General features: G+C 36.9%; 2 protein-coding genes and 5 long non-coding RNA genes across 9 annotated transcripts; 4 read left to right on the top strand and 3 right to left on the bottom strand.

Moving 5' to 3' along the window:
- Positions 1–51,318: 51,318 nt before the first annotated feature.
- On the bottom strand, positions 51,319–52,440 carry LOC144544781 (F-box protein At2g05970-like). Its single transcript, XM_078293337.1, has one exon. It carries the CDS (start codon positions 52,438–52,440, stop codon positions 51,319–51,321), a length of 1,122 nt encoding a protein of 373 aa, XP_078149463.1.
- A 7,289-nt stretch (positions 52,441–59,729) lies between these two features.
- On the bottom strand, positions 59,730–62,327 carry LOC144545054 (putative receptor protein kinase ZmPK1). Its single transcript, XM_078293606.1, has one exon. The coding sequence runs from the start codon at positions 62,218–62,220 to the stop codon at positions 59,827–59,829; it is 2,394 nt and encodes a 797-aa protein (XP_078149732.1). The 5' UTR covers positions 62,221–62,327; the 3' UTR covers positions 59,730–59,826.
- Positions 62,328–73,638: 11,311 nt separating this feature from the next.
- LOC144544778 (uncharacterized) lies at positions 73,639–75,769 on the top strand. The gene is made up of 3 exons (XR_013508337.1): positions 73,639–74,073; positions 74,524–74,583; positions 75,514–75,769. It is a non-coding gene; the product is annotated as an uncharacterized LOC144544778 (long non-coding RNA).
- Positions 75,770–76,500: 731 nt separating this feature from the next.
- LOC144545320 (uncharacterized) lies at positions 76,501–78,593 on the bottom strand. The gene is made up of 4 exons (XR_013508470.1): positions 78,220–78,593; positions 77,704–77,809; positions 77,456–77,532; positions 76,501–76,780 (listed from the first exon to the last, which is right to left on the bottom strand). It is a non-coding gene; the product is annotated as an uncharacterized LOC144545320 (long non-coding RNA).
- A 2,873-nt stretch (positions 78,594–81,466) lies between these two features.
- On the top strand, positions 81,467–103,043 carry LOC144544844 (uncharacterized). Of its 2 annotated transcripts, none has more exons than XR_013508346.1 (3): positions 81,467–81,749; positions 81,844–82,036; positions 103,034–103,043. It is a non-coding gene; the product is annotated as an uncharacterized LOC144544844 (long non-coding RNA). The 2 variants fall into 2 exon arrangements; XR_013508345.1 differs by having other exon boundaries at positions 81,837–82,036.
- LOC144544845 (uncharacterized) lies at positions 82,043–84,529 on the top strand. Of its 2 annotated transcripts, none has more exons than XR_013508347.1 (2): positions 82,043–82,637; positions 84,379–84,529. It is a non-coding gene; the product is annotated as an uncharacterized LOC144544845 (long non-coding RNA). The 2 variants fall into 2 exon arrangements; XR_013508348.1 differs by having other exon boundaries at positions 82,043–84,043.
- Positions 97,723–101,775, top strand: LOC144545282 (uncharacterized). The gene is made up of 3 exons (XR_013508458.1): positions 97,723–98,075; positions 99,557–99,666; positions 101,524–101,775. It is a non-coding gene; the product is annotated as an uncharacterized LOC144545282 (long non-coding RNA).
- Positions 103,044–107,753: the final 4,710 nt, after the last annotated feature.

The following is a 107,753-nucleotide window of genomic DNA, read 5'->3' as shown; positions in this document are numbered from 1 at the left end:
CCTTTGCAAGTATTTTTTACATATGACACTAAAAGTATTAATATCTAAATATTGAAAGTATTTATACTTATACACTGAAGTATTTATACCTATGAGGTCAACTATGTTTATTAAAGGAAAGTTGACGCGGGAATGATTGGGAAACTCGAAAAGAGATTATCATAACAAGTTACGCATCAAAGTATTAACATCTTACTTTTTTAAGTGCTAATATCTTATCTTCTAAGTATTTACATCTACGAAGGTATAAATATATAAGTATTTTTTATATATGACACAGAAAGTATTAATATTTAGACACATAAAGTATTTATATCTATGCATTGAAGTATTTATTTTTATGAGATTAACTATTTTTGTTAGAGAAAGATTGATGCGGAATTAGTGCCGGGACTTTGAAAGGGGAACCATATAATTAGTGGGGACCATAGAGAAAGAGTACTGCTGGGATTTTAGAATAATAATTAATTGAGACTATATAATATATTTTTAGAATAATAATTAGTGGACACAATATAATTAGTGGGGACCATAACACATTATTTTTTAAAGTCTGGATACTGTAGCACGTTACTGTAGCGTGGGTACAGTGCGGATACTGTAGCACGAGTACAAAAATAATTATTCAATTTATATTGATGGAACTTCTTATTAGCCCTAACGTTAAGCAAAAATAATAGTTCATTTCTTTGTACTTTTTTTTGTTAAATTTATGAACTTGTTATTCTTAAAAATTATATATTGTTTGCATTTTAGTTCTTATTTTTCTAATATTCACACTATTGTTAATTTTAAGGTTCAATCCAAAACAATTATTTTATGTTAATTTAATGAACACAATTGAAGATGTAAAAGAATAAATGTAGAAAGATTTATTTAGGTGAATATATATAGAACAATACATCGATGTAGTAAGCAAAGGGTAAATGTGTCATTAAAAATTCAAAGAGGTTATTAATTAACAGGATTTTGTTTTGTTGTCAGTTTGTCATACACTAATGATTAATTGTAGCTTTCGCAAAAGAAACATCATTATTCGTTACCTAGAAATCACCTTCGATGGAGCGGTTTTTTTAAAAATAACGATTTATTTTTATCGATGCCAAATTATGGATCATTTACATTAAACAAAAACAATGCAAAATGTGAACTAATGGCTCAGTAGATTACGGGGCACATCACAATCTTTTCTCAAATCTTATGGATACGTTTGGATGCACTCTAAAATAATTAGAATAACTACTATTTGAGAATAGTAGATGAGAATAGTGATTTTTGGAAGAATGTGAGAATAGTGTTGATGTGATGCTATTCGGAATAACAAAAATATTGTTTGAATTGAACATTTAGAATATCGATGGAGGGATTGAACATTTGAGAGAACACCAATTGCTATTCTAATTTTTTGTAGGAATAACGGAACAACTCTATTCTCACTATTCCGAATAGCAATTGAGTATGTTTGAATGGATCAAAATGATGTGATTATTACAATACAAGTAATAAATCCTAATTTACGCTCAATTCGGTTGCAAGTGTACAACCTTGTCGAGTAGTACTTAGGGATCGTCTCCATAAGGACAAGTTGGAATATTAACTCTAACCTAACAATTTAATTTAGTAAAAGTGAAATAAAAAGGGTTTGTGTTTGTTCAAGTGGTTTGTTTGATAGTGATCAAATTGAATTAAACTAAAGTCTTAAGGCGAAATTCGATTTTTAACAAGAATGAGAAATTAGGGTTTCTTAGGATTCCTCTCCACTAATGTCATGACTAATTGGTTTATAGATTTTGTTCTTATATTTATGAAGGCACAGTTGGATGTTGTAGGTACAAAGTGATATCTCTATATTAATACCATCTTTCAATTAGAATAAACGTCACATCTCGGTACTTGGCTACTCTAATCTAAAGTCATTAAGTTCTTACTGTCCCAATTGATCTAGAAAACTATCTTTCACCTCTCGGTACTTGGCATAATTTTCTAAACTATTAGGTAAAGCCCGTATAAGACAAGCGTCACCTCTCGGTACTTAGTCTATCAAATACTCTATTCCTTATGGTCTGGACCTAATATTCAATTTCTCAATTGCAAATACCAAATCCTAGGGTTTCATGTGATTTCGATTAAGTCTTCACAATCAATTAAAATAAAGAATATATCATAACAAAAAACAAGAATATATAAAATAAAACCAACTAAATCATAACAAAAGTTTCAAGTACAACCCTAATCAACCCTAGAAAAGCCTTTAGCCAGTCATGGATAAAGCACAAATGAAATCAAAATAATAAAAGAGTTCCAAAGAAAAAAAATTAATAAAACCGGTTGATCAATGATATTATCTCCTTCCTTCTTCTCTCTTCCTTGCTTTTCCTTGTTCAAAACTAGAAATTATGCCTAAAAAAACCGTGTCCTTAATCTGTTCTACAGGTTCCTATTTATCCCCCCCTCCAAAACCTAGAAATAACCAACCAAAAATAGCAAATTCGGGCCCTGAACCGACCTAATTGCGGGCCGCAATACATTCATTGCGGGCCGCAATGCATGGAGACAATTAATCAGACTGCGCAGAAGAATTCTGGAGGTCATTGCGGGCCGCAATCATACCCATTACGGGCCGCAATGGATGTGCTGAAATGCTCTAACTTGCTTGGTTCTGGCTTGCTTGGTTGCGGGTCGCAAAGGATCCATTCCGGGCTGCAATGCATGGTGGCAGAAGCTGCAATCTTCGTGCTAACTCACCCGTTTTGCTTCGTTAAGCTCCAAACACTTGATTACCTGCAGAACAAACATAACTAGGGCAGTAACTTGAACTTTTGGACATTTCTAACCTAATCAAACCTAATTTAATCAAAACTTGGTTTAATTTACATAACAAACCCTAGGTTTCAATAGATACAATTTTGACTTATCACAAAACAACGCTATTACAAGTCTAAGGCACTCCACTAGAATCAATAGCATCTGCTTTTTTTTTTATTACAAGTCTCATAACAATTTAACACCTAAGATATGTCCATGTGTGAAATCGATCGGCTGTGGTCCTGAGAAGGGAACACTGACAAGGTGGAACAGTATCTCAGTGAAAATAATTCAATCTCATTATCTGGGCCGAAAAATTTTAGGTCCATCTTTGGCCCAAATTCAACGTCTAAAGTACATATGACAATTTTTAGGTCCATCTACAAAACACGACTCACATACACTCAAAACATTTTCTTTCACACTATTGTCAAATTGAATTTTTATTCCTTGGCTTGACGTAGGCTAAATTAACTTGTCGTTTGTTAAGAATTATTAAAATCGAACTAAATTAACCATGCCCAAGGAAAGATAAACATTTAGTCTATGGTTTTTGCAGCGGTGCCTTTGTGGCCAAAACCGATTATTATTTTTATTTATTAGTATAAAACAATTTGACATGTTAATTAGTAGCACGAGAGCAGAGATTATAGACATCGGATTGAAATATCTAAACAAACTATCTTATTCTTTTTTTTTGAAGGTCAGTAGAACTGACATTTCATTGATTAATAGAAAAAAAGTTATTTACACACATTATTCGAAAGTAAATATGTACAAATCTCTTTGATAGAGATCTAAATCATCTAAAGTTCTCTACGCCAATTGGAGAACTCTATTGCGGTGTGATTTACCAGATCCATCACCGTCTTACTCTTTCCTGTAAAGAGCCTCCAGTTTCTCTCACGCCAAAGCGCCCAACACCCCGAAGCCCAGAGGGTGTCCCATTGACCCTTATCCGCTTGCGCTATGTCCATCCTCATCGCCCACCACCATTCCATCACCGTGTTACTGTTTCGAAATCTCTGCCTATAGCCATATCTGAATAGCAGCATGCACCAAAATCCTGTCGCAAAGGGGCATGAGTAGAGGATGTGACTTGCCGTCTCAATGCGAGGGTCCTGACACAAGTGACACCCTGCTTCTACATCACATCCTCTCAACCTTAAGACGTGTTGTGTTAGCAACCTATCTTGGATCGCAATCCAGATAAAGATTCTGACCTTGTTTGGAATTTTGATCTTCCATATAACTCTGTTAAAGGGACATAAGGGCATAGGATTATGGAGATTTTTGTAGGCCGATGAGGTGGTAAAGATTCCTTGCGCCGGCCACTTCCATTTTGGTATCTGAGCATGCCCCTCTACCCGTATCGAGCTCGAATAGAATGGGATTAAACTTTTGATGGAGTTTAGGAAGGAGGATAATCTCTCGTTTTGTAGTAGTTCATTGGATGAAACAATTCCATACAGTGTGAACATTGTTTTTGCCCACAATCCCTCCGAATCCGTGTCTAACTTCCATAGCCACCTAGTGAGTAAAGCTTGATTTTGCAATTGTAGGTCTAGAATACCCATACCCCCATACTTTTTCAAACTGCACACTTTAGACCAACTAACTAGACAGTTAATGCCTTTGCATGTGTCATTTCCTTTCCATATGAAGCTCCTCCTCGCTCTATCTATATGTTTAATTACCCCCTTTGGTAATTTGATTGCCTGCATGTAGTGCAGTGGAAGTGCCGTTAGTACCGATCGGACTAAGGTGACCCTTCCACCATATGAAAGTAAAGATGATTTCCAACTTGCTAATCTTCCCTGTACCGCACTAATTAACGGCTGAAAATCTGCCTTTCTAACTGTTTTTGCCGTGAGGGGCAACCCCAGGTATGTTATCGGGAGGCTTGATGGTTCACAACCAAGAATATGCTGGATTACATGAGTCACCGTCGTTGGGATTGCAATTGGAACGAAAATGCTTTTTCGGCTATTGATCTTTAGGCCCGTCAAGTTTCCATATTGGATTGGGATTCACTTAATGATTCTCAAGGTCTTAGGGTGTGCTTCCGCGAAAATGATTGTATCATCCGCGTATTGGATCAGCTTTGGCGGCACCGTCATCGGTGCATGCATAAATGGCACCGCATTATTTATAAACCAGTTAAGAGAGTCTGTTACCATGATGAAGAGCATCGGCGATAGCGGGTCACCCTGTCGTAACCCCCTTTTATGGTCAAAATAATCGGTGATGGATCCATTCACACGAATAGACGAAGATGAAGTTTGTAGGACATTAAGCACCGCCGATAGCCACCTGGGAGGGAATCCTCGCTCGATGAGTAGATTCATTAAAAAACACCAATCAACTGTGTCGAAAGCCTTAGCAAAATCGACCTTGTAAAGGATAGATGAGATTTTATTTTTCGATGTGAAGTTTAGTAGCTCCTTAGCTACTAAGAATGATTCCATGATAGATCTACTTTTAACAAAAGCTGTTTGTGCATTCAGCACCAAGGATTGCAGATGCGGTTGCAATCTATTTGCCAATATCTTCGTGACGATTTTTGTTGTCGTATTTATGACACTTATTGGTCTGAAATCTGTTATCTCTATGGCCCCCTGCTTTTTCGGAATCAATGTAATTGCTGCTTTGTTTATTTGTCGGATTGAGCGGCCATTATAGAAATTCTTCACCATAGCAATTATGTCGACTCCCACTATACCCCAAAAAAACTGATAAAACTCTATCGGGAACCCATCTGGCCCGCTTGCTTTACCTTTAGGCATTTGAAATATTGCCCCTTTTATCTCCTCATCTGATATATCACAATCTAGATTTTGTAGTATATCAGCTTGGTTGGGGCCGATTCTACCTGTCAACTCAAAAGGCCTATTTTGTACTCTTGAACCTAGCAATCCTTTATAGTGTTCCAAAATTGCACTTTGAAGCTGACGGTGTCCCTGAATTAAGATGCCTTCTCTCTCTATTGCCATGATAGTGTTTTGGTTTTTGCGGCCATTTGCAACCGCATGAAAGTACTTGGTGTTATTGTCTCCGAGTTTCAGCCAGGTTGCACCCGAGCGCTGCTTCCATCTTTCTTCTTTTTCTTTTGCCAACTTGAAAACATGTTCCCGCAATCTTATCCTTAACATGAATTCCATTGAATTTAGATTCCTTGTTTCTTCTGCAAAATCTAATTGCCTTATAACCCACATGGACCTAGTTAGGTAAGTTTCCCTCCTTGCATAAGTTTCATGTGCCCAGGATCTACCGGTGTGCTCTGAACCAGTCCCTGAGTTGTTACCTTTTTGCCTTTCTCATTGGCCAGCAGCCTCGACACTCGTTCTCTATCTCTCGCCTCATAGTGCAAGCTTTTTTTCAGAGTTGCCTCAATTCGATCTTTCTCTTCCCCTTGTGGTAAGTGTGTCCAAACCGATAGGAGAGTGTCATACTCTATCGTAATGATCTCTTTACCCCCATCATCAGTATTAAACCCCCTCAAAGCTTTCAAATTATCTTGGCGTACCTGATCAAAGAAGGATTGCGGGGGGGTGGTGTCATCTGCCGAGGCAATTGGTATCGCATCTTCGAGCCAGCTAAGGACCCGTACCTCAATATCACTAATTCGGGCTTGTTCCCACATTTGGATCTGTTTGGGGATATTCTCTAAGTTTGGAACTGCAATGACTGCCACCATTTTCTCAAAGGAACGGATATGTTGCATTGGCGAGTGCTCTAAGACCACTCCGAAGGTGCTTACAGCCGGAATTAAATGATCCAGGTTCCATTGGTGGGGGGCTAGATGGTTCAGTTGGATCCAAACCTTGTACTTAAGGCTTAGCGACGCAGCATCAATGCCAGAGCTCCAAGGATATGCAACTAGTCCTAGATCACGTAGACTGGCCGTGTGTTCAGCCAAGAAAATACCTCTATCTTCTCCCAAAGGTAGGACTAGGACATAACGGGTATCTGCCATGTGGGTTAACGGGTATGGGAGGGTGGAGTTGCAAGTGGACATGAGCAGTGATTGAAGGGTGTTATGGTTGTGGTATGGCCTTAGTTTTGTATCAATAACTATGGCATTGGAGAGCTCACTGTTTGTGCGTTGAATATGTGGAGTCTGTGGTATGAAGACTATGGCAGTTTGAGGTTTGTTGGTGGGGAGGCCCGATTCTCCCAAGTTTCCTTGAGGTTGCAGAGGGTCGAAACGTTGTCGCTTTGCTATCATGGAGTGGTCGCAGTCTCTTGCTGTATGACCCGACTTCCAACAGCGTGCACAGACCCGGTCCTCGCTGAGATAGTCATTTTGGTCATGACCGATCGCTAAGCAATTATAACATCTATTCTTCCATTCCGGGTGGTTGGGGCTGGGTGGTAATCGAAGGGAAGGCTGATCGTCGGCTATTTGGTGGTGTAGGTTACTATTTGAGGCTGCAGCTTGGGTGGTCCAAGGGTTGTGGTCCATAAAGAAACGCCAAGTGGACTGATGGTATGGCGCAGCAATAGAGAGGTTGGCGGGTGGTGTGGTTACTTGGGCATACGGGTTAGGCGTGTTGCGGGTGGGGTGGGGCTGGTTCCTGTGGAGGGTGTTTAGCTGCCTATTTTTAACCATGGTGGTGTGTTTGTTAAAAGTTTGTTTGGGTAAGGAAAATTTGGGAGGGTGAGGATGCAAGTTTTGGAAAGAGGGGTTATATGTAGGAGAAGGGGACAGCTTGGTTGCCAGAGAGGGGATCGAAGGTGGGAATAGATTGAGTAGGAGGCTGTTGGGGCGGAGATTTGACCTTCTTCGGCGATTTGACTCCATTCGGCGGTTCTGGTACGAATTTGGACGGGGCCACCTCCCTCGATTCGCGTAGTAGGTGCGTGGCTGTCGATTCTGACGACTGTGAGGGGGCGCCGTCTGAAAATCTTTTCTGTAGCGGCCATTGTAGAGAGGGTGTCGCTGATGCGGCCGGTGATTAACGGCTGTGACCTTGAGCCAACCCCCGCCGGTAGGGATTGCTTTTAGCTTGGTCATGGGTGCGTTTTTGAAATCGCCCTTTATTCCTGAAATTGCGGAGCGAAAAAACCCATCTCCCTGTTGGATATCACCCCAACAAACTATCTTATTCACGTTGAGATTCATGCAAACGATCTAAATTATCTGATTTGCGTTAAAATTCATGCAAACTAATTTATGTATGTACTAATTTCAACGGTACAATAAATCTAAATTGTCCACGCAAAAAAGGTACATTTATGAAGAGGTCTCAATTTGTGTGATATACCTATCTTTATGAAGATACTAGTACAATTTGTATGACTAAATTAAGTATATATACTTGATCATCTTATGCATGATCTGTGTTTATTTAAGATGTATTTTGCATCAGCCACCATCATTTCATAAGTTTAAAAGTAATTATTGTTTTAAAATTACAGAAAAGTAATCCAATCCAAACAAATAGAAAATTTTAGGTAATTTAAATATTAGAGGAAATCAATTTAACAAAAACAATGGGAGATGCAATTATTCTAAGTTAACTAACTTTTGTTTTCATCGTTAAATATTCAATTAGGTGATATACACTATGTCAAATTGATATTTTTATTAAGATTGTGAATGAAGTTTTAGTTCTAGATCAATTGCGGATAGGACATCGATCAGTATATGATCCTTTGAGTATGGGTCGTCATGTATAGCAATTTACAGTAGTATTAGTTTTCCATGAAGTGTTCTTAGTTAACATGTATGGTTAACAGGTATGGTTAATTTTGATAACTTAGCTTTTGAAACTAATATTGATCTTCAAGAGGCCAAAATACATGTAATTTAACTTTAGAAGCAGAAATGAACGATAGATTGGTAATATATTTCTGTATGAATTAAAAAAATTATTTGAAGGTAACTATTGAAAATTATTTTGGTTAATAATAAATATGCAGGTTAAACGAAAAAATGGCACCAACCAATGCCTGTTTCTAGCCAAAAACAGACCACCTGATATGATTTTACTATTGCAATCGGGTGGGGAAGAAAGAGTGAGTCCGCATTCTCCGTGATAATGTAAAATTTGAGTTCCAAATTTGAAATATCCATTTGGTATGCGCACTAATCCCGACTAGTTTAGAAATTCGCGGGACTTCTTTGGAAAATATGAGGTTGATCGTATATAGTAATGCGTGAATTGAATATATATATAGAATAATTGATGCGCTGATGCTGAACAAAGTGCACTTGATTTGTTACGGATTCATACATGTTTTCTTGAGTAAACCATTGTTCATTAGAGCATGTCTTTCTCTGAGAACTAATATCACTAGTGGAAAAATAGGAATCAGGATCGGCTTATCTGGATCGGGTGTGCGAACCAACCGATACTAATACCTATCTGTATCGGTTCTATCACTAAAACCAATACTAAAAGCTAATGAAAGCACAGCACATGAACTAATTGGATCGGTTCTTAGCTTAGAATCAATCCTGATAGTATCTGGATCGGTTCTAATCTAAGAACCGATCCTAATTATCAACTATCAGGATCGGTTCTTAGCTTAGAACCGATCCTGATAGTATCTAGATCGGTTCTAAGCTAAGAACCGATCCTGATAGTGCCTATTTAGCTTTATCCCAAAGTCTGATTCTTCACAGAATCATTTTTCTTTCTTCTTCCTCCATTGCTTGGCGCAGCAGCTATCTTACTTGGCATTGATCAGCTATCTCACTCTTCGTTCTCAGGTTCATTAATTGATTAATCATCTATTTTCTCAAGTTTGATGTTAGATCTAGCACAATTTAGGCTCTAATTCGGCTCATTTTGTAAACCCTAATCTATCTTTTAGGTTTTAATACATTTTTATATTTGAAGCTTTTCTTTATATGTGAAGATGAGCAAATTCATGATATATATGAATTTTTGATATAACTATATTTGCACATGCATGCTATATATGAGCTTTTGATATATACCCATATATACCCTAGCATGCATCATATATATATGTTATATAGGATTTGGCTAATATGCTATCGGTTGCATAGAGGCCTCCCGTGCTACGGCTCAATATTTGAGTTTTCAAAATACTAACGGTCGATCCGAACCATTCATCTTGTTCTCCATATTAATATGTGTTTGGAGACCAAATTTTACATTTTTTGGAAATTGTTTACTATTTTTTTATGGTCCAGATTTTTCTGAAAAACAGCGATTTTCAATAAATCTAAAAAAATAGTAAAAAATTTCCAAAAAATGTAAAATTTGGTCTCCAAACACATATTAATATGGAGAACAAGATGAACGGTTCGGATCGACCGTTAGGATTTTAAAAACTCAAATATTGAGCCGTAGCACGGGAGGCCTCTATGCAACCCATATATAGCACCGTAGCCAAGTCCATGTTATATATATATACATCTCTTATTTAGGTTCCAATGGTTTAATTTTGTAGTTTGGCTATTATTGAGAGATTTGGTGCAGCGATCTTCATCTCACTCGGTACGGCATCTAAAAAAGTTGTAAGTACAACATAAAACTCATGTTTAATTAGTTTTGTGCATAAATGTGTATTTCGATAGCTAGACTAAATAGATTTGTAGTAAGTATGTAGCTAGAGTATTGTCTTAAGAGACAAAACCGCATGATTAATGACTTTAGGTCATGATACTCGTTCAAAATTAATCCATTAGGGATTAATTTTGAATAGTCCCCGTTTTGGGACTGCTCTTTGAATACTTCGTCTCAATTAGGATGTGACCACTTGTTAGTCGTGTTTTAGTATTTAAGAAAATTTCGGCAGCATTTCTCCTTATTAGTTCCCCGAATACTCGGGGAACTAAGGGGAAATACTGCCGAAATTTTCTTAAATACTAAAACACGACTAACACGTGGTCATTACTGAGACGAAGTATTCAAAGAGTGGGATAGGATGGTAACCAGGCCCCATGTAAGCCTTACTGTGAATAGAATTCAGTACCCCAAGCTTGTTCTAAATAAATTGTATTCTACTATAATTGCAGATGGACCGCAGTTGGATGTACGAAACATCACGTGTATCAGATGAATATACGACAGGTGTCGAGGAATTTATCAGAGTTGCTATGGAAGATATGGCGAATAAGGGGAGTACAATGATGTCGTGTCCTTGTCGTGATTGTAACAATGGTCAAAAATTTTCCAACCCGAACCAAGTGAGGAGCCATTTAATCCGTCGTGGATTCAAGCAAGGATATAAGTGTTTGATATGGCATGGTGAGAGTTTTCCAACCGACATAGGTACTGGTACTGAGCATCAGGAATACCATACCGTTGGAGATGAGGGGAATGACTTACGGGGATTGGAAACCGGCGTAGGTACTCGTACTGAGCAACAGGAGTATCATACCGAAGAAAATGATGATATAGTGGTAGATAAATGTGATAATTTTGATCAAATGTTACGTGATATAAAAGAGGATTTTGATAATGATAAGCAGTATTGTTTGTTTGAGAATTTGTATGAAGATTCTAATAAGGAATTGTATCCTGGTTGTTCTAAATTTTCAAAATTGAAAGGTGTATTAAAATTGTATAACCTTAAAACATCTAACGGTTGGAGTGATAGAAGTTTTACTGAGTTATTACAAACTTTAAAAGAAATGTTTCCGGAAGGAAACGAGATACCACCCAATGTTTACGAAGCGAAGAAAATATTGTGCCCAGTGGATTTGGAAGTTCAAAGAATACACGCGTGCCCAAATGATTGTATATTATATCGAAATGAGTATGAAGACCTTCACGAGTGTCCAAAATGTGGTGCATCACGTTACAAACCAAAGCAGATTGCCAGTGATAAAAGTGATGATTGTAAACCGAATAAAGGACCTCCTGCAAAAGCATTGTGGTACCTCCCCGTAAAACCGAGATTCAAACGTTTGTTCTCAAATGCTAAAGATGCGAAATTAGTGCGTTGGCATGCCGAAAACCGGAAGAAAGACGGGAAATTACGGCACCCCGCTGATTCTCCTCAGTGGAGGAATATTGACAGAGAGTTTTCTGAATTCGGACGTGACCCTAGAAATCTAAAGATTGGGCTGAGTGCAGATGGAATAAATCCGCACAGTAACATGAGAAGCAAGCATAGCAGTTGGCCGGTTCTATTGTGCATTTATAATCTCCCGCCTTGGTTATGTATGAATCGCAAATACATCATGTTGACCTTGCTCATATCAGGACCCAAACAGCCCGGGAATGACATAGATGTGTATCTAGCACCATTGATTGAGGATTTAAAGGAATTATGGCAACCCGGAGTGCAAATATTTGATGCATACAGCAAGGAGAAATTCACTTTACGGGCCATGCTTTTCTGCACCATTAATGATTTTCCGGGTTATGGAAATTTGTCGGGTTATAGTGTCAAAGGAGAGAAAGCGTGCCCTGTTTGCCTGGATGATACAGTCGATGTGTGGCTACCCAACTCCTCTAAAAATGTGTACATGGGTCATCGTAGATTTCTTCCTGCCAACCACGCACACCGAAAGAGAAAAAAATAATTCAATGGAAAGACCGAGAATACCAAAGCAAATTATCCATTGACCGGTAAGCAAGTTTATTCGCGAGTGAAAGATTTGAAAGTTCAATTGGGTAAATTTAAAAAGAAGGTGGTGAGAAAGAAAGGGGCCCTGAAAATATGTTGGAAGAAGAGGTCAATATTCTGGGATTTACCGTACTGGGAGCACTTAGAGGTTCGACATTGTCTCGATGTGATGCATGTGGTTAAAAATGTGTGTGATAGCATAGTTGGAACATTATTGAATATTCCGGGTAAAACTAAGGACGGTATCAATGCTCGGAAAGACATGCAATTCTTGAACATAAGGCCAGATCTACAACCAGCAGAGAAGGAAAGAGAAAAAGAAAAAACTTGTACATATCTAAAACCCGCAATGCATACGCTATCGAAAGCAGAGAAAAAAAGCTTACTGGAATGCCTTCATGGTGTCAAAGTTCCATCCGGATATTCTTCGAATTTTAAAAACCTAGTTTCACTGGATGATTTAAAATTGACAGGAATGAAGTCTCACGACTGTCATGTTTTAATGACACAGCTTCTTCCTGTTGCAATTCGGGCCATATTGCCAAAGTGTGTTAGGCAGACCATTACGAAGCTTTGTTTTTTCTTTAACGCCATCTGTTGCAAAGCAAATGATCCTGATACGCTAGATGCTCTGCAGAAGGAGGTTGTTGTCACTCTTTGTCATCTTGAAATGTATTTTTCGCCGTCTTTTTTTGACATCATGGTTCATTTAATCGTTCACCTAATTAGAGAAATTAAGATGTGTGGACCTGTTTTCTTGCGGTACATGTATCCGTTCGAGAGATACATGGGATTGTTAAAGGGATATGTCAGGAACCGATATCGTCCTGAGGGCAGCATCGTAAGAGCTTACACTGCCGAAGAGGTTATTGAGTTTTGTACTAATTATATGGATGATGTCAAAGCCATCGGCATCCCTAAATCTCGGCACGAGGGTAGACTTCACGGGGTAGGCACAATCGGTGCGAAATTATTCGTGCCTGATAGTACAACAATGTCACTAGCACATTTTCATGTTTTGCAACACCTCACTGACGTTCATCCTTTTTGGGACGAGCATATGACTCTCTTGCGGCAACAGAATCCTAAGAAATCTGACAAGTGGTTAATCGGCGAACACAATAAAAAGTTTGAAAGATGGTTTACACGTAGAGTCATGCAAGCTCCGGAGGGAGAAAACATTAAAGAAATTGTCAAATTGTTGGCTCTTGGTCCAATCCATGTCGTAAGTGTTAGTTTGTAATAATCTAGAAGTCAATAATACGATAAATTAATCATAAAGCTTTGTTCATGAATTGAATGTTTATTTATATATCATTTTGTTGCCTTGAGTATTATTGAAATTATGGATCATTTCGAGTTCATGACTGAAATTGTGAAACTCCATAATATAGATAATATATACTCTTAAAAGTCACTGACCAAGGTAATTAGCAGGAACACTAATTACCGCGATAAGGTTAGCATGTGGATTAAAAGATGGTTAAGTTTTACAAACCACCTGACACGAGATGTCATTTTAATCACATGGATACATGTTCTAGGAACATGGTATTTGACAGACCCCGAATGAAATATTAAATATAATTGTGTTCGTGTCATTAATGTTTTCATTCAGTGTCAAAGTTCTACAGTATGAGGTATTTATCGTTCCCACTAAGAAATATATATGAGTAAGTGTTATCTAACACTGTCCGTAAAAAGCAGTCATAACGGTAGCATTTCCATATATATAACTTAGCTGAGGAAGTGATAGTCTGCCAAGAATACTATTTGTCCCTCGTATCTCTATACGAGCTATAGCATCACTGGGCCCCTTGATAGAGTTAGATTATCTGCATGCGGTATAATTACAAGAGTAATTATATTTGATAATCTACTCAAGATCAAGAAAAGATACAGTTAACAAGGATGACACATATCTACCTTAAAACTGATCTGATAGCTATGAGACAGAAGAACTGACACAAGTAAATTGTTTACTGGATCGTGATATTGTACAGTACAGCATCATCTGTGTAATTGGATGGTCATGATGTGTTGCCAGATGCCACCCATGACTAACAGAAGTTAAAACAGTTTTAACTCTGTTTACCAACATAACACAGATCCTATTGGGTCACACCATATAGGAGCTACTCGGAGAATCTTACTAATTAATTATAAATTGATTATAATTAATATTAAGATGGTTATAATTAATTATACGTGATATAATTAAATTATAAATGTCATTTAGAATGACAAGCAGAAACAACGGTTAATTTATAAACGTACACGTTACGTTGTATAAAAGTTACCGAACAATAACCGAAAAGAAATATAATTGTACATGACAATTATATATATATGATTTGGAATTTTAATTATTAATTATGGATTTGAATTATGGGTTTAAAAGCCCAAAATAATCAAAGCCTTAATTAAAATTAAAGGCCCAAAGTCAAAGCCCAAAATCAAAGTCTTTTACTATTCATGCCTTAATGGGCCAAGGGCAAAATGGTCATTTCACACCTATGCCACCTTGCATGACACCTTAGGGGTGTAGAAACATGGAGAAGAGTGTGGAAGGGTGTGGAAGGGGTATTTTGGTCTTTTCACATATTAAAGGATGAGGTGTCAAGGGCTTTTGGTAAATAGATTTGTTTTGAGGGGTATTTTGGTCTTTTGCGAACCTCCTCAAAACACTATAAATAGAGGGGAGAGGGTAGAGAGAAAATTTGCTAATTCACATGTTAATCTGATTACTTCGTTAATCGGTTTTTCCTCTCTTCCCTGATTTCGGTTAGTACGAGATTCAGAAAAATATATTTTTAGATTCTGCGGTATTTCATGTTTTGCTTTATTAGTAAAACGGAATAACTTGCATTCTTAAATATATTTAAATTGTCCCTTTTTCGGTGAATAGTGTTTCTGCAGAATTCCGCGGTTTACGTTATTTCTGGCAGAAGAAATAAATCGCTCTCCGGTTAGTCCTGATGGATAACCAATAGAGGTATCACACGTGTGATACTGCGAGTCGATTCCATCCCTGGTGAGGCTCTACTCGCTCGGTCTGCATTCCAACTGAGATTTGGAATCAAGGTATAAATTGTTATATTAATCTATTTAATTTGTAAATAGATTTAATGCTTTAGGAAATCAATTATGGAGTAGATCTGTAAATAGGATTAAACGAATCTTCTTGATTCATTTAATCCGTAGCTTAAGTTAGATGTAAAATTTTTTTGTTTTACTCTTTCCGCAGCTTAAGCTAATTAAATGGGTTTGAACCGTTCCTCGAAACCCAACAGTAAGGACCTTCCAAGGATATGACATCAACGGGTACACATTTTACACAAGAAATCAAGATTCAAAGAGTACCGTGCAAAACAGTGGAGTGACGTTAGTAGCTGTTTCGAGTGATTTGTCAGATCCTAAAGGTGCCGGACCATCGCATGCATCGATGTCATATTATGGATTTATTGAAGAAATTTGGGAGCTCGATTACAGAAGATTTAATATCTCGTTATTTATGTGTAAATGGGTCGATAACCGTAGGGGGGTTAAAGTCGACGAAGATGGTTTTATTCTGGTGAATTTCAGTAAAGCTGGATATAAGGATGATCCATTTATACTTGCAAGACAAGCCACGCAAGTGTTCTACGTAACTGATCCCGCCGATCGTTCAAGACATGTTGTCATCTCTGGTAAAAGACGTATAATCGGGATTGATAATGTGGAAGACGAAGAAGCGTACGATCATTTTGATGAGACACCACCGTTTTCTACTGGCATGGCATCTCTACCGGGCGATGAGGATAATGAAACAGGTCACATGCGCATCGATCATAATGAAGGAGAATGGGTTGAAGAAGTTTCCATTGGCAAGTCATAATATTGGTATGTCAGAAAATAAAAAATTGTGATTTAATTTTCTTTAATATTGCTGACTTAAAAAATTAAATTTTTTTTTTTCAGGATGCAATGAAACACCAGACGATGGGAAGCATGCAAGTTATTCAGAAAACACCTATTGTAATTTATTAGTAGATTATTTCTAATTTATTAACTTATTTCTAATTTTCTAATGTTAATTTTTTAGTAGCTTAATTTTATACCATGTTATAAGTAATTTTCAAGGTATTAAGGTTTTTAAAATAACTTATGTACTAAAGTAATTTTCAAATTTATTATTATACTTTAGTAATTTTTAAAAAATAAAAAACACAAATATCAAATAAGCTACTAATAAAAAATAAAAAGTAAAAATATAATAAACCGGCAGAATAAAAAACACAAATATCAAATAAGCTACTAATAAAAAATAAAAATAAAAAGTAAAAATATAAGAAACCGACAGAAAATAAAATACACTATCAGGAACGGTTCCTAGCTTAAGAACCGTTCCTGATAGATCCTGAGTGTTTTCATATTTAAAAAAATATTTGAAATAATCAAAATAACTATCAGGAACGGTTCTGAAGCTGGAACCGTTCCTGATAGTTTTTAAAATATTTAAAATAATTAAAATACACTATCAGGAACGGTTCCTAGCTTAAGAACCGTTCCTGATAGTATTTTAATTATTTTAAATATTTTAAATACTATCAGGAACGGTTCTTAAGCTAGGAACCGTTCCTGATAGTGTGTTTTATAATTATTTAAAATAATTAAAATACTATCAGGAACGGTTCTTAAGCTAGGAACCGTTCCTGATAGTGTTAGGTTATATCCCACCAACCCGAAATTCAAATCTCTCCTCCTAAAACCCTTCTCCTTCCTTAGCCGTCTCCTCCTCCTTCCTTAGCCGTGACCTCTTTCTCCGTGACCCCTCCTCCGCCGTGTCCCCTCCTTCCTTTGCTCTCCTCCTCCTTCTCTTCCGTGACCTCTTTCACTCCTTCTCCTCCGTTGGCTCCGTCGGCTCGTTTGCTCCGTCGGCTCGTTGGCTCCGTCGCCCTCTCCCTCTCAACTTGGGTAAGACTCTAAATTCAAATTACGGTTTTATTAGAAATTGAATTTAGAGATTTGTTAGACATTTGAGAGAAATTTGTTAGAAATTCGGGTACGTACCAATTTGTTAGAAATTCGGGTACCAATTTGTTAAATTCGGGTACCAATAATTCGGGTACCAATTGAATTCGGGTATCAATTGAATTTAGAAAATTCTTGTTGCTAATTAGAATTTCTATTTATAAAAATGTTTATGAATTGTTTAGGAAATTTCAGATTAGAAAATTGTTGTTGCTAATTAGAATTTCGGATTAAAACATTTAAAAGAAATTGTTTAGGAATTGTTGTTGGTACATTAGAATTGTTGGTACATTATAAATTGTTGGTACATTAGAATAATTGTTGGTACCTTGCTTAAGAACCAAAATAATTGTTGGTACATTGGAAATTGTTGTTGGTACATTAGAATTTGGGTTAATAATTGGTTTAGTTACCAAACCAAAATAATTGGTTTGGATTTATTTGTTGATTTAATTTGAATTGGTTTGAAGTTAGTTTGGATTTATTTGGACTTGGAACGATAAAGTTGCAAGTTAAGTAATTTGCTTTGTGAGGATTAGGGACTTGACAAGTTGCAAGTTAAGTAATTTCCTTTATTTGAATTGGTTTGCTTTGTTAGAAATTATTAGAAATTTGCAAATTTTTAAATTATTAGAAATTATTAGAAATTGTTAGAAATTGTTAGAAATTGCAAATTTTGATACTTGTTATATTGTTAACCTATTTGCAAATTCAGATATGGAAAGCAATAGTGAGACAGCCTCGGCTAAGAAATGAGGAAGAGGGCCTAATGCAATTAAGGAGAAGTTTAACGAGAAAGGGAAAAAGCTGGAACTTGACAAGTTTAACAGGCCGGTTGTTACTCAGGATACAACGTCTTTTGCAACTGAATTCGGTATTTTGGTGAGAAGGAGTATTCTTATAAGTTTTCAATTCTGGAAAGATGTTCCAGAAGAGAACAAGCTGAAAGTATGGGAAACACTGAAGGTAAATAACGTAGTACTAAGTTCACAAGCTTTCATTTGATGTTAACTAACTCTAAATTTTGATTTCTATTTGTTTGACAGCTGAAGTGGGGTATAACAGATGATGTAAAAGTGAGGGACTATTATTATCAGAAAATGGCTACTTGTCACTGGAGGTGGCGAAACGACATGACTAAAGTGTGGCGCGCCGGTGAGACGCCCGATTTTGCCAAGCAAAATATGGAAGAAAAAGACTGGGAGGTATTTGTTAAGTACCGAGAGACGGAGGAGTTTGAGTTATGTTTATTTCTGCGGATCACCTACCTTATCTCTAAGTAAGAATTCAAATTTTCTTATAATTAAGGCCTACAATGACTTTCTTGACATTGTAGACTGCCAGCAAGATTGGAAAGGAGAATCAGGCCAAAAATGAGTATCGACATTTCTTAGGATCTAGAGGTTACATGGGTGAGGGTTTTCGGAGTAGGCTTATAGATGCTATGCAGGCGATTGCAGACGAGAAAGCATCTAGTGATCCGTCTTCCCAAGGCTCAACAAGTGCATTGAAACCAGAAGAGGTCCTTGATATGTCGATTGAGCATAGGCACGTCACCTCGAGACTAGGAAGACAAAAGCTCAATAAGGAGACCAAGGAACGCTTTTATCCAGAAACATACGTACCGGTCATCAAGAAAATTGTGAGAATTTTAGATATTGTCATTCATTGAAACCTCAACTTTAATTTATTAGTTTATAACATGTTGTCATTTCAGGAAGAACAAGAGGCGGCTATGAAACAAGGCTTGTTGGCCGTCGAACGATACGACGATGTTCTCGGAAAATCTCTGCCAAATCCAGAACATCCTGGGAGGGTGAGAGGAGTGGGAGGTTTGGTTCCTATTAGAAAAACATACGAGAAGAGCTCAATAAGGAGGAGACGCGCTCCCTCGAGTTCCGAAGCAAAAATGAGGGAAGAAATGAGGGAAGAAATGGAGGAGAAAGTAAGAGAAATATAGGAGAGATTACAAGCAAAAATGAGGGAAGAAATGAGGTCTGAACTTGCAAAAATGATTCAGCAGTCAATGGGCCAACAAGAGAAGACGTTTACGCCAACAGTCATTCAGAGCAGCATCCAGTCAGTCAAACCAATTGCAGATCTTTTCGGGTATACTGAGGTAATGCAAATTCAAATTCAATAATATTCAGATTTCACAATTTATTTTCCATTACATGTTCTAGTGTTCATACGTTTTAGTTTATTCGAGTAAATACATATATCTGAACAGGAGGCAGAACTAAGCTGCAAACTCCAGGCAGTTGTCAATGGGAACACTATTCAAGTAGCCATGGGGACAATTCATGTTCCAGTTGCACCCGGTGGAACAATTCACAGCAAGCCGATGCCGCTCGACCATGCAAGAGTAATGGTGGATGATATTTTCGATGCGGACTTCGTAGATCACCCATTACCTGTACCAAATGGCGAGCAGGAAACCCTAAAGGATGCCCTCGGCAGTTTCACTGCATGGCCGATGTCCATGATAGTGGTAGGTTCAGATGAGGTATATTATTATTACTCTATGCTATATACTTCCGAATTAGTATCTATGACATAGAGTTATAGTTGATTTTGGATTTTACTTCAATTTATTATGAAATTTTGCAGGAACCAGGCAAAGAAATGATTATTCCTGGAGGTCCGAAAGCAACGAGTCACTGCAAGGCATTTGATGGTATCAATTTTGACAAGCTGGGACAGACATTCAAGCATATCCCTGATCGGTTTTTGGAGCTAGATGGCAGTCCAATCGAAATCGATTCCCCAGCTGATCTTTTATGTTCAGATGACTCCGTACGCGTCTATGCAGATGATTATGCGGCCTTGCTTACACCAAAGGAGTGGCTCACTGTACCAGTTGTTCAGATCTGGATGCTGTGAGTTAATATTTGTAATAATTGCAGAATTTTAGTACTTGTAGTTCAAATTTCGCAAAATTGAGATCACCTTTGTGTCTTTATTTTGTAGGTATTGGCACAAATACCTCAAGGAGGAATATCCCGATGAGCAGGTTGGTTTCATGGACCCCAATCAAACGAATGCCACCCTGTTGAATGATGATCGAGGACGTGTTCTTCAATACATAGGGAAAGCACTCCGAGAAAATCGAGACAAGAAATTAATCTTCATACCATACCATCATATGTTAGTGTTATATATATATATATATTCTAATTTTATTATATTTATTTCAATTCATATAAATTGAATAATATGACATGCTACAAACATAACATGCAGAAATCATTGGATATTGGTCGTGCTTATGCCAAGAGAACGTGCATTGTACGTATACGATTCCGATAAGAAGTGTAAAAGAATGCTGATGATCAGTGCTGTTATCGAGGAGTAAGTGCCTTTCCTAAATTTTACGTTTGTTTAGAATACTAATGATTTTATTATTATATTATCATTTCAAAAATGTCTCGTAAGTACTGATTGTTCAATGTTTTCATATTTCAACAACGTCTTCATGAGGGAAATGGGTGCTTCCTTAACGGTTCGTAACGATTGCAAGGTAATAGTTTCTATTGCGATATAATTATAATGACCTAGATGCACACATTTGTGAATATACATATAAGCCATTTGTATCCTCGTAATACAAACATTTTATTTGTTTGAAACTTGTTATATAGTGCCCACAACAACCAGCCGGCTAGGAATGTGCATATTATACCATGTTGCTCATGCAAGACATAATAAAGCACTGTCTCGATGTTTTTCCGCAATTGAAGGTATATATGCATTTATAAATTTTTCAAAAATAAGCATTGTTGCTTCAAATATAATAAAATACACAATTTAATTGTATATATATGCTCTTCACAAATTCTAAAAATGCAGGATATTCCCGCTAAATATACAGTACAACGCTTGGCCGACTTTCGCCAAATGTGGGCCCAAATTTTGCTGAAAGAAATTAATTCGAGAAGAAGTACAATAATTTAGGGTGTTTTATCCGAATTTGCATGCATATATGTGTCACACCCCAAATCCACCGGGTCTGACAGCCTGCCGCGTGTATAAATCAAGCGTCACATATACACGCAAGGCAGTGGATCTTTTATATGCATTGCCAATATCCTCATTTGCTGCGTGCGTGTAATAAACCTGAAAATAATCGGGAGGGTGGGGGTGAGAATAAATTCTCAGTGCGAATTTGCCACAGTTCAGACTATTGGACTTGCAATCAAACTCTATATTCAAAAATGAAACCCAAACAATAAACAATGCAAACAGATACATATAATCATAAATAACAGAATGCCAATGCACGACAACAATTTAATCAACCTGCAACACAGTTTACGGAATTTCCAAGATGAATTTCAAATACAACATATATATTTTGGCTTAACTCGATTCATAACTCAGTTCATTAGGGCTTGTAGCAATTACAGATGTTCTTTCGAGCTGAACCATTATCAAACCCACATCTGTAGGGTTACTGACACCTACAGATGGCCAACCGCTGGACCCTTTATCTGACACCCATCTGCAATCGCTTGGCTTAACCGTTTATTAAGGTCTGGTTCGAATCACGTAAAGAAAATCCTTTTCAGAATCGTTTCCAATATTCGTCATATTCAATCGACCGTTCAAATGCATTAACACGTAGGAAAATGCCACCGAGCCATAGACGTTACACAAGTCACCCACGATTTCCAATCACATCTCATAACATAATCACCCTCCCTCGTCCCAACCGGTACTGGGCATATCGAGGGCCGTTCACCTAAGGCCATTTAGGATCCTGGGAATCCAAGTCAGCATACAGCCCGACTTGGCAAATTCATTGGATCCAAGTGCTTAACTTCGTAAATCCATTCACATACATTCACATACACAGCTCGTGGTGACTTTCAATCAAAATCAGATCACAATAGATCAACATAACCTATAACCATACCAGCATGCAAATCATTCAATTCAGATCAATTCGAGTTTAATTTGATTGGGCTATGCAAATGCTCTACGCAATTCAGTGATGCAATCAATGATATTCAACATGACAAACGAATAAACAGTTTAATTCCTGAAAATAAAGTATCAAACAAGTCCAAGAATCCCGCACCTTATTATGATGAGCGTACCGCTTAGTTACGGATCGGGCGTCTCGAATTACCTCGCGATATCTTGCTCGACTGAGCCTACACCTATATTATACGATTACTTGGTTTAGTTCGATTACATTCTCAAAACTTAAATTCCAAAAGCCGTCTTTCAATTCGTCAATTCTTTTATACCTTTCGGCTCATTTATAATCATTTCAATTCAAGTCCAATTCCAAAATTATATATATATGGTCGGCCCTTATATAAACTTTCACCTTATTACACTTTGGTCCATTGGACGTATCAATTATTTTATTCCAATTCAATTTAATTAAAGACCCATAATTTAGTAAAGGTTTAAGCCCCTAATTAACAATTCACCATTTATAACATTTCAATTTCAGTCCTCTTTACAATTATTTAAATTCACATATGGCTCAAATTATAATACTTCACATGCATGGCCGGCCATAGCCTCAAACAATTTACATCTTACAAATTGGTCCCTTATATTTATACAACTCACATAGGCCTTATATTTTATAATTCATACCCCTTATTTTTATAAAGATTCCCAAGGCTTGTATTTTGCACAAAACAACATTCAATTTAATTTATTTACATTTTTGGTCCCTGTCAAGTCAAGGACTGGTACACACACAAAATCAGCACCATACCAGTAGTATACTGGGCTGGTACCACTGGTACCAGCACTTCGCCATTCATACACACAACACAGCCATGCACCATAAAACCAGCAAAACAGAGACAAGCCACAGGTCAGATCAGAACAGGCACATCAGAAATTAATAACACGACTCAAGCCTCAAGTCAGCACCATTTACCGGGAAAATCAACAACCCGAGCAAAGGTGTAATTAACTATAATTCCCTTTACAAAATCCTAACTACAATTCCCTTTAATTCATACAAATCACTATGGTCATATATTTTACAATTCCGACCATTAATAAAATCATTTTGCAATATAACCCCTTATACTTAATTTATTCGAGCAATTCAATCGAGTCGGGAAAATCAACAACCCGTACTCGAAAACTAGCAAATTCACATCCTACGACATTAATCGGTTCATCCAGACACAATTCTAGAAGTTTATAATTTAATTTAAAAATTAACCGAAAGAGAGGATGTCAAAGGAGAACGGTCGATTTCGAGGGTTTCGTCTCGCTCTGCCTTGCAGCCGTCTCACTTGAGCACGAGCAAGCACCATAGCAACCTCACGAAAACACCCGCAAGCAATAATGGCAAACCCCCAATTTCTAGGGTTTCGAATTCTCACGGAATTAGCGGCAACCGGTGCCAAAGAGGGAGAGATAATTTGAAAGAGGTGTTCCACGGGTTAGAGAGAAAAGAGAGGGATATTTTGATGGTGGTGGCGTGGCTCGGCGAGAGAGGAGGAGGAGGTGGTGCGGAGGGGCAGGGGAGGCCGAAACCTAGAGAGAGAGGGGGCGGCTGTTGGGGCTCCCATGGCCAGAGAGGAAGAGAGGAGAGAAGGGCGGGTCCGGTGGGGTTCGCCGGCGACAGGAGAGGGCAGGGGTGGAACCCTCTTGGGCTTTGGCGTAGACAAAGGGAGGGAACGGGGCTAGGGTGGGGGTTCGGTTCTGTCACGTAGAGGGAGAGGAGAGAAAGAGAGAAAGGAGAGGATTAAATGGGCTGCTTTGAGATTCGTGTTGGGTTGTGATGAGGGGTTGATATAATTCCAAACTTTATATTGCAACATTTAAGATCCGTGCTAAATGAATCAAATGGTCTAAACAATTCAGAATTTAAACATTGTTTCTTTTAATTGGTTTTAAAGTCTGTTTCTTTTATAAATTCGAATCGAAAGTTCATAATATTTTTGTAACTATATTTGTACATATAATTTGTGTATTTATCACTCAATTTAAGATTCGAATAATTCGATCTCTTTTTATATAATTATATATATTCCATTAGTTCTCTAAAAATTCTAAATGAACGAGAATTATAATTTATATAATTTATTTGTACGAATAATTTTGTATAATTATACTCTTATTTGGAATTCAATTACTTATTTATTCCCACGAATCCAATTAAATTAATTTCTTCTTTTCTAAAAATAAAAAGGAATTGTAACGGATTTTCTAAGTTTCCAATTTACTGAATAATTATAATTTACTATATAGTGCTATATTTTATTTTATTTCTAAATCTCTAAATTTTATTATACATTATTTTATACATTATTTACATTACGAAATTTTAGTTTCGTTTTAGTCGGTCAGAAAATTCCCGAACGATCGTTAAGTTAATTAAACTTTTTATTTAAGCCAATTGATCGATTTATCAATTTTAATCAAGTTTTAAAATTTCGGAATGTAACAATATGAACATGAATTTTTTGTAATAAGTTAGGATGTGTATGATATATAATTAATTTAGGATGTGTTTTATTGATAATTAATTTAGGATGTGTTTTACTGATAATTTAGGATTTGTGATAATTTGAAATTTTGGCCAGCTAAATAAATATGGAAGCTGGCCATTTAATAAAAATTATTTTTTAAAAATTCAATAAAGTATCAGGATCGGTTCTTACATAAGAACCGATCTAGATAGAATTTTTTACAAAAAAAAAATTCAGAAAATAATTATCAGGATCGGTTCTTACTTAAGAACCGTTCCTGATAATTACTATCAGGATCGGTTCTTAAGTAAGAACCGATCCTTATAATTATTTTCTGAATTAAAAAAAACTAATTTGAAATATAAAAAAAAACTAATTACCAGGATCGGTTCTTACTTAAGAACCGATCCTGATAATTATTTTCTGAATTTAAAAAAAAAATTTAAATATACATCTGGAATTTTACAAAAAATCTAATTTAAAATATACATCTGGATCGGTTCTATAGTACAACCGATCCAGATAGTAACTATTAGGAACGGTTGTAACAACCGATACAGATTTGTTTGGTATCTGTATCGCCCTGATCAGGATCGGTTGTGAACCGATACTGATATCCGTATATAACCGATCCTGATTCTATTTTTTCCAATAGTGTATATTGCCTCCTTGTGAAAAGCAATCACAAGTTATGTTAGATTGTCTACCGAATTAAGAAATGCTTAGTGTTATATATATGTTTGATCTAAATTAGTTTAGATCCAATAAGTCATGTATCTTGTTTATTTTATTTTTTTTGAAGGTTGGCAATGCCAACAATATATTGATAAGAAAATCAAAAGTTTATTTATAACACTATGCATATAAGTAAGCTAAAAAAGAAAAAGAATAATATGAAAAAGGAAATATAAGCTCTATATATACATAATTCTATTTCTAGCTCTAGCATGAATGTTTTTTCAAATGGTAGATAGAATTGCGAGTTGCATAACGTATGCTCCCGCGTGTTCAATACCATCGCCCCTTCGCTCCTCCTTAAATAGTGCACAACCAATGCATGATAGTGATAGTCGTTTCATTAATTAAGATGTCCACCGGTTTTCTCTTGTCTGAAAAGAGTCTCCTATTCCTTTCTTTTCAGACCGCCCATGCACCTGCCGCCCAAACCGTCCGTTGTTGCCTCTTCATTCTGCTAGATAGGTGTGGCAGACCTAACCACATATCGCGCACTTCTCGGATATCTCCCAGCATGATGTTGAATTGGCCACACAACCCCCTCCAAAATCTCCTTGCGTAGCTGCAGTCCCAAAACAAGTGGTCCCTTGTTTCCATATTGTTATCTTGGCATAAGTGGCACCCAAATGGCACTGTGCAACCTCTTACCCTTAAAATTTCTTGTGTTAGTATTTTGTTTTCTAGCAGCAACCAAATGAATACCTGAACCTTTGTTGGGACTTTCAGTTTCCACAGGGTTTTATGGTATGCAGAGATCACTCCTGAGTTGCTCATCATTTTGTAGGTTGATTGGCATGTGAAAAGTGATGTTGTCGACCATCGCCAGTCCCATCTTTGGGTGATGGCATCCTGTGTCACCGAGGCGGTGAAAAAGGGTAGAAGGCTAGCTAGGTCTTTGAGGAAGTAGGATGATGTGGCAATTGTACCCAGTTGTGCTGGCTCGGTAATGCCGTATAACCTCTGTAGTGTGGCACCCCACAACCCGTTCGGGCTGTGATATATGTGCCACAACCATTTGGTTAAAAGTGCATTATTCTGTAGTTCCAGGTCGATGATTCCCATACCTCCATTTTCCTTGCGTGCGCATACCATTTCCCAATTTGCCAGGCAATTTATGCCCTTACATGTATCCTTTCCTTTCCACAGGAAAACTCTCCTCATTCTTTCCATATGTTTCACTACTCCCTTTGGAATTTTTAGTGCCTGCATGTAATGCAATGGCATTGCCGTAAGAACCGCTTTGACTAAAGTTATTCGCCCACCATAGGATAGGAATCTTGATTTCCACCCTTCTAATCTGCTCTGGATTGACATTAACAATGGTTGATAGTCAATTTTGTTCGGCTTTTTGATTGATAGAGGTAGTCCTAAGTATGTGATTGGTAGTTGCGATGGAGGTAAGGACAGAATGGTTTGTACCACTTCTATCAAATGTATCTTGTTTATATGCATTATGTAATTTAGATTCATAATGGAAAAAAAATTAATAAAATTCCATACGAGTCTCTTTGTCTCTCTCCTCTCTAGCTTCTAGCTTTCACTTTGCACCAAACTCTAACATTCGATATGAATGGTTGAGTAATGAGGGTAATCTACTTTCTTCAGCAATGAAGTTTTTTAAAATAATGTTGAGGGAAGTGATAGGATGAAATCTATTATTCAATAATTTATGTTGAGTTGAAGATTAATTATTTCTAGCATAATGCATATTTTTTTTTTATCAATTTGACGTAATTTTTTATGTTACCTTGTAGCATTTTTGTTTAGATTATTTTTTGAACTGTCTATTGTTAATTTCTTTTTCAATATAACCATATTGTGTTACCTTGTAGCAGGAAAGGGAACAGTTGCTAAAACCGACAAAAAAAGAACGGAATTATGGAGCATGCAGTTTCATCTCCGCTAGAGAAAAGAAAAAGAGAAGGGCCGCGCCCCAAGGGGTGGACGCAGGATTTCTGCTAGAGGGGGGCAATAATCGGATTCAAATAACTTATCTGGTTTAAACCCATTAGCTAATCGGGTACAAATTTAACCTTAAATATAACTCTAAATAGATTCCAAATTTATGAATTACAATGCTCTAACTTTTAATTTAAACCTAATTTGAACTTTCAAACTTTCATCCAACCACAAATTAGAAAACAAGAAATATCGAAATGGAAAAATAATAAATCAATTTCTAACTACTCTTGCTTCAGTAGAAATATCGAACTTGAATTAATTGACTAATTATATATATTCTCTATCTGACGCAATCGATGGATTAAAATGTCAATTGCAGAATCATTATTTAATTTATGGCATCTAGTTACCCCAAGTTGGCCTGAACATATATACTCATTAAAATCTCGCACAACAAAACCATTAGAAGGATCAAATTAATGGAAGCTAGAATCAAGCGTCTATATGCAGCCGCACATGCCGGAGATATCAGTTCGCTGAAGGAACTACTTGAAGAGGATCAGTTGCCCCTGGAACGGGCAGTCAGTACAACAGAGGTGAACGACAACCCTCTTCATATAGCAGTTGTTCGTGGTTATGCTGGATTTGCGAAGGAGATCGTTCACCGGAACCGGAACCTCGCTCATGAGGTCAACTGGCAGGGACTGTCTCCACTACATTTGGCTGCCGTACATGGCCATTTACAGGTCGCAGAGGAGCTGGTCCAGGTCTTTCTCATTCTTTTTTTTTTTTTTTGCCAGTTAAAGGGTATGATTTAATTAGTGGCTGCAGCCAGTTATGTGGCATGCCAGGCACAACACATGCATGGTTCCATGCACGTGTTGTGCCGTTAGACATGTTTGTCCGAGTGATGTGCCGTTGGAGTCGAAACGGGATGCACCGCGAACCGTACGTGTAGGCTGTGGGCATATGTGGTTGTGGCACACGGCTTAGACTGTAATTAGGCCAAGCACAAAAAATTGTTTTGATGAGGTAAGCCACAGAAATGTACTAACCCGAAACTCAGTGATGGAGCTGAACTGCGCGCTTGATCACTAGACATAATTACAAACACTTCTATCAACCATGGCGTGCTGACACGTACCGTGTCTACAACACGACGTGCTAGAGCGTAATCGATTCACTGTTGGATTTAATAAAGGGTACGCCCATTATGGGAAACTAAAACCCGACCCGTTATGAATAGGTGCCAACCCATTAAGAAAAGGTGCATTGATTTTATATAAACTATGCATATCATTTTCTCTCTGACACTAATCTGATAATAAATCCGAAATTAGAGACTGTCAAGAAAGAGAGAAAAGCACTCTATTAAGGTGAAGGTCTTAGGTCGTGGAAAACGCAGGGCTTCCGGCTTTGGCTTGTGATTCCTTGCAGAACCAGTGATACTGCTACGCTTGCAAGATCCGCTTCCGCACGAAAATTAACGGAGTAATTTGTAAGTTCTATCCGTTAATTAACATTGGTATCAGAGCACTAGTTATGGCATGTATTCTGGTTTTAACACACACGTAAAATCTGTTATAATTAAATTTTTTTCTCCGAAAATTTTCTGATTTTATTTTCTTTAAATAATTTCAGTTTTCTGAAAATATTCCTAAAATTAATTGTAAAGAAATTTTCAGATTTTTTGGAGAATTTCCGAAAATTAATTTTAAGATTTGATTCACAAATTTTTTTTAAATACGTATTTTCTGATTCACAAATTTTTATAAAATAGGTTTTATAAAAATAAATACGTTTTATAAAATTATTTTTTCAGATATAAATACGTTTTATATTTGTATTCATTGTTTTGGAGATTTTTTAAATGTATCTTTTGGAGATGCATTGCAAAACAGTGATGTTGTATAGTGGAAATGGGAGATGCAAAGAAAAACCTTGCATTTTTAGTTGATTATGGATCTAATACAACTGGTTGGACAATTTTTTGGTCCAAATGAATCACAACTGTCCAAAGAACCATTTTTTTGGTCCAAATGAATCACAACCGTCCAAAGAACCATTTTTAGTTGATTTGATGGTTCATGATCGGTGTGTACAATTTTTATACTTCTGAATTGTACATAATCCAATTTTAATTCAAACAGCACTAATGGATATGTCCATTACTGTGAGAAATGGAGAGGTTGTATGCACCGGTTCAAATTAAATAGACTTGGTCCAATCCTTGCCTATTAACCGCGAAAAATAAAAATTTCCCTACCACCGGGCCTTGAACCCGCGGCTTTCGGATGAGAACCAAACACCCTATCCACTATACTATCATGACCTTCTTGTTTGGTTCTTGATTTTATAAATTAAATCTACTACAAAACAGTATAATTTACACTACCGTTTCATTTCCAATGATTATAATCTGAATTTTTTTTTAATTATGCATTATTCATTACAAATGATGTTTAATCCATATGTTTTTTTTAATCTAGTACGGATTTTTGATAACTGACCCACTACGGTTTCATTTCCACATGTTTTATTCATTATGCATATTTTTTTTATGAATTTATGCATCGAAATTATGCATTATTCTGTTTATAAAAAAATTTTGGTTTGTTTGTTAAAATTATATATTAAATGTATGGACGATGATAACAGTCCCCGCACCCTCCACCCCGCAAAAAACCCCGCAGAAAAGGACAAAAATAATGACTGGACAAGTAGATCGTGCGGGTAAAATGCGAGTATTTAACATTGATCTGTAACATGTTAACCATAACACATTGAAGTATTAATCCTTAAGAAGTTAACTCATTTTTTTAATACCAACTCTGTCGATCCACTTTCCCCGCACAACAATCCCTTCATTTTTCGTTTTGTCCCCGCACAACTCTGTGGTCCCGGAACTTCTTGGCCCAAATTTAGAAATTGAAGTATTAATCCTTAAGAAGATAACTCATGGCCCAAATTTGTGGGCCGATACAGATCCAACTCGAACATTCTCTAATAAATTCAAAAGTTGCCTTAAGTACTATGAGATTCGTGCTACTTCGAGATTACGAGAGATGTTACTTCTCAGAGATCGAAACGTTCGAATAACGAAAAAGTTAATCTGGACGAAAATCAATTCTAAACATCGTCAAATTATAATTGATATGCGTCTCTCTAGAGGGAGACGAAGCGACGATTCGAACTCTCTATAAATACTATCTTACAACAAGGCATAGTATAACACTATACAAAAGATAAATACTGCTTAACGTATGGCTGCCATCAAGGAAGAACCGGAGGTGATCAACGCCGCACCCCAACCATTTGTGCCTCTTCCCAGGGTACCACCAGGGTTTCAGAAGTATCTCAGGAGAAGCTGGCCGTGGCCACCGCGGCTAAAGCCAAGACGAAGTCCAAGGTGCCATCCTGAAGCAAAGCCCTACATCCGTAGGGCCAAGCGTCTGCCACCGCGTTCCGTTCATCCAAAAGACGAGCCATGAACTGGTCTTTAATTAGAATTTTTTACAATTTTGTTTGTTTCATTTTGTGTTACCTGGAACTTTTGCTAAATGCATGTTATCGTTGTTTAATATATTACGATTCTGTAATCTGTTGTGTGCTGTTTCAAATTCTCATTTATGCTTCCAAATAGTTAATTACCAAAGAGTGCGTAAGGATAAATACTAAATATCGTAAAAATTGAACTTTCAATGAATAATGATAAATACCTGCTTGTCAAATTAAAAAATTAAAAACTCTGAAATTTGAAGATAAACAGTTGTACCTTTAAAGTTAAATACTTCTATACTAAATATGTAAACACTTGTATGTTTGAAGATAAATACTTCGATGGTTAAATATAAACACTATTAAATTGAATATAAATACTTGTCAAATTTAATAGAAGGTATACACTTGCTGAATTAAAGTTAAATATAAACAGTAAGAATTTGTTACTTAATTGAATATAAATACTTGCCAAATTAAAGTTAAGTAGTTACTTAATTGAAAGTAAATACTTGTATGTTTAAAGATAACTACTTTATCAAATTAAAGTTAAATAGTTACTTAATTGTATGTAAACACTTGCTGAATTGAAGATTAATACTTTTTTCGTTTAGAAAAAACGTGTATATTTGGTTATACTTAAAAATATTTAACTTAAATCGGTGAAGTATTTATCATATCTAACGTCGTATTTAACATTGCATAATATAGTATTTATCCTTTCATAATATAGTGCTACATTGTATAATATAGTAATCTGTAATGATGAATAGTTGCTGAACTGAAGATAAACACTTGCTGTGTTGAAAATAAATACTTATGTTCCTTTTAATATTACTTTTTCCGTATACAAAAAACTATTATAATTAGTTGTACCTACAAATATTTAACATGCCTCTATGTAGTATTTATTCTTACATAATACAAAAAATTAATGCATTACCAAATGTTAAAAAACACCAAACAGTTTTAACACCAAAATATAAAGTATATCTGTTTTAACAACAAAAGAGTTTTAATATCAATAGCAATACCAAGGTGCAGTACCATATTAAACCGCACAAATAACAGGTATTAATACAACTAACAATAACAACAGTAACAACGCCATAAAAACCAAGTCAAAAGGTCAAGTGCTCTAGCTTCTGAATTTGCAGTCATTCTTATCGTGGATAAGCATATTATATGCTAAAGTCAAGCGCTCCTTCCTGATTATATCCTACAATATCAAGAAATAAAAAATAAAAAATTCAATTGTTGGTCAATCTCTTTTTTTAGAAAAAAAAATTTGGTAAATAAATAGTAATAAATCTTTACCTGATCAAAGTCAAATGGAACTTTCCTTATAATACAATCAATGTATCGAAGAAGAAAAATTGCACAATCATCCGAAGCACTCTGCTTTGGTATATTATCCTGAAATTCAGGCTCAACATTGCTCCATTTTTCGTTGCCTGAGAAAACGTATAAAGAAGGGATAACGAAAATTTTGATTTTGTAATGTAATATTAATTGTAAATACAATAACAAAAAACTAACCCATTCTCCAAGCAAGAAAATATTTCAACCAATCAATTTTCTTCAGGTGAGGGTGAAGATAATGTTCGTTAGATGCCGAGTGACAGGACTGGTAAAGCTTCAATTCTTGATTTTTTAAGTCTGCAGCAACAAGAATCCAGTGTTTCTCGGCACAGAGTGGAAGAAAAAACCACCTCGCTTTTGAAAATTGTTTGGTGAACAATTGTGGTGCAATACCCAAAAGCCGGTCAAAGTCAGTTTTCGGAGCAAGGTCCTACATGAATATATAACCCAATAAATAATATGAAAATCAACAAAAAATATCATAAATTGTAAAAAAAATAACAACTTAATCATCAACCATTCCAGTATTTATCATTCTGCAACCTAGAACTTAACCTAAAATATTGTAGTACTTATCATGTATGATCATGGTGTATATCTTTCATTTTGTAAGTATTTATCTTAATGTATATTTAGTATTTACCATAACATTACTTAACTCATTTTACAATTCCAGACATCAATTCCGCAAAAAAAAATGTACAAAACTTACTGATACATAAGAAAGAAGAAAAAACCATTCCTCCTCGACTGGTACGTCAACTTGCATTAAAAAACATCCAATTTCTAACATCTGCAGTAAAAGATAACAAGTGATAAATATCTCTTTACTATACTGTCGCCATACCTATGCACCATGTATTACCCTAAAAAAAAAAATCATAATTGAACAAATAACATTTAGTGCATACCTCAGCTCCAATTTCATATTTTGAGTGTAGCAACTCATAGAACTGATGGATGTTGCAGAAAACGTTTGACTCGTTATTTCGGAATGGGCAATCTTTCATGGTGAACTCTTTTTTATTGTACTTCCTAACCCATTCATCCAGAAGGTTGCTGGCTAGGTCACTTAAAAGATTACGGTGACGATACTCCCAGCTGGGGTCTGCCATTGGAGTCTTCTCAACTGGAATTTCTCCATTATCAGAAAATATACTATCAGTTGTATAACTCCAGTTTTCAATCTCTTCACTAGATCTAAAAACCACAACAGGAAGCTGTAGTCCAAGATACTTCTTGAGCATAGAATTCATCCATGTATCAAAGTTTACAGGCATTGGACCCAATTCATGAATGTAAGGTGGTTCTCCCGTTTGGTCTTCTTGGTTTACGGAGGTTATTTCAAGTTCTTCAACTTCAGGATCTTTCTTTGCAACCTTACAATATGCGGTGGTTGATTTCTTTGCATTTTGAACACGTTGAACACATTTCCTCTTTGGTTGTCGTCGCTCTTTTATACCACATCTAACATTTTTGCCTTTCTTCAATTCTTTCGCGACCCCAACATCTTTTCCCTTCGCTTTTTTTCCATCATTACCTGGGTTCTCCACTGCAACTTGATTCCCCAATGCTATAACAATTTCTCTCTTTTCTGGGGGAGTTTGCGTCAATCCAAGGCTGAACGATGGGTGGTCCATTTCAGCAAGACTGTAAACAGGTTTCGTTAATTCTTGCTCTCCAACCTTTGAATCTATTTCTCCGTGTGCACATTTTGGACTGGTCAATGTATTGTCGTCTTGAGCAAGATCACAGGCTGGTTCACGTTCTTCAATAATTGGACTTCGAACAGGGCTTTGAACAGGGCTAACTACTTCTTTCTTAACAAGGTCCTTTAAAACATCTTCATGAAATCTGTGAGTTGCCTTTTTCTTCACAGCAAACTTCTACCAGCAACAACATCTGTTGTAATCTCCAACAACTCAGCCTTATCACACTCTTTATCAATTGAAGAAAGAAAACTACTAACTGTATTATCTACGTCCACTCCAGCTTGTGCCTGATCAGACACTGTCTTTTCTGAATCTGAATTGCCTGATTCGGCATCATCATCATCAACTCCTTCATCGTCATCACCTCCATCATCATCACCTTTTTCATGTTCTCTCTTCTCCTCCGGTACACCCTTAACCTCTGCCTCTAAAATCACCTTTGTTATTCTTGGACTTCTTCTCCTTCCAAGTTTGATATCCTCTTTAAGTTTTTCCACATTAGCCTTGGTAGGTGCATTTTTACCAACTGATGGTGTTGGTGATATCTGAGATTTGAACAACTGCTTCTTAGGTAAAAGACTAGGAGGAGTTTTTTTCAGCTGAGAAGATCCAGTCCTTGTTGCAGGTGCACTCTGAGTACCCTTCTTGGAATAGTTTAAAGGTAAATGCTTGCCTGTTAAAGATAAATACTTGGGTAGTTAGAGATAAATATTTCATGTTGATGATATATACTTCCATAGTTACATACTACGAACTTTAACAGATAAATACTTGTTATATTTGCAGATAAATACTAACCCTTAGGGTCGGCAGGACTCTTTGAAACTGATTTACCAGCAACAGTTCTACCAGCTGAAAAAAAACAAATCAAAAGTGTTAGAATTAAACTGAAAATTTTCAAACGTAAAAAAAAGAAGTGAAATTATTATAATATATACTGTGAAAATGAACTTACGTGATTCCATAAGCTGCTTTCTAACGTACAGCCTCCATTCAGATGCTCGAACACCCTCAACAAGTTTTGTTTCAGATTTGGGTGACAAAGCTGAGAGTTCAGAATTTTTTCTTGGTATGTCATCTTCATAACAAAGCTCCTTATATATCCGGAGCATTAGATCGGTATAGTTGCGGACAAGGCATGAATCCAAAATACCAAAAGATTGGACTCATTTGTTTCATTAACTCGAGAAGAGGTGCACATTCCAGAGTCCCAAGTTCTTGATAATTGTTCAAATGCCTTGTATATCTGCTTGCCTTGAAACCATTAGGCTTAAGGATAGCTTCAGCTGTTGACCACTCAAGTTTTTCAGTTTTGATATATGCATCTGGCACATCCAAAAGGAGGGATTTAAACACTGGCCTCGTGTATGGGGTGGTTAACTTCCAGTTTCTATACCTAGGAATGTGCCCGGTATAATTGTGCATTTTCACTATCTTCACATGCTCCAAGAACCATACCTATAAGCGTATAGTAAAATTAACAGAACATTATTTTAAATAAGTATTAATATTACTAAAATCAAATATTTAACCCTACATAACTTCAGTATGTACTATTATCTGCAAATTTAACCCTATCAAGTATTTAACCATATATCTAAGAAATATTGAACCCTATATATATCATGTATTAATAAAAGCTATCAGGTATTTAACCATATAGCTATAATATATTTAACAACTATCTAACAAGTATTTAACCTTTCAAGTAGTTAACCATCTATCTAATAAGTATTTAACCATACAGATATCATGTATTAATCATATATCTGTCAAGTATGTACTATTATCCATAAAAAATTGCAAGTAGGAATCTTTTGCCATTTAGTCTAATCATATAGCTATCAAGTATTTAACCATATAGCTATCCTGTATTTAACAAAATAGCTTTCAGGTATTTAACCATAGAACTAAGAAGTATAACTTATAAAAAACACTTTACTTTAAACAAGGTTTTTAAATACTTACAATAAGAGCGATTGAACAGCCAGCTAGCGTACCGGATGGCTTTGGTTGTTTCTTTCTCTTCTTCCCAACTTCTTCTTGTGAACTTTCTGCTTCCTCAATTTGTATACCCTTTCCATCCCTCTTCAGTTTACACCAGTTTGCATTGTTGGGGATGTTGTCCATCAACATTCTATAAACACCCTCTGACCAATTGTACTCCTTCAGACCCAAAAGATCCTCAGCATATGGAAACATATGAACAGGTACTTTGCCACAACTTTGGGGGAATAGAATCATAGTGAAAAGGTACATCACAAGCAAACCAACAACTTCCTTCACTGGTTCCTTGTCATCGAGTGCTTTCACAATACAATTCTCAAGGTCTACCCGGCTAATTCTCCCCGATCTCCCAAAATATTTTGTACGGAGAGCATATTGACCAACATACTCCCTTTTGTACTGAACATTCGCCCCTTTAGAGTTAAGACACATTACCATCGCGACCTCATCAGCTGTGAACTCAAGCAGCTTGCCATCTCTCACCTTGAAATGCCCTTTATTATCCCACATGAGAAAGATCTCGTAAAGAATCGCATTACTAACCTGCACAAAGTTAAATTAAATTTTAAGTCAGCAATAAAAAATAACAACTTCATTCATAGAGATAAATAGTTATTTTCATAAAGATAAATATAATGATTACTAACCTGTGTGCTCACAGGAAATGCAAACAAATGCATAAACGGTGTCGCAGCCATCCATCTTATGTGTTGCTCATTTAACTTCTTCAACACCTTGATATGGAAAAATTTCATAGCTAAATCCACGTTGCACTGATTCTTGATACAAGAATCAGATGTTCTCGGCTTCTTCCGAGGAGCATCACCAAATTTGTAACCCGTTGGGCGTCCTCTGCGAAGTTTGGGCTCCTGCGATTGAGATACTTCTTGCGTGTGTACATTATTTGTCTCTGAAAAACACAAAATTTACAAAATGTGATTTACTTATACATCCCCTTTGATATATAAATTCCTAAATCTATCCACACTTGGCTATGAGATAGTATTTAACTAGACTTGATCAAATATTTAACTCATTTTATTCACATGATAATAACTCTTGTTCAAATAAGTATTAACCTTGCTACAGTGAAATGGTGCAGTTATACAAACAAGTGAATACTACAATTGCAAAATCATAATAAAAACAGAAGTAATACATTTGACAATTTCGTATCAACTCCTTAATTCTAATAAATTGTGCATTTAACCATAGAATCAAGTCTACTGACCGAAATACGAAACAAAAACTTAAAATAATGTATAACCTTGAGAGATGATGATCTGTTGATTCTGTCGTGCATCTACCGATTCCGATTGTTTCTGTCGCGCATCTAGGGCTTCTGCGCCAGAAGATGCTCCCGTGCTCACCGAGTTTATTATCACCATTTCAGATTTCTTCTTCTCCGATAGCGCAATGTAAATTACTTTGACAAAAGACAAACCCTAGCCAGTGGTTTTTTGAAGAAGCGACGGAGAAAAAGAAAAATAAATCGTGAAGTGACGCGAATGAATGGATGCTTCACGCTTTCAGTCGAGTAGAGTGAGAGAACCGAGGTTTGGGGGGGAAACAAAATAAACCGGGTCCACACGTATAAAGAATGTACCGAATTAGGAATGTTCTAAAGTGTAAATTAATATGTATCAGGTACCTGACATGCAAGCCATAAATTTGAACCGTTCTTTTAATGTGACACTAATCGCAACCGCTTCCGGATCTTATTTCGGCCAACTAAGATTAATCTGGACCGTTCGTTGTTTTTAATTGCACCTGAGGTACCTGGGCGGAAATGGACTGGTGCAAACATGTGGTCCAATTTCAACTACACAAGTGGGGACCATAAACTGAAACTGAAAAAATGTCTACTTTTGGTCATATTTAAGTATTAATCAGCACGTAGTCAAGTGTTTATCTCTATAAAACAAGTTATTTACTATATTACTTTTTTCCTATTATGCCTAAAGAAAATTAATTTATACTGATACTCGGAATTATAAACAAATTTTTTGCTCTCATTTACAATTATTTCCAGCATTATCATAAAAACATCAAGTATTTAACTCTACTTTATAATGCAATTATAAAGTATTTACCATTAGTCTACCTCTACATTTATCATTCTGTATTAAACATTGATCTATCAGGTATTCAACCATATATGTGTCATGTATTAATGCTATATTCTCCTAACTTAACATAGATAAAGATAAGTATAGTCTAGAACACTTTAAAAATATCTACAATTTTAAGTTCACTAATATAATACCCGAATTACATAATTCCTTTTTGGTAATTGAAAATTATCATCCTATGTTTAGTCAAACTATATAAACAACATTAATAGAAAAAATAGTATTAAATCTGTATTTAATTGTTTGTTTCTTTATTCTTTTCTTTTTGATTCTTCTTTCTTTGTTTCGCGACCATCTTCCCAATAGCAATGTCAAGTTTACTCTTTATTGTACTCTTTGGCGGACGTCCTCTTTTCTTTGATTTGGCAGGAGGTAGAATTTGTATAGAAGGTGGATGATTGACTGCATGTTGTTGCCCGCTTGAAATATATTCACTCCCTAATATCCATTGTGAATCGGATGGCAATGGTAATGTATCAGCTGTTAAAATATCAGTTGTAGTGATCGTGGCATAAAATAATATCAAATTGCATGTATAAAAAGTATTTTTACCTCCAGTGCTGATTAAAGATCCAGTGATATCACCAGTACCAATAGCTGCTGTCTCATCAAGAACTGCCTCAACATTTTGTGCTACTATCCAAAAAAAATATCTCAAGACAGCAATATTAATATCACCAGTACCAATAGTTTTTATCTATTTACAAGTATCAAATTGCAAATATAAAAAGTATTTTTACCTCTGTTGCTTACTGCAAATCCAGTAATACCACAATTATCAATAGCTGCTGTCTCATCAAGAACTGCCTCAACATTTTGTAATGCTGGTAAATGACAATTATATTAGTTCACAAGTATTAATCCTCAATGGAAAATGTATTTATCTCAAATGACACACCATATTTATACCTTTTCTCCTGACATCTGGGACCCTCGATTTTTTTTTTCTTTAGAAGCCCTCCCAACAATACGAACAGTGCCATTTGATTCATTATCTACTTCACCATTAATAGTTCCTAACATAATAACAAAAAATATTACACACAAATAAAAATGAATAAAATGACATTACATCAACACAAACAAAAAGACACACCTGCCACTTTGTTTCTCAACTCCACAAAACCATTAAAAACAGCAGTATGCAATATCTCATTGAGACTTCCTAAATGAAGCAACTCTTGTATAATTGGATTGGTTGCAATTGTAAGCTCATAAAGCCTGCAGAAAGTTAAGTTAAATTTAATGTCAGCATTAAAAAAGTACACACTTCAATCCTTATAGGTAAATAGTTATTTCAGTAGAGATAAATACAATGATATACAAACATAAATAGTTCTTACTGTTACCTGCCCTGTTCAGGTATTGTTGGAAAAGCTGGATCAACTATCATCATATTATATCTTTGCACGTCTTTCCTCCACCGCTCAACGATATATTTGTCTTCGACAGAAAAAATTCTCTCTTGCTTAAGAACTTGAATACAATGTGCACACAAAATCCCCATTGCCTCAAATTTCCTACAAATGCATTGCACTTCCAAAAATGCCCTTCGGTAAATAACCATAAAACTCATGTCACGGCAATCCCTAACTTCATAAACGAGATCTCCATCTTCTTCTCTAACTAATTTGCAAGACAAATTTGCACATTTTCTGATTTCATGCTGGCATTTATAGAATATTTCGTTCGTGTAACAATGCTGAAATTGGGCCTCCATCGGCAACTCATAGTGAAGTTTAGGAGCTCTGAATTTCGACTTAAAATCGGCATCATTCTCATTCTGCCAAATATTCTTCAACGCCACTTCAAAATTCTCCACAAAATCCTTCAAACTCTCTCTCTTTGTCAAATATGAATTCATGAAATTGTTCATACTTTCCACACGTTGGGTACTTGTCATTCCCGCCCAAAATTGTCCGTTTAAAAATACCGGTACCCATTTCTCTCTTAATTCAAATATTCCTCTAAACCAGGGATCATTCTCCTTGCCGAGATCATCCATTAATTTGATCCACTTTTCTTCAAACTCCCCTCTTGTTTGCGAGTTGTATACGACCTCCTTGACCTTCTCGGTTTTTTCACTCTTCTTTTCCTTGACCTTATCGGACTTAACCCTCTTCTTGTCGGTTTTTACACTATTTTTTTCCTTAATCTTCTCATTCCCATTATCAGACACATTTCCCCATTTCATCGGGAGTTTGTGCAAAATGTGCCAAGAACAATACCTATGCACAGTTTCTTGTCCAAAAACATGTCGTATACCTGATTCTATGCTTGCGCATTGATCACTCAGTATTGCTCTCGGCTTCACTCCATTCATACATTCTAGGAACCTAAAATCATACATTGTGTTGAGTATTAACTGTCTTTCAAAAATGACTAATAGGTATATAATCTCAGCTGTTATATTACCCCTTCATATTACACCATACCCTCACCACCAATCATTCTGGTATTATCACCTATATGAGCAAGTATTCACATCCAGTTCAATATGTATCAACTATTTATTTAATTTTAATTTATATACCCAGTATGCATAAGTATTTATCTCTAATACAATATATACTAACTATTGATAAGAAAAACCCTGATCCTCACAGTTGTCTCAAACTCTTTTGGTATTATAGCCTATCTGCATAGGTATTTACCCCTTAATCAATATGTATTCACTAACTGGTATTCGTAACTGGTATTTATTTACCTGAATAACATAGTATTACTGACTGGTATTTATTTACAAATTTTTATTATCTAGCTGTTACAAAAAAATATTTATACCTTGCAACACACCATTTGTAATCTTCAATGCTTTCCCTTCCAAGTAATGCACAGGCAAAGATTATGGTTTGTCCATGATGATTGACACCAACAAATAAGACTAGAGGCATATCATACCTAACACAAAAAAAAACATGACATATATATCATGTCAGTATTATGCATACACGCTTGAAAGTATTTATGCCAAGTATTGATTCCAAATGTAAACAAATAAAATACCTATTAGTCAAATACGTGGCATCCATGACAACGACATCATGGAAATATTTGTACGAAGCTCGGCTACGCCCATCAGCCCAAAAAATGCTCCATAAACGTGCATCTGTTGTATATTCGTATCTGTAGAAAAAGTCACGATCGATCTTTTCCCTATTAGCAAAATACTCAAACACCATTTGAGCATCATCACCACCTAAGGATTTCATTTTCAACCTTCTATGCCTGTCGATGTGGTTCCGTGCATCTCTGCGAGTAAATGGACACCGCATGTAACCACCAGCAGTTTTTATTACCAGATTAATATTAGCTGCTATCGTGAGACCTTGGTCTTCGTGAAACTCTAATAGTCTCTGATATCTGTTTGGAATATAGCGAAATCCAGAAATAAGGAATGCTTTATCAGGCACCAACTCGTGGTTATGTGATAAAACAACTTCTTTCACAACCCAAGTTCCAACCAAATCAGTATCAACCAATTTCACACATGCATTACAACCAGTAGATACTGCTGCCCTTTTCTTGTCAGGAATACGTTCATCAATATGAGACGATTCTGTTCTGCACTTACCACATGCAAACACATATTGGTGAACCTGGTCAGTACCCCTCTTCTTATGTCGTGACCTTTTGAAAACACCAAATCCTGATTGCTTGGCAAATAAGCAGTAATACTGATATGCTTCCTCAACAGAGTCGAACTCATCGCCAACACAAGGTGGATTCAATTCATGCTCTTCATCATCCATATCATCCACTTCATGTTGTACATGTTCCTCAACATTAACATTCCCTCCAACTTCTTCATTTGCTACCGGATCAACCTGAACTTCTGCAAATTCAACATCAACACTCTGACCATGTAAACTTTCATGCTGTACATCATAGACTTCATCTTCAAGATATTCAACATTCAAATCCCAATCAAATACCACCTCCCTTATACCAACATCATCTTCAATTCGTTCATTATCACGATAAACATCCTCAAATATACGGTACAAATCGACCTCATCAAACTCATCACGTAACTGAAACTCATTTCCAAAAGCATCGTTCAGATCAATATCCATACTGCATTAAACAATAACAAAAACATATATTAAAATTGAAGGAACTTCAATATTAAACCCTTTTTGAAAAGAGTATTTAACCCTAAGTCAGTATGTATTTAACATAAAAAGACTAAGTTCATAAAAATATTTGTCAGAACTAACGTATTTAGGATTAAACACTCACTGTGCAAACATTTAACTATGATTCCATAAGTATTTAACTCTACTAACTGCTACGTTTCCTTTTTATGTTGAACCCTAAATATACATGTATTTAACTGCAAATCAATGTGTATTTACCAGGAACCAAAAATTTCCAGATCCTCAGTAATAAATCACAATTGGTCTAACACAATTATCTAGATAATCACTAGAAAATCATAATTCGTCTAACAAGTATTAATCATTACAATAATCTATAGAAGATAAACAACTAATTGAATTCGCTAAAACAATAATTAGTCAAAGTTTCTCTCGCCTGTATCGTCTCCAAGCACGCGCTTGTGCAATTCGAAATGAACGATCGCCTCTCTCGCCTCTATCGATCGCCTCAGATCCGAAAATAGAAATTGTGGGACGCATTAATTTCGAAATTTGAAAATGGAAATTGTGGGGATGGTTTAAGGCAACATAATATATACGCGGGGATGAAGATGCTTCAAATCACAAATAAATGCGGGGAATTTGTTAATTGCGGGGTCCACTTAATTAGTCAATTATTCTGCGGGGTTAAATGGGGGGACAGGGTTGAGGGGATTGTTATAATTATTCTAAATGTATAATTTCAGTGGGAGTTTTGCACAGTGAATAATTAATAGTAATAAAATTTATAGAATTAAATGATGATTGTGAAACTTAGTGATCTTTCGATTTTAATCTATAAGTATTATTATTATTAAATTATTTCACAGTTGATGTAAAACTAGAATTGTTATGCTAGGTATTAAATAATTTGTATTAAGCCATCAGAACTGTGATATGTCCTAACTTAGTTTAATTGTAAATTCTTAGTGAAATGGCATCTGCATCTAGGAATATTGTGGCAGAACTCAATAAGGGTGAAAAACTGAATGGCGATAATTATGAAATTTGGGCCATGAAAATTCAGTATGTCCTGGAAGAACAAGAGGTTCTTTCGGTCCTGGATCATATTCTAACCGAACCAGAAAAAGGTACAACTGCAAAGCACATTGCTGATAGTGCTGCATATGAGTCCTGGAAAAAGAAGAACTCCATTGCTCGTATTACATTGCTGAGCAGTATGGATAATGATGTGATGCGTGAGTTTAGGCAACATGAGATTGCAAAAGAGATGTGGCTTACTTTGAAGCAGAAGTTTGGTGGAACTTCTGTTACAAAACTGAGACAACTCACCATCAAGTTTGACACTTACAAGAAGCGTCCTAATCATAGCATGCGGCAACATCTCAGGGAGATGTCAAATATGATTAGTGAGTTGAAGGACGCTGGCCATGTTTTGACTGAAGAGCAACAACTTCAAGCAGTGATTCGTTCACTTCCTCATACTTGGGAACACATGAAGGTGAATCTGACCCACAATGAGAGTATTAAAACTCTCAACGATGCAGCAAGGCATCTGGAACTTGAGGAAGATCGTATTGATGCATCCAAGCCTCAAGAAACTGAATCTGCTGTGCATTTGGCTGGTTCAAGCTCTCATGGAGGGCAAGGCCAGAAGCGTAAGTCAAATTATGGTCAGAAGGGCAAACAAGAGAAAAAGCATAAGGGGCAAGATCGTGGCAAGGGAAAGGCTTCTCAGAATTTTAAGAAGCATAATAAGGCCAAGATCAAGTGTTTCAATTGTGGCAAGAAGGGTCACTATGCTCGTGAATGCAAAGAGCCCCGCAAGGTACAAATTATAGAAAAACTTTCATATTTTTCATATGTTTCCAGTTCTGTTTTTATTGCTGATTCTCATCCTTTGTGGACTGTAGACTCAGGGGCAACAGACCATGTAGCCAAAGACCGTGATTTTTTTGTGGATTTTCGTCGAATTCCGCAAGGTTCAAAATGGCTTTATGTAGGAAACAACTCTCGTGTACCAGTCAAGGGTATAGGCACATGCAAGTTGGATATGCGTGATGGTCGAACCCTCCTCTTACATGATGTTCTCTTTGCACCTGACATTCGACGAAATCTTGTATCTGTAGTAGTTCTTCTTAGATTTGGATTTACTTTGAACATGTGTGATACTAGTATTAAGTTGTATCTGGATGATGTGTGTTATGGTTATGGATATGTATCGAATGGTTTTATTATTCTGGATGTTATTAATATGTTGACTTCTTCTAATAACCATTTTTCTTTATTTACATCATATGCTGATGAAAATGTTGATGTCAATGTATGGCATATGAGATTAGGCCATATTGGACAGCAACGGATGGATAGATTAGCCAAGGAAGGCATGTTAGGCCAAATTGAAAGGGTTAGTCTACCAACATGTGAAAATTGTTTAAAAGGAAAAATGGCAAGAAAACCATTTGGAACAGGAACCAGGTCTGAATTTCCATTGCAATTAATTCATTCTGACATTTGTGGACCAATGAATGTGAGGGCACGACATGGAGGTAGATACTTTATCACCTTCATTGATGATTATACGCGATATGGTCACGTCTATTTGATATCTCATAAATCTGACGCTCTTGCTTGTTTCACAAAATTTATAACTTTATGTGAAAATCAATTAGACAGAAAGGTTAAAGCCTTAAGAACGGATCGCGGTCGCGAATATTTGTCTGATGAGTTCAAACAAATGTGCGAAGAAAAAGGAATACTAAGGCAACTAACCATGCCATATACTCCACAGCAAAACGGAGTGGCTGAAAGGAGAAATCAGACTCTTTTGGAAATGATTAGGTCAATGATGGCTCAAGCAAATCTGCCAATCAATTTTTGGGGTGATGCATTATTGACAGCTGCCTATATTCTAAATCGTGTACCTTCTAAATCTGTTTCTTCAATTCCTTACGAACTTTGGACTAATAGAAAACCAGATCTTAGTAATCTGAGACCTTGGGGATGCGCTGCTTTTGTTCATGATTCGTCTCATTAACATGGTAAATTGGGTCCACGAGGTAAAAAGAGTATATTTATACGATACTCCGAACATTCCAAAGGTTATGTGTTCATTGGTGAACAATCGAGTGGGAGTGTAACAGAATTTGAGTCCCGAGATGTCATTTTCTTGGAAAATGAATTTTCAAGAAAGGGTGAGATAGGTCAGGAATTTTCTCTATATGAAGTAGAGGAGGAGCAAGATGATTTGATTGTTGCAAATCATTTGGTGCATATTCCTGAACCTCCAACAGTATCTCATCCAAGTGGGAGCAAGTATGTAGATGATGCTGAACCAAGTTCAGTACAATCACAAATTAGGCATAGCAATTGTGCTAGAGTCCCTAAACGTCATTTTCCAATTGAAAATGAATCTTACATGATTGTCATGCAAGATGAAGAAGAGCCAAGAAATATTCGAGAGGCTCTCACTTGTCCTGCTAAAGAGAAATGGATGAAAGCAATGGAAGAAGAAATGGAGTCAATGAGATCAAATAGTGTTTGGGAATTAGTTGATCTCCCTGAAGGACGCAAGGCAATTGGGAACAAATGGGTTCTCAAGATTAAACATCTAGCTGACGGCTCAATTGAGAGGTATAAGGCACGACTTGTTGCTAAGGGGTATACACAGTAAGAAGGGATAGACTACGAAGAGACTTTCTCTCCTGTTGTAAGATTTACTTCCATACGATATTGTTGCCAGTTTAGATTTGGAATTGCATCAAATGGATGTTAAAACTGCGTTTCTAAATGGTAATCTGGAAGAAGAGATATATATGGAACAACCTGTCGGTTTTGTTGCCGAAGGACAAGAGCACAAAGTGTGCAAATTGTTGAGATCCATTTATGGTCTCAAGCAATCTTCCAGACAATGGTACATTCGGTTTCATCAAGCAATCATATCATTTGATTTCGAAATGATTGATGAAGACCATTGTGTGTATGTCAAAAGGTCCAAAGACAAATTTGTGATTCTATCGCTTTATGTGGATGACATACTGTTGGCTAGTAACAATAAAGAGTATGTACAAATCATTAAAGAATGGTTATCCTCCAATTTTGATATGAAGGATATGGGTGAAGCAACATACATTCTTAGAGTGAAGATTGAAAGAGATCGTTCCAAGAAGATGTTAGCTCTATCACAAAAGCATTACATCAAGAAAGTACTTGAAAAGTTTCATATGCAAGACTGTAAACCCATTGATACTCCTATAGCAAAAGGCGAAGGTCTTAGTTTAAGAATGTGTCCAAAGACTCCAGATGAAAAAGCACAAATAGAAAAAGTTCATTACTCAAGTGCTGTTGGCAGCCTCATGTATGTTATGATGTGTACTAGGCCAGATATCAGTTTCGCCGTTGGGATGGTGAGTAGATATCAAGCCAATCCAGGACAGTCTCATTGGAAAGCAGTAAAAAGAATACTTAGATATCTGAAAGGTACTGCAGATTATTCATTGTGTTTTCAAGGAGAAAATTTGCAACTTATGGGTTACGCAGATGCTGATTGGGGAGGAGATTTAGATGAAAGAAAATCTACCTCAGGTTATGTTTTCTTACTTAGTAATGAAGCTATCTCTTGGAGTAGTAAGAAACAGAGTTGCATATCCTTATCCACAATGGAAGCTGAATTTGTAGCATTTTCAGCAGCTGTACAAGAAGCAGTTTGGCTTAAAAGATTTTTGAATCACTTGGGTTTCGGTGATAATGAAACTAACTCAGTGTTGGTATACAGCGATAGCCAAGCAGCAATCGCTTATACAAAAGATCCCAAGTATCACTCAAAGACAAAACACATTGATACTAAGTATAACTTCGTTAGAGACATGGTGGCGAGAAAGCAAGTTTGCATGCAGTACATATCTACACACAAAATGGTGGCAGATCATTTTACAAAGGCAATACCTAGAGATGTGTTTATTGGCCATGTAAAATCTCTAGGGTTACGTAGATTGTAGTTATATATATATTTTTGATTGAACAGTATATATTATGTATATTTGTATTTGTGGGATAAATGCAATGAATGCTATTTACTTATACATTTATGTTATAATTGTTACAAATTATTTAATATCATTATATTTAGCATAACACATGAGATATAAAATGAAAGGTATGTCAGACAGTTGATTGGCCTTCTTACACAGGCAATCGCTTCTATGTCTTGGTAAGACATAGAAATGAGATTGATTTTAAGCTAGACATGATACAAAATGTGAGAGCAAGTACTTAAAATATACATCGCCTTGATAGAGAATCAAGATGAGGTCATATGAATATATTATTATGACCGAAGGTGAAATACCCACTATTCACCTTAACTGTCTTATGCCAAGTGGGAGTCCTGTTATTGAATTTATATGATAAGTAGAGCTGTGGACTCAAGTTAGATATTATGTATATCTGAACTATCACTTGTACGGTATTGGATTTTAAATTAGACATACGCTCCATAAGAAATGGAGTATAATATTGTAACATATGTTTCATACCATATGTGCAATTGACCAACATGGTAACAGAAGATATGATCTCTTCTTCTTTGTTGTGTGAGACCCGCGAGATCAAAAGAATCTCATAGTACTCTTCGATTTTTTACTAAATACTTGAAGTTTCTTTTCAATTAGTTATTTTGGAATGTTACCAATGATCATGTATGATGCGATCTAATGGAACATATCTGAATAGCAAATTGATTTGGAATTAAGAGATTTTAGATAAAAGAAAAAGATCATTTGAGTGTTACATTATGTTATATTCACTGGTGCACCAATTATGTTTATGTAATATAATTGTGAATATATAAGTATGGTTGTATCAATAATTAAAAGAGATCCTGTAATATTTAAAAATGTAACTTGATGATCTGGGGTACTGCATATTTACTCTACTTAGATGTTGTTATACATACCTAACAGTTGGATAACAACATAGACTCTCAAATTAAGATATGCTGGTCACGGCCTATTTCCTTGTATGAATTTTAACAGAGATTAGAGATTACGTTCTCTTAGTTTATAGCGGGTATCCCATTTTGTGCGAGTGGGAGATGTTGGATTTAATAAAGGGTACGCCCATTATGGGAAACTAAAACCCGGCCCGTTATGAATAGGTGCCAACCCATTAAGAAAAGGTGCATTGGTTTTATATAAACTATGCATATCATTTTCTCTCTGACACTAATCTGATAATAAATCCAAAATTAGAGACTGTCAAGAAAGAGAGAAAAGCACTCTGTTAAGGTGAAGGTCTTAGGTCGTGGAAAACGCAGGGCTTCCGGCTTTGGCTTGTGATTCCTTGCAGAACCAGTGATACTGCTACGCTTGCAAGATCCGCTTCCGCACGAAGATTAACGGAGTAATTTGTAAGTTCTATCCGTTAATTAACATTCACTAATCAGGATTTTTGTAGGAATAGATGAAAATGTCTAGAACTAGATAATTTCTTGTACCGGATTCCGCAACAATCCATATTCATATAATCATATTCACCGGCCGGGCTTATATTAATGGCGTCGTTCGGCAACAAAGAATTAAAAGTGAAGGATTAAGAGCTTAAGGAAGGTTAAGAAATCAATTTTGAATTGTCTTAATCCGTAGGTAAAGATTAAGAAAGCTAAAAGAAGAAGTATGAGTGCCTTAAAGTTCGAACAGAAGATTAAGATCCAAGTAAAAGGAAGTTAAAGAAGGTGATTTTAATCCGCGCTAAGGAACCGGTGTTCGGTAGGATTAAACAGCTAAAAAAACTAAAAGAAGTGAATTAAGCCTTAAGGAGATTTAATCCTTTGTTGTCGAACAACCTACATCTGATCAGGCAATTGCCTGCCCTCATTAAACGTAGCTCTGCCCGTGACGACATGGCCGCTTTAATTGACTGACTACAACATTTGTTTAGCACGTTGATTTGGTTTAATTTATTGTATGGTTTACGCGTTCAAATTTTGAAGGATAATGGTAACATCAAGCAATTGTCACGGCTCATTTAAGTTATATTATAAACGCAATTATCCACGAAAATCCTTAAGGATCCGCGTCCAACCGGACAGAGATGGAACGCACGGGGTCCTTAAATATTCGTGCCAACACAGATGGGACGGTCCAGATTCATTCTTCATTAAGTACAGACTGCAGACGATACGAATTCACCGCCTAACTCCATTGCCAATACCATTCGCTCATGCGGTGATGTCAGCTCTTTCGCCCCATCCGGAGTCGGAGGCGCCGCAGCGGGCCTGGCCGGAACTGCTTCCTCCTCGGATGAACCCAATGCAGCACGAAAGTATGTTGCGCCAGATCCGAACTCAGAACCCTCCTGTTGGTCTCGCCTGGTTTTTCTCCAAACCACATATTTCTTCTAGGTACAATTTGTCAGCTTTTTTATTTCTCTTATTTTCCTAAATTTATTGCGCTGCAACAAACCGATAACCGAATTTTGCGTTAACCTAAAATTGTGCCGTAATAGTATCCAATTTATCATCAATTTACCCTATGCCTTGTGTTGCGCTTGTACTGAAACTAATTGATGGCCGTTACAAGTGAAAGTTACGTTAGTAAAAAGGCTACTATGTTCTGCAAACCCAGTTGACAAATAACGCTTTAGCTCTTTATTTCAAGTTGCAACACAACAATCCTCCCTTCATTTGCTCCATCTTAAAAAAATTGTAATGACTAATATTAGATGGGTCGCTGCAACTGGTACCAAAGCGGTTTGCACTTAAGGTGTTCGATGAAAATCCTAAGTGAGGTGGTTGTTCTTCCTGAAAGATTATTCAATTGGTGGTCAAGATACTCCAGAGATCTCATCTTCTCTATTTCTGCCAGTATTTCTCCAATCAAGTGTTTGTGAGATTAAGTTCATATTAACTATTCCTATTGCAGCTACTATATTTCAGTATTACTTGATCCTTGGGTAAGTGGTCTTAATTGTCAAGTTGTTAGTTGTTATTCTCAACAATCCTTTCACTTTGAGAGTAGCTTGTCTAACCAGGCCTCAATTAGTGGCAACTCGTACCTTTTGTGGTATGTGCATGCTAGCAAGAATCTTTTCTGGTAAATCGTACCTTTTAGGCCGCAATTGATAAATTTCAGTATACGCAGAAATTACTGAGGGATGGACACATAATGACTGTATTAACCGTTGGCCTTGGTTGCCAAAGCTATGGCTGGTAGGTTCTGAGCTCTGGTTCGCATTGGCATTTCATGGTTTTAACGGTGTGAATTTATTATTTAAAGCTAACATGTTTGAGACCAAAACAAATAAAATATTAATATATTTGGAGTCACACGGTCCCTAAATACCACCCAAAAAAGGAAAGGAAAAAAGAAAAGAAAAAGAAAAAAAAAAGAAAAGATAAACAGTGGAATGATAAAGAAATCAGTAAGATAGAGCCGTATATTTTTGGTTGAGCAAACCCAATTTTGCTTAAATAATGGTATAACCTACAAAGAAAAAGAAACTTCTGTTAGAGCAGAAAGTATTGCATAGAATGCTATATTTAGTAGAAAAATAAGATTTGTGTAAGAATTAATAACAATCAAGGAACAAGCGAAGAAGGTGGGGAATTATACCAGCAAATTAATACGCACCAGTACGTCGTTCACGTTTTTTCAAATTAGTCTTAAATTAATTTTGCAAACGAAATGCAATTCAGAGAGTAATCTAGTTTCATTTATTTGTAATCAGAATACTTCGTCTACCATTTCATAAATAACTTATTTTTCTATGCTCATGCATCTAGCTCAAGAAGAATGATAAAATTCATTGGGTACTACCATCTACCGTTTCAAAAAAATTATAGCTACATATCGTTTGGAAAAAAACATCATATCAACAGTATATTCTAGCCAATAGTATTCTGGTCCTATTTCCTAAGATAACATTAATGCATACCACTTTGTAAATGGATCAGATTAGAGGCTACATATATGACCAATTAACAGTATATTCCAGCCGAGGACTGAAAGAGATGATCTAACTTACCGTGTCGGTCTTCATATATAAATTAGCAAGGCCAGAACCAAATCGGTGAGGTCAAATGCATAGGAGAATCTTGCGGACAGCATGGTGTGTAAGTCCGTTTCCCATAGTCAAAAACTCCAAAATTATGGTTTGAATGAGATGTTTGAGCATCATGAAAGCAGCGCTGGACTTGATCAGTAAAATAAATGCAATTCCGTTGTATATCATCATGACAGGAACTTGACACCACATAGGAACCATTGTCACCGAAAAACAAAGCATCATTTTTTAAACTTCTAACATGGCTATACGAGCAGACATAATATGTAAGCTTAAGTTTATACAATTTTGCTAGCTTTGGTGCGTGATTTTCCAAACTAATACTTTCATTCTTGCCTATCATCAGCATGACAAGTTCACTGTTCCACTCTAGGAGGTACCTTGTCCACCTCGAGTATTGGTCAGAGCAGGCAATTAAGTGCTCGGCAGAAGAGCTTCGGGGGTTCCAGCAAGAGAGAACATACGTTGAAACAGCATATAATTTCCCTTGATATATAGCGATATCCTCATAAGGTGTGTTGGGATAGAAACAATTATTGCAATTCATCCGAGTCCAACTCTCATCTCCAAGCTTCGTAGAGAATAATCTCCCCCGTTGGGTAAGACAAAAAGCTTGCAATTCACTGGTGTTGTCGGGACGATGGCACAAAAGTACTTTCTTTGGGTGCTCCTTTTCTATGCCATTGGAGGGGAGAAGGACATGGGCGCCCGTAAGAGGCTTGATTAGGTGGAACTGGAGTTCCTTGTCGAGGGTCACAAGCCATCCCTTGTAAGAGCCTAGCCATTGGTGGCCGCAGAGGGAGGGGATTGGAATCCGTACAGAGTAATAGGCGGCAGTGCTCAGATCATAAAAGGTGAGTTCACTGTGGTTGGGGCCGGTATCGGATGTCTGAGCAGAGCACAACAACCACGGGATGGGTTGGTCACGACAGAAGGGAGGAAAGGAAGGGAGGCAAGGCCGAATTGTGGAGGCCCAGGAAATGCACACTGCAGAGAGTCGGATGAAGGTGGTGATATCGAGACGGTTCGCGATGGAAAGAAGTAGGTCGGGTGGAAGACTTGCCCAGGAGTCAGGAATCCAGTGGCTCATGTTGTTAACAGACATCGGTCAAATATTGTTGTCAACAAGAATCCATATCCTGTTTGGTATCTGACCTGGTAGAATGAGATTTGAATTGTTTATATCAATTTTGTATGAATCTCATAAACAACCAGCTGCATCTAAGGCATGATTAAAAAAAAAAAAAAAAAAAAACAGAGAGCACTCAACTGAAATTTTTCTCACATTAGTGCAGTGCATGAGGAGATACTAACATATTTGCAATTGGGTTAGAAGCTGGGTAGAGGGCCTTGAGGGTGTAAGAGGTTATATATTTGAGGGATGTCGTTATAATTAAAGTGTAAACAAGTTTTTTTTTTTTTAAAAAAAAAAACAATTTAATGTGACAGCTATATATGGGTACTAGAGACAGCGTGTAAATAGAGTTAAAATCAATTTATTCATTATATTCAGAGATATATTTAGAAAAAAAAAAAGGAAGCGTCTAATTGTCCACAGCCTTTTGTCTACCATTTGTCCACAGCTTTGACTTGCGCGAATACTGTAAAATTACTTCTACATGCTGTATAATTATACAATATATCACATAAAAAATATCAGTTAATCACAAAACATCCAGCAACTATTTGAAGTGGTCCCATGATAGTTAGAAAAAGATTCCAACTTGCACAACATGACAAAATAAATGTACTTTCAAACTGTACTTTCGGAAATTGCAGTTATAGGAAGTTATTGGCAGTTAGAGTTAGTTATTAGCGGTTATTGGAAGTTAGAGTTATTAGCGTCTGCACTGGGTTGAATCTTGTATATTGTAAAATTGAATTTTGTATATTGTAAAATTGAATCTTGTATACTGTAAAATTGAATCTTGTATACAGTAAAATTTTCAATTGAATCTTGTATACTGTAAAATTGAATCTTCTACATAGTAAAATTTACAATTGAATCTTGTATATTGTAAAATTGAATCTTGTATACTGTAAAATTGAATCTTCTACATAGTAAAATTTACAATTGAATCTTGTATATTGTAAAATTGAATCTTGTATACTGTAAAATATATATTGTAAAATTGAATCTTGTATACTGTAAAATTTTCAAATAATACTGTAAATTTTCAATTGAATTGTCTATACTGTAAAATGTAAAAAATGTAAAAAATACTACATTTCAGTTTAAACTACAACCTGCAAACAATCATGTATACTGTAAAATTGCAAAATATAAACCATAAAATAATACCATGTATACTATAAAATTGCTAAATCTATACATACATCCATCATCACACAAAATCTGTTCACCACAAACAACATCTGTTCAACACAAGATAAAAATATTCACCGCAACATTCAGAATAGCATAATAGCAACAAAAAAAAAACTATGGACAAATAACTTTTACATTAAAAACCTCATGTGTTCATTGTTCGGATGAATAAGAAGCCTCATCACAAGAACAACACGTTCTTTTGAGATGTCATTCTGCATAATAATAAAATAAACAATGAAACAAATTCGATTTATAACAAATAAGAATTACAAAATAATATTACAAGTTATTTACCTAACTGAAAAGCATATGCAGTGTAATCATGCATACAAACCTGTATCATACAAAATAAAACGCATTAAAGAGTACTCAAGTATTTCAACAGCAAAAATAAAAAGATACTTACAGACAAATAAGGATTAATGAAGAACCATTTATCCTTGACAGGCGTCTCAAATTGCATGACACTCAGAACCATTTCAACCAACTACAAAACAAACTATCAAAAACATTCAAATCAAAATCAATGATGTATCAAGTAAAGTAAAATTACTTCATATATCCAGTAAAATTACTTCATATATCAAATTACTTCCTGTATACTGTAAAATTACTTCATGTATCCAGTAAAGTAAAATTGCTTCATATATCATGTAAAATTACTTATATATCCAGTAAAATTACTTCATATATCAAATTACTTAATGTATCATGCAAAATTACTTCATATATCTAGTAAAATTACTTCATATATCTAGTAAAATTACTTAATATATCAAATTACTTCATGTATCCTGTAAATTTACTTCACGTATCCTGTAAAATTACTTCATATATCCAGTAAAGTAAAATTACTTAATGTATCAAATTACTCCATGTATCATGTAAAATTACCATAGACAATTGAGCTGCTACTACTTGAAAATTACCAGAGACGATTGTGCAATGTAATCAAACTTGAAAATCTTTCGAAATTTGTAGTAAATTTACCAGACACGATTAAAAATAGATCTCCAATCCCATTGAACTCAAAAATTCATGAAGAGCACAGGTAAAACAAACAACAAATTGATGAAGGGAAATCAATGATTGAGGCTGCTGTTCCTCTTCGTTTGTCACCTATGCATTAATTAGGAAAATCAAAATTCAAAATCGGTTTGATCAAAAGAGAAAAGAACTGCATTTAATTACCTTGAGACATATATAAATCTATCAAAGGACGTGTAGATCAAATCCGGATTCGGATTCATACCGCGATTTGATCTTTAACGGCAAAATCAAAGCTGTGTAGATCAATTCTACCTCCTTTCTTGCCCCGAAAAGCAACCCTCCAGTTTCAGCCCTAACTTCCCTCTTGTAAGTATTAGTACCAGTAGCAAGAGCAAATCCAGTCTCTGCCCCCACCTGTCGTATGCTCGTACTCCGTCGCTGCCACCCGTTTGGCGCTGTTAGGACCTTGCTTGAAAAGGATCAGTGTTAGGACCTTGCTGTTAGGACATTGCTTAAAATAATATAATAACAATTTTCAAAACATAAAGAAAAAGTGTCATTTCACTTGCACCAATCTTGTAAAATTCATCATTCAACGCTGTAACTTAAATAACAAATCTTATAAAAAATGTCATTCAAATTTTCAAACATCCAGAAACTTTCAATATGCACCAATACTGTAAAATTCATCATTCAATGCTGTAACTTAAATAACAAATCTTATAAAAAATGTCATTCAAATTTTCAAACATCCAGAAACTTTCAATATGCACCAATACTGTAAAATTCATTATTCAATGCTGTAACTTAAATAACAAATCCTACAAAAAATGTACTTCACATTTTTAAAATATCAAAATCGCAAATCTAAACTGGAAAATCACAAAATCGTAATATTTCAGAAAGAAATTTGTCAAAATATCATAAATCTACAGAAAATTATAAGAATAAGTGTAACCTTGAGTATGTGGATATCTATGTGCTCCCAATGATACTGGTAGCCGCTTTATTGATGGAAGTCTTATTCCCATCCCTTCCTTTGTCGCTAATGGACTTCAACACCAGCGCCTTCTTCATCTTGTCATAGGCGGTGTCGTGTAGATCTGGATCGAATAAGGGGAATGAGAGATCAGAAAGAGAGAAAGAGAGATCGAAACTTTTGTTTCTGTGAGAGAAAGAGAGATCAGAAAGAGAGAAAGAAGAGAGAAAGAGATATTCAATTGAAAGAAGAGAGAAAGAGAGAAGAGAGAAGAGAGAAAGAGAGATCAGAAAGAGAGAATGAAGAGAGAAAGAGAGATCAGAAAGAGAGAAAGGAGAGAGAAAGAGAGATGAGAAAGAGAGAAAGAAGAGAGAAAGAGAGATGAGAAAGAGAGCTCGTTAGAAGAAAGTGGGGGACCGACAGTTAGAATGGAAGTTGGATAAGGTTGTGGACAGATGGTGGACAAAACTCAGTGGACAGAAACCTTTTCTCAAAAAAAAAACATTATTTAAAATGTCTAAACCAATATAGAAAATTATATAAATAGAGTCCAGCTATTGTATCCAGGGGCGGACCCAGCATAGACTAGGAGGGGCAACCGCTCCCCTTGGATTTCGAGTTTTAGTGGTCCCCTCCCTAGAAATTTTTTGCTCCCGTATTAGTGTTTGATTTGTAATTCGAGTTAAATTTAGAGTTAAAATCAAAATAATTTTTTTTAATTATGATTCGTAATTAGAATTTTAAGTTAAAACATTAGAAATGACAAATCAGAGCATTGAAAAATATAAATCAAAACATTATTTTTTTATCGAGTATCCAATTAGTTAATGAGTTTAAATCCGATAAACTATTTAAATCCGATTCGATATTTTTTTTGCCCTTGATGAAAATTCTAAATTCTGCTTCACCCCTGATTGTATCATCAGTGGTACTTCGACGGAAGTAAATTATCGGGAAGTTTTATGTTTTTCTAGAGAATAAAAGAAACACATGTTCGATTTGAAAACTGATCGGTCATGGGCCGAAATGTCCTAATAATGGCCCGTACCACCTTATGGTCTAATAATAGTCTCAAAGCAAAAGGTTCCCAAGTAAAAATGTATCATTGTTCTTCTATAGATTATAATTTCCAAAATTGTGTTCAATTCAATCAGTTCTTGAGGACAAAATATATGCTTGAAGCTTCTTGAGATACTCCAAGCATCCAACAAGATATTGACATACTCAAATAAAAAAAAAAATTTAATAGAGGCTATATAAGCCCATTGCATTGCTGAAACAATTAATTACAACACCATACTCAGTTAGAAGACTGAGAAAATGTTCAAAAGCAACAACAACTTTAAAATCAGTCCAACCAGTAAACTGCAAATTTTTTGCAAATTGCCACTTCCAATGGAGATATTTTTTTAGTACAGGTTGGAGGTAAAGTTACGCAACTATTCGATTACCTGACCATCTGAGTTTCAAATCTATAACCATTTACACAGAGAATATTGCCTTTGTCACTAGATCAAAGGCTAGTTTTCGCTTCCAATGGAGATTTTGATTTTACATCAGTTATAACCTAAGAAATTGATGAAATTATTTTTTTAGGATAAATTTATACATTGCATGTCTTTGGAAGATCATATATGCAACAAATACAATACATTTGATAGAAGTTAAACCCAGTAATTGTTAATGATTACATGTGCAGGTTGATCATGCAAAAACTCCGGTTTGCCTCGGTTCACATAAAAGCAAAACAGGACAGAATAAGAAAGAAAAATACACAAGATAGCAAAGAGGGTGTATTTCTGCTCAGTCTTACAAAATATTCATAATACTTTCTTTGCAATGTCTAACAGAAAATGAAGAGGGGTGTTAATGTAATTTCAGAGGTGACTGGAAGTCTGGGAACTCCTTCAGAATACAACAATTCGATTACCTGACCATGCTCCATTGTCATACATGTCAATTTAGACTATACATATTTGATTCACTGAAAAGAGACATCATGAAGTTTATTTCATATGCATCCAATTAAAAAGTAACAATAATGGAGAGGACTGTTGGAGATATTAAATACATTTCTCCTCCATTGGAGATGCTTTAGCTTGGTGGGTGAATCTATCCTGCAACTCTAGGCGCTTTTTTCTGTCTTTTTTTTTTTCCTCTTCCTATTTAACATAATTAATGATATTATATATTTACCCTCTACTCTCCTAAAGTATATGTCGACATTATATGATATATATATCAATAATTCAATTAAGATATTCACTCTGCCCTCCTTAGCCCTTACTCTGAATAAGGTCGATATTGGAAATCTGGTAACTAATAAGCTGGAAAAGAAGGGAACCTGAGAGAGAGCCCAGTTTATATTAATTAGGCCCACCAGTAAGAGCAAAAGAAGGCTGCATGGCGTGCATTATTTTGTGATCAACCAAACAATTTATTTAGTAAATATTGTTTCAATACAAATTTACAAGAAAGTGACATACGGTCCACATCTGTGGGCTCTCGCATTATGTTTTATTTTGTTAATTACAGTTTTTTTTATCTCATGTCAAAAAAGTCTCAATTCGCATGATGTTCCTACTGAACATAGAAGTAAATTTTGTGTGACTAAATCACGCATAATTGATTATCTTATTCATGTTGTGTTCTTATTTAAGATGGTATTTTGCAACAACTCCGATCATTTTAAAAGTTTAAAAGTAATGTTTGTTTTAGAGTTAAAGAAAAATAATCCAACACAATTGAATATAATAAAATTTTAAAATTAAATATTAGAGGAAATCAACGTAACAAAAGAAGGAGCAGACATTATTATTTAGATTTTGGAGGAAGTTTTAATTCTACCAAAATCAGTCTTATTCATTAATTAAATTTATAATTAAGTTGTACATGTTGATAAACAACTTTATTTTCTAATCAAAATTTAGGTGAAGAACGAATGAAAAAAGCCAAAAGAAAAGGAGAAAGCCGTTGCTAATGGAACATAAGTTGTGTTTGTAACATTCAGTTCATTTAAGGTTGTTTGCACAGCTGACTTGAGATATGGTAAAGGGTCTCTCTGCTTAATTAAGTTGTATAGGTGTTACTTATATTAATTTCAAAAATATTTAATTATTTGTTATTTTTACATTGAATTGATGGGTTATATCATAGAAGTAACGTATACTGTTTTAAAACTTTTGAAGTGCGAGAAGTTACATTTTTTTATATATTTATTGATACTTTTGTTATGTTGAATTACTAATTTTCCATTCGCAGTCATCAAAACTAGTACCGATTCTCAAAATATTATCAAATAAATAAATCCACTTTCGCTACTATGAAAAAAAAAACAATTACCGATAATTTCAGATAATATAAAGAAATTGTAGAATAATCTTACTTATTTTAATGCGAAAAGATTTTTATGCAAATGTTTGGTATACAACATAATAACACATCTACAATAATTTATTTTATCCACGTGTGTAAAAAATAATTATTGTCGAGAATAAACCGATAGAAATTGTTATTTTCAAAGATATCATTATTACTAACAAGAACAACTGTGAGGGTACCGACATGTTAAGTACTCTTACTCACACGAATAAAAAGATTCATACAGTAAACGTAAGTGTGCCATACTTTTTTAAACAAACATTATAATAAGCATTTTATAAAAATAAAAACTAAAAAAAGCCGAAAAATGATAATGTGGTTGTATCATGTATTAGTGTACTAATTAAGGGATTAAATTGTTCAATCCCCTTTGCAGAGTCCAGCCTGTTTGTAATAACACTATAGAAAGGAACTTGCTACCTAAATTTGGTTTATCTGATCACATCCGATTTGAACCATCCAAACACATTGACACGTTGTATGGTTGTTGGGAATCAATTCTGGCCCACCTCTTGATTTTGGCCCACCATCTCTTCAGGTTAATTTACTACCACAATGAAAGTATATATAAAATGAAGACTGAATGAATTAATTCACAATTAATTTTAAGTTACAGGAGTTCCGAATACCCGGAGAGTATTGAGTTAAAAAAATGAATTTAATGTACCATTTTTATCAGAAAAACCTGAATTGATGAGAATGTGTCCGACTCTTTATTCATGAAGATAGCCTTTTATATATTAAAGATTGTTATTGATACATGACACCAATTTGTCGGTACAGAAATTAATAAAGTACTATATACATTGCTAATTTAAGGAAAGGAGAATTTGTAATGCACCGCTCATGCTTGGCCTCTTACTGCGCTCCTCTTCCATGCAAGAGACAGCCAACTTTACCATTGCTGCTGCCTGTGAGCAGTCAAAATTCATCTCTAATCGGGTATCCACAAAACCCGAAACCCAATTCGGCTCATCTCCATTTGATTTTTTCTTTGCTGTCTCAATGAGATCTCTCATACGGACATCTCTCTCATCTCCAACGACTGTTGCCATATTAGAAACACTCACGCCGGTGACCAGCTCTAGAAGCACAACACCAAAACTATAGACATCGGCTTTTGCCGTTATCGGAAGATTGAATGCCCATTCGGGAGCAATATACCCCCTTGTTCCTCGGATTTGTGACATCTCATGGTTGGGACTGCCCCTATTTAACAACTTGGCCAAACCAAAGTCTGCTATCTTCGGCTCGTGATCGGCATCTAGTAGTATGTTCCCGGGTTTCACATCACAGTGCAAAACCCATTCAAGGCACTCGTGGTGAAGATACGCTAACCCTTTTGTGACTCCAGTTGCGATCTTGTATCTTTCGTGCCAGCCCAGAAAAATGTTACCATCTTGCGCCTCATCGAACAGGATTTTATCCAATGACCCGTTTTCTACGTACTCAGAGACCAAGATCCTGTGTGGCCCTTCAGAGCAAAAACCACAAACTTGTACGAGGTTCATATGATTAATGCGACCTATTACGCTTAGTTCGGCTTGGAACTCTTCTTCTCCTTGTGTCACAACATCCAATTTTTTTACAGCTACCAATCTCTCATCGTCTAATATTCCCTTGTAGACAACTCCAGATCCTCCCCTGCCAATCTCATCTTTGAAATTCTTAGTTGCCTTCACCAATTCTTTGTAAGTGTACCTCTGAAAATTATTGGTCATTTTCTTGTAGCCATCCAAAGCTTCAATTGGTCCGACCTCCTTTCTAAACATAAAGCACCATCCTATAGTAATAAACAGAGCCTCTATGATCAAAATTGCCAGAGCAAAACTTAACAAATATAGGAACACTGCACTTCCCTTGCTTTTTGTCTTGGATAAATGTTCTGTAACATCATGACTCCCATTGCATGACGGATTGTGCACCGCTGGTACTTCAAGCCCTGATTGTGGTATGGAACTTCTGAGCACATTCATGGTCACGGGAACTTTAAGATATATAGTACCCCAGTGGCCGGGATAGGTGTTGCCATTATAAAGTGAAGATTTGAGGATACATGCCCGAATTGATTTCATGTACTGTAAACCGACACACGAGCAATCTCTTCTGCATTTCATTCTGCATTCATTAACAGAGATACCCTGAACAAAGTAGTAGTCGGAACCCCAAAAGTCGGTTTGTGGAAGCATTACAAGTTTCATTTTTTCGGCACAACTAAAACTAAACGTGGGCTTGCAACCTTTACTCCAATCGCTCGAATCTCTCTTCTCATAGCCCGGTGGGCACGAACAGGATGGTTTTGGTGAATACACACAAATCCCAGTCTTACCGCATAACCCGTGAACTAAGCACTGTTGAGAAAAGGCTTGCCATGAAACAGACCAACTACCGTTTCTCTCATCTAGACTGTACAGCCTTAAATTACCATCATAGTCTAGTGTTAGCCGCCTTTTAATACCCTCTTCTTTAAAATCAGAAGCATAAAATGTGAGGTTATCACTTGATTTGAAGTACCCGTGGTCATCAAGGACCCCATATCGGGTGCTATTAGACGACCATCTATTGTTACTCCATGAATTAGTACCAGGTGGTGGCCAATAGACAGCAGAAAGCTCCGCATCTTCGTAAATCAATGATACCATGTTTTCATCATTATACCGACAAACATAATGACTCGAGGAATTTAGAGATAAGTTTGCCGATATGAGTTTTGTACTCAATGTGATTGATTGACCGGGTAACAACGTATCGGTAGGATTATGAAAACTTTGCCAGAGATATTTGCCACCATTATCCATAATAACAAGATTTCCATTTTCCAATAGCTCAGCATGATTTGCACCGGATCCACCTGTGTTGGTGCTCCAAACAACCTCCCCGTCATAATCCATTAGTACCATATTCCCATCCTTGTGAAACACAACCTGCGATCCTTTGCCATTGACGGGGCTGTTGCGATTTGCGCTCCATGCGATGGTTTTCTTATATGATTTCGAAAACCAAATTGAGAAGGTGAAGGAGTTGATGCCGACTTCATGAAAGCCGCATGAGAAGGTACCATTTTGAGAGACTAGGACATTTGAGGAATCCTCTACAGAGAGAGAAGATCCTCTGAGAAGGAGATTGCTACTTGTAGCTGCGGCGCAAAAAATTGGAGAGAAACCGAATGTGAGTAACAAGATCAAGGTAAATTTTCTGTACATATCTTTTTTTTTTTTTTTTTTTTTTTGCTGTATTGGTGAAGAGCAACTTAATTTGGAAAACAGAGATAGAAAGAATGAGAGAACAGAGCTTTACTCAGATATGTCCCCAAATTTCGAATGGAATTATTTACGAAAAAGAATAAAAAAAGAATAATTTTTTATTGGTGAATTAATCACATCCGTGAACTTTGTCTTTTTTCACGCGCTGGTAGCTCAACTTTAAATAAAAAATAAAAATAATTTGTCATTGATGAGTGCAAGTGTGCAACTTGACAATAATCATTTAGGCCAATCCAATCAATGTCGAAAGCGAAATCGGGTTATAGTGTGCTAATTATATAATAATGGGAGAATTTCTAAACTTTCAAAATAGCCAATTTCTAATGGTCGTAAGCTCTTAATATATGGGCTTTGGAAGAAAGATCAAAATTGAAGGCATTGGAGTTCTACATGACATGAATTCTAAGGGGCATGACTCATGAGCCTGATATCATGACTCATGACCTATACCACTCTTACATTACATGGGCAGTGCAAATCTGATGTCATTACTAATGGGCATGAGTATGATGCCATTACTTATAACACTTTTAGACAGGTCACACAGTGGAAAAAACGTCATCTGCCGTGCTGTGATTAACACGCCGTGACTTTGGTCTCATGCCATGTCGTGCCGTGGCCAAGTTAATTTTTCACGTGTCGTAACTAAAATATCAAGGGATGGTCACAGCACGCGAATGGTCACGCCGTTCTCAAACATACCTCGCGTGACTTTAATCATAACTTAAGTTAGTTTATTTAAGATTCACCATTTAATCAATATCTAATGGTCCTAATTACACGTGACTCGCATGACTACGTGTCATGCCGTGACTAGATCTTTCACGTGACGTGCCATGCCGTGCCAAAGTTTCAAAAAATAATCACAATACGTAACTTACACGTGTGCCGTGCCGTTCTGTGACGAAGCCGGCTCCGCGGTGCCATTTTTCCCACTCTAAGCAAAGGTGAAACTGAGAAGATTAGATTTTTAAATGAACGGATATTTATCAATAGTTTTTAAAATAATTTTTTTAAAAGTTTTTATTGAGATATTACATATTATGATATTTTTCTATGAAGAAAATGATTATTTTAAAAAATTATGGACATAAGAAATTCTCCTATGACTACTTTCAAATTTGCACATGTTGTTATTTTAAAGTAATAACAAGTGTGAACTGACTACTTTCAAATTTTCACTTGTCCTTTTCATGGGGCCTTACATTAATAACAAGATGATGGGAAGAAACTTCCTTTGGTTGAATTCCAAAGACTCCAATTCAAAGCTACGGCGGCTTTATTCAAAGAAAAGAGTTAGTTGTTCCTGCGCCCTTTGAAATTGGGGAGTGCTATACTGAGATCATCTTTTGAGATAATAAGAGCTGAGAAAATTTTTTCTCTGTAAATGTCTATTTTGTCCTTACATTTTTTTTTCTCTCACTCCAATTAATAGAAAAACAAATAAGTGAAAATAAAAGTTACATGAGAAAAATCGCATCCTATAGATCTCCTCTGTGAGGATTTAGAATCTCTCTCTGTGTTTCTCTTTCTCCTCCAATTTTTTTATTTCGAAAACTTTGTTCACCTGTACCCAAAAACTCTTCAATTTTGCAAAAAATCAAATTTTACTGTTTCTCATCATGTTCGGGACTTAGTAAAAACAAAATAGAGAAAAATAATTTATGCTTCAAAGGGACAAACAGAACTCTCATTTGAAGTTTAGCACTATTCCTAGCATTTATTATGTTTTTTTTTTTCATTAGTAGTTTATTTGTTGAGAATTTATATTTCAACTGCTATAGCAGTGATTTCTAAGGTTTAGTATGTACCCTCATGTACTCTTTTTGCTTTAAACCAAGAAAATTTCTGGAATCGTGAAGGCAAAGCATCACAAAAACATCAACGAGATTAGGTTCTACACATTTGTTGATGCTTAGATGAGCTTAGTTTAATATAATTTTCTTAAATTGGGTATTTTTCTGGTTAATTCTGGTTTTCTGGAAATTTCTGATATTTACATGTATTGCTGGGTATCTATGTATTTTTCTGGTTAATAGTATAGGAAACCAGTAGTGAGATAAAAATTTGGAGTACATTTTGCCAATAGCGAGAGGAAGAGATGAATAAATATCTCATGTCTCCACCACTGAAAGATAACGACTTTGTATTATTATTAATCAGGTGTCTATATATATGGTTGTTAACAGTACTTTATAGCGAGGATTTTATTGTATTCTTGAGTTAAAATTAAATATGAAAGCTATACATTGTAAAAGTAAATATAGACCTTCTCAGGGGGTGTATTATAAATTTCCTTTTTACTCACGGATGGAATCATGGAAGGAACTTTAAAATTTCGTTTAAATTATTTCCTTTATTATTAGATGAGTTGGAGAGAAGGTGGAAGGGTAAAATTGGTATCTAAAGAAAAATGTTTCTCTTAGCTCTCAAAATTAGAATATATGCTCTCAATATAGCACTCCCCTTGAAATTTATAATTAAATTATTTATTTTTGCATCAAAACTTCAAAGGATTTATATCTCTGGAGACTAATTAAAATTGAAAACCTTCCATACTTTTCATTTTATTATTATTTATTTTAATAATTTCAACTAAAAAAATTTAATTCATCATTGTCCTCTGAAGACTAAAATTACCAATTTACTCTCATTTCTTAACTAGTTTAAAAATAATATTATACCACCGTCCTTTCGTTTCTATCACCCCTTATTTTCTTATTATTCCTAACTTAACCTTAATATATCCGCAAGGCAAATACCTTCCAAATTCGAGAGTAAAAAAAATTATGGCTGCTTTTTTTCGCTAATATTCAGATCGTACATCTTTCGCTTATTCAAAACCTACATCTTTTCACTAATATTTCAAGGATAAATGGTTCATGTATACGTTAACAGCAAAGAAAGAAACTATTTCCCTTCATAATCCGATCAATTAAAAAACTAATATTTTTCTTAAAGAAGCTGCACATTTTTTTATTTTTTTTAATAAAGAGTCAAATGTAGATTGTATGAATTTAAAATGAGTTTTAATAAAAAAGAAAATAAATAGATAAATTTATAAGTTTTTAAAATTTAAAAGGATAATATGATATTATGAATTTTTTAGGGTTAAAATTTTAAAGCTTTTGAAAAGTAAATATGGTATTGCTCCTTTAAAAAAAAGAAAAAAGAAAAGAGAGATTCAAGTGCAATGTACAATTAGTTTAATTGCATGCCATCTTCCTTTTGAGTTAATAAATTTTAACGGTCTGATTTTAGACGGAATTAATCTGACTTTTATTTATAATATAAATATCCTTTAATATTAGTGCAGATCTAATCAATACGAATCTTAAAATATATTGGATGGTCGAGATGCATATTTCCTTTTGAGTTAATGCAGAGGATACGAATTTCACTCAAACTATTTAACTATTTAATTTTTATAAATATGGATGTCTACTTGGTGGGTATTAAAAGGACTTGTTACATTGCTAGAGGAATTTGTTTCATTTCAAATAATTACTTTTATTGAGACCGGGACTTCTATATGAGCGTCTCAAATTCAATTACATATTTTAATGTGGGACTAAAGTAATTAAGATCCGGACGGACCAGACAGCTTCTCATTTGCACTTTCTAAGAGCTGCCTGGCGCAAACATGTGAAAGAGTCTGAGTTTCTGAGAGACTGAGACCATGTGATGCTTGCGGCTTGCCTAAGGGCTTTCCCTTAAAAAAAAAATAATAATAAAAAAATAAAAAAATAAATGTGATGTTGTTGCCGCTAAATTCCTTCCTCAACTTTTTGATCTTCTGTGGCGAATATAACGCATCACGGTAAAGATAATCCAAAAAACTTGAATTATGGGATCCGCACTATGCCGATGCGGCTTCAGTCAGGAAGTCGCAGAATGCCGGTGTGGCTCTTTTTTTGTAAGCTTTGGGATTTGGGCAGCAAAAGAGGCTTGAATTGATGGTGGATTCTCAAAAACAACTACAGACAGAAGATTTGGATGGCCCCAGTTGGGGTATTTTTTTTTTTTTTTTTGTATTATTTAACCCATGCGGCCACATAAAAGAGGTATTGTTATTGCTCAAAAAAAAAAAAATGAAGGTCACATTGGCATTCTGCGGCCTCTTAATTGGAGCCACATCAGCATAGTGGGGATCTCAGTTTTTGGTATCGTTTCGGCATAGTGCGGCCACAATAAATTTGAAATTCCTCCAAAAAAAGGGGTTTTTTTATTTTTATTTTTTTAATATTTGAAATACAAATTTCGGCTAATCTAAAAGCTATCTAATTAGTAAAAGCTATCTAATTAGTAAAGTCATTTGATAGAAAATTCCAACGAAAATGATTGGAATTAAAAAAAAAACAACTCAAAATAGGAGTGATTGGAATAAATATTATTAACAAGTTCAAAAACCTCCGTTTTACTTTCTTTTTTCTGATTTTTCTTAATTAATATTTGTATCTTAGAGTTCATGATTCAATTATTCAATGATTATTCGCTTTGTATATGTATTTGTGAATTATTTTCTCAGTGTCCATGTTTCTTTAAGACATATTTTATTTTAAACTTTAAAATTTATTTACTATTTGAATTTGTATTTATATTTGTATTTACTTATTGAAAGACAAATACGTACAATCATATAAATTTGATATTAACATTATCATATAAATTTGATATTAACATTATCTGCTCCGAATTAGCTCCGTTTACATCCCTGAATGGATGACATGGAATTTGAAATTGTCTACATTTAATATGCTTTCGTAAATATATAGGTTCAATTTACATGCAGCATTAAGATGACCCGTGTTTAATTAGTTAGCTTTTTTTTATTATTGTTTTGTGTTTTGTGTTTTTTTTTTTTCCTTTTGGTTGCTTCTTTTATTAATTCTTTGTTGTTGTTGTATAATTATTATTAGATGAGGGATTCAATTATATCATTTTGTGTTAACACTTTTTGCAACTTCAAAGTTTAAACAGTCGATTGAACAACATGATCTCTATATTAAAATGTGATTGGAGACCAAATTTTATATTTTTGGGAATTTTTTTAGTACTTTATTAAGATGTGTACAAAATTGATATTTTCAAACAATTCTTGACCATTAAAAAACAATGATTTTCAAAATAAAAAATAGTAAACCATTTCCAAAAAAATATAAAATTTGGTCTCCAAGTACATTTTAATATGGAGATCATGTTGAATGTTCCGGATCGACTGTTTAGACTTTGAAATCACAAAAATGACTTGTAAATATATGATGTCAATATGTGTCACAAAAATAAATTGTTGTTGTTGGTGGTGCTGCTGTGAAAAATTGAGGTTTTTGAGTTGTAGTATATGAAGAATAATTGGGAGTTTTCACATAGTTAATTTGTGAATTTTTATACAGTTATTGTAATATCCTTATTTATTATAGCCAAATTAGAAGGAATAACTTTATCATTTTTGTTTTTAAATGACAACTTCTTAGTGCATGCATGCTTGTGTAATTTCTCAGAACCTGAGTTCGCCCAGAGAGAAGCAATATCCGACAAAATGTCCCAAGTCCAACTAGATTGAAATTTCAATAATAGACAACTAAATAATTAGTAATCGACAAATTTCCTCTTCGTTGTTTTCATTACAAAACAAGGATTCAGTCAAAATCAGAAGTAAACGAAGAAATCTTCAATGCTGGGAAAGCAATTTCTTGAGTTCTGTACTGCTGTTGGATAAGTTCGAGATCGAATTCATGTTCATATGACATAAAAAATAATAATAATAATTGAAATGTTACCTCCACATGTGGTGTCAAACTATAAAAAGCCTATAAATTGTACTTATACGGGCCCATAAATTGGGTTCTTACTTCAATTGGTTTTGTTTTGTGATTTGGATTTTTGTTAGATTTAAAACTACTTGGGTCTTTTTACAATTGCTGAGCTGAACTTTTAATGAACGAAGGAATGCATTGGATCTTGAAAACAATGATGCTCTATATTTAATAATGTTTCTTCTCTTGATTTGCAACATGTCATTTTTATAAAATCAAAGGAAAATAAAGAAAATTAAGGAGATGCAAATGCAATGTACATTTCTCTTCGGTTTCAATCACAATGACAAATGTGCAAAATTACGCACCGTATGTATATTGCAAAAAATAATTTATTTACTATATCAATAACTTAGCAAATTTCTTCAAATTAATTTCAAAAAAATTTCATCCCTGTAGTTTCAATTTTGTTGACATGACAAAAAGAATTAATTTAACAAACATATAATTTTTGTTCAATTGCAGAGATGAATAAGCTCACCACTTTCAAAATATTACAGACGCTTGCAGGTAAGCAAGATATGGATAATCAAGGCACCGATGAGAGTAATGGTATTTACTTGGTTATTAATGAGAAACAAAATTCTCACTATTGATAATCTCATGGCAAGAGGATGGCAAATGGCAAATATGTGTTATATGTGTAGAAGCCAATCTGAATCCGTTCAACATTTATTTGGAAATTGTGCAATTGCGGTACAGGTGAGACAAACCTTGAGGCAGATTAGAACAACCATACCACAGGGTGCAGCCTTTGATAGAAGGAAATTTAAATGGGTGTTGACAAAAGAACCAGATCTCATTCTTAGACAAGTGCAAATCACAATTTGTTTTGTGCTATGGAGAGAAAGGTGTGCTAGAGTTTTTAGACAACAAAATCAGACAACAAGGCAGATTTCTGCACAGATCATACAAGAATTTGACGCGTGGTTCAGACAACAACAAGTACAGTAGCAAGTGCCGCAACAATAGACTGTCATTTAAATTTAATTTTCTTATTCCTTTTTCCATTATGTTTTATTTACTTTGACATTTTCCTTTGGAACCTTTTATTTGTAACACTGGACACCACTGGTGTCATTTTAATCAATGAAATATAGAGGCATCGACCTCTGCATTTCTTCTTCAAAAAAAATTACAGACGCTTATGTAGTACTTTCATATAAATAGCTAATTTTAGAAAGATTGTTATATTACCAAGTACTATATATCTTTGTAATTAAAATTTCAAATACCGCATTAATATTTTTTTAATTTTAACGACTGCAAATAGTAATTGTAAATTTTTTGGTAAATGAATATTTAGTTTTTAGTCGGTTAAATTAAATTAGTAATAGCTTCTAATTTTAATTACTTGTAAATGTTGCACAGCATGTTAAAATACGACTTACTAAATCATGAATACATTAAGGAGGCTACATTTACTGAAACCACCAAAAAAAAAAATACAAAAATGTAAGAAAAGAAAAGAAAAATTAAAAGCTCCAGAATCCAGTAGTATTTTTTTTGTTTTTTACTTATAATTAAATTTAATCACAACAAAAACATTCGACATGTACACTGTATATATCATAGAATAGAACGAAATTAAACATTAACAAAGGATAAATATCACAAAACATACATATATACCCACAGCCTTCTTTTTAATCATCCTTTTGAAAGCAAGAGTGCTTTATCAATGAAGAATGTAACCAAACACGAGCGCAACCGTTGAAGCGGCCACAGAAAAACCTGGGATTATGGCGATAGCATCTGACTGATCAGTTGGTGCGGGGGCCGGTGCTGTTTGCGCATCGGCCATCACCAATGTGGCGACAACAATGGCCATTGCTAAGACGAACGAGTTGAATGCCGGTGATGCCATTGGTTATATTTCTCTTCTTCGTTGTTTAAGTTTGTATTTGGAGAAGGGAGCTGAGGTTTGTTTGGTTTGTGTTGATATTGGTTGGAAAGAAGAGCATGTTATATAGGGTACAAAGGAAGCGCTTTCCTAGACTTGGCCAATCTGACCGTTCCAACTTGGCCTACGGTCATGGAATATGCACAAAAAAAAAAAAAAAACGTGTATGGGAAGCCCGTAGGTAGATGCTTGTTTCAGGGCTTTCCCCCGATTTTTTTTAAAATATCCATTAAAAAAATTAATTTAATAAAAATAACCAGATCTGAACAGAAATTTTAAAACTACCTAGATCGCGGATTTTTTTCGCACTCCGGAATTTTTATTCCGGGCCGCGGAAAAAATTCGCGTCCCGAAAAAAAAAAAATTAATTTTTTATTCCGAGCGCGGATATTATCCGCGGGCCGGATTTTAAATTTTTTTTTTTTTTTTTAGAGTTTGGAGGAAAACAAATTATTTTTTTGGTCCAACTTTGCACCTCTGGTTAACATATCAAAACACCTTCAAAAATCATGAAAATTTACCGACATGCATTTTTGACTTCATAGAATAAGACTGTAAAGTTTCATACAAAATCTCAAAACAGATTGTGAGATATCGGCTCTCAAAAATTGCCCGAACTGCTGAAGGAGTGCTTCTGACCCCAACTTTGCACCTCTGATTAACATACCAAAAAAACTTCAAAAATTATGAAAATTTACCGACATAAATTTTTGACTTCATAAAATAACACTGTAAAGTTTCATACAAAATCTCAAAACAGATCGTGAGATATCGGCTCTCAAAAATTGCCCGTACTGCTGAACGAGTGCTTCTGACCCCAACTTTGCACCTCTGATTAACATACCAAAACACCTTCAAAAATCATGAAAATTTACCGACATGCATTTTTGACTTCATAGAATAAGACTGTAAAGTTTCATACAAAATCTCAAAACAGATTGTGAGATATCGGCTCTCAAAAATTGCCCGAACTGCTGAAGGAGTGCTTCTGACCCCAACTTTGCACCTCTGATTAACATACCAAAAAAACTTCAAAAATTATGAAAATTTACCGACATAAATTTTTGACTTCATAAAATAACACTGTGAAGTTTCATACAAAATCTCAAAACAGATCGTGAGATATCGGCTCTCAAAAATTGCCCGAACTGCTGAAGGAGTGCTTCTGAGCCCAAATTTGCACCCCTGATTAACATATCAAAGCACCTTCAAAAATCATGAAAATTTATCGACATGTATTCTTGATTTCATAGAACAATATTGTGAAGTTTGATACAAAATCTCAATATTGTGAACAATATTCTTGAAGGTGTTTTGGTATGTTAATCAGAGGTGCAAAGTTGGGGTCAGAAGCACTCCTTCAGCAGTTCAGGCAATTTTTGAGAGCCGATATCTCATAATCTGTTTTGAGATTTTGTATTAAACTTTACAGACTTATTCTATGAAGTCAAGAATGCATGTCGGTAAATTTTCATGATTTTTGAAGGTGTTTTGATATGTTAACCAGAGGTGCAAAGTTGGACCAAAAAAATAATTTTTTTTCCTCCAAACTCTAAAAAAAAAAAAAAAAAAAATTAAAATCAGGCCCACGGATAATATCCGCGCTCGGAATAACCAATTAATTTTTTTTTTTTTTTTTCGGGGCGCGAATTTTTTCCGCGGCCCGGAATAAAAGTTCCGGAGCGCGGAAAAAATCCGCGATCTGGGTAGTTTTAAAATTTCTGTTTAGATCTAATTATTTTTTTTAAATTAATTTTTTTAATGGATATTTTTTAAAAAATCGGGGCTTTCCCTAAATAAAAAAAAAATGTCATGCTATTGCCGCTAAATTCCTTCCTCAAGCTTTTGATCTTCTGTGGCAAATATAATGCATCACTATAAAGATAAACAATTCGGCCCTTCTTTTTTTTGTAAGATTTGGAATTGGCGATGTATTCTCAAAAAATAATTATAGACAAACAACTGCGGACAAAAGATTCGGATGGCCCCAGTTAGGGGTACTGTTTATTTTTTATTTTTTAATTTAACCCATGCAGCCACATAAAATATTCTGTAAGAATATTTGCTCTCGCTAAAAAAAAAAAAAGAAGGGCCGAATTGTTATTCTACAACCTTTTGATTTGAGCCGCATTGGCATAGTACGGACATATTTTATTCGTTTTATATCTGTATTTGTGGATTATTCTCTCGGTATCCGTATTTATTTAAGACAGATTTTATTTTAAACTTTAAAATTCTTTTACTATCTATATTCATATTTGTATATACTTATTGAAAGACGAAACCAATAATATAAATTTGATATTAATATTATATGCTCCGAATTCGCTCCGAATGGATGACATGAAATTTGAAATTGTCTACATTTAATGTGCTTTCGTAAATACATAGGTTCAATTTACAGGCAGCATTAAATTAAAATTACTCGTGTTTAGTTAGCTTTTTTTTATTTATTGTTTTTTTTTCCTTTCTGTTGCTTCTTTTATTCTTTGTTGTTGTTGTATAATTATTATTAGATGAGAAATCCAATTACATCATTTTGTGTTAAAAAATTTGTCGACTTCAAAGTTCAAACAGTTGATTTGAACTGTTCAACATGATTTCTATATTAAAATTTGCTCGGAGACCAAATTTTATATTTTTGAGAATTTTTTTAGTACTTTATTAAGATGTGTACAAAATAATTGATATTTTCAGACAATTATGGACCATTAAAAAACAATGATTTTCAAAATAGAAAATAGTAAACAATTTTCAAAAAAATATAAATTTGGTCTTCATGTATGTTTTAATGTGGATATCATATTGAACAGTTCAGATCGACTGTTTGGATTTTGAAATAAAAAAAATGACTTGTAAATATATGATGTCAAGATGTGTCACAAAAATAAATTGTTATTGTTGTTGTTGGTGGTGCTGTGAAAAATTGAGGTTTTTGAGTTGTAGTATATGAAGAATAATTGGGAGTTTTCACATAGTTAATTTGTAATGCCACGCTATTTTAGGTATGATATTTAATAAAAACTTTATTTAAAAATTTCATGAACTAATTCTTTTGACAACCTTCCGAAATTAACTTCAATTGAAATTTTCAAATGAACAACCGTTAGTGTTATAATCACAGATCACTCACAATTATTAGGATTTGAATGAAATTTAATACCTAAAAAGATAACTTCATGATCTCCAACTTTCATGTAGAAGTCCACCAAAAATTCCGAACATAGGATTCTCAATAAAATTGTAAAGTCAGTAAACATTTCTGTCCGGAAACTGCAGACCTTCATCGACCATTTTTATCTTTTCTCATCACTGGAAATTCCGATTAAGGTGAAACTAATTGCGTTAGAACCATAACAAAAAAATCTACAACTCTTATGTGGAAACTAATTCCATATTCCGAATCCATAATTCCAGTATTGTCAATCTGTGAAGATGCAAATTTAAAGCAGCAGAAACAGATTTATGTTCTTAGTTCAAATTGACAAAATTAAATTGACTATGGCCCATAAAGGCCCATAAAGGCCCATAAAAGGCCCATTTCAGCCCAACCCAAAAGTGGAAGGCAGCCCCAATCTCACATGTATATAAACCCCCCCCCCCCCCCCCCCCCTCAAACTCTCAAACCCTAGCCTCCACTGCCCCCTCCCCTCTCCCCCAAATCAGATCTGAACCCCTGGTGGATCCAAACCGTCCAGTCAGCTTCCGTGAAGAACTACCATCCGTACGTTCAGAATATGAGCTAGACTTCAACACGGGAATTGTAGTGATCGAAGATACGGACGATTGAGCACTAGATTCACCTCGATCCGAGCTTCCACCACCGAGATATGGCCAAAACCGTGGCTGCTGTTCATACTCAAACCAGAAAACGGAGCTGAACCAGTCAGCCGAGTTCCGCAGGGACCTGCACTCCATACGTCCGGAATCTCAAGGATCCTGCAAGACGAAAGTTGTAGTGCTCGCAGATACGGATCCGTTAGCGCTGGTCTCACCCCGATCGGAGCTTCCAACACCGAGAACCATCCAAAACAGTCACTGCTGCGCGTATCTTCTCTAAACCGCAAACTCCAAGTAACAAAGTTTCGATTAAAAATCTGAATTTCTTTCTTAAGGATAAATACCTAATTATTAAGTTGTTATCTTTCTATAATAGGCTAAAAAGATTATAGATACTCATTATCCTCTTAATAAATATTTAGTAGGTGTCGGATCCATGATACATTAAGAAAATAAAATATTGTATATATTTCTTTGATAAAGGATTTTGGATTTCTAACTAAACAAGTTTCGGATTCTCATTTAGTTGATTTATTTCTAATTATATTTATATATATATATATATAATAATAATAAGTGAATCAAATAATATGTGACTTGATAGTACCATGATATCAAGGATTAAATAGTTAAAGTTTAGAAATTAGAATTAATAAACTAGGGTTATAATGATAAATAGAAAACTTAGAAAATAAGAACACGTGAACTCAAACCTTATTAATTAGAGGTATGTTCATTTCTTAGGTTCAATTCTTGAGGAACTAAGAGACGTAGATAACGGTCAAGAAATTACTACGCAAACAGGTGCGGGCTTCCTAGACTTTATAAAACTATCTTACTTGTCTGTTGTCATTCAATTGTTTATTATTATGGCATTAGTTGGATTTATGCATGTTGTTTTCGAACATTCGTATGATATGAGTAGAATATGAATTGCATGAAATGATAGGATTCATACATTGATCATAGCATAAGTAGGATGTGTTGAGCATAGCATAAATTGTATAAGTAGGATGTGTTGAGCATAGCATGAATTGTATAAGTAGGATGTGTTGAGCATAGCATGAATTGTGTGATTAAATGATTGCGTGTGAAATGAACGGATAACGAAAGTGAACAGGGGCCAATATGCTTGCATATTGGGATGTATACATTGGGTCTGGTATTCGACTGGACCCCTCGTTAACGTGGCGTTGGATGGATATTCCGTCACGGGTCAAGACCTAGCGTAGGATGGATTCCCCGTCTAGTGAGACAACCCCCCCACTGTTGGTTGGATTTCCCAGTGGATTGGCGTTCCCGTCACAGGTCAAGACCTAGCGTAGGGTGGATTCCCCGTCTAGTGAGACAACCTTCCACTGTTGGTTGGATTTCCCAGTGGATTGGCGACCTCCCACTGTTGGTTGGATTTCCCAGTGGATTGGCGACCTCCCACTGTTGGTTGGATTTCCCAGTGGTTTGGCGGCCTTCCAATGTTGGATGGATTTCCCATTGGTTTGGCGGCCTTCCAATGTTGGATGGATTTCCCATTGGATAGGCAAGTTTGAATGTGAAAGTATATGAAAGTAGAAGTAATGATAAATGATACATTGCATTTAGAAAAGATATACGCATTATATTTTTTTTCATGTTTGTGAGAATAAAGTAAAAGTTTTATAAACTCTGGGCTGGAACTAAATCCCGCACTGAGAGAAAGTTCGATCTCTCACCCGTTCCATTTTATATGGGTTCCAGGTAATGAAGAGGAGGCCTACGGACAAGTTCGTGAGTAAAAGAAAGCGGAAGGATCCATGTTTAGGATAAATGTCACTTAAGTTTATCTTGTTTTCGTTTGTTTATTTTCCAGTAAATTGGTACACTTCAACATGCATGGTTGTTATCGTATTTGTAACCATGTATGTCGTGACCACCGTTGAACTATCTTAGCTATTGTTGTAAGACTTTTATTTGTGAAATTGACGTGGCATTTATGAATTTTATTGATAATGTATGTGATGTGTGTACGCCTTACGTATAAATACGTGGCGGGTTGTCTCGGGGTGTGACATAATTTGTGAATTTTTACACAGTTATTGTAATTTCCTTATTTATTATAAGCCAAATTAGAAAGAATAACTTTATCATTTTTGTTTCTCAATGACAACTTCTTAGTGCATGCTTGTGTAATTTCTTAGTGCATGCTTGTGTAATATCCGACAAAATGTTCCAAGTCTAACTAGATTGAAAATTCAATAATGAGTAATCCACAAATTTCCTCTACGTTGTTTTCATTACAAAACAAGGATTCAGTCAAAATAAGAAGTAAACGAAGAAATCTTCATGCTGGGAAAATAATAGATGCATTTATCTTCTATTATTTGCAATTTCTTGAGTTCTGTACTTCTGTTGGATAAGTTCGAGATCGAATTCATGTTCATATGACATAAAATAATAATAATAATAATTGAAATGTTACCTCCACATGTGGTGTCAAACTATAAAAAGCCTATAAATTGTACTTATACGTAGGGCTGTAAACGAGCTGGCTCGGGCCGAGCTGGGCCGTAGCTCGGCTCGTTTATTTTGGCCCGAGCCTGGACCGAGCGAGATGGATCTAGGTCACCCAAGTCAAAACCCCTGACTCAGCTTGTGACGAACCAGCCCGAGCTAGCTCGTGAGCTAACGAGCTGACTCACTGGGCTTTATTGGACTGCTATTATACAAATTCAAAAATAAAAAAAATAAGAAAGCCCATTATATATAATTCGATTTTATTCATCAGCAGCATACTACATTAAGTCTTGATACTAAAAAGTAAAGCATAGATATACATAACCTAATCCAACATGCTAATACAACCTATCTGTCTATCTATCCATCTGTCCGTTATCAGCAAAGAGAGGATAAATATAACGAATATATATATGCAGCTCCTCCTTTGTCAGTTACATGAAAAGAACCATCAACCCAGCACTTCCGGCAGTTTCTCTTCACCCCATCAAACTCAACTAGCCAATGAAACCTATTTTAAACCATTTGTAATAAAAAGTTATTAATTGTACTATTTTCAATTGCTAGAGGCAATTGGCTTATTAACAGAAGGGAAAGCATATTAAGCATAATAATTAGTGGCAATAAAGAGTACTGATTAACAACTCATCCTACCAAAAGAAAATTGACGAGCCGTTTACCAATTAGAACATTCAGTTTTGCTTTTTCTACAAATTATATATTGGTACATTATATGATACTGGTATGGACATGTTCTGTCCTTTTTTCTGTGCCAGTAAGGTTGGCTGGTTGGGGAAGAGTCTGTTGGCTGAGGCATAACATTGTGCAGTAGTGGAGGCTCTAATAGATTTGGGGAAGAGTCTGTTGGCTGAGTCACATCTTGCCTTCCAAATCTGCAAATCAAATACCTTTGGAGGCACCAGTAATATATAAATCCACACAAATTGAATTCAGTTGTGAGAAAATACCCATTATTCATACAACATATAAATCCACACAAAATAACATAAATTCATATCAATCCACACAAAATAACATATTCACACAACTAAATTCATGAATCATGCAACATGCCAACAACTAAGTCAATTAATTTAAAAGTTAGAACTAAATTCATGCATTACCACCGAAACTGAGCTTTAAATAGTTAATCTGATTTTAATTATATTAAGTATTCTTTCATTACCTGGCTACTAGAATGTGACAATTCTGTTATGCAATCTGAAACTGAGCTCGACACATCATCATAATACCACTGAAATGCTGCTTAATCGAGAGAAAAAATTACTGGGTTAATCAAAATCTGATGACAAACCTAGGATTAAATCATAAATATGAGATTTATGTTTCGATTATTATTTTTATCAAATGTTAAATCATAATCTGATTAAGGGACATTTTTATATAACAGATTTACAAGTGCCTAAAGAGTACCTTAGAAGTTAGCACTAATAGAAAGAGTGATGCGGAGAATCAAAATCTCTAAATTGTTGCACCTCATTTCACCTCAATGGTTCCACTTCCATGGCATTCAGGAACTCTGTAAAATTGCAAGTTAGTTATGATTTGTCAATACATAATGCTAACTAATGAAAGGAAAAGCCTTTTCTATTACCCTCAACATTTATGATACTTTGGACCCAGAGACAAATTTCTAGACAAATTTCAAGTATGGTCAACCTTAGATAGATATAAAGGAAGATTCTGTTAGATGTGATAATTTTCTTAACAAGTTTCAACAAACTAATTTTCCGAAGATTTTGATTAAGCTAAGGTGGAACAAAGAGTTTATATGTTTGATTCCAAGTAAAGAATCAGTATGAAAATTCAGCATAGCCACAGTTAAAATTCTCGGATAGCAAACAGGAATAAAACATCAGAATTTTACAGTTCAAACAGAATTAGAAAACACTGACAACAAAAATTAGAAAAAAGAGAAAAGATGGTTACCAGAGACAGAATCAACAAAGGTGCTAATCGGGAATGGCGAGGCGGTGCGAGTTACCACGAAGAGCACTGACAATGAAGATGTGAGTTCGGGTCAGATGTGAGGCAGCGCGAGGCCGTTGTCCGGTGGAGTCGGGATTTAACCTAGGAGGCTAGGAGTCGGGGTCCTCGGCCCTCGGGGATGGGGACTGGGGAGTGCTGAAGAGTGAAGAGTGAAGACTAAGGATCTGATCGGAAACCCCTTTCCCCCACTTAAAACGAGAAATGGAATTGGATTTCAGCAAAATCCTCCGATCGGATGAGCGGCTAAACCCTAAACACACTACTAAGGTCTGATCGGATAAGAAGAGTAGAGAATTGAGAAACGAGGAGATTTCAATTTTAGCCGCTGTTTGAAAATGAGATTGGAATATACGCAGGACGCGGCTAAACCCTAAACGCACTACTGTAGCAACGAGCCGGCTCGGTCTGAGCTGACCTCTGGCTCAGCTTGTTTATTTTAGTCCGAGCCTGAGCCGAGCTGGCTCGTTAACAGCTCGGTCCACTACTGAGCGAGCTGTTAATTAGCGAGCTAGAGATGAATCACGAGCGAGTCACAAGTCTCCCTTTTATTTTCTTCTATTTTACTTTTTTTCTGTTATTTTTCTTTTTTTTCTCAATGGGGTTCCTGTTGGAACCCCACTCATGTAACCGACTTAGTTAATACAAAATGAGGGCTAGACCGTCATTCTTTCTAAAAAAAAAAGTAAAATAAAGATGATCGTAGTCAATCCAAAATCATTCAAATGAAATCAACAAAAAACTTTGCATCAAATAACAAACAACTGAAACAATTCATATTAAATACCATCCAAACAAAATCCGTTCGTGGTGAAATATCTTTTTTAATTTTTTGTCCAGCTCATAATTCATCTATTGGGTAGCAGTACGTAACAGCAATTTTATGAACTACATATAAATTTAACAAAGAACAAAATGAATATGAACTACATATAAATTAAAAAAAAAAAAAAAAAATGAAAGAGGCCGACGACCATTTAAAGTTTTGATTTATTTTTAGATCACCAATTGTTATTTCTTAAAATTTGCTCCACAAAATGGATAAGTATCCTCTCCGTTACTATAAAAGATTCTCTTCACTTTACGGTTTGAGATTAACTCTCAGCCACTTTGGGATTCGGACTAAGGCAAGAGGCAGTATTATTGGACTTTGGAATTCGTGCCAAGTTAAAAAGAACGGTCCAGATCCAGTAATTGTAAAAGATTCTCAATTACAGTACCGGAAGGATCTGATTCGTTATTTTGTGGAATAGCCCAACTGACATAAATTACTGGGCCGGAGAACTATCCGGATCCGGCCCAAAATCCTACAGCTATGCCAGCAATCCTACACTATATATTTTTTCTTCGCTGTGTAAGGGAGAGGGGATGGAGGCGCAAGTCACCTGGGAAGATCAGCAAAATATAAACAAATCGATTGAACAATCGATTTCACGAGCTCGCTTAGGTAAATCTGACTCCAATTGGTTGATTTCTAGCTTTCGCCCCTTCCTTTTTCGTTTATTATAGTGGGAATTTTCTCAATTAGTCTTAGTCAAGGAGGTATGTGATTATTTATGGAATGAATTTAAGGAAGGTATGCTTCTTTCATTGTATTCTTATCTTAATTATGTTAATGCAACTGGATTTCAAGGAGTCCGGGATCAGACTTGATAGTAACCCAGGCGTCAGCTAGTAGAGATTTAGTTACATTTTTTTGCTTTGCCATATCAGTGATAATTAAGATAATCTGTTGTTTTATAACTACTACATGAGCTATTTGAGCAAGAAAAAAAAATGTTGCATATGTGAAAATATCTTGCCTTCGTATTCGATGTAACTAGTAAGCATTGTATAGAAATCTGACATTTTACTACTAGAATCTGGTATTTGGAACACTTTTAGTTCTAGGGTTTACTATCATAAACTGATTCTAGTGGCACCTATGTAATGTGCCTTCTAAATTACTAGTTTATCTCTGTCTAATCTAGCTGCAGTTAGGATATTAGGGTATTGCAGTGGCTATCTTTTGTATCTCCTAAAATCCAATTTGAGGTGCACAAATTGAAGAGAATAGGTTAATTGGCTTACAAAAGGTATATTGGAGAGATGAGAACGCTATTGCATTTTCAGTTGTACCCTTCCGACTTGCCTTGCATGAGGAAATATAAAAGCACTTATCACATATTTACTTAGAAAAACATGGGAACATCATCACTTCTTCCTCAGTTAAGTAACATGAAACGGGCAAGGTTTTGTGCTGCCGTGCGGTCAACTCGGCGATTGACAACAAAACCACTGCGGGAGGCCGTGCATTGTAGGTCTTGAAATATTATTGCCATGGGAATTGCGGATACTGGTGGCTGTGCCTGCCTGAGAAAGTAGGGGATTCCGGTCTGGGGTTTATCTACTTAAGCATGAAGTGGTAAAGGTCTGTACCAGCCCGCCCGCATCAGTGAGCTTTGTAATACTTTTGAACCAGTCATATTTCTGTTGAAAATTAAGTCTGAACGTCAGTTTTAAATGGGAAGAGTCTTTATAGTAATGTGTAGGTTACTTGCTATTTGAATAATGCATGTTGTTTTTCTAATTTGTTCAGATTTCCGTACGAGCTGGGAAGTGATAGTTGACAAGGACAAGGAGATGTTATATTGATCAATTAAACACCAATAGTCAATTATTATTGGGTAAGTTTATAATCAGAGCAAATTCTGTTCAGGACTTTTTGTTTTGTATCTTAAGCCAGTCAATAAATTTACAGTTAATGCATTTTCTCAGTCACAGTAAATTTTAGTTTACATACTTAAATTGAGAACCAACTGATGCAAAGTTGCTATAATTGAGGCATCATTGAAGATAATTATAAATAGTGACCAAGCATTTTGTGCTTAATTGATGCTTTATAAATTGGGATACATGGGAAACTACTTTTTCTTCTCTGTACATGCTTGAATTGAGAGCCAAATGATGAAAAGTTGCTATAATTGAGGCATCATTGAAGATAATTATAAAATAGTAACTGAGCATTTTGTGCTTAATTGATGCTGTATAAATTGGGATAAATGGGAAATTACTTATAAATTTATCATCACAACTGCATGAAATAAAGCACTATGTTATTCTTTTCTCCCCTGACGTCTCATCTTTATTATAACAGAAATTCATGGATAAAGCTCAATAACAGAGTCAACACCCAACTGAGCAGGTAATATCTTGTAATCAGAATAGCCTGCTGCCAGTAGGAAATCATGCCATTCCTGCTTATTGTGTTCCTTCGTATTAAAGCAACACATCATTTGAATGTGAAAAAGAAGACTTGTCTCAACTGTTTTTGTGTCTTCACTCTTTAAATCTATGATGATTTCCATGACAATGACCTTGCCACCATTACTTTTGCCAGATGCAATTGCTTCTTTGCATCGCCTGAGTATCCGAACACAATCCTTGTGGTTCCAGTCGTGAAGAACATTCTGATAAACATGTTGGAAAATACAGTGAGTGAATTAATTAATTATTTTTATTTTTTTACAAAATTGATTAAACCAGTGCATATATATAAAAATTAAAAAATAATAATTTAGAGTTCAGCTGGAGCATGAGATTATAGACGGAGAGACCTTGAGAAAATTGCATCAGCTGGAGGTATCTTTTCGAACATATCTCCCCCAACCACATCGAAGAAGTCATTTTTCCAAATCTCTGCAATGACATGTGGAAGGTCAAACACTATGCATCTCAATCCGGGAAAGGTTTCAGCAATAATTTTGACAGAAGTTCTGGTGTCTCCTGGTGCATATTAGACGGACCGTACTATTTGATGTCCTGGATTCTATTTCTGCAAAAACATTAAAAGAAATTACCACTTTGACTGTTACTTACTGGTGAAGTAGAAATATCAGGCATACCCACACACAAAACAAATAGAAAAGCACAACCAACACTACATACTAAAGCTGATAACCAGCACTACATACTAAATATTATTATTTTTGTTTTTTTTACTTATCTGTTCTTTCCTGTAGAGAGCTTCTTGCGTGAAAATTCAGGCTGTGTCAAATCATTTGTAGCTGTCCTGTTTTATTTCACCAGTTGGAAATGAATGTATTTTGACCATTGAAATCTAACTACTTTCTTTTACATACTTTATAAGATATTCTTTAGCCACTCTTTATTGTTTTAATTATGGACTGCTAGAAAAAAAAAATAGTTTCTTCATTATTAATGGTATTTGATATTATTTGTTTGTTATGTGCTTTTGGACTAGTACGGAATTTTGTAGATTTTGCTGGGAGTGAAGACACATCGAAGGGCAAAACACTTGAAGAAGGCTGTCACATCAACATAAACCTTCTCACTTTCACAAAAGTTATAAGAAAGCTGAGGTACATATATAGTTATTATGAAATGCTGATTGCTTCCTTGTTTGAATTGCTTGATGGTCTGTAGTTAGTTAAATTTCCCTGATGACACCTTTTGTAAAGCTTGGCAGAGGCTTCTTCTCTCTTCTTCTTTTTTTTAAAGAACTTTGTAGGAGCTACCAAGTCATATATTAAAATGCAAAAATAATACATCATACTGTCTCATGAAACGAGTATACCTCAGAAATCACAACTGTAAAAAAATACAAAAAACATCAAGCACTTCCCCAAGTCTAGCAAGCATAGCTTGAAAAAATTACATCCAACTCCCTGACTAACTAAGAATTTACAACAATTTGATCTCTAAACCAAACTTAGCAGACTAATTCACATGCTGAACTACCGTACCACTTACAAACCAGCGGTGTACCAGTAGCGTACCAGGAGCTACATATCACCTTCTGTGACGATTTTTTTGTACCAGTACCGCCGGTACCATCTGCTGACCCTTACATGTACCCCCCTTAAAAACTTCAATATTATGTATTTCCCCCTCAAAAGTTAGTAATATCATATTTCCCCCTCAAAATTGCAAAGACTCACTTATTTACCATATTTATCCACTTTTTCATTAATTTTAAATCCATCATCCATCGAAATTTATAATTCCCATGTTACCCTTATTAGAATTCAAAGAGACGGAATACTGGAATACTGAGCTTCTTTGAATGTGTATCAGCTCAAAAGGACAATACTGGAATACACAAAGCCAGTACTGGATAACCGGATGCGTGTAATTACAGTAATATTAAGCACAATTCTTAATATAGGAAGAAGTAAATAAACATGAGCACAGTGAATACAGATGGGCAAAATAGAATTTTGACTGATGTACTTCATTGTACCTAAATCCTATTGAAAGTTCACATTGGTCCTTAAAAATTTATTCTGTTCAAATAGACCTTACCCCAAATTAATATTCATTAGGCTTCTCCAAATTGCATTTTCTATTGTCAACATTCTAATGTGATCGCGTGCTCCTCTATTCATTTTGAATTTTTTATGTCGGACTTGACTGGTACCTTGTCCTTTGGTACCGGTCTTGAAATAGTTCTGGTAGCAATTTATCTTTCTCTGAAAACATCTATTCCTTTTAGTTCGGACCCTTGAAAATGATTATTTTGCAATTGATGCTTTTCTAACTCCATATTTTCCAATTGATGATTTACTGGTAATATATTCCAAAATTTTTTTTTTGCTAAAGTTACTAACTGTACGGAACTAAAGTTCTAAAGTTTGCTAACTTATTGGACTATAGCTTCGTAGGTACTAACTCATTTGAGAAAGCGGAACGGAAATCAATTTCTTGAATAATAGATGTTCTAAAGTTCTAAGAATCACAAAGAGAATGAGAGAAGAAAGATATAAGGGTATTATTGTCTTTGGAGTCTCAAATATTATATTTAATTACTTAATTGAAGCTATTCAGTAGATGCAACAGAATGATTTCCTTTTTATCAAGGAAATATGCATTGAAATAGTCGAAACTAAATTAAATTTCATTGTTTTATTCTTTGTTTTCATTTTTTACTTCTCAGTAATTACAGTTCTTTTAATCTAATTAGGAGAGGCAACCTGTGAGTTCACACATTGTGAAATTTTATGTACAGGAATCTAATATTGCAATATATTGTTAGTTTGGCACTTGCCAGCTAACCATCAAAAAAAAAATATTGCAATATATGTTGTGAAATTTCATGTGTAGGAAGCCGGCACAGAGGGACGAAAGGCATAGTTGCACTTCGAGGAAATCCTAAAGAGCAATATTGCAATATATGTTGTGAGTTATTTTATATTATTATAATTTCAACTAAGTATATGCTTAGGTAGGAGCTATGTATAAACAAGGTTAACCATACCGTGTTGTACTGCTATTTAGGTCAGATCTTGTATAGTGCCTGTTGTGAATTATTTTTATTGATTTTACACAGTTAAAAACTGGGATTTATACAGTTTGGCAAACCATGCTATGCGCAGCGTGTATAAAAGTGTCGATAAATTGTACACGGTTGAAAATAGTGTAGGTTTCCCAAAATAAACCTGTGTATGAAAATGCCAATCGTACACGTTTTTAATTAAAAAACCAAGTACAGCCATTTTTTATGAACAATATGGTTACTCTAGATCTGAATTCATACTAAAACACTATATTTACAAATATACCAAAAAAAAACTAAATTGAAAAAAAACTATGAATTTAATTACAACACATGAAAAACACACTACATTTTCCAAAATAATCAACATTTACAATAACAATACACAAACTCTGTTACGCGAACAACATTCTAACTAAATAAATTAAAAAAAAAACTAACAAAAAAATTCCTACAACTAAGTTTTTCACATTTACATGAAATATTCCAAAAAAAAATGGTAAACGAGTACAAAATAAAAAAATTAGAAAGAAAAAAACTTCATTGAAAAATTGAACTCAAATTTTGAGGCCTTCGCTTTGTTTGTTGAACATGATGAAACAAAAGAACTCTTGGGTTGCCCGTTTATATGTTGTAGATCATCTCGTGAGCTTTCTAAATGTGATCATGTGCTAAACTTAGAAGCATGAGTAAAAAGTTATGCCCATTTGAAGTTGTTTCATCTTGAATAAGCTTCTGGGTGAAGATATGGCCTCGCTTGTATTCTCTCTCTTCCTAGCTTCTCCTGTTTAGAAGAGGTGCCTTAGAAAATAAATGTACAAGAAAAAAGTGCTTTAGAAATGACATATACAAGTTAGATAGAGATGCATTATCACAAGAAGATGTAGATCGCTATCATGAATTTTTTTTGTATTTCTTTATTTACACAGATCATACAATAAAACTAGCAAAAATTTGTTCTTTCCCTTCCAGCGAAAGGAAAGGCGTTCCCAAATCATAGCGCGCCCCCCCACCCCCCACCCAACCCTCCACCACCACCACTCTCTAGTCTGTACCTCCGCTCGGGTTGAAATCCCTAGCCGTAAAGTCGGCGAAAAATCCTATGGGATAAAAACCTAGTGAAGAAAAAATAGTACATAAATACGCTTGGAAAGCGGTCCCTCGTTAACGCCGAAAAATTGATCGCGTTCCTTGCTCTTTTCGACATCCATCCCAGCCAACTCCCGGGCGACTCCCTTTTTTACCAAATTCCGGATGGTTGCCATGTCGATGGTCGCCGATTTTGCTTGGGGCGAAGTGGGTTGACGGTGACTCTTGCGAAAAGAGACGGAAGGTCCTCGGTCAATACGTCGGGTGGAAGTTGGTCCTCTCCTAGGTGCTGTACTGCATGTGTCCGAGTTGTCCTCTTCCGTGGTGTAACTTTCCTCGGAGCTGCTCTCGCTCCAATCTTTATCGCTTTCATCGTCATTCCCATCATCACCGTCGCCTCCGCCTCCTTCTGTAGTCCGGGCCTCGTGTCCCTCCACGTTCTCCGACCGTTCTTGATCAAAATCGGACAGGAGGTTGCGCCCCGTCTTTTCCTGTCCCCGTCGGGCGATTTTGATCAAGACGGGGCGCAACCTCCTTTCCAAGCATATTTAACAGGCGTCAATGGCGGATTTTAAGTATCCCGCAACATTGCCAAATTTCCAGGGAAGTGGAGATACGCAGGATCCCCATAATTTTGTGCACAACTTTCAAGAAAGGCTTCGCCTCTTGGGGGCTACTGACCCAATCATGTGCCGGGTCTTTACCACGTGCTTATCGGGTGAAGCATGGGACTGGTACATGAGATTACCCCGCGGATCCATCAAAAAGTTCAAGCACCTTACCAAGTGCTTTCTAGAGAGGTACACTGTCATCAAACCCCCTCAGGTAACGTGCGAGATGCTGCTCGACATTATACAAGAACCCAGGAAAAGAACCCGAACATTCGTCAATCGCTTCATACATAAATTACCAAAAATTCAAAACTTGAATGATGAATTTGCTGTGACTGCGATTAAGAAATGGCTCCGTAAGGGCGGTCCTGGTACTCTAAGGTACAACGTGTGTCGTAAAAATGTTAAGACCCTCAGAGAATTTGTAGCTTTCGCTGAAGGGTATATTCGGGTAGAAGAAGATGAAGGCGGTTCTGAGCGACCGAGGTCCCGCTCCCCCCGTGGGCAAGTCATCAATAATAGACCCGGAAGGAAAAACCACAAGGCCAAGACCTCTCTCGATGAATGCCGCGAGAACGAGATGAAGGAAGGCGGGATCTGGGCGATGAAAGGTACCGCCTGCATTTCACCCGCTATGGCCCATTCGTTAGAAAGAGGAATGAAATGTTCCAGATTGTGAGGGAAATGTTTGAGCTGCCTCCCCCATTACCTAAGGATCTATTCGAAGTGCAAGATATTAACAAGCGATGCCTATACTATAACTCGGATGGCCATTCTATGGGCGACTGCCTCCAGCTCAAGGTTGTGCTGGAAAAGCTGGCACGAGAAGGTAAATTGACCGAGTTCATCAACCCCGACTTTTATAAGAAATACATGTGGCAGTATAACGGTCGAGCAAGGGACTTTAAGAAAAAGATATCCTACCGAAGAGAGGCGGGAGACAGACGGCCAGAGCGAGATGATAGGGACAACGGCGCTAATGGTCCTCGTCAGCCCGCGAGACCACCAAGTCCCGTAATAAACATGATTAGTGGGGGAAGCGTATATGTTGTACGTAGTCGGTTGCCCCGAAACAAAGTCAAGCCGTTTCTGACCATATTAGTTTCCGATGTGCCTTCCGACAGGAAGAGACCTCGAACGGATGAGGAAATTTCTTTTTCGGAGAAAGATTAAGGGGATATAATCGGGCCGCATGACGACCCGATCGTCCTCAATTTGAAAATCAGTGCACACTGGGTTCGACGAGTCATGATTGATACCGATAGTTCCGCAGATATCTTGTATCTACCCGCTTTCAAGGAAATGGACTTAAAGCCCGAGATGCTTCAAAAGGTTGTGGCACCATTAATCGGGTTTACGGGAGGCACTTTGCGGCATAAAGGCATGGTACGGCTCAAAGTCGCTTTCCAGCCTAGAGTTGTGGAAACACTGGTAAATTTTTTAGTAGTGCACGTTCCCTCGGCATACAACGCGATACTCGGTCGCGGAACCTTAAACCGGATAGGTGCGATTGTATCTTCTCCCCATCTGAAGATCAAGTTCCACACAAGCCAGGGCATCGGGGAAGAATGTGGGCAACAACAGGTGGCTCGAGAATGTTACTTTACCTCTATTTCCCAGCATGAGGGATCAGTACGTCAGGTGGACAAGAAGCCCGCGGTAAAACTGTCGTCGCGTGATCTCAAAATGAAACCCAGTGCAGATTTTATGCCACCAGGGACTAAGTTCTCGCTAGACCCCGTGGACGTCACCGAATCTAAAACCCAAATAGAGCCGACAGACGAGATAGAGTAGTTCGAAGTAGGAGAAGGAAAATTGGTGAACATCAAAAAGACAGTTCAGGGGGAGGCCAGAAAGGAGTTGGCCGAATTCCTCCGAGAAAATCAAGCCGTTTTTGCCTGGACTGTTGCCCACATGCCCGGGATCCCGCGACATATAGTCGAACACAAGCTGCATATAAAACTGGGAGCAAAGCCGGTGAGACAGAAGAAGCGCAACATGGGCGAAGAGCGGTAGTTGGCGGTTAAAAGAGAAGTGAGGAAGCTGCTTGACAAATGAGTAATCCGGAATGTTGATTGCCCGGAATAGACAGCTAACCCCGTTCTAGTCAAAAAATTCAACGGGGATTGGAGGATGTGTATTGACTACACAGATTTGAACAAAGCATGCCCCATGGATCCTTTCCCACTACCTAAAATTGATCAACTAGTGGATTCTACCGCGGGCCACGCTTTCTTGAGTTTCATGGACGCTTTCTTAGGATACAACCAGATTCGGATGTGCGAGGAAGATGAAGAGAAAACTGCGTTTACGACGCATTTAGGGTTATACTGTTACAAGATGATGCCATTTGGCCTGCGCAACGCCAGGGCCACATTCCAGCGAATGGTCAATAAGGTATTTGATAAACAGACCGGGTGTAACATGGAAGCCTACATGGATGATCTGCTCGTAAAAAATATGTCCGACATGGGGCACATTGAGGACCTCAGGGAGGCGTTCGCAACATTGAATGGGGCCGACATGAATCTCAACCCTAAGAAGAGCTTCTTCGGACTCACAGGAGTAAAGTTTCTGGGATTCATGGTATCTATGCGAGGTATCGAAATTCACTCCTCCAAGTTTCAAGCAATACTGGACATGAAACCTCCCAAGAATTTGAAAGATCTTCAAACTTTAACTGGTAGATTAGCCGCACTCAACAGGTTCATAGCAAAGTCAGGCGATGTATGTTTCCCGTTTTTTAAAGCAATGCGAAGGTCCGCGAGGTTCGAGTGGACAGACGAATGCGTTGTGGCCTTTCAAAGGGTCAAGGATTATCTCGCCAACCCCCCATTCCTCAGCCGACCTTCACCAGGGGAATCTTTGGTACTACCTCGCAACAACAGGTCATGCAGTGAGTGCCGCGTTAGTACGGGAAGAAGGTAGAGAACAGAAACCCATCTATTTCCTTTCCCACGTTTTGCGTGATGCAGAAACGCGGTACACCCAAGTCGAGAAAGCCGCGTATGCCCTCATCAAGGCGGGTCGAAAATTAAGACCATACTTCCAGTCCCATCCAATCAAAGTATATACAGGAGTACCTTTGAAAAAGGCATTCGCGAATTTCGAATCATCTGGGCACTTGTTGACTTGGGCACTAGAACTGTCTGAGTTTGACATTTCTTTCCACCCACAGAGTTCACTCAAGTCAAAAATTTTCACTGACTTCATAGCCGAGTACTCCGGCGTACCTACGGAATTAGGGGGGGGGGCAATGGAAGCTATATGTAGATGGAGCCTCTTCGCTACAAGGCGCCGGGGCTGGAGTATCCCTACTCGGTCCACGAGGGGAATTGTTGAATTATGCGCTGCATTTTCAATTCCCAGTTACCAACAATAAGACCGAATATGAAGCATTGATCGCGGGATTGTGACTTGCCAAGGAGGTAGGTGTCCGTGAAGCCTGCTTGCACAGCGACTCGGAGTTGGCAGTATGACAGCTTAACGAAGAATGCCGAACGATCGATGACAAGTTGCGTAGATACCACGAGCATTTCCAAACTCTGAAGGGACACTTTGACGAGGTTCAGATACGGCATGTCCCGCGAACATAAAACAATCAGGCTGACGCCTTGTCTAAACTCGGAGCTGCGGGAAATCTTGACAAAGACAGACCAATCATCGTAATGGAAGTTCTTACTTCAAGTATAACAGAAGAAGGCCGCGAGATGTTAACGAATGAGATCAAGGAAACTTGCATGACACCAATGTTTTCGTTTCTCAACTCAGGCGCACTACCAAAGGACCCGTTAGCAGCCCGGAGCATTAAGAAGATAGCGCCTCTATACTCCATTTTTAACAACTGTCTCTATAAGCGAGGATATGTTCGACCATGGCTAAAGTGTGTACCCAAAGATGACGCGAAACGAATCCTGCTGGATATTCACGAAGGACTATGTAGGAGCCATCAGGGCGCAAAGACTCTAGCCAAGCGCGCCATCCGAACAGGGTTTTACTGGCCGACAATGCAACAAGATGCTGCGAATATAGTCAAAAAATGCGACAAATGCCAATTCCATTGCAAGCTCAGCAACATTCCCCCGTACGACCAGGTTTCTATCTCGGGGGCCTGGCCCTTCGATTTTTGGGGAATTAACATAGTTGGACCTTTCCCGAAGACTTCGCTAAATAAGAGATGGATAATAGTGGCGGTATAATACTTCACCAAATGGGTAGATCACGGCAGTCGCGGCGAAAAATTTCATATGGCGAAATATTATCTGCAGATTTGGCGTACCTTTCACTATTATCTCGGACAACGGGACACAATTCAACGCAATACTTACGATGGACTTCCTCGCCAACCTCGGTGTACACAATAACTTCGCGAGTGTTAGCCACCCCGCCAGCAATGGGTTCGCAGAGGTAACTAATCGCACGATACTAGATGGTCTAAAGAAAACGGTGGCGGCCAACCGAAAGAATTGGCCAGATATGCTTAACTAAGTACTTTGGGCGTACCGCACCACGCCCAGCGAAACCACGCAACAGAGTCCCTACTCCCTTGTATACAAGATGGATGCCGTCACCCCGATAGAACTCATTCAACCATCCTATTTGGCGACGGAACGAACCTCGCATATCAACAAGAAGACGGTTCGTAAACAACAAAAGCCTCTTTGGCGACAGAACGAACCTCGCAGACCAAAAGATTAATACCAGCCCTCTACATTACAAAGGACAAGGAGACACACCATCAAGATCAAAGCAAAAAAAAGGGAGGAGAAAGGGAGAAGTACCCCCCCCTTTACAAAAACAAAAAACACAGCATTATCGCAAGCACAAAAAAAGCAAAAGAATACGAAAGAAGGATCGCTAACAGAAAGGTAATAAGTTACATAAATTTATGTTACCTCCCCACATCCCGGGGAGCAATTTCGCAAACTCAACTGTTATACCCTCTTAGTAGGAGAGCAATGTTTAAAATATTACAACCATTTTTGTTATTACCCCCACATCCCGGGGGCTTCAAATGACTAACCTCACTCAAGACAGAAATAACAAACTACACGTTCACCAAATTTTCGCGCCATCTGCTCCCACCAGCAGACCTGCATAACCATAACGAAATAAGGTTAGAACACGACAATGTTTGACTAAGGAACAAATGAGGTTCGTATAAAACATTTCACCTAGTCAGTTCATGAAACGGGAGAGCGGACGGGAGAGGTATCCTTCCCTGAAGTTCCTGCGACTTCAATAACCGGCTCCTGCTCGACAGCGACGGCTGGCGACATGGTCGCGTCCTCAGGAGGGACGTTGGGATTATCCTCCACTTGAACCTCGGGGCCCTCCTCTGGCAGGATAGGATCCTCCTCGTTCGGTGGGAGGGAAGAGTCAACAGGATCCACAGGGTCCTTCTCGCCAAGGTCCTCGTCTTGTTGACCCTCTTGACGTTCCGGGCATTCCCTCTCCTCCGGCTTCTCCTCCGAGGTCCACCCGGCGCTAAGATTGTTCACGTCCACAAGCCAGTTAAATACGCCCTTGCAGGGATAAGTAATGTTCCCGGACTCAGCACTTGCAAAATGCTCCAAAGGCCTCACCACTTGCCCGTTAGCATTACGCATCTTATTCTTTTTCCTGTCCCAGGTGAATCCGGGAAGACGCGATGCGTAGCTATCCTCCCTCTTGATATGCACGAATCCACAACGGCGGGGATCGAAGGGATATATCTTGCTTAACCTTTTTAATTCTTTATAAATAGCCGCTTTTGTTAAATTGCCTGTGGTAATTCTTGCGGCATCAGTAAAGGCCTTGCTGTTTAAAAACTCGTCTAAAGCCCGACGAGATATCTCTTTCTCCCTACGTGCGACATCCTCCTTAATCTTGCCCAACTCCTCGTTGCCGGTGGCCAACTCCTTTTCCATCTCGGCAATCTTGGCACAGGCATTCGCCAACTCCTCCTTTTGGGTCAGCGCGGCTTCCTGTCTCAGAAGGGTCCTCTTAAAATTCTCAGTCTCCCTCTTAACAGCTCGAATCTCCTCTAGCCTGATATTGGCGAGGCGATTCTGGCTGAGCATTTGATCTTTATAAAAATCCCTCTCAATAATGGCCGAGGTAGACTGAAGGACACCGGGCTTAGGAGCCTCGAGCTTATCCCACACAGACCCAATGATAACTCCAGAATGGTTCTGATAATGCATCGCTAGGCCGAGAGCACCCCGAGAATCAACCTCGACCATCTTTCGCTCCTCTAACGACGAAGTCACGCGAAAAGCCTCCCGAGCATACCTCACGCGCTCCTCGTCGGTAGGAGTGAGATTCCACTGTATGTCGTTATATCCTGGAAAATAGACCCCCAAACTATCGGGATACTCCTTCAGAAGGTGGGTTTTCCACACTGTTCCTTTCTCCTCCGAATCGGGGATGATTGCCTGGAGTTGCTTGCGGAACTCCTCCTCGAGTTCCTCGGGCAGCTCCGCGAGATAATCCTCTGGGGAAAGAGAGGATGAAGGGGCCCAAACCGCGCCGGTCGAAGGTGGGGTGGGACTCGCTCTCGGAGTAATCCGGGCCAAGGCCGAAGTAGAGACAGGGCGTTTCTCCAAAGCCTTCTTGCTGGAAGGGTTCTCTGTAGGTTTCCTCTTTTTAGAGGATTCGGTAGCGACCCCCTTCTCCTTTTCTGTAGCGCTGGACCTCGGGACAGGAGTCCGCGAGGACGGACCTTGCCCTTTCTTGGGCCCTGAAGTCGCAGCACCCGGGTTCAACGATGGGGTTTTGGGTGCTGTGCGAGAAGGATCCTTTATAGCCCCTGCAAACACCTTGTTTGCTCGATCCAAGGGCAGGGGGAGCAGATAAGTAAATTGGTAAGCCGGGCGCATGCTTCCAAACGCTACAAATAAAAAGGTTAAAGCATGTTAGGATGATGGTAGTAAATGATATGCAACTGAGTAAAATACAGACATGATGCAAGATAAAGGGTTGCGGATGTTGAAACACTAATATTCAACGAAGGCAATGACGAGGTCCATTCGGACCTTGTCGGAGGGAGAGAGAAAACACCAACTCCATGGCGTCTTTCTTCGCTTTCTTGGAAAGTGGAGGGGGTTTTTTCAGAGGCCTCCATTCCGTCCGGACCCCCCTCTAGCAGTCAAAATCACTTGGGTTTTCCAGGTACACCCACGCGTGATTCCAATTATCAAACTTATTCTATTTTGCAACCGTCGAGGTATCAAACAGACAAGGACTGACAGTACGCTTCCTTATCCCGACATAACAACCATTCATCCACATCTGGTTGAAGAAGGTCCAGAACACAGGGACCGTCGGTCTTTGATTCTCCGGTTCGGATGGGAATTGTTTAAACATCTATTCGAAGCTAGAGATGTAACACCACGCCGCGACTGGGATTTATGCAGGGGCGACATCGAGGTCAGCCAACAATCTCCGCACGAAAGGTGATAATTTCATCATAAAGTCGCAGTACGACATCTTCTAATAGATAGCGACCCCCTTCTCGGCGTCGTGAGCACGGTCATTCGGGCCGAGCACAACGAAACGGACCTTGTATCGGGGAAACTCTTCCCTATGTTCCTCGGGGACAAGGGCCTGGTAAAAATGGTCCATGAACCCCTCAGCCCTAACATTGGCTTTGGAACCGAATTTGGCTGACTCTTGGAAAGCACGATCATTTGGATGCCCTGGACGAGGAACAACAGGGTCGAGTTCCTTCTTCTTGGGGACCTTGCCAGATGTGGTCCCAGCAGTGAGCTTGATCCTCTTAGGTGGAGGTTCCGATTCCCCCAGCTCTTCCTCTCCCCAGACCTGTTGCTCCTCAACCTCGGGATATGTATCCTCCTCATCTCCTCTAGAAGAGCTTGAACGACCCGAGGTCGTCGCTTCGCTATCATCCTCTGAGCCCGTACCACTACGAGCTTCCCTCACTTGATCTCGTAATGCATGGGGAAGAGATATCATTGGACCTTTACCACCACCATAATGATGGGGGAGGTAAATCAGAACCTAAAGATCGTCCAAGGTCGACTTCCTCAGTCGACTGAGGTGGAGAGGCTTCTTTGGAAAAGACCCAGGGGCTATCAGATGAACCGGCCATGTCACTAAGTTATAAGACAGTAGAGGAATAGATTTACTTCGATGCAAAAATAGTCAAGTATGTTTTTACGATAATTACATAGGCCGGGGTCAGGTGTTCTATACTCGCTAAGGGTCTTAACAATTACAAGAATTAAACTATGATACGCAATATGCGAATTAGTGCAACAAGAAGTACCTCGGGAGAATTGGATCCGGGGTCAATCGTTCGACGCAACGTATGGTCACCGAGCTTAACTAACTGTTTCTCCGAGATAAGCCAAACGTAAGAAAGTAAAATGAGAAATGGGAGGGGGTACGGTCCTTTATATAGTTGCACCGCGCACCTAGGGCACAAACTTCGAGGGTCGAAATATATGACATCTTCTCGATGAACTCGGCGTATGCATGTCCCATCCGTGTCATTAATACCAACTGACACGTGGCACTCTTTAACTCGTCGTTGCAGTAGCAATGATGACTCTTTCTCGAGTTACGCTTCGCGCCGCTTGACAGTTTGACTAACGCCTGATTGGATAACGATCACCTAATGCGCCCTTTGGAATTCCCAGAGGCAAGGTTATATACACCCATTTTTGTGAGCAGATTTCAACTCAAACCTTTCCTCTTGTTAGAAATACACATGTCCGAGATGAGTAATCTTAACCCACAACCTAACGACACGGGAAAGTGGAAGGTCTTCTTCGATTTTGTTCTCGAAGGAGGTGCCAAAAATTGCCAACGAGCATTTAATGTGTTATGCGAGATCGGGCACTTCGAGTTAGTAGCTCCCCAAGACCAGAGTACCCCGGCCCCTATCTCAGTAAACCTTCCTCGGGCAAGAACGACGGGGCAGCAGACCACCTCGGAAGTCATCAACCCGATTAACCTGAACAAATGTGTCTGTAGCATGCTAAGAGGGCATTATTTGGATATGTTCATATGCGAGGGGTGTGAAGAGAGCTTCCATCTTGGATGTGTTTCTGATCGACTACCCCGAGATGGAACCGACACATGCTTCGGCACCTTTTTGTGCCCGACTTGTGTCTCCCAGCGTCATCTGTTCCCTCCTTACAGTCTAGAATAATCATATGTAGTTAACTTTTTGATGTATGGACTTTAGAAGGGATATATTTTGTTTGCTAAATGTAATTCCTCTATCTCGGGATATATGAAGGGATTCATCCCGGGTTCACTTTATTACCAGTGTGTCCTCTCACTTTATTAATATAATCAATTACTTGCAATTCCTTTTCTTTTTTTATATATTACGAAAATTCGCGACGTTTTGTTTTCCGAGAACATTTAATGTTGCTTGACAAGCAGGCAAGTCAAACTTCGAAAATACGCCACGCCATCAAATCAATTTAATGACGCCGCCTAGAAAATCTGAAAAGGCGACGTCTCGATTCATCGAGATGGGACGACATTAATGGTTACCGTCCTATTTATTACCAACGCAAGGAAACTCTACTTATAAATACCGCCTACAACTCTCAAACTCGCATTTTTCCTTCTTTTCTCATCCGTATCTCGGACATTTTCACTTTATGCCTTTCAAACGCTTAGCTCGCAAAGGCAAAAAGCCTTGCGACAGAATCCCGGAATCCAAACTCAGCACCCTTACATCCTGTTCCCTCTGCTCCCGGGATACGAGCCTGAATAACCCCGGAGAAGAAGAAGGGGTTACTAAAATATTGGGACCCCGAGACCCTGGAATGGGTGTTGGATAATGAGAATCTCCGATTAGGAGATCTCGTCGAATGGGTGATGGCTATCAATGAAGCCATCGACGACGATGAGATCGATTGGGCCGAGCTCGAGAAAAGTAGCTCGGATGAAGCTGAGGTCCGAGATTCTGGCCCGCGAGATGCCTACGGTGTTTCTATGGACACCTGTGAGGTTTGTGGGAAGATCGACATTCGAACCCGCATACCTTCTTGATGGTTTTACCATAAGAAGGCACATACCTCGTGCTTACTGTTATATTCCGAAATTTTAAAACATGATTAATTTGCTAAATCGACTATTACGCTTGAATAAATCTTTATTAAATTAACGATCGTTCAGATTTTATCTGACTAATTAAAACGAATCTAAAATTTCGAATATAAATGAATTGTGAAATTATGTATACTAAATTTTAGAAATTTAGAAATAAAATAAAATTATTCGTATAAAGAAATAAATAAATCGAGTTCTGATTTATAATATAGAAATACGAATTTTTCGTGCACAATATTATAAAATTTTATAAATCCCGTTCATTTATGAATTGTAGAAGCTAATAAATAGAGATATAAATATATATATAATTTATATCGAATTATTCGGATTCTAAATTGGAAATATAAACGTTCGAAGTATTCATACGAATTTAATTGCAAAATTTTACGAAACTTCAATTCGAATTTATAAAAGAAATTTAATATTCAAAAGAGACTTTATATTAATGAACAAAATTTTGTGCTATTCAATTTGCTTCCCATTGGAATTAATTCGCACCACCTATATAACCTATGATTGATTGTTTCATTTGGAAAATCTCAACCTTTCAAACCTTGCCGCACTAATCTCAAAGCATCCTTTTTATTAATTGGAGATGAATTGGCATTAACCCAATTGAAAGAAGAATTCGGGTCCGGCAGCCTCATTCCCTCTTCATCTCTTTCCTCTCCTGTTTGCGCAAGACAGAGGCAAAGCCCCCTCTTCTCTCTTCTGTCGCTGCAGCGACGAGCCCACATCCTCTTCGATGCCTGACTCCCCGACCCCACTACCTTCCCTCTCCCTATCTCGTTTCCTTCCTGGAGAAGGAAAAAGAGGCGAGCCTCTTATGAAACTTTGCCGTTCCCACCAGGGGCGGACGCAGGATTTTTGTCAGGGCGGGACAATAATCGGATGCAAATAGCTTATCGGGTTCAAATCCAATAGCTTATCGGGTACAATTCAGCATAACAAAAAAAATACCAATCAATATAATAAAAATCCTAAATTACTTGAAAATAAATCAACAATTCAACATTTATAGGGAATTTGAAATCAACATTTTGGTTCAACTTGGCAGCCTCTGCCTTTGAATTCAAAAAAAAAAATAATAAAAACATTTTGGTTCAACTAATTTTCGCTATTTGGGATCAGCGCCTATTTGGGCTCCGCTAATTTGTTTCGCTCAGAATTTATATGGGCTCCATTCCGTCTATTAAAATTCCAGAATGGGCTACAGGGGGGCAATTTGAATTCCAGGGAGGGGCAGAGGTCCAAAAAGCAAATTTTTAGCACTATTTTTGAAAATCCAGCGGGGGGCAGCTGACCCCCCCTGTGCTACAGTGGATCCGCCCCTGGTTCCCACTCTCTTTTGCTGTCCCGTCTGGTGTCAGAACACCACGCCGAATTTATTGCGAAACGGCGAAAGTCACCGCTGTCTTTCCTTCGTCAGCCGACCGTACTGCCTATTGCGTGTGGTTCTCTCCTTTCCGGGTATATAGACTCCCTCTGTCTCTCTCCTTGGTTTCCCTGGTTCTCTTTCGCTCATGAGTTGAGACTACTCCCTCTTGCTCCTTCCATTTTCTGTGAGCTCTTGAGACCCGAGGGTTTTGGGGTTGTATTCCTTTGGCTATCTGTTACCTTGTGCTCGTTGATTCTTGGCGCTTGCCGTTAAAAACCCGGTGTTTGAATTCTTGACGACCGTGAGGCTAGGAGACGTTCCTTGGAACCGGCCGTTCTAGTTGTCTCCATCTTGTGCTTGCTCTAATCAGGTAAATTTCTGATTTACCTCGTTTATTTGATGTGTTGCCTTGTCGGATTTTGAGTAGATAATTAGCCTTGCCGGGTTGTTGTTTTTCCCGGGGGCGACTCGATTACCATGCTGCCTTGTGTGAATTCTTGCTTGTATTTGTGCCTTGACTTGCCTTGTTGACCCCCTGTTTGATTTCCTTTGTTGCTGCCTTTTTCTAATGCCTTTCTGAATTATTGTATAATGCAAATTACCCCTCTGCCTTGTTGTGGTGATTGGTAACTGGTACTGAATCGTACCAGTTCTGTTTTTCTATTTGTTGTGATACTAGTAATTAATGTTAAGAATGAGGACTCTTTGACAAATTTGCATTTTATGAGGGGTTGTTATGCAAATTACCTTGACTTGTGTTAATAAATTAAAAGGGAGGGGCCTCTATGCAAATTTGATATGAAATATGGTAATTTCGGCCTTGAATTGATGTATATTAATTAGACTTTAGGCCTCTTCCTTGCTGGGCCGAAATGACATGTATAAAAATATAGATAAATGGATTAAGGGCTTTGGGTCTTTAATAAATGCATACTTGAATTGTTAAAATTGAATTGGGCTTGAACTTAGCATTTGAAATAAAAATTATGGTATTTGGTTTAAAAGCTAAGATGCATAATTGTTAGATTAAACTAAAACACTACCAACACATTTAAAATAAAACAAAGGTTTCATAATAAGTTTTTAAATTACAACATTTCTTTTAAACATTTTCGAACTTGTACGAAAACTCGTTGCTAATTAATAAATGATAATTAATTAGCAACGAGAAATATTTATTTTTGACTTAGATTTGAAACGACTAATTACACGTAGAATTAGATTAGTTATAAAATAACGAATTGCTCGACATAGAAATAATTAGAAAAAAAAAGAAACACGTAAAATAGATAAGCACTTCTTCTCTAAAATTTTGTAAGACTAATTTACGTATCTAAATTATAATATAACTAAGAGTATATTTTAATACTTATTAGTTTAGTAATAATTACATAATTTATGCATGTTTATAAAAATAGTAGCATTAGGAATTTTTAATAATAAGTTAACTTTGAAACCGCATTTCGACCGATTTAAAATAATTAGAGTTAAGCTAAAATAAATCAAATAGATAAGTAATTGGGATATATTAATCGGTAAGACACGTTTAAAATTACCGTAACTAACAAATGATTATTTTTGAGAATATTTCGACATTAGAATTTTTACAAGCAATTTATCTTCAAATTAAATTATTAGAAATATAAATTATGTTAGAATTAAATTAGATTAATTTAGATCAAAGTAAATAATTAAAAATATGACTAACCAGTTCAGTCAGACTGACTGAATCGGTAAGTTTTATAGAATCAAAATAATCGAGAATTTGACTTACACATTAATTGGGGCGAGGGTTAGAATAAGTTAGCGTAGATTTTAATTAGTTTAAATTACGTAATTTCATATCAGCAGATCCCGTACGAGTCCGATCATTGGACTGATCCAACTGACCCGCAGTTGGGAGCATACGCGGAGCACGCTGACTTCGCTGAGGGTTAGCTACAGAGACTCCAGCCCTACAGGTGTGGGATATCTGAATTATTTTCTTTCGTGGGCGTACTCTTACCAGTTGATCCATCTGACCTGACATCCGCACTTTATTTTTTTGTAGTTGCATTAAAACTTTAGAGCATGTTTATCCTTTCTGCACTGTAGGTAGAATTGCATAAACTCTGAAAAATTCGAATTTACTGTATTTTAGGACTAGAGTAATTACATAATATTATATATATGTATTATTAGAATATTAGATTACTAGTTTGTCTTCTTCTCGTGGAAGACAATATATTATTATTATTTTACGTGCATACGCATGCATTGGTGAGAGCTGAGCAGAGCCGAGTGACTTCGTTCTGTTTTGGTGTCACTTGGCATGGGACAGCCCGACAGCCACTGAGCCGAGCGTCACTTGACTCTCGGATGGCTTTAGGATTTATATTATATGTATAAACATTTGATTATATATCATTTTCGATCATTTTACTATTTGACGTGAGCAGTTCCGATCTCGAGTTTTGTGGCATTGGTTACCCCATCACGGTTCTGATCTCGAGTTCCGTGGTGGCATGTTTTTACTTTGAGACTGCACAGTTCCGATCTCGAGTTCTGTGTAGGTCTGTTTTACGCTACCGCATGGTTCCGATCTCGAGTTCCATGGCGGATTTGTGTTGCACGGTTCGAGGCCGTGGCACTTTAGTGCACCAGTTCGAGGCTGGCACTACTTATCGATCCTGTGATTTACCCCATCGGTGGTTCGAGGCCCCGATGGCATTGTTTCAGGGCTGTGCAGCTGGACTGGCAGCCTTGATATTACGCTACACGGTTCGAGGCCGTGGCGTTGTGTTGCACGGTTCGAGGCCGTGGCACTTTAGTGCACCAGTTCGAGGCTGGCACTACTTTTGATTGACTTATTTTACGACTTGCATGGTATGATTCCCTATTTTATATGTTTGATTGATGAATCGTTTAGGTGAGATGACACACCGGATTTAGATATAACCATCGGCTAGTGTGCTAGTGTAATGCTAATCTTGTGGGCAATGCGCGATGTCATGAGGCAACGTGTATCATTGTTCCCTGATCACAGTCCTTGGATTATATTATTCAGATTCTTTTTGGTAAAGGTATAACCATCGGCTAGTGTGCTAGTGTAATGCTAATCTTGTGGGCAATGCGCGATGTCATTAGGCAACGTGTATCATTGTTCCCTGATCACAGTCCTTGGATTATATTATTCATATTCTTTTTGGTTAAGGTATAACCATCGGCTAGTGTGCTAGTGTAATGCTAATCTTGTGGGCAATGCGCGATGTCATTAGGCAACGTGTATCATTGTTCCCTGATCACGGTCCTTGGATTATATTATTCAGATTCTTTTTGGTAAAGGTATAACCATCAGCTAGTGTGCTAGTGTAATGCTAATCTTGTGGGCAATGCGCGATGTCATTAGGCAACGTGTATCATTGTTCCCTGATCATAGTCCTTGGATTATATCATTCAGATTCTTTTTATCCTATTGGCACAGCACGGGGTGATTTACTTAAATCCGTAATATTATTATTATTATTATTATATTTGTTCCCACAGTGCTTTGGTACTGGACTCCGAATTGATTACTATCTGATATTGTATTTTTGACTTTGGGTTTATTTTGCATGTTGGCATATTAGAACAATCACATCATGGCATTAATTAAAAGTGTTTTATGACTATTAGATATTGAGATAGGTTTACACTTGTGCATATTTAATTGTATTTATAACTGTACGAAATTTATATAAATAAAAGTGCTTTGACCGTAGAGGATCCCTGAGGGGATAATTCTGGGTCACATACTGGGCGATTCGTCGCTCACCCACAAGTTGTTTCGTGAGTTTTAGGTACAGGTTCTGGCGGTCCGCAGCAGGAGATGTCAGGAGCTGTCCCCGAGGGCCACACCACTTGACCTAGTTAGGATTAGGCTTTTGATTAGGTTTACGAGTCCCGTATTTTTTGTGTTATATATACGGGCTCGATAGATCATGTATCCCCTTCTATAGATGGTGTGATTTGGATCCGAGATGGATCGAATTATATGTTATGTATGTGTATGTTTATTTATTTGCTATGTGACTGATGCTTGATATTTATATTATTTTGCTTTCGTTGCTGTTTGATTTATTATTGATGATTAGCCTTGCGTGCTTAATGATTAATTAAGCACGAGGCGAGGTTGATCACACCTTAATCCAGAATTTCTGGTTTGGGGTGTGACACTTACGGTGGGTCGCCAGGGAAGATCCTCGCAAGCCGGGACATTTTGTTTGGCAATGTCCACCCCCGACACGGGTTTCGTTCCTGGAAGGATGACATGCCTTCATGCAACCTTCTCCTGTTATGCTCTGCTAGTCCGGTGGGACGTTTGTGGTTGTCCAAAAATGACATCACACCCGACTATTTGCTGAGCATGGAAACCGCAATGAATGCAGGGTCCAAATATAGTTTCTCTTGTTGTAGGCTAATAGGATTAGCCGTTTTCTTTTGTTGTAGGCTAATAGGGTTTCCGATATGTATTCTGCAAATTATAATATAACATTTTCTCTCCTCTTTTCATGATTTGCTATAAACTGTTCATACTAACCTCGGGGGCTCTTCTCGATGTATTAACATTATTGTTTCCAACGCAAAAAAAAAAATGCTTCCGCGTATATTCCGAGTTCGGCTTATATTTCGCGTATCGAAAATATCCCAAACCGCGTTGTCAACTAATACAACCACACAAATATCGATATACCGCATAGTTAATTAATATTACTGTGTCCGTATAATTATAAATACGGTCAAAAATCAACCATTGTAGACAACCAATCATAAAACATGAGCTCCCATCCCGGACAAGGCTCGAATAATAATATTAATTCCCGTGATAAAGTAGACTTTTGTCCGACATGTAAACAGTATGGTAAGCGACACCAGATGTTCATATGTCTAGAGTGTAGAGAAGCATGGCACCCTCCATGTATCACGAAATACCTGCCGAAGGATGAAAATGATCCGAGATGGCGAGCGTTCTTTTGTCAGCCTTGCGCTAAATACTTATCCAAACGACGTTACACCCCGAAAATGAAATATAAACAGTGGCAATCCGACTCTAAATAAGTCCTTCCGACTTAGGAATTTATTGTAAAAGTTCTTCAAACTTAAGAATTTATTGTAACTTCTTGTGATGAAAGTTAACTCAGAATGTATGTTGTGAAATGAAATGAAAATAAACTATTTAATACCCCGGGATATTTTCTTTTTACTTACTGTTTTACTTATAGTTCGTGAATAGCTTCAAGTCAAAAGCACTTGCATGAGATATCTTTTCACTTAGGGAGTGTCACACCCCGCGGTCACGGGTCGTAACAGTCCCCCGCCGTAAGCATACAACGCCGTGTATGCTTACAAGGCAATTAACAATTTAATCCAAACAACAAGCAATACAAAACAAGTTTCTAATATAAAATCAGAGTACACAGTCTGGACAGAAAATAATACAATAAAAATATCTCATTCGGATACCAACTATGAGGCCTATCCTAAATCTATACAACAAAACATATCTAGGGTCATGTAATGGTAAGCTACTAAGGCCTACTACGCTTGTGTCTCTCCGGAATCAGTCGCACCAGTACCTGTAAAGTAACCCGAAGGGTGGGGGTGAGAATAAATTCTCAGTGCGAATTTGTCATAGTTAGACTATTTGACTTGCAATCAAACTCCATATTCAAAAATGAAACCCAAACCAAAACAATTCCAAGCAGATATATATATTCATAAATAAACAGAATGTCAATGCTCGACAACAATTAATCAGATGAATCACAGTTTATGAAATTTCCAAGATGAATTTCAAACACAACATATATTTTGGCTTAACTAGATTCATTAGGGCTTGTAGCAACTACAAATGTTATTTCGAGCTGGACCCTTTATCAAACGCACATCTGTAGGGTTACTGACACCTACAGATGGCCCACCGAGCTGGACCCTTTATCTGACACCCATCTGCAATTGCTTGGCTTAACCGTTTATTAAGGTCTGGTTCAAGTCACATAAAGAAAATCCTCTTTAGAATCGTTTCCAATATTCGTAATATTCAATTGACCTTCCAAATGCATTAACACGTAGGAGAATGCCACCGAGCCATAGACGTTACACACTAGTCACCCACGATTCCAATTCACACATCATAACATATTCACCCTCCCTCGTCCCAACCGGTACTGGGAAACATTGAGGGTCGTTCACCTAAGGCCATTAGGATCCTGGGAATCAAAGCCAGCATACAACCCGACTTTGCAAATTCATTGGATCCAAGTGCTTAACTTCGTAAATCCATTCACATACATATCAAATCGTGGTGACTTTCAATCAAATCAGATCATAATAGATCGACACAACCTACAACCATACCAGCATGCAAATCACTCAAGTCATATCAATTCGAGTTTAATTTGATTGGGCTATGCAAATGTTTTACAAAATTCAATGATGCAATCAATGATATTCAACGTGATAAACGAATACACAGTTTAATTCCTGAAAATAAAGTATCAAACAAGTCCAAGAATCCCGCACCTGATTACGACAAGCGTACCGCTTAATTAAGGATCAGACGTCTCGAATTGCCTCGCAACGTCTTGCTCGACCGAGCCTACACCTATATTACACGTATACTCGGCTTAACATTGGTTCACGATCGAGAGGTTTACTCAGGTTACTTCTAGGGCTTATACCTTCTTTAATCAATTCCCCTGCTTTGGTATCAATTCTTTTGATTTCTCTTTTCTTACCAACAATCTCATACATTTACCTCTAGGTCCTCTAGACCATATGCAATTCTAATTAAGTAACAATCCATTCACCGTTTCACTACTTTGGTTCTCGGAACAATTCAATTTACCGATTGGTTAAACCCTAATTTGGTCAAAACCTCAAATTAACCGTTAAACGTTCTAAAAATCCAAGATCAAGAGGTAACACTACCGATTACAAGTCTAATTGGTCGGATTAAACAAATCAATTCACGATTATGCCCAGTTTCAATTTTGGCACGAAACCCTAGAAATCAAAATCCACGAATCGGAAGGAAATCGGGAAAAGATTGACAAATAAACTAGCAAGGAGTGTAGAGGAACTAATCCTCGAGCAATTCGAACACAAATCTCGAGTTTAAAACGAAAATCTAAGAAATCGAGAAAATTCGAGGTTTCGAAAGAGAGGAGAGAAAAGAATACCGAATCAGAGAGTTAGGAGAGATTCACGGGCGCTTACTCGGTTCCAATTTCGATTTCTCGCAACAATCGGGGGTTTGAAAGGAACGGGAAACTCTCTCGCTCTTTTTCTTCTCTAGGCAAAATCTCACTCAAATATGTGAAAGGAATGAAGTGGGAGAGAGAGAGCAAAGGATTTATGCAAATAAACCCTCAGATCATCCAGTGCGGGTCGCCCATCCGCACTGGATCTGAGTGCGGACGCACTCAGCACTCGGCTGAGCCTTCCAGCGCCTTCCAGAGGAAAAGAACAGGTGTCGGTGCGGGTCCTCCACTCGCACTCACCATCAGTGCGGACGCACTCCATACTTAGTCAAATTTTCACGAAAACGGCACTGAACAAAGGAAATGTCTGAGCGTAATGCGGACGCACTCAATTTCAGTGCGGGTCAGTCACCCGCACTCAGTACTTAGAATTTCAGAAACTTAAATCAACACAGAAAGATCATGAGTGCGGACGCACTGATATCCAGTGCGGGTCAACCCATCCGCACTCATTTCTTAGTCAGATTCAAGAAAATTCAGCTAATACCAAAATTCATCAGTGCGGACGCACTTAACCTTAGTGCGGACGCACTGGCATGATTCAGAACATAATTAACAAGGAAATTGGAGCCAGTGCGGATCAACCATTTGCACTCACCACCAGTGCGGACGCATTGGACCTATAAAGGTTCAGAACTTCAAAATTCCGACACGGTTTCGATTCATACTTAATTTACTTATTTAGGGGAACCTTAATTAAGGTTTAAACTTCCATTTTGTTAGCACGATTTTCGATTCTTGCATTTAAATCATTAAAAATTAATTGTAAAAGTTTCGTAACGTAACAGGGAGCTAATGATAGGGCCATGTTCCACGGCTCATATAGCTTCAATTTGGACCACAAACAAGGCTAGAATTAGGACCTCGTTTAGCGAGGCCAACCTGAAAAACAATGCAGGGGTCCATGATTGAAGCCCATGATAAGCTGGCCCAATTATGACGAAACAGCATACGCAGGGGGCTATACGTCCTAAAGTCGGTTCCAAGGTATTAACCATTTATAACCGATCACCATGTCGGTTACCGACTTCGTTCACACGATTAAACGTGGTCATGATCACATACCTTTGTAACCAACCCACGTTCTGCCTTGCCCTGGCAGGGGAAGGGCGGTACATGGGTCTACTATATAAGGCCCTTCCTTTCGTAAGAAAAGAAAAAAGAATTGGAGCGAGACACTCTGATATTCTTACACTCTCCCACTCATACACCCACACACATTCTCCGAGATATCAGATAGGCAAGAGTATGATATCTCCGAGATTCTCCTCCTTATCCCCGAAGTGGCCTACCTACTTTCGGGATTCGATTCCCGAGATCATTACCTGACTTCCTCAAGTCAACGACTTCTCGGCCTGCGACCTCAAGCAGGACAAGTCCAGTTCAGCCCAACAAGAGCATACGACCTGCTACTCAATATGGCCCGTATCAAGGTGTCAGGATAGTTAGAATGGTATAAGCCCTGACACGACAGATACATGTTATAGTATCTTTCAGTGTTACCAGACTAGAAATTGTAAAGTTAAGAAACCAAACATTACCAGACTTAGCGGTCCTAAAGATTAGGTCTCAAATATTACCTGATTTTATGGTTTAAAAGATTTTGACCCAAACTATTTATTCTGATAAGATACTTAGAGTTCTGATTTATTTATGTGATGTTTGTTGTTCAATTGGATATTGTTATTAAGCATTTGCATTCGTCATTATGAAATGAACTGTTTGTTTCTCGTGCGGTGATTTCATTCTAAATATGGATTTCCTTCGAATCCAATAATCTGAGTGGCAATCAGCACTGAGAAATAATATTTCTCACTCGTTTCTCCTTATGTGTTACAGGTTTATTATACGAAGATAAAGAGCGATTTCGGGTAATTAACAGCAGGGCCACCTAAAGATATGAAATTTGAGTTTATTATATCTGACAAGGTGCATAGAATATATCTCTAGTACCATCCACTATAAAATGTCAGATAATTATTGTAAATAAATTGGGATGTGGGAAAAATAATGGATGATATTGACATGCATAAAAAGATCCATACCTTATTTTAAATTAATTGAATTGTAAATAGACGCGGTTGCATCGTCGCACCTCCGGATCGGGGGTGTGACAAGTTCACACTTGTTCATATTTTAAATTATATTCATAACTGAACGTGATTTATAAATAAAAGTGGTTTGATCGAAGATGATCCCTGAAGGGATAATTCTGGGTCACATACTGGGCGACTAGTCGCTCACCCATAAGTTGTTTTGTGAGTTTTAGGTACATAATCTGGCAATCCGTAGCAGGAGTTGTCAGAAGCTGTTCTCGATGGCCACACCGCTTGATTAGTTAGAGTTAGGTTTTGATTAGGGCTCGATAGATCATGTATTCCCATTTCATTAGATGATGTTACGGAGGTGCGACGATGCAACCGCGTCTATTTACAATTCAATTAATTTAACAATTCAATTAATTTAACATTAGATGATGTTACGGAGGTGCGACGATTAGGGCTCAATAGATCATGTATTCCCCTTTTTCTTTTTACAATTTCACCCCCAGCGACATGCCTCCTTAAGGCCTTCATATTTCTTTTCTATTTTTTATTGTCTTCTTCCTTAAGGAGATGAACACATCCCGAGGCACAAGAAAGAAAAAAAAAACTGATCTCTTCGATGCCAAATTCACGACTTTTCGACGAACAACCTTCGAATCCGACACAATACGTGCATTCTTCTCAATGTGCTCTATCCATTGACACCCACTTTGGTGGGTATCG

Source organism: Carex rostrata, chromosome 27 (genome assembly GCF_964058835.1).
Source record: "Carex rostrata chromosome 27, lpCarRost1.2, whole genome shotgun sequence".
NCBI lineage: Eukaryota > Viridiplantae > Streptophyta > Magnoliopsida > Poales > Cyperaceae > Carex > Carex rostrata.
The sequence above is the reverse complement of the archived record's forward strand: the minus strand, read 5'-3'. Positions and strand labels throughout refer to the sequence as shown.

Coding starts and splice junctions, on each gene's coding strand:
- LOC144544781 (XM_078293337.1), bottom strand. CDS start 52,440: ATGTCTGTTAACAACATGAGCCACTGGATTCCTGACTCCTGGGCAAGT.
- LOC144545054 (XM_078293606.1), bottom strand. CDS start 62,220: ATGTACAGAAAATTTACCTTGATCTTGTTACTCACATTCGGTTTCTCT.